Raw genomic sequence first — 108,625 nt, forward strand, 5'->3', positions numbered from 1 at the left:
TCTCTCTATATATATATATATATATATATATGGCAGTGAGAGAAAGATTCTTTTTCAACCACATGCTCATTTATATAGAAGAAAATAAAAAAAGATGCAAACCACAACATATTGATTTATGTGGTTTCCTTTTGATATGTCCATGAATTCACACCACCCCATTATGCTCTAATGCAAAAATAAATAATGAAAAAACAACTTTCAATATAATGACATCTCTCTCTACATAATCTCTCTCTCTCTCTCTCTCTAATATATATTAGCCCAAATGAACTAGGATTTACTTAAAATTTTATGTGTAATTACAAAATTGCCCTTTGGTCTTGCTACCGAACTCCAAGCAAGGAACACTGCCCTGCAACCCTTACCATGCTTTACCCACAAAAGTATTGGTTGTATGAATAATACACACATCTCTAATGATTGGGCTCCATAGATCCTAACATATATCTTGTACAGGCACATGAGTTAGGCCCTTAGACTGGTAAAAAGTCTAATTAACCAAGCATATACATGCGTACGATACTCATATACATATAGAGTGCAAATCCTGGCCTAACATGGTTGAGTGGGTCTTTTACTTAATCAAGATCTTTCAAGCTCAAAGGATAATCATTCGCTTATTAAAGGCATGTTTGGATGCTAAGTAAATATGATCTCGACTTATTTATATCCAAATGGCTGTATGATAAGAGAATGCCCAAGAAAAAGACCAATGAATCATGTTAGATGTATTACTTTGGCCCACCTATGGATTGTTGAGGTAATTCAGATTGCTAGCAAGTGTGCCATCACTTTCCATGAAAGTTGGATGCCTAAAAAGTTTGGAAAGTCCAACCATCCCGACATGAATTTGAGATTTGTTTTGATGGTTTTGGGGGCCGTTTGGATACTTACAAATAAGTAGTTTTTTTTAAAAAAAACTTATGTAAGTTAATAGATTAGTTTGATTATTAAATTTAAATAAGTAGTTTTTTAGAAAAAATTAATTTATTTTTATTCATAATTTTTTATTGCTTTTCAACTTCCCAAAGTAAATTATTTTCTTCATTTTTATGGTGACACAATTACTTAAGAAATTATTTAAGAGAATATGTTCCGCATGGCCATGAACCTCTTACAAGTTCATGAGATTGGAAAATCATCCAATGAACGGTTAGATGATCTAGTGGGCCCCACATGATAATGGTCCATATCGAGGTGGCCCCACATGATGGATAATCCATATCAAAAGTATGCCCTAATGATGAATGACCCACATCTAAGGCAAGCCTCGCATGATGGGCAACCCATATCAAAGGCGGGGCCCACAAAAATGCATGAACGATCCACATCAAAGGTTGGCCCCATGTAATGGACGGTGGATGTGATGTGAAGGGGACCCGCCAAACTTCCGTGATAATTAACCAAATGTTAGAAATCAAATATGCTTTTCTACTTTTGAATGATAAGTACATTATTTACAAAAAACACTTATGTAACCCTTCCTTAATGATTGTATAAGCTTGACTTTGGGACACTCCATTGTTCAGTAGGGCTCTCGTGATTCACGTGTTGTGTGACATGAACATCACACGAGCAGGCTCCATTATGGAAAATAAAGAAAAACTATCCAAAAACTACTAAATTCATATGGTGTAATGTGATGTGGTTGGATCACCTTTATCTTGGGGTGTCCTACTTCCGCCCTGTTGGACAGCTTAGATTACGTACACACACCCCAGTGGGCCCAGGCTCATCATCTGTAGAATTAGAAATAGCCAGCTTCCCATCTTTCTGTCCGAAAATCGTTTCATAGCCATTAAAATGCACAAAATGAGTTAGGCACTTCTTCTTCTTTTTATTTTTTATTTTTATTTTTCTGTCCCACATCCAACGGCCTCAAATGCGGAAAATTGGTTATAGGCTTTTTTTTTTTGTTTTTTTTTTTTCTGCCCTACATCCAAACAGGCTCAAGTTCAGAAAATGAGTTAGCCGATTTTTTTCTGCCTCACATCCAATGACACCCAAATGAGTAAAATGAGTTAGGTTCTACCATCCAAAGTGAGGCCCACCAAATGAACGATTTTGATCATTGAGAGAAAGAACCATTTGTGTTGGAAACAAGCAGATGTTGATTTGGGTGGTTGGGGCAGCTTACCTAGCTAACTACCACCGTTATCTCCGTCCTTGAACCCTCCCTCTCCACGTGCATCCCACGTGCAAGCTGGTTAGTTGGCTGTTGCCACTAGAGCCGTTCATCCGGTGAGTCCCATCTGTAGAATTAGGCGAGGCCACTACGGAAAAAACAAGTGGACGGCTTAGAAAAGCTTGATCCAGTTATATCCTGACCGTCCAAACTACGGCCCATGCTGATATTGGAGAACGAATATGAACCGTTCACTGTTATTTCCAAACAATAATCCATCAGACAGGCACCAATCAGACGGTTAGAACAACAGATACATCTGATTTTGAGATATCCTGGCTCACACACCCCGGTGGGCGCAGGTTCATTACTCATGGATTTCAGCCACGTGCTTCACGTGTATATTTTGCGGGTAGGGTGATCGTTGCTGTTGAGAAAAAGTGGCGGAATTAAATGGCGTATATCTACCGTTTATTCTGTTAATAGTTGATTATTGTGTTATCAGATGATTTGTGGAGGGTGGAGTTTTTGTTTTTTTTTAATAATATATATATATATATATATATTTGCTTTTGTTTTTTTACTTTGGAAATTTAGAACTTTCAAAAGTGCATCAAATGTTACTAGAGGGAAAATTAACAATGGAGCTTGAGCATCTTAGCTAAGAGCAGCAAGATGCTTAGTTGAAGAGTACACTAATGAGCAAATGATAGGTGATGCCGTTCTTACAAACTAACGTCCCTAGGTGTATGAGTGTAGGTTAATGATTCCTAAGGTTAAGATCTTTCTTCAAATATGTCACACAAGTGCAGATGGAAATGAATTACAATCATTGATTATGATTAAGTCAATCCTACATAGGATGAGGATGGACGAGACTTTTCTTAAAAACTTAAGCGTCCACATTGATGAGGGGTTGATATAGGACGTATAGCAAGCACATGCCTATTATCAATGGAACAGAAGAATTTCATAAAGACATTAACAAGTTTCAACATAATTTGATTGATCGAGCAGACCAATTGAGTCCATTAATTGATTGGTCGATTGGGTTAATTAATTGTTCGGAGTTCGGATTTAGATTAAAAATTTGCCGGACAATTTTTACTCAGTTTGATCGATTGACCAATCGAAACAAATTCGATTGTATGGTTTTTAGTCTTTGGACATTTTGCGTCCTTTTGATTGATTGATCATTTGACGAAATGTGGAGATTTGCAAGTTTTTAGAGTTTTGTTTCCTTATTTGTTTATGTCTTTTCTAACTACATCTTATGTTTTGTTTAAAGTTATTTAAACATGTAAACTTGTTCTTTTAAATAGCTTTCAATTAAGTTATTGAAATTTCTCTCATGGATTCAAAAAACTTCTCTTGTGGATTCAAGAGAGTCTCGTTGACTCAACGTGCTTGCCAGCCGAGGAAAACGATGACCGTCCTCATCACGCCCTTGCACTAACGGTGGAGAGGATAAATGTCCCAAGGGGATAAATAAACAATGTTGTGCTGAACTTGATAGGTGTTGTCGATGGTTTAATTCATTCATTGTTTATATGATCTTCTTAATTATTTATAGAATTTCTGCAGTATTGTGAGAACATCTGTTATTGTGTGACAACATCATATATTGAAAACTATAAAGTGATGGTTACCTTTAATTGTTTGTGAATTTCCTTTGTCGAATATATTTTTATTAAGATAGTCTGTTATCAATTATGCATTGATGATGATATATTACTAATAATTCTTGGTTCTTATTCATTAGTTACTTAAATAATACAACTACTTGATTATTAATGAGTTATCTTGTGTTAAATGTATATTTCACGTGTTATAATTTTTTATTCGTCACATCGCTACATTTGTATCATTAAATAAAATTTTTTGGTAAGCATCAATACAGACAACCATAATTTGCTTACGTACATGTCACGTGTATACTATATCAGTGAGTACCATTTAAGAGATGGCGTAGAAAGCACATGATAGCTACTTCCGTTGGATACATCTATCAGTCAGTCACTTGCTTTTCCACATTTTATCGTATTCCGCGAGTTCGATAATTCCATACACATATGGAGTCCTGCCCATTCATATGCAGGCACAGGTACCAAAATGTATATGTGAAATATCTGAGCTTTCCATCTGATTGCAAACGATGCTTAAATCTCCTGCCTTAAAAATCAGGCCATTTCACTTCTCACCTGGAGCACAATGTACAAAGTAAACATAAAGTGAAATCTAATTTTCTGGCCATCTATTTGTTTTTTACCTTCTGGCCCACTTGAGGATCTTAAATGGCTTAATTTTTAAGCTGGAAGATCTTTATCCCACATTACATGTGTACCATCTTAGCATTTGTAACTGCGTGAGGATGGCGCGTGTAGAATTATCAAACCTAACTATTCAAAGTTTTGGTATCGATTTCCTCGAGGGGGTGCCTAACAATAAAGTGTGAACTGACGCAGGGTGTACTAGCAACTTACCAAAAAAGAATAAAGAAAAAAGAAAATGGTCAGTACATCTCACTCCCAGCTCACGCTTCATTGTTAGTCACCTCACCAGGGATCGATACCAAGACCTCAACGGTTGAAACAAGGTATCTTTCACCCCGTCTATCTTTCTAGATGTGGATCAGGGTTAACCATTCAAAAATTTGCTGCAACAAATCTTCACGTTTTAGTCTCTTCACGCAGAGGCTGTAGCCGTTGGATCTGTCGTCATGCTTGAATGATCTCAGCTATTTGCATGCAGGCCTAACCGCAGATTGAATGTGGACCATGTAAGATTGAATGTGAACGTGGACCATCTCCTTTAAGATCATTTTAATGAGTATTGATAGTAAATACTCTTGAAATATTTTTTTAGATGCACCCGTCCATGAAAGGACCCATCATATAAACGGTTTAGATCATTAAAACAATGACAACAGATCCAGTGACCACAGTCCCGACTTAAAATATTGAAATACGTATATCGGGATATACTGCAGCAGCGGCAAACCAATAGGTTGAACTCTATACTCTGGTAGAGCCTGATGGATGATACGCATGCACTTAGAAACTAAGAAATTGCATAAATGGCATAAATTAAATCCAAATGAACCAATTAAGGTACATTTTGGATGTATGACGATACGAAAGTTACTCTTAGTTGAAATGAAAAATGGTCCACGAATCAGAGGTTAAGATTGTTCAACCAATCTTATTTTTCTAACATATAAATTATAAGCACTTTTTTCTACAATTTTAATGGTTTTATTTGATTTTCTAAATTTCACATGTACAATTTCTAAGTGCCTGTGTATCGAGCATGGATACAGTCAGAGTATCAAATACCTGGACATATCTAAAGCATAAAACGTTTACCTGAAGTCAAGCAGCTGTGGAAGCATTCGAATTGTTTTCTAGCGCTTACGTCCACCTTACTCTAGAAGATAAAATGCTACTTGTCTGCACGTGCCAAGCACGTTGGTCCACAGGCGCGAACATGGCACGTGCATGAAGATGTTAGGGACGTTCATCACAAGGTCCCTTAATTAAATTTTCCAATTGTAAAGAATTAGCCGTTCAAAAGGTGGGCCACAAATGAAAATTGAATATGGACGCTTGTTTATTCAATCTCCATTATTGGCATTATTGATGAGCGGACCGATCTAATTCTAGAGAAAATGAACTTAAATTCGTGGGCGATGATGATGAACGTATTGGATTTGATGCACGTGTGCCACACGGCCACCTGCGTTTGGCGCGTGCATATGCGCATTGCAAATGGCATGTCTCGCTATGGAAACTTGTAACTGGAAACGACGAGAGCCGTTGTTTCTCATGGAAATTTTTTCCCTCGCTAATAGCAATCGCTGACGTGGAAAGCTCTTAATAAGTCGTAGACTCGCAGTTTCCAAAAAAACGCGGAGAATGGGCCCCACATGTCCACGTCACCGACACGTACCAGCCCTTATCACTTTCAGAAAGGACAAGAGGATAAAAACTCCACGCGGACGATGGATTAGCCAAACGTGCCGCGTATTGGATGGGAGAGATGGGGCGCTCGTAGCCTCTAGAACGTTTGCTTGTAGGGCCCACATCTCTCGCCGGCTAGGATATATAGAACTGCCACGTGGAAGTAGTATACTTACTATCCAACAAAAACGTCATCATCGAGTGTTGGGTGAAGATTCGAATGTTGGACAAGCAATGGCAACTACTCTCAGGATTGAATTATTGGGTGGGCCCACCCTACATTTTCCAGGTGGCCCACCATGGATACGGACGCCCCAAAATACCTATACAAAAGGAGGTCCTAATCGAAATGATTGGATAAGATGTATTGGATCTTTCCATCCGAAGCTTTTCAGGTGGGCCCCATTGATGGGCCCACCATGGATATGGAATCCACAAAATCAAAATAAAAAATAAAAAATAAAAATCTATCACACCGTGAGGTCCTGGGTAATGATTGGGAAAAAGCCCATTATTGGATGGACAGGATCTATGATGTCCGACGTCTGAAGTGCGAGAGATGAATTACCGTAGATCTTAATGGATATTTTAGTTATGCTGAAGTCTCAAAAATCTCCTCCATGGGAAAATCCTAACCGTTGGATCATAGCCGTCCAAATAGACTCTTCACGAAAGGGAAACAAGTCTGAATATTGGAGGGCCAGGATCTTTAGATCACGAACTCTATGTCAAGGTCTATGCAAGTAGTGCCCATCAGATTAACTTTCTAAATCAGTAACAAATGGGTTCGATTTTACAGCATTTCTAATTCAGTAACAATAGCAATGTATGAGATCTGAACCGTTCATAAACGGGCCCACCATAATCCTATCTTAAATGAGAAGTAGTCACCGTTGGATCAACATCGGATGCAACCGACCACAATCAAACAACCAGGCACTTGGAAAACCCTCCAAAGGTGGCACAGACCCATGGGCCAGAATAGGCATGGGCCCACATTTCCACACATTAGACTTCAAGCCGTGCACTAGTTCCAATCTCTCCAAGTAGATCAGATGGGCCCATGCAGAGAAGAGCTGTAATCTCTCAAGGAGAGCGAATGGATCGGATCAGCTCTAGAATCTTTGAGGCCCGCTTATAAATGGACCAGACAGCCTACTGCCTAGCTGATGCTATAGGGCCTGAGCGGGTGGGCTCAAGCTCGATATCTAGACCAGATTTCGAGCTAACGACCTGTTGACTGTTGGCCTGGTTCAATCATCAAGTAGGCCACCATTACAAAATGAACGGCTTAAAGACACTTGTGGGCCGTCAGGTGGGAGTGTGCAATGATCTGAACCGTTTAAAAGATGAGACTTATCAAGGGACAGTGGGCTTACTGCCAAGTCGGCCGGCCGAATTGAAATATGGTAGATCTGTCACTCTCCATTACACATGGCTGCTTGGTTATCCATCAATCTGAACTGTCCAATAGTGGACCCCATTATTAATGAAATATGGTGTTTTTAAAAAAAATAAAATAATAAGTGATGGACAGTTTTTCAAAGTAATGTAGAGGGTTTTCAGCAAAAAGAGGTAGCCATCAATCTGATCTGAATGGGTCCATGAATTGAAGCGTTGCCCCTAAATCCTTCCCACCGACTTGGCCCATAGTGACTGAGTCAACTGGCGTGACCCAACCCACTTGGATACGGACAGCTTCATCCAAGCTTAATTAGGTGTATGGTGGTGGACTGGGTCTTGCTCTGGTGACATAGAAACGTAACAGACCCAGCCATTTCAACAGATGAGTGGGACTCTTATAAAATAATGAAAATCCAAAATCGACCAACATTCCAACCTGCATGGACCATCACGTTTATTAAGTTTGTGGGCCACTACTACCGAAGTGGTTATCAACATTTAGGATAGTCTGATCATTCATCATCTACTAGCCATTTGGACACATGTGATTGGTCTGTTTTGGGGGAATGGTTGGTGGGTAGACAAGATGGAGAATTCATATCAATATCTGGACTTACCATATTAATCAATATGACCATTCTTTTTCCCAGCCAAGCGATCCTAACCATCCAATCAAAGTGATGTTAAAGAGGTATAGAACAACCAAAAGTTTTGACTTGTAAGATTTTGAAGAGATGGGAGGAATCAAAGGTGGGTGGGACCCAAATGATGGCTGGTCTAGATAATTGATAAATGAACGAAAATGACTAATCCAACCCCCGCATAAAGACGATAATTAAATTCCTGACTGTGATTACCTGGACCTATTAAATGAACTCCAACAACTCCTTCACATGCATGCTCATTACGTTGACTATTATTTAAACTCTTCTAATAAAAGTGAGGAGAAAATAAAGGTATTTTACTTAATAATTTTTATTTTTATTTTTGTAAGGCCCCAGTAAGTTCCTAACAGTAGGCGTTCAATCACCATAGGAAACACCACTGTTTCCTATGGTGTGGTCCACCTGAGATTCAGATCTGCCTCATTTCTTGGGCTCGTGCCCTAAAATGAGCTGGCAAATGGACGGATAAAACACGTAAATCATGATAGGCCCAGAGAGCTTTTATGTACAACGCAGTACACACTACACAAACGAGTCTTGTGTAGGGCCTCAGTGAGTTTTTAACTGTAGGCGTTCAATCCCCACTGTTAGATATGGTGTGATCCACCTAAGATTCAGATCTGGCTCATTTCTTGGGCTCATGCCCTAAAATGAGCTGGCAAATGGACGGATAAAACACACACATCATGATGGACCCACAGAGATTTTCTTTAGAACAGCAGTACACACCACACAAACGAGTCTTGTATGCCCCCGTATTCTCTCGAGGCCCGCCTTAGCCTGGAGCCGAGCATTATGACGCCCACGTCTTTCTATTATCCAATCCGTCAAGAAGTGAATCTCTCTCTCTCTCTCTCTCTCTCTCTCTCAAACAAAATAGGAACAGGGCTCAACACAGTAGAGGATATCTCATAGAGATTTTTAAAAGTGCAAATGATCCATAAATCTACTGTTTGGGTTAGATTTTGTATGGAGCGACTCCACATGCATGACATCCACTACATCCATCAAGCACAAAGCCCCTCGTTTGGCCTTTATCCCAATAAGCTAAAATCTGATTCAGCACTCCGGTTGGTAACCCCGTTGGGTGACAAATTCATGTATTAGGAGCCGATGCTCACCTGAGAGAACCGGTTCTCAGGAGAACTTTTGAGAACTCGTGTCATTCATGTTTATATGCAATATAGGCCTAGGACCGTTCACGCCCTTCATCCAGCTCAAGTGTAGGGCAAAAGATCCAAGTGGTTTTTTTTTTTTTACTCACGTGGGGCCCGGTTGAAATCAATGATGGAAATTCCCTCTCACTTTACTATGGCCCGCCAGATTTTAGGATAGGGCTAACCTTTGGGCCCTAAAGGTTAGATCAAGTTGTTTTGCAACTCATGTGGGCCCCGGTGAAAATCAATGATGGAAATTCCCTCGCTTTACCATGGCCCACCAGATTTTAGGATAGGGCTAACCATTGGGCCCTAAGGGTTTCATTAGGTGACTTATCATTGGACCATTCAGATTGTGATCATATCACGTGAGATTTCTCAAAAACAAAAATAAAAAAATAATTCACGGGTTCTGGTGAGCATTTCACCATGCGTTAGACCCACCTAAGTTTTTTTAAGCAGTATTTTTGAAAAATGCTTTCAAAAATATAGACACGACAGTGGGCCCTACACAATTAATGACGGAGGATCCATCCCAACTGTTTCCCATGGGCTGGTCTGCCTGAGTTTTGAACCATTCATAATTCGTGGATTTATAGGAATAACGAGAGGCAGTGTAACTGATAAATAAGTTATATCTTATGGAAGATCCACACATGCAAAGGCAAAGGCAGCCGCAAAACGAGGAACTTCCCTCCAATTACCTTTTCCCGGCAGCCAAGAGACTTCGATCCTGCACATACCAACACCATGGCGTGTCTACTGTAGTAGTCCTGACCATTTCGGCAGGAATAAATTGTAACTTGTCATTGTCTATTTCCCTCTTAACAGTTTCCAAAATCAGCTAAAGCTCTCGGCGAAACATCCAAAGCATTTCCAGGCGTGCATATCCAAGGAGAGAATGCAAAGCACAAAGAAACTACATGAAACCTAAGGTGATTCGGCCGGTCATATATATGCAAGCATAAACAAGATGGCAAATGAAGGGAGATTAAAACCCCAAAATGTATGTGATGAAACAGAATCGCACGAGGAATATTCAGATGCCAATAACCATCATGCCACTAGTGTTATCTCATAAGGTGGGAAAATGTTTTGGTACTCCAAGCAATTTGCAAAAACAAAACATGGCAAAACAAAACTAAATAACCATCATATATGGGGACAGACAAAGGCACATCCCAAAGTGCAAACAAACCATCAGAATAAAGCAAAAGACGCCTCATGCTCGGAAAGCATGCTAACTCATACTAACTCGACTATAAGATGATGATGAGGAAGGTCAAAACAGATCAGTGTAACACCCTCAATCACCCTTCCTCCTAAAAGAGCATCCTTCGGTGAGTCTTGCACGCCCTCCCGTAGGCTGACACAAGACGGTCTGGCAGTTGCCACAGACCACAACAGTCTGGGAGTGGCTAAAAACAGTGGTTCTGCAGCAATAAAAACAAACGCCAATAGAAATAATGAAAAATTTTGGCAAAAAACAAAGGGAGAGAGAGAGGAGGAATAGTCACGTAATAATGGCAACTAAAATTCGCAAAGATTGCACAAATCTCACAGATCCAATTAATGGCTAGAGCTGTACACAAGTCGAACCGACTCGAGCTTGGCCCAGCTCAGCTCAGCTTGGCTCAGCTCGGCCAGCAGGCCACCCCAGCTCGAACTCAGCTCAACTCAGTCCTTGAGCCTGACTGGGCAGCCCAGCTCAGCTTGGTCAGCAGCTCGAGCCAAGTTGGAGCTCTCGACTTTCGAGAGCATTTGAGTTTAGGTTTTAGGGTTATATATATATATATATATATATATATACACACACACACACAAAATATTTATATTAAGTGAACCCAATCTGAGTCGAATCGATTCGAACTGAGTCAAGTTCTGAGCCAGGTTCGGACTCAGCTCAAAAATTTTTTCAAGCTTAAAAAATCAGCTCGAACCCAAGTTGAGCTTTTCTGAGTCGAGTGAGTTAACCAAGCTAACTCGGTTCGTGTACAACTCTCTTAATGGCAATCAGACTAACAGCTAAATAGAGGTCAGCAGTGCCGAAGCAAAGAAACATTAATCAAATGGTTAGGATCATGTCCCAGTGGATGCCATCAATGGTGGGGGCTGTAACTTGGGCTGTTTAGAATTTTAGCTCGAGGCAAACATACATGTCATGCCAAAAATACCATAAACGTCCCAAAAGCAAGATCGACAGAAGAAAAAAGAAGAAGAAGAGGCCAAATCGAAATAAATAAACAAATCAAGATGATGGACTTACATGTTGAAGCACCCCTGGCATTTCACATCCTGTAACAGGAAAAGAAAAGGGAGTGTTATCACATCCAATCTTTCTGAATAAATTCAATAAAGCAGAACAATAACTGCACCCACATCATGAATTCTCCGTGGGGACTTCGCAAACAAGGATAATCTTGGTAGGGCACATTGTCAATAACCCTGGCTGAAAAATCAGGCAGGTAGCTTGATCCAAACCACTCACTTTAAATAAAAAATGACAGGAGACTGCTGCCAATCAGGCCCCATTTCTATGGAGTAACTGGTCCCAAATCAACTGAATCAGTGGAAACAACATCAAATACGCCCTTTGCAAATGAGTTTTCACCAGTGCACTCGACAGACAGGTCATTCCATGGCTGTGCACAAGTGGCCATGGCCATAAAAGATTGGCATACAGCACAATCCAAACCGCCAATTCTGAGTACAGAAATGACAGCCGCCCATTAATCAGGCCCCATTTTATAAACAGTTAGGATGATGCAACCAACTGACCACATAAGCTGGTTGAACTAAAATCTGATCAATCCTACCATTCAGATTGTCTTGATTGATGTTGACGCTGATGGTGATGGCCGATTGAATGGGATCAAAGGTCAATTTAAATTGTGGGACAATGGGATCAATATGCATCATCAATTTCATCGGTTTTATTTATTTAATTAGTCTTTGGAGGTGAGAGTCATGATTTAGTTACTAAAATCTTTTTTGTATTTCTGTCACTTATTTGGCTGGCAAGTGACCACTTTTGGGGCATCAAAGTGTCTCATACATCATCTAAATGACACAAAATTGATCCCATTTGATGGCTTACTAAGTTTTTAAACAAGCCCAAGATCATGCAGTTTTGACGCCGTGTGGGTGAGATATGGCCCATTTGCACAAGGGCCATATGGTAGTGACAGGCTTTAGGGGCTCTCATTAGGGCTTTTATTTTATTTTATTTTTCTTTTAAACCTATATAGCTATGTTATGGAGGTGTAATGCATTATTACCATAATTATTGATAAAAAAAATTCAGTTTCCATGTTATTTCCAGAGAAGACTTGGAGAGAGGGTTTTCCAGTCTCTAGCATTCAGCTATAGGGTTGTTGAGTTCTTTCCCACAATCTCTTTCTTTTTTTCTTTGATCATCTGCATCCCCTTTTGGGGTTTACAGTAATTGCCATCATAGATCTCTCTCCCTCAAAAAAGAAAAAAGAAAAAAAAGAAGAAGAAATCAGAGCAAGTTCTTGTCTTGGTAAACTGAAATAAGATAATATCCACATCTCAATCCCTCCCTTTCATCTTTCCCCTTTTCTTCAATCCTTCATCATCCCTTCTCTCTTTTCCTTTTTGCTTCCTTCCCACAATGCTTAGACCTACAACCTAAGCCAAAAGTTCAGCACATGTTCTTTCCTTGAGATGACATGGACAGGGATATGTTCATACACCTCACATAATTATCCCTCGCCAGACTCACAATTCCCTCCATATCCTTCAAATTATTCTTATCCAAGTTACCTCGACTATCATGATTGTCCCTCATATTGCCCCGAGTCTTTACCCATCTTCATACGTGTCTCATGGAAATTTCTTTCAATAACCCTTTCAATATTTTGAAGGACAGCAGCAACATGTTGGCTGCTCAAAAGTATCTTCTGTCAACAATAGCAAAAGAGATGAAGAAGCAGAATCCACAGGACCTCAAGAAGAATATTTGAGCATTAACAGAAGAAATTGCGAAAAAAAATTCAAGGAACTCAACGAGGCAATGAGAGCTTGCTTTGGACCTTGATTGAAGGAGAAAGGCACTATGGACTTCAATCTATTGTATCTAGAGTTTGTGAGGATAATGTGATTGCAGACAATGTGGCGATCCAAGAGGAATCCTCCGTTGGATTGCTTGATCAATCCATGGATGGGGATGGACCAACAGCTAGATTGGAGGAAGTTCAGGTCAAGCTAAAAGATAATTGACGAATGACCCAATTGAAGAGACTGAAGGTTTAATAGATATGTATGACCCAGTGGTCACAGAGATGGACAGTGCTCCGATCATAGTGGCAACTCTATGGAGGTCCACACAATTGTACCATCGCAACACCAATCAAGGTATGCAAATCAGAAGCCGACCATGACAAAAGGGCCCCAATCAACACCTAGAACATGAAGGACTAACAAGAAGCAAAAGAAAATATGGCGTATTTAAATGTTGTATCATGCACAAACTGCGCATCCGCCAATTTGAACTTGAGGATGAGTTCTTTTCGAAGCCTGAGGGAATTGATGCAACCAAATGGCCACACAAGCTGGTTGATCTAAAATCTGATCAATCCTACCAATCGAATTGTCTTGACTGATGATTTGGACCAAATTTTGATGAGAACGACAGTCAACTTAAATTCTGGGTCTATGGGAACAATCATATGGTCATTAATTTCATAGGTTTTATTTAATTAATTAGTCTTTAGGGTGAAGTTGAGTCATGATTTAGTTAATAAAATTTATCTTGTATTTTCATCACTTTCTGTTGCAGGCTACTTTTGAGGCATCTAACGATGTTGGAATGACACAAAATTGGTCCTCATTTGATAGCTTGTTGAGTAAGCGTTCAAACGAGCCCAAGATCATGTAATTCCAAGGTTGTTTGGGTGAGATATGACCCATTTACTGAAGGCTCGTGACGGGACTTAGGGGCACCTTTGTTCATTTTTTATTATCAGGGCTTCTTTTTTTTCGTGAACCTATATAAGGCTATGTTATGGAGGTATAGTGCATTATTATTATTATTATTATTGTTATTGTTATTTAGTAAAAATTTCAGTTTTCATGTTTTTTTTTTTCTTTGGTTTTATTTAGTAGAAGATTTGGAGAGATGGTTTCCTCAGTCACTAGCATTCAGCTAGAGGATTGTTAGGTTCTCTCCCGCAATCTCTTTCTTCTTTTCTTTGATCTATTTGCATTCCCCTTTAGGTATGCATTAATCATACAATTGGCCTTTTTTCAGTCATGGCCCATGAATTGAGGCTGCCATGGTCAAGAAAAGGCAGATAGGGCATTCCAAAACATTCAGTTGAACGTCACTTGCTCCATTCAATCGAGCAGTTAGGATGCCAGCTTCTCAGGTCCTGGCCAACGCATGATGAGGGCCACTACAGACAAGGGGTACCGATCTCCCAAACAAACGTCTGCCACGTGTTCGTATACAGTATCAATCTACTCATCTTCCTCATCGACAAAATCAGCTATTCCGAGAATTCAAAATGCGAATACAAAATAACAACAAAAACATAAAAATTACCATGAAAAAGGAATTCGGTGACTGCACGAGACGCTTGAGCTTGTGCCTCTTCTTCTCAAGCTCCGCCGGAGGATTCAGCAGATCGATGTCGTTAGGAAGAACCTGCGAGATCCCAATAAGAAAAAAATCCAACCGTTAGAAACTACAACCCCGAAAACTCAAACCCTAAAAAGATAATCTGCAAAAGAAAAGAGCAAATGGTGGAACCAAGAGGAATAAAGAAAAAACAGCTAAGATTTAAAGAACAAGCACTAGAAACCCTAAGAAATCAATCCCTGGAAAACCCTGGAATCCGATATCTCACCATCTTGGATTGGGTTGAGAGAGAAGAGGGAGCTTTTAGCAGACTTTTGCAAACCCTAGAAATATCTCCGAGTAAAGAGCTGCCGCTGAAAAGAAGCCGAGAGACAGAGATACCCGAGAAGAATGGTATTTATAGTAAAGTAGTCGAGGGTTATTTGCCGTCGGATGGAAAGGATTTAGATCCGGCCGTTGGTTATTTGCTTTCTTAAGGTTTCCAGCACACACTCGTGCGGGGAGTCCTGGAGAGAGATCCTCGTGCCACGTTGACACTTTGCATGGGGACGCGACTTGCCGGGGTTACACGACTTCCCAGTAACCCAAAGGTCCGTGGGCCACACCACAATTTCGTGTCATATCCAGTCCGTCCATCCGTCTCGTCATCTCATTTTAGAACGTAAGCCTAAGCATGAGAGAGATCTAAAACTCAGTGGATCACACGAATGAGGATTGAACACCCACCGTTGAAACCTTACGAAGGGTGAGGGAAGTTTTGGATTACAGTGTTTTACCTTCATCCAAGTGGAAATCACCTAATAAATTGGGTAGATAGCATCTAAAGATCGCGGTGGGCCCTGAAAGGTTTCAACGGTGGGTATCTCACTGCCATTGTTTCCTGCCGTATGGCCCACTTGTGTCAAAAGCTGAGGTGGTTGGGATACCAGACCGTGGGGCCCACCATCATGTATGTTCTTTATATCCGTCGGCTTAAATTTCGAAATCTCATTTTAAGAAAATGATCCCATAAATGAAGCAGACCAAATCTCAAGTGGACCATGATAAAGTTTACGGTGGGCCACAAAAGTTTTGAATCAAGCTGTTATTTGTGTGGTCTGTTTATTCAGGTCTTTGTGACATTATCAACGGCTTGGATTGCAAATAAACATTCAGGTGGGCCCATGAAATTTTTAATGGTGGACATTCAATCATGACTGATATCTGTTGTATAGTCCACCTAAGATTTGGATCTGATCCATTTTGGGATCATGCCCTAAAATAAGCTGTCAAAATGGATGGATTGGCATGGATGTAAGGCACATGCATCACAGTGGGCCCCACAGTTAGGGATCCACCATCTTGGATCCGGAAGCCTTGGGACTAGCAGGCCCAAACAATTTTTAGGCTTGAGCTTGAGCCTATAGTACGAGTCCATGCTAGGCTGGGCTGGTCTGAGCTTGAGCTTTTTAGCTTTGGGTCTTAAGTTTTGGGCTGGCTTTGGCCCTTGTTTGGACGCCCCTCACTTAGAGTTATCAGGAAATGCATACCTGGTATTTAATTAACTTGAATTAAACTGGCCATGTTATGTGTTTCAGTGTAGATGTGTTCTTTAAAAAAAATAAGCAATGCGGACATTGATTGGACGATCAAAAATGAAAAGTATCCAATGGTCCTAATTTGGCAAACAAATGTCCACAAATCAAGGGTTAGGATTGCTCAACAATCAGTATTCATCTATGCTATGGATGCAAGTTAGGGGCTTGGCTTCCACTTGAACCTGCCATGTGGTGGGACCTGATCATATGGCCCACCTTGATGTATGAATTATATATACACACGGTTCATCTGTTTTTCAACTTATTTTAGGATAAAAAATAGTAAGCAAACAAAAATTTCAGGTGGACCACCCCAATATGTAACAGTGATTATTGACCATTAAAACTTTTCTGTGGGTTACAAAAGTTTTGGATCAAGCTGATATTTGTTTTTTCATTTCATCCTAGTCTATCTGTGTGGCCTTATCAATGGGTTAGGATGGCAATAAACATCATGGTAGACATCATAAGGTTTTTAATGGTGAATGAACGTTGAATGACAACTGTTTCTTATTGTGTGGTCCACCTAGATTTTGTATCTGCTTCATTTTTTTACCATGCGATAAAATAAGCTGTAAAAACAGATAGAAGGCCTGGATATACAATGCATAAATAAAGGTGGGCCCACAGTCAGGTCCCGCCCACAGCACTAGTTGGGGGGAGCAGGAGTAGAATGAGTAAACTGTGAGCCACGTGATGTATGTGTATTATCCACGCCGTCCATCAGTTTTTCCGTATCATTTTTATCATTTCACGGCATGATCTCAATATCGTAGCATATTCAAATCTCAAGTGGACCACACCATAGGAAACAATGTGAATTTGAACGTCTACCGTTGAAAACTTCGTGAGGGCCAACGAAATTTTAAATCAAGCAAATATTTTTGTTTTCCCTTCATCTATATGGCCTTGTGAAAAGATTAGATGACGAAGAAACATCACTGCCAGCCTAAGAAGGTTTCAACGGTGGACGATTATCCCACTGTTTCCTGTTGTGTAGTCCTCTTGAGATTTGGATATGGTTAAATTTTTGAATGATTCCATAAAATGATCTGGAAAAACGGATGGACGGCGTGGATAAGATATATACTTCCTAGGTGGGCCCCACAGTGTTTACTCAGTATGTAATCTGATTCCTGGTTCGGGGTATCAAATACACTGCAGAGTATGCAATCTCCATTCTCCTTTTTCTCAGCCCCTCTACAACAGCGGGAGAGAAGAAGAGCGAGAGAGACCAGCTTCATACTCGAATTCGTATAAAGCGCATATCCTACGTATTTTATACGTTACAGATCGTAAATACGCGAGTCCAATGGCGGTCTCTTCATTCCAACTCGCGTCTCTGAGATTTCCAGGCAGAGATTTTCGTTCTTCGTTTTCCCATACAGACAGCAAGAAGAACTGCCTCTCCGTGTCAGCTTCTATGGAGAGAGACTCGCAGAAATCAGGGAAAGAACTCCTCCTCCAATCAAAGGTACTCTCAGACCTGAAAAGACCCTGATTTCCGCTACATTTTTATGAATCTGCCACTCCCCCCTCATTTTCCCCTTTCAAGGAAGAAACGGAAACTACTAGTAGTCCTTTGGACTACCCGGAATTGTAGTCCCCAGGTGACTCGTTGTTCACGATCGGGACGGTTCATGCAGTTGGTCTGATCATGATGGATGGCCCATGGAGAGACTGTTCCACTGATCGGATAACCTGCTAGCCCCGCCTAGTGAGATTGGCTGTGGATCGCATGCAGATGGGACGGCTAGTGGGGCCAGCTGAACGATGGCCTGCAAATCCGATGGTTATAACCATAAGCTCTCATTTTGCATTCTGCTAGAAAACATGCATTAAATGGGCAGTCTTGATCTTCTGATGATGTGGGTTTTGTGCTCTGAGCCGTTCATGAAAATCCCACTAGATGAATGGATCCTGTTGGTGAGGGTCCACATGGAGGGCCCTCAGACTACTATCAGATAACTCTAGCAATCCTTCTTGTTGGAAATTAGGATTTGTATCGTGAGGATTCTTCTTAGGGGTCGTTTGGATGCCTGTAAATGATTTAAGTGGTAAATGATTTACTGGGGTAAACCATTTACAACTTATCTTGTTTGGCTGTAAGTTGTAGATGATTCACACGTAAATGATTGTCTTAGCCGATAAATGGTTTAAGTCCTGTAAATGGAGTGCCAAATTTTGAAAATATAGCTGTTAGGCCTGATAAATGGTTTAAGTCCTGTAAATGGAGTGCCAATTTTTGAAAATATAGCTGTTACGCTGTAAATGGAGAGCCTGTAAATGAAATCCCACCTTTTTTTGCCAGTGAATGAGATGGGGTTAGATGCTGTAAAGCATTTACAGGCAAAAAAGGTCATCCAAACGCAGAATGTAAATGATTTCCGTGTAAATCATTTACAACTTGCCCCATTTACAGGCATCCAAACAACCCCTTACCTTATCACAGTACAAATGTCATTGTGGGTTGCATGCAAGACCACCTATGATCAAAGGAGACCGTTTAATAGGAGGAATCCATGATTGATTGCCCATGAACTGAAAATACCTATGATCGGACAATCACAGCTGTACAGTTAAGGGATGCAAAATGGATAGCCGATCAAGGTGATACTGGGCTATGGGCAATGCACGGTGGCCTTCTTGGGACACATATAAGCTAGAGAATTCATACTGCATCAGCTTAGGATTTTTTGGCACCTTTCAATGCATTTGGAAGGATTATGGTTTTGATGGATTCTCTGATTGTGTATTTAGGTTGAGAATTTGTTAGATAGCGTGAAATGGGACGACAAAGGTTTGGCAGTGGCGATTGCTCAGAATGTGGATACCGGAGCCATCTTGATGCAAGGCTTTGCAAACAGAGAAGCTCTTGCGACAACCATTTCATCACAAAAGGCGACGTTCTACAGCCGATCACGGTCATCACTGTGGACAAAGGGAGAGACGTCCATGAACTTCATTAATGTGCATGATGTCTTCCTTGATTGTGACCGAGATTCTGTATGTCTTTTCGTGGCTGGTTCTCGAAGATTTTACTTAGGTTCTTTTTCTTTTTCTTTTTTGGATAGTGGCATTCACCGTTAGAATACAAATTGGAGTTCTACTCCATGGTTCAGGTGCATGTATAGGTGGTTGTGACGATTAGAATGTCTCCCCCTCTATATGATCCTAAGCATTTAAGACGTAATCATTCTATGCTGTCCTTGGATGCATGGTTAGGATTGGATGAGGAAGAGGCATTACTCCAATGGCCCATTCATGGTTGGCCCACCTCTAGAATGGTTCCAATGACCTATACCCATCATACCCTGATTGCAGGACCACTACTCGATCGATGCTACTAGTCTGATGTTCTTTTCCTTTTTCAGCATTTTAACTAGATTATCCTGGCATTTCCATTGTTCAGATAATATATCTTGGGAAGCCTCGTGGACCAACTTGTCACACAGGATCGGAAACATGCTATTTCTCGTCAGTATCTGATCACTTAAAACATCCACAGGTTTGTAGTCTCAACCTCTCATAGTGCAATTTCATTGCAGGCAATTGGTTTTTTTTTTTCCTTTTCTTTTCCTTTCTTTTTTGTCTAATCGTGCTATTCATTCGAGCTCAGTTTCACGAGAGGTGATTGATTTTCATCTGGATTTTTCTTGAACGGCGCATTTGCAGGAGGCCAGTGAAAATCGCTTGGCATTGACAAGTTTATACTCATTAGAGTCGACGATTTCCCAACGCAAAACTGAAATAGGGGCAATTCAAAATGGAAAGCCTTCTTGGACGAAGCGGCTATTGCTTGATGAGAAGTTGCTATGCTCAAAAATCCGGTATGGGAATTCATTTAAGTTCTATTAATACTGTATCATGCTTGTCTTATTTTTGTGCAACCAAACGCACCCTAAGCTACATGTTTTCAGTTCAATTTACTGTGCATCCATAGACAGCCTTAGCAACTGACAACATACTAAATTGTGTTTATCTATAGCCGAAACATTTTTTGATACCCCCAGGCTCACTCTTGCTACCATTTCTCCCATTAGATTGGATAGTAATTGATGCAAGACGGATGGTTTAACCTAGAATGATGTGTTGAAACTAAATAATGGATTAATTAAAGCAATCAAAATACAAAATAGAACTATTCTATCTCAAAGTTAAAGAATCCAAGTAACAAAATATGTTCTAATTCAAGCCGTAAACAATCCCGCAATGCAAATCTAACAAAATATGAGTCGATTAGGACCAATGGAAGGTAGGACTTCCATCTAGCATATGGATTAGTCTTACTAAAAAGAGAATCACGTGTTCTAGCTAGGGTTTTGGTAGGTTAGGGTTAATTTTAGGAACTAGGAAATTGGTTTGTTGGATTAGGTAGGTTAGAATTTGGGAATTAGGGTTTTGAGATTTAGGATGATTTAGGGTTAGGGTTTATGATTAGGGTTTTGGGGAAGCTAGGTTCTAGGATTGGAGTTGAGGGTTTTAGGCTTAGGGTTATGGATTTTAGAGGAAAAGGAGCAAGGATCAAAGAGGGAAACATAGAGAAGATGGGTTGGATGTACGGATGGCCGTGCGGTGGTGCAGTCACGTGTGGAGGTCTGTACAGTGGTACAATGTAGGTATGCCTAGTTTAGATGGGTTTTGGAGGAGATTGGGGATGTATTTTAAGGAAAACAAAGAAAATAAAGGAGTAGGTAACGATCGTAACCGTTATGCAATACGAGGGTGAAACAGGGCAGTTGGTTTTTTGAGACCGAATTGGTCGTTACGGGGGCTGTAACGGCCATTACAGGGCATAATGACCGTTACCCCAGTAATAGTCGAAAAATGACCACTTTTTTTTTTTAAAAAAATAAAATAAAATCTATTTTCTCTTCATTTTTCCACTTTTCTCATTCTAAAAACTTTTTTAGATTATTGTACAACAAATTTCAACCACTCTTACTATAGTTTTTAGGATTAAAACCGTAGATTGAAGAGATTTGGGTGAATAGAAGCTCCAAGGGCCATTTCTTCAAAAAAATCTAAAAATATGGTATTAATACCTTTTTTTTTTCCCCCGATTTCTAGTTCTAATGCTTGATTGTGATGTGTAAATATTAAAGACACGTAACCATCTTCATAAATTCACCAGACAACCAGATACAACACTCTCACCAAAGAGTGGACCGTTATGTTACCACAAACATGTTCAAAACAAAAAATAAATACATATTTGGAATTTAACCTTATTCTAGGTTTTTAAAATATTTTTTCAGATTTTTTTGGGCAATTTTTTTCTTCAACAGATACGGAATACCTTGCTTATTAGCAGAGAGCCTTGCCAACCATTTGATGACTGCTCCTTTGGCTTTTTAACTCACAAAGTGTTCAACCAAGTGGACTCTTGGGTTTCATTCCCAAAAATCCTATCTACATGACCTGCCATATCAATGATCAGCTGCATGGGCAGCCATTAAAATGCATCCTAACTGTAATCAGGTGGCAGATGATGTGAATGCTTTTCTCTTGCATGAGGACAGGTAATTCGGCAATGTGTCGTCTTCTATTCCACCTTGTCAAAGTCCCCATGGGTCGTGCCCACTGACAGCCCTGCCTGCAACGATGTTTCAACACACCGTTACGTACTCAAATTTGTCCAGTTGACTAGTTTCACTGAAGATTCAGGTTGAGTCAACGAGAAACTCAGATTTCATGAGGCTAGATTTCTATGTATAATTCGAACAAAAAAAGAATATGCTTTTAAAACTCATAATTTCAGAGTTCTCACAGATTCTATGTGGACTTTGATTTGGGCATTCATCAAGACTGAAATTAGTTGTTGAGTTCTTCAAACTTGCCTGTAGGAGAGCTGAGCAGGGTGAATGCAGACGAACTAACTGATATGCCAAATTGCCACCTCATGGGTGGGCTGCCAGTTGTCGAACTTTGTAGTGATTGGATGTATTGTTAACCTGATTTATAGACATCCTGGATCATTGCTCTGAAAGTTTTTTGACTGACCGAAAATGGGTGATTGATTAGACCAGTTATGAACATTCAACAGGCTAGAGTCTTGGGCTATTAGTCTTCCAATATGCGGTCCACTAGTTGGACAGCCTCGATCCTTCACCGAAATGCACGAATCTAGGGTTTATACGTTGATTTCCATTTACTTAATGGTACTGCAGTCCTGCTGGATTTGTAGTTCTATTTCTTCGGTTAGGGTTTTTATATGCTCTTACTTCCAGTTGTGCTTTTGTTCAGCCAAGCCCGTCACATAATGGACCAGCATTGAATAAAAACATACCAAACCAATTTTTTGGAAAGAAAAAACTGTTGTGTACAATGCACCAGGATGTGAATGGTGTCATGATCCTCCAAGTTGGTACAATTGGGTCCATTGGTAGGTGATCCATATCGTTAAACTCATGACCTCACCAAGATGGCTGATTTCCCTAAATAGATAGAGAGAATCCAAAACGTGGATATCCCCTATGGAATCTAATAATAACCATGTTGGTTTGGAGTGTAATTCTCCATGGAAATGTTAAATGATCAATGGTCAAAGACTCAAAACAAATTTCTATGGACATCCACATTTTTTTAGCAGAGCTATGGAAATAGAAATCAATTTCCATACCTACTTTTCACCACAAAGAGGAGAAAAGTAGATGTCCGTGAAAATCAATTTCTTTTTTACAGTTTCCATTGTTCCCAAGCAACCCGTAAAACCTTCCATATTGAAAGATCGTGGACTCCCAGCATCTAACCTTTTTCTATGCATTATGTGTGTGTGTGTGTATTTCTTAGCCATCTATTTTAGGCCATTGAACAAAGAGATGGCATCGGTGAACCTGGGAATTTTGGGGGAACCCCCAATCCATGTGGGACCCATCAGATGCACAGCCAGGCTCACCTAACCATCGCCCACGGGTTTCACTTGCATGGACTGGTGCATCTCATAAGACCCTCTTACCTTGCCTTTAGAAAATGTGCCGGTTAATTAAGAACCCACCTTTGAATCTTGAAACCTTCTTATCCAGGGAAGAGGCAAATGAATTATGCCAGACTTTGGAAGACAAAGAAGATAGGTCCCGGACAGCTTCGGAGATGGCAGATGTGCTTTATCATGCCATGGTACTACTTGCCGTTAAAGACGTGAAAATGGAGGAGGTTCTTGAAGTCCTTCGGAACAGATTCTCTCAGTCAGGCGTTGAGGAAAAGAAGAGCCGAAGATCAGGCAACCAGGTGGAACAGTAGCCCTTCAAACAGGTTTGGACCAATCCGGTTCTTGCCACCATTACATGATTTTCTTATCAACTTTTCATGGGACAACATCTACAGTATCCCTAGTTCAGGAAATATTTGTGTTTCTTTGTTGTACGTTCTTAAGTTATTGCTGTTATTTATCCTTTTTGTTTCCATAAAAAATGATAAACAATCATAAACCCACAAAATGGGGTTTAGTTGGTACACAGATCGTCACTCGAATCTTGCTTTCAATAGATTTGTTGGCCATGCATAGACGTGGGGGCCGAATCATTCCGAAATGGTTTGTGCACATGTTTTTTTTTTTTTATTTAAATTACTTGATGCCTGAGGCCGACTCGTTTAGTCCTGAGTCAAGATGTGACTTGGACTCATGGATGATTCGTCCGAGTGGGGCCTATTTGCACTACTAGCTTGCAATGTTGAATCAGAATGGACTCAACCGAGTCCGAGTTGACTCAATCCGCAAAGTTCCATGTACTCTTGCATGCTAGTATCATTTTTATTATTTTTTGTTTTAAGTTTTATAATGTCTGACTGCACAATGCATGAGAAAAATGAATACTGTCGCGTTTCACTGCTTAAAATCTCCAACCAAACCAAACAGATGTGGTCATTCTCATGTCCAGGTTTCCCATTTCCTGCAGAATTTATGTTTCAATTTCCATATCTATGTTTTGGGTTTCTTTGGTCTGAAAGGAGGAACACTTCTATGCCCTTGTTTTAGGATTCTCCCTTTAGAAAGAGGAATTCCCAGTAAAAAACCAATTTTCTTATTGGGTGCCTATATCATCAAGAGGATTCTTTAGCTGTAGACGGACTATGTTGGCAAATTGTCTGATTAGATGATCTGAACCATTCAATTGCGGCCTGCAATGAAAAAGTGCTGCAAACAAGTAAATATAGGGGTGTACACCGAGTCGAACCGAGTCGAGCTGGCCTCAGCTCGACTCGGCTCGGCCACTAGTTGACCCCAGCTCGAACTTGGCTCGGCTCAGTTCGGTCAGCAGCTCGGGCCAGTTCGAGCCGAGTTTGCCTGTGCAGCATTTTCACAAACACGTGGACTGCACCTTCAAAATCTCACTGTATGTAAAACGACAGCAGTGGTTTTACAGGTATTTCATCAAATACCTTCTAAGCAACATAAAAAATCAAGAAAAAAAGGGTATTTGTTTCATATACTTACCTTCCTTGCCACTAGCCACACTTCGTCGAGTCATTAATATCAAAGTAACCGAGTCACCGAACTGGTTTGATCTGAGTTCGATTCGAGTCGGGTTCGATTCGAGTCAAGTCAAGCTGGGGCCAGCTCAAACTCGGCTCGAACTCATTTTCGAGCTCAAAAAATCAGCTCAACTCGGCTTGAACTTAGCTTTGAACCAAGTCAAATTGAGCTTTTTCGAGTCGAGCGAGCTAACCAAGCTAGCTCGGTTCGTTTACACCCCCAAGTAAGGATCCATCAATTGGGATGCCAGGACCTGATCCAGTGCTAAGAACAAGTTAAGATCCATTGTAAATGGATAACTGCAGATTACCAAGGAATGGAGTGTTGTTCTCTATGGAAATGTTATAAGGTCAATGATCAAATAATAGAAGTTACTTGTCAATAGTCATGGAAGTCGACATTCAACACATTCTTTGAAACAAAACCTTGGAAATGAAAATCCATTTTCATGCGTACTTTTTTCTCCCCTTGAACAGAAGTACCGATTACTTTTCTGGGGGTTTTCACCTACTCAAACAGCCCCACAATCTCTCAACTATCTCATTATAAGACATCTCCATGCTTGTATACATTCCAGAATTCAAGTCATGTGTGACTGAGCTGGACCTCAAATCAGTTAGCTGCACTATGGGCAAGCTCTGGCAGGTGAACACTGGTCCACCCATCAAACAGGCCAGACCTAAAACAATATTGGTCCTTTGATCAGGCAGGCCGCCCCAAGCTTGATTTAGCTTGGACACCTATGAATTGGGTCTGCGTAAATCTGGATAGGGAAAGCCTGGGGACAAACAGTTGTGATCAAATTCCACAAAAATGGGCCCTCCCCCGTCCCCGTAGATCCAGGCCTCCCCTTTTGTATGGAAGTATTTGCCCCCCAACAAATTTATTTGTTTTGCTTGGCTGGCAGCCAAGAACCGGATCCTAACAGTCGACAATTTGAAGAAACGTGGAATGCAGTTGGTTAATGTTTGTTTATGCTGCATGAAGAATGAGGAATCAGTGGATCATCTCCTTGTTCTCTGCCCTTTCATATCCCAAATCTGGAGGGATTTCTTTGCCCGTTTCAATATCAGCGGATGTATTCCGAACTCCACCTCTTCTATGTTGGCTAATTGGCATGGCTTTAATCTGGGTAAAACCAACACCTGTATCTGGAGGATCGCTATTCTTGCCATCTGGTGGGCTGTTTGGACGGAATGTAATGATAGATGTTTCAATAATGTGCAGAGTTCAGCTCAATCTGTTGGTTCTTTTGCTAAAAATCTGATCATTGAATGGGTTGTTTATGTCATGGGTCTCAAAGATCATAACCTTTTATTTTTGGGTTTGTAGGCTCTTGGTTCTGCTATCTCAGCAGCCCTTTCTTTTGTATCCTTTTTTTTTTTTTCCTTAATCTAATTCCGTTACTTTAAAAAAAAAAAAAAGAAGGGGGCCATCGAGCTGGATTGAAACAGGATAACCTAATAAAAGAACCCACATCAAGCAAGTCCATGAAGAAAGAAAAACGTAGTACCTTTTATTGCTATCTGCTGCATACCATCTTACAAAGCTAAATAACGGCCTTGCACTTGTGTCTGTAGAGGTAGTTGTATCATATTACATGAAACGATATTACATTACACAATGGGCTGGTAGCCTCCGTCTTTCTCATTTGTTCTTCTTCGATAGCTAACAGCAGCAATCACCAGAACAAGCGTCATGCCCACAAAACCACTGCCCATGTATACTTAGAGAACTCTATGCTATCCTGCATACAAACAGACTCAGATGGTAAGTTGGGGTTTTTGGAGTCATCTTGTCATGTTTGCTGAAAGGCTAGTGCAGTCTGCTAGTCCGACACCCGCCTACTCTGCTCGCAGCACCTCTTCATGAATAAATCAGTCAAGTATTGAGGAAATGTGTAAAATGGACGTGGGTCCATTTAAATTCAAAATGGCAACCAACCCCCAATAGCAATTCCATGCATTTACAATTGGAAGAGAAACAATCCGAATGGCTATTTGGGGATTAGTCCATCATTATCACTGGAGTGGGGCCAGCCTCACTTGGGTCATTTCTGCTTGATTGAAAAACATCTAAACATGAACCCAGGATCGAAAGAGGAAAAGATCAGGTACCCATCAAGAGATGTAGAGGAGATTGAAGTCTTACCTGAGCTGGAAAGCGCGAGGATAAGATGTTCTTGCGTGGCGGATCTGCTACTAAGATGTAGAAGAGGCCCATGACTCCAGTATGCATTTGGGTGCTGCTATAATTCGATTCAAAAGTCAAAAACCTCGCCATCTGCAATTTTAACAGACCCTGGCTTAGGATAGCAAGTGGACATCCCGACAATGTAGCCATCCTCATTCCCTGCTTCTTTCCCGTTTCCATAGATTGGTATTGAAGAGCATATAACTCGGCCATCCTGATTCAGTTCATGCAAAACATGTGAAAACAAAAGCCAGATAACTCATTAGAGATAGGACTCTCCAAACATTTCTTACACAGAATACGACTTGCTAAAAAATACAAAGTGAAAATCAAAAGGGAAGAACAATATCTTGGGTCATATCTCAGAACATGGTTTTCCTCAGTGAATGGAGAAACCTGTTTTACCTGCACTTCCTATCCAACTTGCATTATAGATAATATTCAAGTACTCTGATTGTACAGACAGATTCTTCCAGCTTAGTTTAGGTGTGCATCCATATCATATTGAAGATGGGAAGTCTGCTAATCCAATAGCCATGTGGCCCACGCCCACCTACACTTCAGCATACATGCCAAGTTGATTGTGCACGTGTGCGAGGTTGGTCTATTAGTCGGTCATCACTGTGTAGGCATTCCAGGTCATTAATCAGGTCAAGTCAAACAGTGGGATAAAGCATTTTTTTTCTAACCATCCATTCATTTTGTACACTGGGGCCAACTTGACTGGTGCATTGATCTTCCACATGTACTACATTTGCAAGGAGAAAAACTCTGATGCTTTGGCAGGGTTTAATGGATGATACAGATGCACTTTATAATTTATTTAGAATTTCCATGCATGGTGTACAACCAAGTCAAATTAAACTGTCCAAATTATGGTTCCCAGTTTGGATGTATCAGGTCCTGAAAATTATGCTTATTTATCTGACTCACTAGATTCATGGACATTTATTAGATGGTTAAAAATGAAAAATATTCAATGGTCTTATTTCAACGAACAAGTGTTCACGAATGAGACATTAGGATAGTTCAACCAATCTCATTTTGTGACTATGACTTAGAGATGGCCCACAATTTAGTCGGTTTAACTTAAGTTAATGCATGCCAAGTGTACAGTATCTGAGTGCCTTAGTATCAAGTGTCCGGCGCTGCCTGAATATCATATAACTCTTATTGGAAAGTGTGCTGGTGTGTAGATGGACAGGGCTATGCAGGCAGACATGCACGCTTGCAAACCTCGTGAAGATGGATAGCCATGACTGCAAAGGACATTGAAGGAGGAGATGAGGAAATGAGTCAGGGATATCTAGGAAACTCGGTGCCTGCTGAGCTGTTGAGATTCACAAGAAGTGGCAGGAAGCAAGGGCAATAGTAAAAGCACAGACAATAACATGGAGCAGAAAAATAGCAATTCAAGTTCTCAAAGAATGTGAGAATCGTAAAATTAGATAGCGCCAGTAGCATCCAAAACATGGTTTTTATATTTGGATTGACTCGTTCAGTCTCTAGACTCACGGGCGCAGGGACCGAATTGGGTAGTACTGGATCTGAGTCAACTCAGCCGAGTCATATTGGACTTGACCGAGTCTTAAAACCATGTTCCAAAATGAAAGACTAATGCAACTATTCTGGACTAGGGAAGATACATTAGCCCAAAGTTGGATAAGCGGCTCGGGACTTGATCGTTCAATTGTGAATGTGCTTCTTCATGCAGTGTTTGGTTGCAGTATCGATTTGAATTTCCATAATTGGTTTAAGGATAAAGGAAATGACCAAATTTTAGTTACCTTTATTGGTATTCATAGTGAGGAAGTATCCCTCAAACTGCAGTTAGATTCCTTTTTAAATCCAAATTGGAAGTAAGGTAAGTGCAACTCGGAGCCTAGTCTCTCAATATGGATGCTAAGAAGAGCAGCAGCAGTTTGGTCATTGCTGCATTAGCAATCTAATTATTGCAATTTAACTCAACCATCCAGACATGGCCTTAGGGATGAAACAAAAAACGAAGAGTGGGAAGATGCTTGTGTTCATCTCATGGGTTGAAGATTCATGTTAGGTTTCTTCATTCTATTCCAGTGTTTTAAAATCCAGATAGGACTTTGTGGATGGCTCCATCCAACTGGTCAGATCCACTCTAGCCCATTTAAGATAACAAAAAACCAGCTCGACAAAGTCTGTTCTGGTTTTAACCATGTTGGTTTGGAGTGTAATTCTCCATGGAAATGTTAAATGATCAATGGTCAAGGACTCAAAACAGAGTTCTATGGACATCCATACCTACTTTTTTTTAGCAGGGCTATGGAAATAGAAATCAATTTCCATACCTACTTTTCACCACAAACAGGAGAAGTTTCCATTGTTCCTCTTGGCTGCTTGGTGGTCGGTGTGGAAAGAAAGAAACGGGAGATGTTTCGACGGAGCTTCCAACACGGCAGCTGCAATAGTTCAGAAGGTGCAACAATATGTTATCCAGTGGGCATCTTACACTGTTAATATAAAGGGTTGTAATTTGTTTCATGTTGGAGGATAACCTTCTCGTTTTCTCAGCGGGCTGATCCTCTTTTTTTTTCTTTTTTTTTTTGTAACCCTCTTTTTTTAATCAAATCACTTTTACCTCTCAAAAAAAAGAAGAAGAAGTTCCCAAGCACCCCCTAAAACCTTCCATATTGAAAGATCGTGGACTCCGAGCATCTAACCTTTTTCAATGCATTGTATTATATAATAAGATATTTAAGAATCTATAATTTTATATATATATATATATAGAGTCCCGGTCTCCTGCGAACCATCCCGCAGGATACCTTAGTGCGATCCTGTTCTCACCGCAAAAAATCCCTGCGCTGGGCGCCGATTGGCTACTGACGAGTTGAGTAAGGAGACTGCTACTGAATTTGTGTCCCCACCATGATATATGTCTTATATCCACGCCGTCCATCCATCTGGAGAGATCATTTGAAGGTGAAATTCAAAGAATGACTCACATCCAAAGCTCCAGTGGACCCCACTACAGAAAACAGTGGGGAAGAGGCCACTGTTAAAAACTTCTAAAAGCCACAAAAAGTTTTCGATCAAGCCTATATTTATATTTTCCCTTTTTTAATGTCTTTGTTAACTTTTGAACAGGTTGGATTTTGAAAAAACATCATGGTGGGCCTTAGAAAGTTTTCAACGGTGGGCATCAATCTTCCCGTTTTTTGTGGTGGGGTCCACTAAAGCTTTGGATCCGTCTCATTCTCTAGATAAGGGCTTAAAATAGTATCTCCAAATAGGTGGACGTTGTGGATACAACACATACATCAGGTCCACAGAACTTGGTGACGTCCCCTCCGTAGAGTGAGGTCCGGTGTTAGGACGCGGATTGCGTGGTGAGTAACTCATACGCTTAGTCGTACTGACTAAACTCTGTGAGGTCGACCATGATTTATTTATTTTATCCACTCCGTCCATTCATTTTAACAGATAATTTTAGTACTTGAACAAAAAAATGAGGTATATCCAATGTTAAAATAGACCACACCACAGGAAACAGTTAAATTGAATGTCTACCGTTGAAAAATAATTGGAGGGCCACAGGAGTTTTGGATCAACTTTATATTTGTTTTTTCCCATCATCCATGTCTATATGATCTTATGAACAAGTTGGATGAAAAATAAACATAACTTTGGGGCCTAGAAAGGTTTCAACAGTGGAAATCATTATCCCCACTATTTCCAGTGGTGTGATCCACTTGATCTTTGGATATGCATCAATTTTGGGCTCAACCCTTTAAATTAGTTGGAAAAACGGATGGACGACGTAGATAGACCGCATACATTCACCGTGGGCCTAACTTTGTTACTCGGTACGCCATGTGATTTCCTGGTACATATTGGCGTGGCTGGTGGTCGGTGCTCTATGGGCCCCACTATGATGTATGTGTTTCATCTATTCCGTTCATCCATTTTTAAAGAAGGGAAAATATAAATGAAGCTTTATCGAAAACTTTTTGTGGCCTTTAGAAGTTTTTAAGGGTGGCATCACTCTCCCCACTGTTTTATCTAGTGGGGTCCACTGGAGCTTTGGATGTAACTCATTCTTTGAATTTCACACTAAAATGATCTCTCCATATGGATGTACGGGATTGATACAAAACATATATTAAAGTGGGCCACAAATTCAGTAACAGTCTGCTACTCAACATGTCAGTAGCCAATCCGCGGCCGCTCAAGGGTCTCTTGCGGAGACGGATTGACAACTCTCCCAGACACCGGCCAATGGCTGATGGTCAGTGCTCTGTGGGCCCACCATGATCTATGTGTTTCATCCATGCCGTCCATATATTTATTTAGATCATTTTTTAGCATGAGATCAAAACTGAGGTATATGCCAATCTCAAGTGGACCACATTAAGGAAATAGTGTTGAATGAACTTTGACCATTAAAAACTTTTTGGGGGCCATAGAAGTTCTGGATCAAGCTGATCTTCGTTTTTTTCCCTTCATCTTGGTTTTTATGACCTAATCAACAGATTAAATGTCAAATAAACAGTACAGTGGGCCTTAGGAGGATTTTAATGGTGGATATCCAATCACTATTGTTTTCCTGTGGTGTGGTCCACCTGAGATTTATATTCTTACAAATTTTGGGATCAAGACCTAAAATGATCTATAAAAATGGATGAACATAATAGATTAAGAACATACATCATGGTGGGGCCCATATAGCACCGACCACCAGCCACGGGGTTGTGGCTGGGGGAGTAGCTAATCCGTATGGCAGGGGGAGTAGTTAACGCGTTCCTGTCTCTTGCGGTGAGAATTGGACCGCACCAAGTATCCTGCGGGACGGTTCGCAGGAGACCGGGACTCTATATATATATATAAAATCTTAACCATCTATTTTAGGCCATTGAACAAAGAGATGGTATCATTGAAACTGGGAATTTGGAGGGAACCCCCAATCCATGTGGGACCCATCAGATGCACAGCCAGGCTCACCTAAACATCGCCCATGGGTTTCACTTGCATGGACTGGCGCATCTCAGAAGACCCTCTTACCCTGCCTTTAGAAAATGTGCTGCTTAATTAAGAGCCCCACCTTTGAATCTTGAAACCTTCTTATCCAGGGAAGAGGCAAATGAATTATGACAGACTTTGGAAGACAAGGAAGATAGGTCCCGGACAGCTTCGGAGATGGCAGGTGTGCTTTATCATGTCATGGTACTACTTGCTGTTAAAGACGTGAAAATGGAGGAGGTTCTTGAAGTCCTTCGGAACAGATTCTCTCAGTCAGGCGTTGAGGAAAAGAAGAGCCGAAGATCAGGCAACCCGGCGGAACAGTAGCCCCTTCAAACGGGTTTGGACCAATCTGGTTCTTGCTACCATTACATGATTTTCTTATCAACTTTGCATGGGACAACATCTACAGTATTCCTAGTTCAGGAAATATTTGTGTTTCTTTGTTGTACGTTCTTGAGTTATTGCTGTTATTTATCCTTTTTGTTACCATAAAAAAGATAAACAATCACAAACCCACAAAATGGGGTTTACTTGGTTCACAGATCTTCACTTGAATTTTGCTTTCAATAGATTTGTTGGCTATGCATAGACGTGGAGGCTGAATCATTCCGAAATGGTTTGTGCACATTTTTTTTTTTTTACTTGATGCCTGGGGCTGACTCGTTCAGTCCTGAGTCGAGATGTGACTTGCTAGACTCATGGATGATTCGTCCGAGTGGGGCCCATTTGCTCTACTAGCTTGCAATGTTGAATCAGAATGGACTTGACCGAGTCCGAGTTGACTCAATCCGCAAGGTTCCATGTACTCTTGCATGCTAGTATCATTGTTATTATTTTTTGTTTAGTTTTATGATGTCTGACTGCAAAATGCATGAGAAAAATGAAAACTGTCACGTTTCACTGCTTAAAATCTCCAACCAAACCAAACAGATGTGGTCATTCTCATGTCCATGTTTCCCATTTCCTGCAGAATTTACGTTCAATATCCATATCTACATTTTGGGTTTCTTTGGTCTGAAAGGAGGAACACTTCTATGCCCTTGTTTTAGGATTCTCCCATTAGAAAGAGGAATTCCCAGTAAAAAACCAATTTTCTTATTTGGTGCCTATATCATCAAGAAGATTCTTTAGCTGTAGACGGACCATGTTGGCAAATTATCTGATTAGATGATCTTAACCATTCTATTGTGGCCTGCAATGAAAAAGTGCTGCGAACAAGTAAAGATCCATCAATTGGGATGCCAGGACCTGATCCAGGGCATGCAAAACTAGGAAAGAGATATTCCTCTCTTTTCTCTACAGATTTGGGATGCCAGGACCTGATTCAGTGCTGAGAACAAGTAAAGATCCATTGTAAATGGATAACTGCAGATTTCGACGGAATGGCGTGTTGTTCTCTATGGAAATGTTACAAGGTCAATGATCAAATAATAGAAGTTACTTGTCATAGTCATGAAAGTCGACATTCAATACATTCTTTGAAAGAAAACCTTGGAAATGAAAATCCATTTTCATGCGTACTTTTTTCCCCCCCTTGAACAGGAAGAAGTACCAATTACTTTTCTGGGGGTTTTCACCTACTCAAACAGCCCCACAATCTCTCGACTATGGCATTATAAGACATCTCCATGCTTGTATACATTCCAGAATTCAAGCACATCTCCATGCATTATAAGACATCTCCATGCCATTCTGGCATTTGTGAACGAGCTGGACCTCAAATCATTTAGCTGCACTATGGGCAAGCTCTGGCAGGTGAACACTGGTCCACCCATCAAACAGGCCAGACCTAAAACAATATTGGTCCTTTGATCAGGCAGGCCGGCCCAAGCTTGATTTAGCTTGGACACCTCCGAATTGGGTCTGCGTAAATCTGGATAGGGAAAGCCTGGGGACAACAGTTGTGATCAAATTACACAAAAATGGGCCATCGAGCTGGATCAAAACAGGACCACCTAATGAAAGAACCCACCACAAGCAAGTCTATGAAGAAAGCAAAACAGAGTACCCTTTATTGCTATCTGCTGCATGCCATCTTACAAAGCTAAATAAAGGCCTTGCTCTCGTGTCTGTAGAGGTAGTTGTATCAGACTACATGAAACGATATTACATTACACTATGGGCTGGTAGCCTCCGTCTTTCTCATTTGTTCTTCTTCGATAGCTAACAGCAGCAATCACCAGAGCAAGCATCATGCCCGCAAAAACCACTGCCCATGTATACTTAGAGAACTCTATGCTATCCTGCATACAAACAGACTCAGATGGTGAGTTGGGGTTTTTAGAGTCAGCTTGTCATGTTTGCTGAAAGGCTAGTGCAGTTTGCTGGTCTGACACCTGCCTACTCTGCTCGCAGCACCTCTTCATGCAGGGCAGGTGCCAACGTTGCAAGTGTGCGAGGCATCTGAGCGGTGCATAAGGTGGCCCCGACTTTGAGGATGATCAATCAGACAAGTCAACTCATCAGGTGGAAACTGGTCTACAAAAAGAGTGGACACTTTAAAGAAAAATTTGCTACAAGTTCATGTTTAGTGCACACATGGTCTGCTTGATGAGTCGCAGTGGCCCAGTTTATATGTATGGTCATCTTCACTGTGAGGCCACCTTATGCACGGATCAGTTTTCCCACACACTTGAAAGATTGGCATGTGTGTTGAGTGGGATGGGTGAGTGTGGGGCCACCTAACTCCAAGGCCAGTATCTAACTATATTGCTTGCTTATGTATCGAAGAGTTACCAAGCTGGATGTCTGAACAGTATCCATTCAGTTTGCCAGTTTGTACAAGTGAGGCCCAAGGTTCAGTGATCCAGATCATTGATATGATGACAATCACAGTAGATGGATCATGCACCAAAAGCCTCAGATCATGTATCTGTCCAACTGTGAAGGTTTGTCAAAGTTCATTTGTCTATCCATCCATCCACATCTACCTCTTAAGTCTATCTGAATTCCAGTTTAGAGATAGAGGACATTCATCTAGTGTACCCCACCATGTGGTATAGCCCAAAAATCAGGTCATTCGGGTCATCATGTCGGCTGTGTATGAAGAATATAATTGACCTGGCAGTCTACATGCAACATACATGTGTGGCCAACATAATGACCAGAAAAATGCGTAGTCTTATCTCTATCCAGTTAAACCATGGAAGGGTTTTCTTGTATTCTCGGTTGGACCGCATTCGAATAAATCAGTCAAATATTGAGGAAATGTGTAAAATGGACATGAGTCCATTTAAGTTCAAAATGGCGACCAACCCCCAATAGCAATTCCATGCATTTCCAGTTGGAAGAGAAACGATCTGAATGGCTATTTGGGGGTTAGTCCATCATTATAACTGGAGTGGGGCCAGCCTCACTTGGGTCATTTCTGCTTGATTGAAAAGCATCTAAATGCAGTGTAAAACATGAACCCAAGATCGAAAGAGGAAAAGATCATGTAACCATCAAGAGATGTAGAGGAGATTGAAGTCTTACATGAGCTGGAAAGCGCAAGGATAAGACGTTCTTGCGTGGCGGATCTGCTACCAAGAGGTAGAAGAGGCCCATGACTCCAGTATGCATTTGGGTGCTGCTATAATTCGATTCGAAAGTCAAAACCTCGCCATCTGCAATTTTAACAGACCCTGGCTTAGGATAGCAAGTGGACATCCCAACAATGTAGCCATCCTCATTCCCTGCTTCTTTCCCGTTTCCATAGATTGGTATTGAAGAGCATATAACTCGGCCATCCTGATTCAGTTCATGCAAAACATGTGAAAACAAAAGCCAGTTAACTCATTCGAGATAGGACTCTCCAAACATTTCTTACACAGAATACAACTAGCTAAAAAATACGAAGTGAAAATCAAAAGAGGAGAATAATATCTTGGGTCATAGCTCAGAAGGTTTTCCTCAGTGAATGGAGAAACCTGTTTTACCTCCATTTCCTATCCAACTTGCATTATAGATAATATTCAAGCACTCTGAATGTACAGACACTGATTCTTCCAGCTTAGTTCAGGTATGCATCCATATCATATTGCAGATGGGAGGTCTGCTAATCCACACCCTGATAGGCATTTACAATAGCCACGCGGCCCACGCCCACCTACACTTCAGCATACATGCCAAGTTGCTTGTGCATGTGTGCAAGGTCGGTCTATTAGTTGGTCATCGCTGTGTAGACGTTCCAGGTCATTAATCAGGTCAAGTCAACAGTGGGATAAATCATTTTTTTCTAACCATCCATTCGTTTTGTACATTGGGGCCAACTCGATTGGTGCATCGATCTTGCACGTGTACTACTTTTGCAAGGAGAAAAATTCTGATGCTTTGGCAGGGTTCAATGGATGATACAGATGCACTTTATAATTTATTTAGAAATTCCATACATGGTGTACAACCAAGTCAAATTAAACTGTCCAAATCATGGTTCCCAGTTTGGATGTATCAGGTCCTGAAAATTATGCTTATTTATCTGAGCCACTGGATTCATGGACATTTATTAGATGGTTAAAAATGAAAAATATCCAATGGCCTTATTTCAACAAACAAGTGTCCACGAATGAGACACTAGGATAGTTCAACCAATCTCATTTTGGGACTGACTTAGCAATGGCCCACAATTTAGTCGGTTTAACTTGAGTTAATGCATGCCAAGTATACAGTATCTGAGTGCCTGAGTATCAAGTGTCCGACGCTGCCTGAGTATCATATAACTCTTATTGGCAAGTGTGCTGGTGTGTAGATGGACAGGGCTATGCAGGCACACATGCACGCTTGCAAACCTCATGAAGATGGATAGCCATGACTACAAAGGACATTCAAGTAGGAGATGAGGAGATGTGTCAGGGATATCTAGGAAACTTAGTGCCTGCTGGGCTGTTGAGATCCACTAGAAGTGGCAGGAGACAAGGGCAATAGTAAAAGCACAAACGTTAACACGGAGCAGAAAAATAGCAATTCAAGTTCTCAGAGAATGTGAGAATCGTAAAATTAGATAGCCCCAGTAGCATCCAAAACATGGTTTTTAGATTTGAATTGACTCGTTCAGTCTCGAGTTGAGTTGTGAGTCTCGTGACTCACCTGCGCCTGGGGCGCAGGGACCGAATTGGGCAGTACCAGATCTGAGTCAACTCAGCCTAGTCAGATAGGACTTGACCGAGTCTTAAAACCATGTTCCAAAATGAAAGACTAATGCAACTAGTCTGGACTAGGGAAGATACATTAGCCCAAAGTTGGATACGCGGCTTGGGACTCAATCGTTCAATTGTGAATGTGCTTCTTCATGCAGTGTTTGGTTGCATTATGGAATTGAATTTCCATAATTGGTTTAAGGATAGAGGAAATGACCAAATTTTAGTTACCTTTATTGGTATTCATAGTGAGGAAGTATCCCTCAAACTGCAGTTAGATTCCTTTTTAAATCCAAATTGGAAGTAAGGTAAGCGCAATTTGGAGCCTAGTCTCTCAATATGGACGCTAAGAAGAGCAGCAGCAGTTTGGTCATTGCCGCATTAGCAATCTAATTATTGCAGTTTAACTCAACTATCTAGACATGGCCTTAGAGACAAAACAAAAAACGAAGAGCAGGAAGATGCATGTGGTCATCTCTTGGGTTGCAGATTCATGTTAGGTTTCTTCATTCAATTCCAATGTTTTAAAATCCAGATAGGACTTTTTGAATGGCTCCATCCAACTGGTCAGATCCACTCTAGCCCATTTAAGATGATAAAAAACTGGCTTGACAAAGTCTGTTCTGGTTTTAAACATTGATTTATTACCAAGACCACGAAAAGGAGAAGAAAATAAATGATTGTGATGGATCATAAACAAGGAAAAAGATCTTTTTCTTTTTTTTTCAGCACCTGTCCATAAACAGTACCGCCAATTCCACCCCAATGCTGATGGGCCACCCCGTAGATAATATTGCCCCCACGAGGCATAACCACATTTGTCTTTTTGGTATCTACACAAAGGCCTTTGTCCATGCCTGCAGCACCACATGGCTCAACGTTGTATTCAACCTGGTTCAGGCAATCAATTACTGTCAATGGCACATCAAAAAAGAAATTTCAGAAACCAAACTGTATGAATTTTGTGTCATGGTGCAGCATTCAGAAGCTAGCTGATCGATTCAAAACTCAAGCAAGTTAGCTTAGCTTGGCTTTGCTCTCCATATCATGTCCAAATAGCAGCTAATATAAATCGACCTCTGTAAAATTTTACAAAATCGAGAGTTCTTTCCAAGGAATCCAAGCTGAACTCAAAATCAAATTATTGATTCCCGAGTTGCATCCGAGTTTCAAAAGAAGGGTACTGAACAGTTATAATGCAAAGAGCGAGGTTTGCATGCATTGTTCATTATAAAAAGCCTCTCTATCTATGTGAAGGCCATTCACAAGAGCAGGATTTGGAATTCCACCTCTCCCAGCCCATGTTTGAATGAGACTTGGGCCACTCATCAGGTGGCTGGTCCCACCCGAACGTTCAGTGTGAAAATGAGGCCAGTTTGGCCACCAGCCATACCACATGTGGAAGAAAAGGGCTACTACAAAAGTATTGACAATTTGACATTTGTGTAGCCCATTTGATAATGAGATGGGCCTGGTTCTGGGGACAAAGCATGTACAAGGTGGGCCTGCCTGATGAATGGTGTGGATCATACACACATGGCTTGTCTTAATTAAGAGTGTAGGATTTGGATGGCTATGGTCACAGGTAGTGGTAGGAAAGAAAGATATACCCGGCAACCGATTAGAGCATTTTCTTTGGTTGAATTTTCCCTCTTCCCAGAATCTGTGACATCGAATATGTATATCTTGACAGGCACGATGCTGTCATCCCAGTCAACCCACTTAACCGTGTATCTCAAGTAGAGCTTTCTCTTCACATGATCAATGCCTTCTCTCACCCTACACTGTGCCTGATCATAGCAACAACTAAGACCGCCGGTGTAATCCTTTCTCAAAGGCCTGCCGTATGAATCCTCCGTCACATTATAAAGATTGCACCTGCACTCCGTGCACCCCATCCGATCAACCACACCCCGCGTATCGATTGCATGGACATTCAGAAACCACCTCTCCTCATACCCATTTGGAATTTCGGCAGGATTACCGACCTCTATACCATAAGGGTCTGGCACGAACGTGGAAGTCCGGCGTGTTTCCGACCCAAGGCCATAGTACTGCCCAAGCATAGTTCCCTGGCAAACTCCGGCATTCCTTGCAAAAATAAACTTAGACAGGTGAAGCTCCTGACCACTGGCGATATCCAGATCCACAGCAGAAGTGCGACTATAGTATTTAAACATGACCCAATGGTGGAGATAAGTCTCATGAAGTGGGATAGGATTCCCCGCCTCATCAACTACTTCAGCATTGAAGTCCTTGACAGCAATGTGGCCTCTTGGGAAGTCGACATTGTAGTAGAATTTGTCCTCCACAGATCCCGGTCCTAGCACAAATGCAGGGGATAAGAAGACGGCAGTTTTCACCCCATTTTCATTTCTTAGAAGAGCTTGCGAGGCATGAACGGATATGGTCAAAAGTAGAATTGCCAATGATAGCATCCACCATTGAGAACAGTATTTCATTTTTGCTACAAATGAGAAAAAGAAGAAGAAAGAATTATATATGAATGTGAACACTATAAAGAGTATCCATCTCTAACTAAAAGAGTACAGACTAGTGAAAAAAACAAACATATTGTCAAAGAAATCAATTGCACCTCTTTTTGAGACAGTGCAACATCCCTAATTACATTTTAGAAGGAAAAAAAAAAAAGAAAAAGAAAAGCTTACTCTGAAGAGAGAAATATACAATGTTTGGATGAACATAAGCTCAGCCCAAGAAACCTTACATGTGAGACGCATGGTGATCAAAATCGTCCATATGGCATGTGGCATGGTTGGAGGGTGGTGCTCCAAAAATTATCAGCCATTGGATGATCTTAGCTTAACTATCCTATATGGTCCCATTAAATTCTGCATTCTTGATTATAGACTGGCAAGTATCAATTTTGGTCAAATGGCTATGGTCATCTTCTAGGGGAGGTATTGAGTAGGGGTGCACATTTATCCATTGGAACCGTGTAATTGGACCGGAACTGTTGGATCGGTCCGGTTCCAGGGTGCTAACAGTCCGGTTCCAGTTTCCAAATTTTGAAAACCGTTGGTTACAGATCGGTTCCAGTTTAGGGTCCTGTAGAACCGAACCGAACCGTTGATCCGAACCGTAGAACCGATCCGGTTCTGCAAATATTTAGAATGCATTTTCTAAGTACTTATGTATTATCCATCATTCTCCGCCAGAGTATCAAAGTTTTTCTCGCTAAAGGATAGTTTAACACCTGTATTTTTAAAGCTGTGGTGCCTCATCCATATCACGCCTGTCATCCATGTATGGCGATCCAAACCGTCCAAATCATTGCCCCCATATCGAGTATTGCATTGTTCGAAATGGACGACAGTTAAAAAATTTTAACTTCTGATTTCACTATGTGAACGTGGAACTCTGATCAGTTATTTTTCACCATCCATTTGGAGCTATAAAATGTTCGGTTATGATAGTTATATTAGAGTGATTGAAACATTACACTTCATACAGAAAGGTCCCTGCATTTTGACAGTATGGATCATTAATACATCCAAGCCACATATACGGTGGATGAGACACCACAACTTAAAAAAGCAGTGACGAACTATCATTGTAGACAAGTCTGACGAGAAAAGAAGCCTATGAGCGGCAGCTGGCAACTGGCAGAAGCCTCGCGTCTCGCGATCTTGCCACTTTCTATGTGAGTTTCATACAACTTAAAAACCGGTAATGACTCTTCTCTCTCAAATGCAGCACTTATGCAGAGCTATCCAGACCGTCCAAATTATGGATAATGACAATTGGGCAAGCTACTGGACAGTCTATATTATCCTGGATTTTTAAAAGCCTAGAACCGTGGATCCGATCCGGGACCGAACCGTTCTTCACGGTCCGGTTTCGGTTCGGTTCTAGGATGCTAACGGTCCGGTTTTGGTTCCAATATTTGCAGAACCGTTAGGAACAGTTTGGTTCCGGTTTCACCCCAAAAATGGATCGAACCGACCCGTGTGCACCCCTAGTATTGAGGCAAGGCCCATATGACGCTGTAGTCCACCAGATTAAAGACAAACCCCCCCCCGCCCCCCCCCCTTTGAATTTACATTTGGATGAGGTGTATAGAAACATGAAAATCAGAGTAGTTCTGTACTGAAGAAAGTAGCACAAGATCCCCATGCAATTGGGCTCAATATAGAGATGAAGGACTAAGCATGTGTTTGGCTGTTACTAGAATTGCATTGAGCGAAATCACCATTGTGCTTGTTTCTTCTATTTGATGAAACGAGCTCCCTTGCCAATTGGAGACAATTCGATGGGCTTTCTTCATTACAATCGATGCAGAATGGGATTAGCTTCTGTAACAAAGCACTGCTTTCAAGCTAAGCGGCACCATTTGAAAAGGGAGCAATTATCATTTTCACTCTTTTTTCCAAGCACTCCCGAAATTAAATCCATTTTCACGAACATGGTTATCGATTAATTGGATGCAGAAACTTAAAAAACTAATTAAAGCAAAAAATCATAACCAACAGATTTTGTATACTTAAGAAGATGGATATAAACTTCAAACATTGGTTTTTGATTTTCTACAAATTACTTCAATTACAAACCATGGATTTAAGTAACAGTGTGGAAGTGCAACCTGCAATGGGGGCTGTAACTGGTACGACACACCCTGACTCTATCCAATTCGGTCTTACACGGTCCTATATTGGCGTGGTGACTCATTTCGGTGGAGACTGAAACTGATACGACTCAAACGATATCAACTTGCATCAGATGATTTTTCAAACCAAGGAAAACTAATTCATTATATAATCATCTACTATGTTCTCTAAAAGACACCAAATCAAGCATTTCCATCTTTGACTGTTGTAGAACACATCAGAGTAAATTAACAAATGAGAAAACAGAACCTAAGTTCTACACAAATACCAACCACCAGATACAAGATAAGATTTTTGTTTTTATTTTTAAACGATATAAATCATGGTTCTAAATATCACCCAAGAACTAGTCAACCCGGCCAAGTTGTCTTAGTTTTAGTGGGTAATGAAAAAGAGTCACCATATGAAAAAAGATTGGAATGGAATGAATCAGGGCGAGTTGTAATGGTTTTTGTGTCCGGGCTACCCGCACCCCTAAACAACTATTTAAAACCAACCAAGCCTAGTTTCTTGAATATGAAAGTTACACTAATTTAAAGTAAAGATAAAAAAATAAAAATTGCAGATGGGTCCTCAAAATCGATTAATTTAACAAAAGTGTTACAGAATATCATGCCCATGCATACACCCACTGTACAATAAGCATGCATGTTCTTCAATTTAAACTTTCTGAATTATAGGCCCCACTTTAGATGTGGCCTAACCCAAAGTAACACACTGAATGGGAGACTTATTCGTTCAGTAACATCAAGAGCATTTGAATCAGAAAGCAAGTGCCCACAAAGTAGATGGATAGAATCATCCATTCAAAAATTTTGGATTAGCTATGTTGACAGCAATGCCCAGAATTTGAGGACGCGGATTGCGTGGTGACCCCAATACCGTGTAGCTACATGATGTATAGACTCTGTGGGGCTCACCGTGATGTATGTGTTTTATCTAAGCCATTCGTCTGCTTTTTTAAAATTTTTCTTTCTTTCTTTTTGAAGATTTTCATCCGTTTTCTATGAGGTGGATCCCATAGAGTCCCGACACCATGTAGCTATGTCATGTTGGGGTCACCACAATTGTGGTACTCTCTCTCTCTCTCTCTCTCTCTCTCTCTCTCTCTCTCTCTCTCTCTCTCTATATATATATATATATATATATATATATATATGGCTGTGAAGCCTAGTTTCTCTAGGCTTCTTGCAAAGCAGTGTAGTTTGGCATATTGCCAAACTGTTACGTAAATCTCTGTGCCTCCTGTCTCCTATGTTTGGTTTGGTTTTTTTGATTTGGATCTTTTCTTTTGTGGTTCTGTTTGCTGGCATCATCGAACGTTTACAGGTGAAGCTGCACAACAGCCACACAATCAACGTCCACAAATTGGACGGTTTGGATTGAGGTATCCGTAGAGCCAACATGGCCCCCAGATAAGGAAAATCTAAACAGTATAAATCGTGCATCCCAGTTCAGATTGTTCGTAAAACGAAAGTGAAATCGACTTGATTTCCTAACTGGCTGGCTAGTGAGATTTCAATGGACAATCGAGATGAGAATTATGGAAGGGTTTAAATTCAGCAAACAAATGCTATTAATCGGATGTTGGGATTGTCCAACAAATCTGCGTTTTGAGTTATAGCCTATCTACAGTGGAACTTGAAACAGGAACGGTTCAATTGATTTTGAAGTGTGCCACGTGGACAGTTTCAGAGTGTCTGCGTATCAACCGTTAAAAATCACTGACTAAAAACTAGCAAGTGTATATCAAAAAAGAAAAAAGAAAAAAAATGGGTCCCCTTAAAATCCATTGATTCTACAAAAGAATTACAGAAAATCCCAAATCCATTCCAAAAATAAAAAAATAAAAAAAATTCCACAACTATATAAATAAATAAAGAGAAATGGCAAAAGAAGATGAAAAAAATAAAAATAAAAATTGCTAAACACGTTTTAAATAAAAACAAATATTTTTTTATAATTAAAATAAGGAAATGAGCGATCGTCATACCTCCTTTCGTGGGGTTCTTCGTCAGACAGTAGAATCTCTCTCTTCTTCTACATGAATTTCTCCGTTCTCAGACCCTGCGAGTTATTTTTATAGCGCGCGCAGTGCTCGGCACGCAATTGCTGATGAGAGTTCATCAAGCATTTTCCTAAATGGTGGTGACTCATCCTTCTCGCATGTGGCACTCGTGTACAGCTATCCAGACCATCCAAATCAGGGACCATACTATGGATGGAAAATCTTCTCTAAAATTAGCATCGATCAAGCAATCCTCACCATACATTGAATGGACGATTAGAAGTAAAAAGTGAATGGTCAAAATTCAAATGGTAAAAAAACCAGAGGGTGTAATTTTTGGGCTACGCTCCATTGAGATACGTGTCAGGGATTTGGATGGTGTAGAGTGCCAAATAGCCATTAGCCACCACAATTTATTAATTAGGGAGTTATTTGATGCTCTTACAGAGTATGACTCTTGATACGCAGCCACTATATATTAACTCGAATTAGAACGTCGATCCCAAAATCATATTGAAGAATCCGAACCTCTGATCCGTGGATACTTATTTGCTGAAAGAAGACCACCCGATATTTTTCATTCTGGGCCGTCCAATAAATGTCCACTAATCCAAGGGTTAGATAATCAAATAAGTCATGGTGTTTGGTTCATAATAAATTTAAACTGTGATTTATGGTTTGGACAGTTTACTTTGAAATACATGCATGCTACATTAGCAATTTCTAAGTGCCTGCGTTTCATCCATCACACTTGGCCAGTGTATCAAAGTTCTTTGCTTCTAACATGTTAGTCTATGTCCGAGCTACGTGGATCCTTGACTGTGGGGCCTACCTTGATGTATGTGTCTTGTATCCACTCCGCCCGTACGTTTCTCCTGATCATTTAAGGAATGAGCAATAAAAAAAAATAAAAAAATGCAGATATCCAAATATAAGGTGGACCAGACCACAGGAAGCAGTGGTGATGGACCATTAAAAACTTTTTATGAGCCATAAAAGTTTTGGATCAAACTATTATTTGTTGGTTTCTTATTTTTGACGTTCTCAAGCCCCATGAAGTTTTTAATGGTGAGTGCTCAATCACCATTCTTTCCTTTGGTGTGGTCCACTTGAGAACGGAATCTGCTGAATTTTTTAGCACATGTCCTGAAAATGATATGGAGAAACATATGGACGGCGTAGATATAAGACACATACTTCACAATGGCCCCACATTTTAAGATCGACCGATTTTGGTGGAACTGGGATCCATAGAAAATGCGTCCACGTCGATGTCGACAACTACCTTGCCTACTATAGACGCAGTTTGGCCGGTGACCCCAGCACCAGCCAACTAGTAGGTTACAAAGCTCTCCGTGACCTAGGATTCATAGAAGCTGCGTCCATGTCGATGTCGACAACTACCTGCTTTCCTACTATAGACGCATTTTGGCCGGTGACCCCAGCAACAGCCAACTAGTAGTTACAAAGCTTTCCTTGCCCACAATAATATATGTTTTTTATTCACGTTGTTTATCTATTTTTTAATCTCATTATATATCATGAGTTAAAGATATGAAGCAAACCTAAAACTTAAGTAAGTAACACTTACCATTGAAAATTTATTAAGGACGCAGAAGTTTTGAATCAATCTTATATTTGTGTTTTCCCTTCTTTTAGAGTACGTGATTGGTGTAAAGAGTATGTGATTGATGTAAAGCGGGTCACAGACATTTTTATGGCCAAGATGGATCAGAGAAGGCCCGATCGACAACAAAAGTAATCCAAACCGTCAATTTTTAGATCGGGTGTATCTCACAATATGGAATGAGTTAGGGCGTAAAATATATGATTTCGGGGTAGAACGAGCTACTTTAGTCACTCAACCCGCTACGCTGGGTTGCGTAAGCCAGATTTGCAACTGTTGTTTCCCTGATTCCATTTTTTATTATAAATAGTAAATTTTAGTTTAATTAATCTTTAGGATTTGCGCCCAATGTAAAAAGAGCTTATAATAATTAGGAGAACAGCTTGGTGAAGCCAAATAGGACACCTACTATTTTTGGCGGAATTTTAAGAGTTTTAGTTATAGTTTGTTTCTGATATCTCTCTCATTGCTTGATATCTCTATTTAAAGGGTTGTAAATTCATTTATTTCATTTATTAATCAAATTATGAATTTATTAGTCTCTGTGAGGAGTCTAATAAAGCTTAGTTATTTCTAAGGAAGACGGTGATTGACCTCATCACATTCATCTATTACTGCGTCAGTGATTCAATTAATAAGTTGGATGACAGATAAACATTATATTGAAGTCTAATAATTTTTTAAGAGCAGGAATCCGTTTCCTTTGATATGGTTACCTAAGACTTTAATTTGCTTCATTTTTAAGTTTGTGCCATAAAATAAACAAGTAAAATAGATACACAGAAGGAAACGAAACACTGTATCATGATAGAGTCATAGGGTTTCAACATCAGCAAGCTGGCAGGTGTTTACTCCATTTTCCATGTAATTCAACATCAGCAAGCTGGCAGGTGTTTATTCCATTTTCCATATAATTTTAGAGTACTAGTCGGAAAAATAAATAGATTAAACTTCCACCGTTAAAATTTTTTTGAGAGCTACAAAAGTTTTATAGGAAGCTTATATTTATGTTTTACTTTCATTTAAATCCGTATTATCTAATTAACAGATCACATGGAAAGAAAATAAACATTGCCGTGAGCGTTAAGACGTTTTTAAATGGAGCCTCTAATTATCATTGTTTTCTTTTCTTGTGGCATGGTCCACTTAGGTTTGGATGTGTCTTATTTTTGTTTTATTTCCTAAAACGATATATGTACGAACGCACCGAATTGGCTACTCCCCCTAACACCATCTACTAGCCCTACTATGATGTATGTGTTTTATCCATGTCATCCATTTATTTTTACACATCATTTTACAGTATGAGACCAATAATGAGATATATCCCAATCTCAAGTGAACCACATTACATGAAGCAGTGTTGAATTAGCGTCAAACATTCAAAACATTTCCAGGCTATGAAAGTTTTAGATCAAGCTGAGTTTTCTTTTTTCCCTTCATCTGGGCTGTATGACCTAATCAACCGACTGGCTGTCAAATAAACAGTATAGTGGACCTTAGGAGGATTTTAATGGTGAATATCCAATCACTATTGTTTTCATGTAGTGTGGTCCACCTGAGATTTATATCCCTCTCATTTTTGGGATCAAGCCTTAAAATGATCTTTAAAAATGGATGAAGGGAATGGATGAAATACATTAATCATGATAGTACCCACGGTGCACGGAGCTGTGTCATGCGAGTGGCCAATCCGATTCCGCGCGGACGTATCAATGTCAGGGCATTGCAGGCCCACCCAGCACTGTCAGCAGGCAATCCACGGACACGGATTGGCTACTCCCCTGCCACCAGCCCGGTGGCTGATGGTCGGTGCTCTGTGGGCCCACCATGGTGTATGTGTTTCGTACATGCCGTTCATTCAGTTTTAACGGCTTGATATAAAAAATGAGAGGGATATAAATCTCAAGTGGATCACACCACAGGAAAACAATAGTGATTGGATATCCACCGTTAAAATCATCGTAAGGCCCACTGGACTATTTATTTGACATCCAAACTGTTGATTAGTTCATACAGACGCAGATGAAAGGAGAAAAACAAAGATAAGCTTGATCCAAAACCTTTATGGCCCCAGAAAGTTTTTAATGATTGATGTTCATTAAAAATGTTTCCTTTAATGTGTTCCACTTGAGATTTGCATATATCGAATTTTTGGTCTTATATCATAAAATGATCTATAAAAACAGATAGAAGGCATGGATGAAACACATTCATCATGGTGGGGCCCACAGAGCACCAACAACCAGCCATCGGCTGTGGCAGGGGAGTAGCCAATCCGATTCGGCGGTCCACATCCTCGGGTCACATCCGACGTGAACGTGTCAATGTCAAGGCATACGTCATGTCTTACGTCAGCTAAATGAAATACACGGCCGCCGTGGTTGCCGTGACTATCGAGTATGAACGTAGACTTTCGCGATAAAGACGTCCAATACGGTTTGATTTTCACTCCGTACGGATGGGCCAAGTGGGGCCCATGATTCATTGATCCAAACAGTTAGAATCAGGGGTCCACCTGTGGATGGTCCATGCACCAGAAATTACTGTGAGAGAATGAATCCTCACCCAACAATGATGTTTCAAAAACTATACGGTTAAAATAGAAAACAGACAAACGGATCACATTGAAAGGAGGGAAGGCCAAGTAATATCGACCGAGGATCCTCCGACAGGGAAATATTTGGTTTTTTCGTCGTATACTTTGATGCTCCTCATACAAACGGTTTGGATCTCTTAGATGTACATTTACTTGCTGAATTTGAACCGTTCAGCTATTTTCCATTTAAACCGTCTATTTGGGCGAATCCAGTTTGATCATAGTTTCGGGCTAACTTTTGAAGTATTTGTAATGGGAACGGATTGGCTACTCCCCCTGCCACTGGCCCGGTGGCTGGTTGTCGGTGTCTGTGGGACCCACCATGATGTATGTATTTCATCCATTCCGTTCATCCATTTTAAAAGATCATTTTAAGGCTTTATGCAAAAAATTAAAGGTATATAAATCTCAGGTGGACCACACCACAGGAAAAAAGTGATTAGATATCCACCGTTAAAATCCTCCTAAGGCCTACCGTACTGTTTATTTGACATCCAATCTGTTGATTAGATCATACAGGCCTACATGAAGGGAAAACACAAATATTAGCTTGATTCAAAACTTTTATAGCCCCCAAAATGTTTTTAATTGTCAACGCTCATTCAACGCTCTTTACTGTAACGTGGTCCACTTGAGATTGGGATATACCTCATTTTTTCTCTCATATCATAAAATGATCTGGAAAAATAGATGGACGGCATGGATGAAACACATACATCATGGTGGGGCCCACAGAGCACCGACCATCAGCCATTGGCTGGTGGCAGGGGACTAGCCAATCCCTTTCCATTTGTAACATGTAGTGGGGCCACATTCTGGAAAGTCTCGTCTGAGGTTTATTTTATGCCACGTGTGCAACTTACGTTTGTTTATGAGGTCAGCGCCCTCGTCATGATGGATGGTGGTGAGGTGGGCATGCAAACTCTCCTGCAAGCAAAGCCAGCTTGCATAGATGGGAGCAGATAAGGCGAGATCCCTGATCCACCGAGGTGGGTGGGACCCCTGACTGTGGAGCCCACTGTGATGTATATGACTACATCCAGGCCGTTCATCCGCATTGAAAGCTCATTTTAAGGCATTATCCGAAAAAAATCCAAATATGAGGTGGACCATAATATAGGAAACAGTGGTATTCGATTACTGAAAACTTCTCGTGGGCCACAAAAGTTTTGGATCAGGTTGATATTTATCTAGTCTACTCATCCAGAAAATTTTGACCTTATCAACAGGTTGGATGCCAAATAAACATTCCGGTGGCCCCATGAAGTTTTTAATGGTGGGGATTCAATTACTACTATTTCCTGTGGTATGGTCCACTCATGATTTGAATCAGCTTCATTTTTTGGATTATGTGTTAAAATGAGCCTTCAAAACGGTTGGACGGTGTGGATTTAATACACATACATCACTGTGAGCCCCACAGTCAGGCGTCCAACCCACCTCATTGGATCCCGAGTCTCACCTAATCCGCTGACTGGATAGATGGGACATACAGATCAATGACATAGACCGTTGAACATGAAGAAATAAAAATTCTTTTGATCAATGGCCTACAAATAAATTGTTTGAAAGAAAGTACAGCAACGGTTCATATTTAACCGTTAAAAGACTACATACTAAGCTTCAATTGAGCCCCATTGGAATAACGGTCTAGATCACTGGTCTGTGGGCCCAATTGTCTATACTCTAGGTTCGATGATATTGTACACAGCCTTAGCTGGAGGTTTGACATAATTCCTCTCCATTCAAAGGCTTAGATTAAAAAGGTATTTTTAAAGATATACGCTGCGTTGTATCTAAACTTTTCAATGGACCCATCACTACATGCCTTGGCCTGAGCATTGGTTACTATCTATTTTTGTTTTCATTCGTTCATTTTTGGAGAACCAATTTCATACTTGTGACCAAAAGATTAAAGTTACCTTTTGTCTATGCCATCTCCAGGGTGGGTCCCTTCTGATGAACGGTGCAGATCCTGTACAACTGAGCTATATCTGTGGCTTTAGGTGTGCTGTGCATGGGAAACAACATTAGATACTTTCCCTTTCCAGCACCATTTATTAAACACTTGTAACCAGTCACATTCACCGCAACATCGATACAGACATACAGTAGATTTTTTCTAGGCAATGAACAGGAAATATCACAATTTGGAAGACCTTTCTATATATGTGTGTGTGAGAGTAATGCGCACGCACAACTAGTTGGACCGTCCAACTAGTTTTAATTAATGTCAATGAATGATGCCGATGCAAAAGATACTTTAATGAGGAAAAGAAACTACTGGCTTGGGATGGCCCCACCATAGTGTTCATGTAAAATCCACCTCCGTCATTAGCTAAGTTACCTAATGTTACACGAAGGGCCCTTAAATCAGCATCATCAATGGTTTAGATATACCACACGATTAAAAACAATCTACAAGGAATGCTTACAGTGGAGATTGTTTCCCTTGGTATGGTCCACTTGAATAATTTATGAGCCTTCATTTTAGCCATCAGGCTTAGAATCTGGTGTGGATTCCAGTGGTCGGAATGGATTTCACATGTTCATCACGGTGAGACTGGTAACAATCAAGGGTGGATGTCTCTCTCAACTGTTTCTATTAGTATGGCCCACTTAAATCACATATCAGCCTGATTTTTTGGCTTTGGACCTGCACAGGATTACACATCCAATGATAGGAGTAGATATCCTGGCACGCATCACGCAAACATAAAAATTAGGGGCACCGATTAGATACTGATAAGGTCAGTAGCCAAATGGCTACTGAAGTGACATCACCAAGATCCGTGGACCCCACCATGATGCATGTGTTGTATCCATACTGTCCATGGAATTAGAAAAAGAATTATATAGATCTAAAGTTCAAGTGGACCCACCACAGAAAACCGTGGGATAAGTCATACCCATCGTTGAAACATTTATAGGGCCTACCATGATGTATTTTTTAGATCCAACCTATTTATAAATGAACATAGCGATAGATGAAGTGAAAACAAAAATATAAGCTTGATCGGAAACTTCTATCGCCATTAAGAAGTTTTGAATGGTGGAAGTCATTGTCCCCACTGTTTTCTAGGGCAGGGTCCACTTGAACTTTAGATCTATCTCCTTATTTTTATCATGCCATCAAACGATCTCTCCAAATGAATGGACGACATGGATATAACACATGCATCATGGTGTGGCCCATAGAGCTTTTTTTTTTATTTTTTATTTTTTTAATTTTTTTTAACACGCGCACACACACACCCCACACACACGCTTACACACGCACACACACCCCACACACACATGCCATGGGATTTCACCACTGGTGGGTACTCGAACCCTTGACCCGGTGTTGAAACTCCTGAGAGTCTACCAGCCGGGTATGAGTAAGGACCACCAGAGCTTGGTGACGCCACTTCAGTACCCATTTGGATACTGACCTTGTCAGTATCTAATCCGCACCCAAAAGGTGGACCTATTTGATGGGGTTCCAATAAATGTCGGACGTTCCCGATCTTAATAGGGGAGTGAATAAGTGCAACCTTGTAACAAAGCAGTAGGGTGATTACCTGACCGTGTGACCCACCTTCATGTATACTCCTAATATCCACGCCATCCATCAGTTTTTATACATCCAGAATATGATCCCAAAAATAAAGTAGATTCAAAATTTAAGTAGACCACATCACATAAATGAGTAGACATTGAATACCCACCATTAAAATTTTCCGAAGGCCTATTGTACTGTTTTTTTAGCCCTCCAAACCAGTTGATAAGGTCACACTGACATGGATTAAAGGAAAACACAAATATCAGCTTGATCCAAAACTTTTATGGCCCTAAGAAGTTTCTAAAAGTCAATCACCACTATTTACAGTGATGTGGCCCACTTTTATTTCTCTCATTCCATGTTTTTGTTAACTTATAAACAGGTTGGATCTCAAATAGACATCATGGTGGGCCCCGTGAAGTTTCAACGATGGGCATCATTATCCCCACTTTTTTCTGTGGTGGGCTTCACTTGGGCTTTGGATCTACCTCATCCTTTGGCTCATGCCCTAAAATGATCTCTCCAAATGGATAAACGGTGTGGATACAACACATACAGTGGGACCCACAAAACGTGTTGATATCAATTCATTAGCGAGTTACTGTCGGGTTCAGCGGCTAATCCACGAGAGCATTAACTGCCACCTTAAATTACGCCTGATAGAGGTGTTTAGGGTGTTTTGGAAGCAGGTATCACACGGACTCTCACTCCTGATTTTATTTTTTATAGCCTACTCTGATATGTGTGTGAGATCCAATCTGATCATTAGATGTGTAATCAATTAATAAGCCTATATCCAATAAATCAGGCTAACCCATGATGCAGATGGGCCACACCAATAAGAATAATTAGGAGAGAGAGATCCACCCTTGATTTTTACAGGCTCCATCATGATGAAACCGTAAAATCTATTCCAACCAGTAGATGTCACACCAAAAGTAAGCCTAGGTTCCAAAAATCAGGTTCTATCTATGATACATTTGAGCCACTTAAAGGGGGACTGTTTGGAGGGTGAACCTTTCCACGTACTCTAATTTCCAATCGTATTGTCCTCTTGAACTACGGGTGGGGATAAATTTTGAGACCTATCTAAGGTGGAGTGACATACTTGATGGTTGGGGTTGATTTTACATTAACACCATAATGGGACCCACCTAAGCCGTTTCCCATGCATTACTCTGGAGAGAGAGAGAGAGAGAGAGATCTGACCATCTTGGCTTGTTCCTACCCTTTAATTCCAAGGAAAAATGGATGGTTGGAGGTATCCCATCAGTATGAATTTGCATTATATATGCCACGTGTAGTTAAAACATGCACGCCTAGGTGGTTGGCAACGCACACGGTAGTCATATTACAGTATTACTAATCAATGAAACCGACTGCTCTGTCCGTTTGTTCGTGAATACACGACTCGAATAGTATATAAATGCGATAGGTAATGTCTTTACGTCGCATGCACGCACAGCCAATTTAGACCGTCCAAATCATGGGTCAGTTGTGGATACATTATAACCCAAAGATCAAACGCGTTGAATGGTTGTAACCATCAATCGATCAAATGGTTGGCCACATGTGGTATTGTCGGCCAAGTCCAACTGTCTAAATCAGTTTCATCGGGTTAGATTATTGGGGCCCACACGTTATTGGTCAATCTAATCATTAAAAATAGGATTTCATCGGGTTAGATTAGTGGGGCCCACACGTTACTCGTCAATCTAATCATAAAAGAGTGGGCTACGTGTTTCGAGTTTTCACCAAAAACGGCTCTTGCTGGGGTGGTAGACTCTCAGGAGTTTTAACACCCGGTCAAGGGTTCGAGTATCCATAGGTGTTGAAATCCCACTATGGCGTGGGTGTGTGGGGGTGTGTGTGCTTGTTAAAAAAAAAAAAGAAAAAAAAAAAGTTTTCACCAAAAAGGGAATAAACTCCCACGTGGAGTTATTTGGTAGTCTACGGACTGTGTTCATCCATTTGGAGCCAGAAGCATGGCGTGCATGTTCCTTAGATAACCCCTGACAAATCATGGCCCACCAAAGATATTTCATAACCCAGAACATCAGATTAATCGAATGATCGTACCCTTTAATTAATATACATTTGTTTGTTGAATTTTGATAGTTAATCACTTAGTATTTTAATAGTAGTCTATAATTGCTTTAACGGTGAGAATTCAATATCCTGAATCCTAGATTTTTAAGCAGCCCTTCATAAATTTAGCTTTTTGTTTATGTCTTCAATTCGAGGGGTCTTTTCAAAATGTTTTTCATTTCTTGAAAATAAGAATAATAATGATAGGTAATGTGCCTAGCCATCCAATTAGTGGGCCAAAAAAAAATAACAATGTGTCAATTAGTGGGCCCAAAAAAAAAAATGCCCAATAAGTAATTTGTTGAGAGTGGGATTTAAACCCATGCCCTTTTGGGACCAGAACCTTAATCTGGCGCCTTAGACCAACTTGGCCATCTCAACTTAATGAAAAAATATATAATAAATATCATATTTTTTTTAATCCAAACACTTGATGTCGTTACAAGGTTACAAATGTTCCAATATGTGGGTGAACTTTACAAAGTTTTAAGTTGGAACTGAAACAATCTGAATGGATATTCAAGGGTTAGTCCATCATTGCAAATAGGGCATTCGCATTTGGGTCATTTTCTTCATTGAAAAGCATTCAATGCAATGTGAACACAAGGTAGGAAGAATAAAAGACCACGCACCCACTAATAGACGGAGATAATTGACATCTTACATAAGTCAATGTAATGATAAGACATTGTCGAAGAAATTCGGAAAATAATGTGTGTGAGGGAGAGAGGTGATCATACAAACGCATGCAGGTGTTCACACGACCATAGAACTTTCTTGGAGTTATCCATATGTGAAGGATGGAGTTATTCAAACTCACATCTTTTCTCTTAATATTCCTTCCAGGGTGGTGAAAGTTTTTCAATTATTATAGCAGCTTAAAAAGCCTCATCGATCATCATACATTTGGATGAAACTTCATTAGTAATGTTTTTGTAAATCATATACCTGATTTATTACATACTTACCGTCTACTATCTTAAAATCAATATCGTTATTGACTACATATTTTTTCTGTTCCGCAACCGTTGTTATGAATTTCTTTTTGAGGTAGTCACACAGTTCTCTGGCCAGCAAACAATGAAATAAATATCATAGTTATTGTTAGTCATCGCATTGAGATTATAATTTTGGCACTAATAGTTATCTTTTTCTATTTGGATTGTTCAAAAAATATTGCTGGTTTATTTGACTCAAGTGATGGGTATGATCTTTGATGGCATAGATCGACTTGAGGATGGTGAGATAGAATTTCATTTTCCAATGACATCTCTTGAAATTATTATTATTATTTTTTTTAAAAAAAATGTCAATTCTATAATTCTCAAAAATAGTTGCCATAGATATTGAGATTTTGAGAGAGAAATATATCTTTAAATTAGTAGTACTAATAAAGAGAAAAGGCAGAGAATTGAAATATTGTAGACAAGAAATAATAGAAATATTATCTGGATAGCTGAGGCACGTTGCAATAGCTATCTTAAAGACAAATATTCCCCCACAAGGAAGATCCTTGATGAACTGAGTTTCAACAACTCTACCCCTTGGGATATAAAAAACTCTCATTCTTGATGAATAGCTTTGATTAGGTGCATGCACAATCTTAGTCACACGAATCTAAGCTTGCTCTTATTGATTTTCCCAAATAAAAGAATGTAGAAAGAAAACTCAGAGAAGAAACTAGAGAGAAGAGGAGAGAGATTTTTCTATCTATGTAAAATAAGAAATGAGAAGCCTTTATAAAGAAATAAGGAATGGTCGTTGGCGCATATGAGTAACGCATTAATGACAAATTGACTCATACCTGCTCATTAATTATTTATTGGTGCATAACAACACTCTACCCATGCATGCATGGGCATGACAACACCCTTGAAGATAACAAACCCAATACAAATAATAAGCCAAAGTCTAATATAAAAGCCTAAGTTTCCCATCTCCTTTTCAAAGTGGAACTAAACCCAACACCAAAACCACAAGACAAGGGAAAATAGCTTTTCTTATTTTTAGAATCAAAATTTTTAACAAAAGTAGAAGAGTGGGAGAGTAGAAGCAGAGAGGAAGTAGGAGAAGTGGAAGTAGAGAAGGAGAGAATTCCTTTCACGTGACTTCCTCCACACGTCTAATCCATACGCATGGGGACTAATCAATTCTTCAATGGCAGATCTGCTACTAAGATGTAGAAGAGGCCCATGACTCCAGTATGTATTTGGCTGCTACTATAATTCGATTTGAGAGTCAAAACCTCTCCATCTGAGATCTTAACAGACCCTGGCTTCGGATAGCAAGTGGACATCCCAACAATATAGCCATCCTCATTCCCTGCTTCTTTCCCGTTTCCATAGATTGGTATTGAAGAGCATATAACTCTGCCATCCTGATTCAATTCATACAAACCATGTGAAAACAAAAGTCAGATAATTCATTGGAGATAGGATTCTTCAAACATTTCTTACATGGAATACGTAAGTTAAAAAATATGGCATGAAAATCATAAAGGGGGGAAATATTTTAATGGATTATAAACAAGGAAAAATATGTTGTTTTTTTTTTCAGCACCTGTCCATGAAGAGTTGAACCAACTCCACCCCAATGCTGGTGGGCCACCCCATAGATAACATCGCCCCCACGAGGCATGACGATGCTCATCTTTTTGGAATCTACACAATGGCTTTTGCCCATGTCTGCCGCACCACACGGCTCAACGTCATATTCGACCTGGATCAAGCAATCAATTACTATTAATGTTACATCAAGAAAGATTTCAGAAACCCAACCATATGAATTTTCTGTTATGATCAGTGTCATGAAAGAGATTGACCATTTAACATTTGTGTGGCCCATCTGATAACAAGATGGGCCTATTCCGGGACTTTCAGGGGGAGTGAGTAGGGACTGAGATGGAAGCTTTCTTTAGCGTTTTCTTTAGGTTACGGTTTGGGATCTCATACTCACGCAGAAGTTAAATTAGCTCTGGTCGAGGGGCTAGAGCTATGCATGGACTGGGTTCATGAAAGTGGAAGTGGAGAGTAATTCTATGGTTGTGATTGATATCCTGAATGGCAGGCCCATGTCCATGTAGATGATGTGGTACTGGTGGAGCTGGGTTGATTTGTTCATGCGTCGGGTTAATATAAAGATTTCGTTTGAGCAGAGAGGCTTTGTTGGATGGTCCAGTGAGATGGGGTAGTGAATTGCAGACAAAGCGGCTGTTTATTTTGCCGAGCTTCTTCCTGCCATTAGAGGAAATTTACCCCTAATAGAATAGGTGTGGGAAACATGAGAGAGTGTTATATGTAATTGAGTACATTGTGGGGGATATGACAGGCAAGGCCCGTCGTTCTTTTTTTTCTTTTTTTCTTTTCTTTTTTTTTTTGTGGCGAGGGCCTGCCCAAAATCTTATAGGTCTCTTTGTGAAAATAACTATATTCACTTTAAAAAACGGTCTTCTGGCAATAATTAAAACAAAAACAAAAAAGATGGGCCTGTTAGGAGGACACGTACGACACGTACAAGGTGGGTCTATCTGATGGTGTGGATCATACACACAAGTTTTGTCTGAGTGTAGTGGAAAGTAAGAAAGATATATACCTTGCAACCGAGTCGATCATTTTCACTGGTTGAATTTGTTCTCTTCCCAGAATCCGTTACATCGAATATGTATATCTTAACAGGCACAATGCTATCATGCCAGTCGACCCACTTCACAGTGTATCTCAAGTACAGCTTTCTCTTCACATCCTCAAAGCTTTCTCTCAACCTACACTGTGTCTGATCATAGCAACAACGAAGACCACCAATGTAATCCTTTGGCAAAGGACTACCACTTCCATCCTTCGTCACATTATAAAGATTGCACCTACACTCGGCGCACCCCATTCGATCAACCACACCCCGCGTATCAATTGCATGGACATTCAGATACCACCTCTCCACATACCCATTTGGAATTTCAGCAGGATTCCCGACTTCTACACCGTAAGGGTCCGGCACGTGTGTGGAAGTCCGTCGCGTTTCTGATCCAAGCCCATAGTACTGCCCAAGCACATCTCCCTGGCAAACTCCAGCATTCCTCACAAAGGTGATATTCGTATCCACAGCTGAAGAGTTACTATAGTATCTAGCCAGGACCCAATGGTGGAGATAAGTCTCATAAAGTGGGATAGGATTCCCCGCCTCATCGATCACTTCACCATTGAAGTCCTTGAGAGCAATGTGGCCTCTTGGGAAGTCGACATTGAGGTACTCTTTGTTCGACACGGATCCTGGTCCTAGAACGAATGCAGGGGATAGAAAGATGGCAGTTTTCACCCCATTTTCATTTTTCAGAAGAGTTCGCGAGGAATGAACGGATACGGTTAAAAGTAGAATTGCTAATGATAGCATCCACCATTGAGAAGAGTATTTCATTTTTGCTACAATTTAGAAAAAGAAAAAAGAAAAAAGACTGTCAATCTCTACCTAAAAGACTACAGATTCTAGTGAAAAATGCAAGCATATTGTCAAAGAAACATTTTAGAGAGAGAAAAAAAAATGCATACTTTGAAGAAAGGAAATATACAATGTTTAGATGAGACATGCTCAGCCCAAGAAACTGTACATGTGGGGCTCATGGAAATCAAAATCGTTCATATGACGCGCGACATCCTTGGAGTGTTGTACTCCAAAAAATCTAAGCCATTGGATGATCTTATCCTAACTATCTTCACAATCCCATTAAATATGTATCCTTGGTTATAAACTTGTGAGTGTCAAGGGATTTGAACTAGAAAGCAAGTGCCTACAGAGTGGACAGCTATAATCATCCATTCAATCTGAATTTTTTGGATTAGTTGGGTGTTAGATTAACTGGGCATCTAGCTGGAGTCTCTTGGGCTATGCCAAGTTCCATGGAAGCTCTCCTCAGTAATTGGCATGGGAAAGCTGGGGGAGCGGTGGGTAAAAGAAAGCGTGTTATTCTTCTTGCGGTGTTTTTGGCTCTGGGAGCAAAACGAAATAACCGTTACTTTAGAAATAATTCAGTGTTGACGGGGGGGTGTTTTTGAGCGTTTTAGTTTCTTTAGAGATTGAGCTTCTTAATCGCTCTGTAAGGGAATTGGCAGTTTGGGCTTTCTTTTGTTTTGTTTTGTTTGTATTTTTTTTTTCTTGGTTGTTCCTTCGATGAATGATATTCTTGCCTTTAAAAAAAAAAAAAAAAAGACTCGGTGGCACCCACCATGATTGTTGTAGAGTGGGTCACGGACACTTTCATGTCCAAGATGGATCAGAGAAGGCCTAATCAGACGCAGAAGTCATTAAGACCGTCAGAATCTTAAAACAGGCATATCTTGCAAACCGGAATGAGTTACTCGACGTACCATATATGATTTTGGGGTAGGACGAGCTACTTTAGGAAACCAACTTGGCTATGCCGTGTTGCTTATGCTAAATTTGCAAGATTCCATCATGTCGACGGCCAAATTCTGTGTTTAATTCAGTTTTTACTATTTAGAGTAAGTTATGAATTTTAGGGAGTTTTAATTATAGTTTAATTCTTAAACTTCTTCTTAGTCTTGTTATGTTCATTCTTGCATCAATGATGCATCTGTTTAATCTATGTCATCTATCCATTTTCCACCTCATTTAAGGGAAGAACCCAAAATTGAAGCATATCCAAAGCCCCGTGGCCCCACCACAAGAAACGGGGAGGATTGAATGCCTGTGGTTGAAAATTTATTAGGGCCATTGAAGTTTTTTTTTTTTAATCAAACTAATATTTGTCTTTTCCCTTCATCTAAGTTTGTGTGACCCTATCATCTGAATGAAAGCATAATGCAGTAACTCAGTACACTATAAATAAACTCGGTAGAGCCAACCATGATATATGCGTCTTATCTACATTGTCCATCCATATTATCAGCTTATTTTAGTGAGTGAATCTAAAATTAAAACATATCTAAAGTTCAAGTGGGCCACACCACAGAAAACAGTGAGGATAATATCATCCATCGTTGACACTTTCCCAGGGCTCACAGTAATCTTTATTTGTCATCCAACCAGTTCATAAGGTCACGTAGACATGGATGGAAGGAAAACACAAATATCAGCTTGATCCAAAACTTCTGTGGCAAAGAAGTTTTCAACAGTAAGCGTTCAGCTCACATAGTTCCCTGTGGTGTGGTTCACTTGAGCTTTGGATATCTTCAATATTAGGTTCATGCCCTAAAATGAACTTGGTAAAACAGATGAACGGTGTGGATAAGAAAAACACATCATGGTGGGACCCACAGACCTTGCTCACAATAGCCTACTGAGTTACTCAACGGTCGACGTAATTATCCACTGTTTCCAGTGGTGTGGTCCACTCGAGCTTTGGATATGCTTTAATTTTTGGTTTATGCCCTAAATGAGCTGAAAAATAGATGGATGCTTGGATGAAACAGATGCATCACTGTGAGTGATGCCCCACAGTCCTGACACCATGCAGCTATGTCACGCAATCCACGTCCCAATTTGGACGGTTTGGATTGAGGTATGCATAAAGAGAACATGGTGCCCAGATAACGAAAATCTAAACCGTACAAATCGTGCATCTCAGTTTACATGGCTAGAAACCGAAAATTCAATCTATTTGATTTCCTAACTGGCTTATAAGTGGGATTTCAATGGACGGTCAAGATGAAAAGTATGGAATGGTTCAAATTCAGCAAACAAATGCTATTAATCGGATGTTGGGATTGTTCAACCAAACCGAGTTTTGAATTATGGTCTATCTACAGTGGACCCCGAAATATGAACGGTTCAATTTAAGTTTGAAGTGTGTCAGTTGTCCAATTTCTGAGTGCATCTGTATCAACCGTTAAAAATCACCAACTCAAAGCTTAGAAAACGTATGCCCAAAAAAAAAAGAAAAAAAGAAGATAGGTCCTCTTAAAATCCGTTGATTCTACAAAAGAAATACAGAAAATTCCCAATCCATTTAATATATAATAAAAAAAAAAACCCACAACTATATAAATAAATTAAGAAAAATGTCAAAAGAAAATGATAAAGAAAAAAGAAAAAACAAAAGAAATCAATAAAAGAAAAAAACTAAAATAAGGAAATGTACGGTCGTCGTACCTCCTTTGATGGGGTTCTTTGACAAACACTAGAATATCTCTCTGCTTCTGGTTGTATTTTATCTGATCCTGCGAGTTCTTTTTATAGTGAGCGAGCGCTCGTTGCACAACTGCAATGATAGTCCATAACGCATTTTCTAAAATGGTGGTGACTCGTCCTCCACACATGTGACATTCGTGTACAGCCATCCAGACCATCCAAATTGGGGCCACATTGTGGATGGAGAATAAACTCTAAAAATAAAAATAATCAAGCAACCCTAACCATAAATTTAATGGACAATTAGAAGTAAACCGTGAATGGTTAAAATTCAAATGTCAAAAATCCCAAAGAGTCATCATTATCTTCTCAGTGTAAGTTTTGAGAAATCGGATTAGTGTAGGTTACATCCACACCGTCCATCCATTTTTCCAGTTCAATTTAGTGCATGATCCCAAAAGTGAGGCAGATCTAAGGTTCAAGTAAACCACACAGTGGGGATTAAATGCTAACCATTAAAAACTTCTTGGAACCCACAGAAGCTGTGATCAAGCTGATATTTGTGTTTTCCCTTCATCCAGGTCTATGTTACCTCATGAACAGGTTGGATGACAAGTAAACATCACGGTGGGCCCTAGGATGGTTTCAACGGTTGGATCATCACCGTTACGTCATGCAGTGTGGTCAATCTAATCATAAAATAGCGGATTACTTGCACCGCAATCTTCGAATCTTCAGTTTCAACGAAAAAAACGGAATAGATTTTGAAGTGTAATTATTTGGTAGTCTAGGGACTATATCTCATCCGTATACACTCAGAACCAATAAGATTGGAATGAATGTAGATCGTACCCTCTGATTAATGTACATTTGTTTGTTGAATTTGAGACGCATTTTAAGTGGGCCACCAATAAATTGAACGGTTTAATTGCAATAAATGCATGCCGAGTATACAACTTATGACTTCATGAGTGCAAACGATCCTAAATTGTCCAAAGCATCAATGTTTTCTAGAAGTCTTATCTGCCAAACAATTCCTAGCACTGAGCTAGCAGACCACTTTTTAACCATTAAGAGAAAAATCTGATGGGCTTGGTTTCTTTTTATATTGTTTGTTCAAGGGGGGATTTTAGATGAATGGTTTGATCATCATCATCGTATTCTAAAATAGAAAGGATGATGAACGGTTTGATCATCACGTTGTAGAGCAGAAAGGATGAGTACTACGGAAGAACGTAGGCATTTTCACGGAAAGAACGCATGGAACGCCATCTCTGACTCTGACCAAGAGAGTCTATACTTTAGTATTGTCAAGTGTCAAACAAAACGACTGCACCTTTTTTTTTTTTTTTTTTTTTTTTATGAACGTCGATTACGTTGGGCTCTGAGGGGCCACCGTGATGCGTGTGTTTTATCGACACCGTCCATTCATTTTTTTAGTATCATTTTAGGGTAAAGTCCAAAAATGAGTCAGATCCAAGGGTCAAATGGACCACACCACAGGAAGCAGTGGTGAAATGACATCCACTGTTGAAACCTTTTTAGAGCCCACTTCAATGGTCAACTGCTATCCAAATTGCTCATAACGTCACACCTAAATGTTTTCAACGGCACGTGTTTAAATAAAACCCATGCATAACGGGGGGGCCCTCGTCGCATTGAACGTTCCTAGCTCGTGTGAAGAAAAAGGATCAATTGCGGATGAGGATTGCCTGTGACCCGGCATAGGAAGCTCCTATGGTCCCATTGTAGGTTCTGCAGAGATGCACATGGACTCCATCCATCGGTTTTGAAAGACCCCTGTAGGATAGTAATATAAAAATCAGGCACATACAAAATTCATGTGGGCCACACCATGCCAACTAGTAAAAATAGAAACGTCCACCGTTGAAACCTTTCTAGAGCGGACCATGATGTTTATATGCCATCCCAATCATTCATAAGGCTTTTTACCACTCAGATAAACTGCTATCACAAATATCATCCTAATGCAACTTATATGGCCCCCACAATTTCCATTGGTGGGTATCCAAATCCCATTATTTCATGTGATTTGGCCTGCATGAGTTTTGGATCAGCCTTATTTACTTACTTTTGTTATAAGGCCACCTTGCAAAACCGATGCTTACAGTGGATTTGTCATGGGCATCTCCATGGACCCCATAGAACCTCTTACTAGAGGTGTACACGAGTTGAGCTTGGCACACTCAACTTGGTTCGGCCACTAGTTGAATCACCTCGAACTCAGCTCGGCTCGGTCCTTAAGTCTGACCGGCCAGTTTGGCTCGATTCGGTCAATAGCTCGGGCCAATTCGAGCCAAGACTGAACTGAGTCCGCCTATACAACATTTTCACGTAGGAACACGTAGATTACACTTTCAAATTCTCACTATATATAAAATAGTAACGACGGTTTTACATGTATTTCATCAAACACCTTGCAGGTAATATCAAAATAAAGTAAAAAAAGGATATTTGTTTCATATATATATCTTTCTTGTCATCAGCCGACACTTCATTAAGTCATTTCATCAAAGATTGGGTGAGTAACATCAATATTAAAGTAACTGAGTTATTGAACTGGTTTCATCCGAGCTCGATTTGAGTTGGGGTTCAATCCGGCTCAAGTCGAGCGTGGGCAAGCTTGAACTTTGTTCGAAAATTTTTTGAGCTCAAAAAATCAGCTTGACTTGACTAGAACTCAGTTTCGAATCAAGTCAAATCGATTTTTTCGAGTCTAGTCGAGCGAGCTAACCGGTCTAACTCGGTTCGCATACTACCCTGCCTCTTACTATTGTGGTCTAGTAAATGCCATTTACTCTTCTTATTTATTTCAAGGTAATGGATTACGCGTGGCCACATGGTGCAGATCTTAACATGGGGCCACTTGGATGTATTTATTATATATCCATATCCGTGTGGTCCAATAGTTTTTTCATATCATTTAATAGTATCAGCCCAAAAGTCAAGTGGATCCAAATATTAGATAAATCATATCATGGGATACTAAATCCATTAAAGAAAATTCCTATCGAATATTAAATGTAAAATTTTGTCAAAAGTAATTTTCTTTGAATGTCAAAATCAAGTGACATGAGCATTCTAATAACTTTTCAATGCAGTATGGTAGAAACATGAGAATTTTGGCTGCGTCACCCGAGTTTTTCTCGTGTACACGTGGTTGCAGTGTGAGCACATATTTGGATCTGTTAAATTTCGGATCATACTGTAAAATGATCTTAATAATAATAATAATAATAATGATAATAATGATGATGATGATGATGATGAACGGCGCGAATACAAAATGCTTACACTGTTTTGGGTGAGGCCGCTTGTCTTAAAACGCAGCTGTAGGGAAACCCATCAGGCTGTCGTATGGTACGGAGAGCATGTGGTCCTGTGGGCAGGATTCTTGGTCCTCACACGTCCTCTGCCTGTTTTCGATTTTACTATGGGCGGCAGTAAGCTGGACGTGGGTCGGTGATCTTGACGGTGGGGCCCACCTTAATGTACGTATCTTACATCCACTCCGCACATCCTTTTCGCTAGATCATTCTAAGTTATGAGTCTAACAAGGCAATGGATCCAAATCTCAAGTGGTCTCAGGTGGACCACACCACAGAAACAGTGGCGATTGGACGTTTACTATTAAAAACTTCTTAGGTGCCACCGAAATGATCATTTGCAATCCGGATCGTTCAGATATTAGCTTGATCCAGAACTTTTGTGGCCTCCAAGAAATTGTTAACGGTAAATCACCATTGTCCCTGTGGTGTGGTCCACCTGAGATTTGAGTACGGTGCGTTTCGGGGCTCATATCCTAGAGTCATCCGTCGAAACTGATGTACGGTATCAGTTTCAGCGTGGATATAAGGGAAGCGGATTGGCTGGTGTACCTCACACCAGCTCTATAGCTGCTGTATTTACCTCTGCAAGTTATGTGGGTCTATTCACAAGGTATGTGTTATATTCAAACCGTTCATCCATTTTACGAGCTTATCTTAAGGCTTGAGAGGAAAAATAAGACAGATCTAACTATCAATTTGACCACACTGCAAAACCGGTTGGGGATTGAACGTCTACCATTGAAACCCTTTTTGGGGTCATAGAAGTTTCGGATCAATATGATAATTTTTTCCCTCTTCATAAGGTATTTTTGACCTTATGAAGAGATTGAATGTAAGATAAATGTTATAGTGGGCCCTAAAAAATGTTTAACAATGAAAATCATTATCTCCGCTGCTATTTATAGCGCGGTCCAGATAATCTTTCCATATGATTCATTTTTTGAATAATTCTCTAAAATGATATCTAAAAATAGATGAACATGTAATAAATACGTCACCATGGAGCCCATGTAACTTTGATCTCCTTTGAACCATTCGTACAACCTGGAGCTCACGCTTGTCTTTGCACGACACGTACCTACAGAAGCTATATAGCTCATGTGAGGTACACTAGCCGATTCGCTTCTGGATACGAGACTAAGGCCCCGTTTGTTAAATTTAAAATTTAAAGCTAGAATTTGAAATCCTGGCTGAAGTCTAAAATTAACTACTGAATTTGAAACAAATTATTTGTTAACAAACAACTTAATTATTTGAAATATATTAATTTGACACATTTCCTCCTATCTGTTACTTAGAAATGTTTTACATTATAAAGAAATTATTTTTTATTAAATGAAAATGAAATCATTATATTTAATTCAAATAAATTAAAATACTTAATAAAAAAACTAAAACATCACCATAAGGCCCTCAATTCCTCTTAGCAGGAAGATTGTCACTATGTGTTGTATAGGATTGAGCACAAGTAGCAGCAAAACCTTCAAATAAGGCCCGCCTTATATTTATATGATATCCAAACCATTTATAAGGTCATTCCCAATTGGATGAAGTGAAAACATATTGATCCAAAACTTCCGTGGCCTATTTAAGTTTATTTTCCATCCAATATGTTCATAAGGTCACAAATACATGTACGGAGAGGAAAAAAAGAAAAATTATATTGATCCATAACTTCTGTGACCCAAAAAGGGTTTCAATGGTAGACGTTCAATCCCTCGCTACTTTTTGCAACTTATTTTTTGCCTCAAGCTTTAATACGATCTCGCCAAATGGATGGATGGTTTGGATATAACACATACCTCATGACGAGATTCACGTAACTTGCTGACGTCAATACAGCAGCTATATAGCTGGTGTGAGGTACACCAACAAATCCGTAACCTACTTAGCGAGATTCGCTATTGAAGTGATGTCATCAAGTTCCATGGGCCCACTATGATGTATGTGGGCCCACTATGATGTATGTGCTTTATCTACACCGTTCATCTATTTGGAGATTTAATTTAGAGCATGAGTTAAAGAATAAGGCAGATCCAAATATGTAGTTGGCCACCACAAAAAAACAGTGGTCAGATTGATGCCTACTGTTGAAACCTTACTAAGGCTCACCGTGATTTTTATTTGAAATCCAACCTGTTCACAAGTTAACACAGACATGAAAGAAGGGAAAAAATACATATCAGCTTGATCAAAAACTTTTGTGGCTTATTTAAGTTTTTAATGGTGGGTGTCACTCTCCCTACTGTTTTCTGTGGTGAGGTCCACTGGAGCTTTGGATTTGAGTCATTCTTTAGATTTTTACCTAAAATTATATTTCCAAATGGATGGACAGCGTGGATACAAAACATACATCATGATAGGGCCCACATAACTTGGTGACGTAACTTCAGTAGCAAGTCTCGCTACTCAACCTATCATTATCCAATCCGCATCCGCGGAAACCGATTGGCTACTTCCCTGCCACCAGCCAATGGCTGATGGTCGGTGCTATGTGGGCCCCAGCATGATGTATGTGTTTCATCCATGCCGTCCATCTACGTTTCTAGATCATTTTATAGAATGAAACCAAAAATGAGGTATATCCCAATCTCAAGTGGACCACATTACTGGAAAATAGTATTGAATGAACGTCGACCATTAAAAACTTTTTGGAGGCCATAAAAGTTTTGGATCAAGCCGATCTTTGTTTTTTCTATTCATCTAGGTCTATATGACCTAATCAACAAATTGGATGTCAAATAAACAGTACATTGGCCTTAGGAGAATTTTAATGATGGATATCCAATCACTATTGTTTCCTGTGGTATGGTCCACCTGAGATTTATATTCCCCTCATTTTTGGTGTCAAGCCCTAAAATGATCTTTAAAAATGGATGAATGGAATGGATGAAACACATACATCATGGTTGGGAATAAAGAAGTTTCACATGTTAAAAACTGATTTTGTATTGCGCAAACAATTTAAAGAGAAAAATTGTCGGGGGTAATTTTTGAAGTAAAAATTTTTGTTTAATAAAAAAATTCATTGAGCGCATTCCAAATTAACCATTAAGCATGATTTTAAGGTCGGTAGTTAATGCTCATAAGTCATAACGCTTGCGGTTGCCGATTAGCTACTGAACCCGAAGGGATGTCACACATTCTGCAGGGCCCACCATGATGTATGTGTTGTATCTACACCGTTCATACACTTGGAGAGATCATTTTAAGGCATGAGTTAAAGAATGATGTAGATCCAAAGCTCAAGTAAACCCCACCACAGAAAACAGTGGGGAGAATGACACTCACCATAGAAACCTTTATAGGGCCCACTATGGTGTCTATTTGATATCCAACCTGTTTATAAGTTAACACGGACATGGAATAACGGAAAACACAAATATCAGCTTGATCAAAAACTTATGTGGCCTGAAGATGTTTTTAGGGTAGGCATTCAATCCCTAGTGTTTTATGTGGTGAGATTCATTTGAGCTTTGGATCTGCATTGTTCATTGTCTCATGTCATAAAGTGATCTTTCCAAATGAATGGACGGTGTGTACGCAACACATTCATCATGGTGGGGCCTAACGAACGTGACATCACTTCAGCATCGAGACTCGCTAAGTTCCGTAGCTAATCAGCCAGCGTCAATGTTGGCGGAGAAGGGAAATGGATTGACTACTCCCATGCCAGCCAGTGGTCGGTGCTCTGAGAGCCATACCATGATGTATGTGTTTCATCCATGCCATTTGTCTATTTTTCTAGATTATTTTATGATATAATACCAAAAATGAGGTATATCCCAATCTCAAGTGGACCACATTACAGGAAACAATGATGAATTAACGTTGACCATTAAAAAAATTCAGGGGCCATAAAAGTTTTGGTTCAAGATGATATTTTTTTTTCCCTTCATATGGGTCTGTATGAGCTAATCAACAGATTGGATGTCAAATAAATGGTACAGTGGACGTTAGGAGGATTTAAATGGTGCATATCCAATGACTATTGTTTTCCTGTGGTGTGGTCCACCTGAGATTTATATCCCTCTCATTTTTGGTATAAAGCCCTAAAATAATAGGTAAAAACGGATGAACATAATGGATGAAACACATACATAATGGTGGGGCCCACAAAGCACTGACCCCGTGGCTAATGAGAGAGCATTAAATAAGGAAAAAGTGGAAAAAAGATGAGAGAGAAAAGAGGAGGCAGAGTGTTTATAAAGAAAAAAAATTGGGGAACTAAAGAAGCTGTACACATATGATACATCTGGGTGATGCACCGTATATCTTGCAAATTTGGTCCGTTAATTGGATAGGGTCCATCATAAACATATGAGAATACACACACACATATATAGTACAATATCATCTACAAGAAAAGTGAACTGTTAAAAATATACTCCAACAGTCTAGATTCAAGTTACATGTGTGGCTTTAGTGGTGATGAAAATTTAATAAATAGGTTGGATATATGACACATAAATATTCACAACATACTTATGTAAAATTCAGTGTCACATATCCTCACATGTGGTGCATTATATGTGGATGAAAATAGAAAATTTAACATTTAATGCAAAGCTAGTTGGACCAATTTAAATGATCCAACTGGTTGTGTGTGAGCATCTCTCTCTCTCTCTCTCTCTCTCTCTCTCTCTCTCTCTCTCTCTCTCTCTCTCTCTCTCTCTCTCTATATATATATATATATATATATATATATATATATATATATATATAATTGAGCGTGGATTGTTGTGTTGAAGGCACATGAAATTCCAGTGTTGTCGAGTCTCATTGGTTCACGCCATTTGCAATGACTCAAGCTACCAAGATATGTCGGGTTTCTCTCTCCTAAATAGATTGTGTGCTACACAACACGACTTTTAAAGGAGTAGTAGTATTATATTTTAGCTTGTTTGTTTAGAAAAAAATGAAGTTCTTTATGATAAATAACTACATACATAATTAATAAAATCATAGGTACAAAAAATAAGACGTGTATTGAAATATAATAGACTAATGTAATAATGAAAATATTAGCATGTATCCATCCGACCGAGCCCGCTTGGGTTGAGAATTTCCAACCTAAGGTTGGGTTGGCTTGGATTAGGGTTAAGGTATAGGAACCTTGGGTTGGGCTAGGGTTGAGCACCAACCCGCCCGACTTTCGGTCCTAATGTGAAGAATGGAGTTATTTAAAGTCAAATGTTTTCTATTACACCTTAGAGAATTTTTATATTCCTTCTAGGGTGGTGAAAGTTTTCAATTATTATAGCAGCTTAAAAAGCCTCATTGATCATCATACTTTCATATGAAACTTCGTTAGTAATGTTTTTGTAAATCATATACTTGATTTATTACATACTTATCATCTAATATCTTAAAATCAATATCCTTATTGGCTACTTTTTTCTTTTTTTTTTTTGTTTCAGTATCCACTATTATGAATTTCTTTTCGAGGTAGTCACACGGTTCTTTGGCAAACAAACAATGAAATAAATATCATAGTTATCATTTGTCATCACATTCAGAATATAATTTTGGTACTGATAGTTATCATTTTTCCATTTGGATTGTTCAAAAAATATTGCTGGTTTATTTGACTCAAGTGATGGGTATGATCTTTGATGACACAGATCGACTTGAGGATGGTGAGATAGAATTTCATTTTCTGCTGACATCTCTTGAAATTATTTTAAAAAAATAATAATCTCAATTCTATAATTCTCAAAAATAGTTGCCATAGATGTTGAGATTTTGAGAGAGATATATCTTCAAATTAGTAGTACCAATAAAGAGACAAAGCAGAAAATCGAAATATTGTAGACAAGAAATAATAGAAATATTATTTGGAGAGCTGAGGCACATTGTAGTAGCTATCATAAAGACAAATTTTCCTCCACTAGGAAGATCCTTGATGCACTGAGTTTTAACAACTCTGGCCCTTAGGATATAACAAACTCTCATTCTTGATGAATAGCTTTGATTAGGCGCATACACAATCTTAGTCACACGAATCTAAGCTTGCTCTTATTGATTTTCCCAAATAAAAGAATGCAGAAAGAAAACTCAGAGAAGAAACTAGAGAGAATGAGGAGATAGATTTTTCTATATATGTAAAATGAGAAACAAGAAGCTTTTATAAAGACATAAGGAATGGCCGTTGGAGCACGGGGGGCATACGGAAACGCATTAATGACAAATTGACTCATACCTGCTCATTAATTATTTATTGGTGCATAACAACTCTCTACTCATGCATGAATGGGCATGACAACACTCTTGAAGATAACAATCCCAATACAAATAATAAGCCTAAGTCCAATATAAAAGCCTTAGTTTCCCATCTCCTTTTCAAAGTGGAACTAAACTCAACACCAAAACCACAAGACAAGGGAAAATAGCTTTTCTTATTTTTAGAATCAAAATTTTTAACAAAAGTAGAAGAGTGGGAGAGTAGAAGCAGAGACAAGGGAAAATGTGGAAGCAGAGAAGGAGAGAATTCCTTTCACGTGACTTCCTCCACACCTCTCATCCATACGCATGGGGACTTATCAATTCTTCAGTGGCAGATCTGCTACTAAGATGTAGAAGACGCCCATGACTCCAGTATGCATTTGGCTGCTGCTATAATTCGATTTGAGAGAGTCAAAACCTCTCCAACTGAGATTTTAGCACAACCCTGGCTTCAGATAGCAAGTGGACATCCCAACAATATAGCCATCCTCATTCCCTGCTTCTTTCCCGTTTCCATAGATTGGTATTGAAGAGCATATAACTCTACCATCCTGATTCAATTCATACAAACCATGTGAAAACAAAAGTCAGATAATTCATTGGAGATAGGATTCTTCAAACATTTCTAACATGGAATACATCAAGTAAAAACATATGGCATGAAAATCACAAGGGGGGGGAAATATTTTTATGGATCATAAACAAGGAAAAATATTGTTTTTTTCAGTACCTGTCCATGAAGAGTAGAACCAACTCCACCCCAATGCTGGTGACCCACGCCTTAGATAACATCGCCCCCACGAGGCATGACGATGCTCATCTTTTTGGAATCTACACAATGGCCTTTGCCCATGTCTGCTGCACCACACGGCTCAATGTCGTATTCGACCTGGATTAAGCAATCAATTACTATTAATGTTACATCAAGAAAGAGATTTCAGAAACCCAACCATATGAATTTTCTGTTATGATCAGTGTCATGAAAAAGATTGACCATTTGACATTTGTGTGGCCCATCTGATAACGAGATGGGGAGGACTTCCAGGGAGAGGGGGAGTGTATAGGGACCCAGACGGAGGCTTTCTTTTAGTGTTTTCCTTGGGTTACAGTTTGGGATCCACTACTTGTGCAGAAGTTAAAGCTCTGGTCAAGGGGCTAGAGCAATGTGTGGACCGTGGGTTCACAAAAGTGGAAGTGGAGAGTGATTTTATGGTTTTAGTTGATATCCTCAACGGCAGATCCCTGTCCATGTCGAGGATGTGGTATTGGTGTAGCCGGGTTGATTCGTTCATGAGTCAGGTTAATATAAAGATTTCATTTGTGCAGAGAGAGGCTAATGATGTGGTGGATGGTCCGGTGAGATGGGGCAGCGAATAAGCTGTTGTTTATTTTGCCGTCAGAGCTTCTTCTTACCATTAGAGGAAATTTACTCCTTAATAGAATAGGAGAATATGACCATACTGACCTCGAAGTTTGGTCAAATTACCTAACAAGATTCAACTTTTCAAATATTCCAAGAGTGGCCTTTTGACAAGCTTCTGTAAATTACTTGGACCAAAATGCCATTGTCCTTGTTTTAGTAGTTGTATGGTTTTTTAGGGAATAAGAAGTTACGTCGTATTTAATGTCTAGAAAGTAATGTGTATGGAACCCTTTTTTGTACGTGGGCAATGACTAAACTAGTAGGGCCCATATTGATGTATGTGTATAATCCATGTCGCCCATCCTTTTTGTTATGTCATTTTAGGGATAGGGCCTAAATATCAGCCTCATTCAGAGCTAGTGTGGGCTACATAATAGAAAATAATGGAGACAATGGAACTCACTGTTGAAACTTTCCAGGCTCACTGTGATGTTTGTTAGAAGTGGACACTGCTCAAGTCAGGACTTTTTAGGTCCAAGACAGGCAGGCCGACAAGGTGGATGGAACGGATCACCCCATTGTGGGCCTTAGGCTGTGTCATTTTAGGGGTAAAGCCCAAATCTCACCTAATCCAACGCTTTGTGGGCCAGAAAATAGAAAATAATGGTGGGGCCACATTAATGTATGTGTATAATCCATGCCGTCCATCCTTTTTGGGCCCACGGCGAGCTGGCAGACAAGGTGAACAGAACGGATCACCCCATTTTGGGCCTTAGGCTATTGTACCAATGACTATCATTTCATTTGGTAGTAAAGGAAGTGAACATGTAACAACCGCGACCCATATAACATGACAACCACGACTCATATAACATGAATACTATGTTCCATGATAACTATAACCCATATAATATGACAACCACGACCCATGCAACTATGACCTATATGGCTACTCCATGGGAAACTACGACCCATATAACATGATAACCATGACCCATATAATATGATAATTGCGATCCATGACAACTACGACCCATATAACATGACAATCACGACCCATATAACATGGCAACTACGACCCATACAAACCACAACTCATATGGGACCCATATGGCAACTACGACCCATATGGCTACTCGATGGAAAACCACGACCCATATAACATGACAACGACGACCCATATAACATGACGACCATGACCCATGACAACTACGACCCATGGAGTTTCATCTGATGGACGGTAATGATCTTATATATGTTTATCCCATGTAGTCACCAAGTTAGTGCAAGTCATGCCTTAGTCTTGCAAATGATATCTGTATAGTAGCATAGGTCACATTAGGTGGTTGTAATGCATTAAGGGTCGTGGTTGTAATGTCCTAGGGGTTGTAGTTGTCATGGGTCATGTCATGATGTAAGGGTCATGGTTGTCATGTTATATGAGTCGTGGTTGTCATGTTATATGGGTCGTGGTTGTCATGGATCGTAGTTATCATGTTATATGAGACGTGGTTGTCATGTTATATGGGTAGTGGTTGTAATGGGTTGTAATTGTCATGGATCGTAGTTATCATGTTATATGGGTCGTGGTTGTCATGTTATATGGGTTGTGGTTCTCATTTTAGGGCCAATGCCTATAAAATGAAGACGATGATACATATTGCATGACAACTACGACCTTTACCTCATGACAACCATGACCGTTACCTCATGACAACCACGACCTATAACAATTACGACCTATGACAACTACTACCCTTACCATATTACAACCACGACTCTTACCGCATTACAACCACCTGATGCGACATATGCTACTATACAGATTTCATTTACACAACTATGGTGTGACTTGTACTAACTTGGTGACGTAACCATCCGTACGACTATGGGGTGACGTGCACATAAGATCCTTACCGTCCATCAAAGGTAGAGAAGTAATGTGCCCATTCGTACCAAAGCTAGCCTAGCATTTTTCGAATATGATATGACTATTGATAGCTTGTAAGAGCAGGAAATGTAGGTTATATGGGTTGCGGTTGTTATGTTATATAGGTCGTGGTTGTCATACGGGTCATGGTTGTCATGTTATATATATCATAGTTGCCATATGGGTCATGGTTTGCATGGGTCGTAGTTGCCATGTTATAGGTCGTGGTTTGCATGGGTCGTGGTTGTTATGTTGCCTAGATTGTGGTTGTGTTTTCAATATATTCACTTCCATTTCTATCAAACCATTGGTACCATAACTTAATGCCCACAATGGGATGATCCGATGCATCTACCTTATCGGCTAGCTCGTTGTGGGCCCAAAAAGTCCTAACTTGGATAGTATCCACTTCTAACAAGCATCACAATGAGCTTGAAAAGTTTCTACAGTCACTATTATTTTTTATTTTCTGGCTCGCACGAGCATTGGATGAGAGGTAGAGGCTGGAAAAAAAGATTGAGAAGAGGCCATGGATTAAGGGACAGATTGAAAAATCAGGATGGGTGGGCGAATGGCTAAACAAAGTATCAGTGGTCCCCTAAAAAGTAACTAGATCCTCCACATTGAATGTCAAACTAATTCTCATGGAAGGTGAAAGTTCTACTACATCGCATTAAGACCATTTCGTTTTATAACTTTGAAGGGTCCAGCGCTACGCACATGTAATTTATGAACGGCTCCCTGAGGATACTGCTTGGGCCTATTGCGAACCATAGAATCCCCTAGATTGAATTCCTTGAAACGTTTATGTTGGTCTAAAGAAAATTTATAATGTTTATTACTAGTAGTGATCTTTCACATGATTTCTTGATGCAATGAATGAATGTTATGCACAAAGAACTCTACAGACTCTGATGACCTATGAGATAGTGACATAGGGATAAGATCAATAGGCTTCCTAGACTTATAACCAGTAACGATTTCAAAAGGACTTAGACCTGTGGATTTATTGATAGAACTATTGAACGCAAACTTGGCTAGAAGTAGTACGGTGTCCCATGTCCTAGTGTGCTCCTCCACTAAACACCTAAGCAAACTCCCTAGGCTCCTATTGACCACCTCAGTCTGACCATCGGTCTGAGGGTGGTAGGTAGAAGAAAATTGGAGCCTAGTATTCATCATGTGCAATAGTGTCTTTCAAAGTAACTCATGAATTGCACATCATGATCAGACACTATGGTTTTTGGTAACCCATGTAATTTAACGACCTCACTAAAGAACAGCTTGGCAACATGAGATACATCGGAGGTCTTAGAACAAGGAATGAAGTGGGCCATTTTTAAAAAAGATCCACGACGACAAATATGGAATTGTGTTTCCAAATAGTCTTGGGGAGTCTAAGCACAAAGTCCACACTGATGTCCTACCAATGGATGAATGGAACTAGCAATGGTGTATATAATTCTGTATTTTATTTCTTTCGCTTTGCCAGTTGACAAGTACGACATTTTCCTATAATTTTAGACACATCTCACTTAAGGCTTAAACCAATGAAACATATCCTCCACTAGGGCAATGGTCTTGTCTCGATCGAAATGACTCACGACCCCTCCTGAATGTAACTCCCAGACAAGAAAATCATGGAGGGAGGTACCCGGTATGTACAAGCGGTCACTCCTAAACAAATATCCCTTTAAAATCAATTGTACTCATTACTAACTCCTGACAGACTCTCTAACAATGACGTCACTTGTAAATAGTGCATCAGAAGATGTCCCCATGTCGTCGTTAAGCTTTCTCATGGCCTTCCCTTGAAGGGCTGAGATAACGGTGTCGACACTTAAGATTTTATTCGTGGTTTACATTGTGTCCTTGAATGACTCATACGATGTCGGAAGAGAATTCAGTAACATACATGCTTGTTCCTCATCTTTCATCATTTCCTTCATATCTAGCAATTTGCAAACCAATTTATTAAAGTTGCTGATGTGAGCCTCCAGATCTCCACCATCTGCCATCTTGAAGTTATACCACTGACGCTTCAAGTGTGGGCAATTTTTAGAGAATTTTTTCGCATATACATCCTTTAACTTTGCCCATAACTTAGCCGCAATTTTCTCCCTCATGACATTGTAGAGAACCTCATCTGTGAGACATAAACGGATCGAGGATAAGCCTTCTTATCAAGAGTATTCCAATTATCATCTATCATAGTAGACTTTCGCTCCTCAAGAGGACCATCTTCGCCTTGCTTGATTAAGGAACTGATCATCTTGATCTTCCATAACTCAAAGTTATTTTTTCCTAAGTATTTCTTAATATCATACCTAGTGCTTACCATTATTATTTATCCATCAGATTCATATCCGTGTCCCAACGATTGCTCTGATACCACTTGTTGGGATTTGTGCTGTGGAATCACATAGATATGGATCTAGGATAGCAATCCAAGAATACCAAGCAATTACAAGAGAACACAGATTTAACGTGGAAAACCCTTTCAGGAAAAAATCACGGCACAAAGCGACAGAATTCCACCATGAAAGCATAAATTATAAAGAGAAAAAGGACTTACCCAATTCGAACAACCTTGAATCTCACCCTTGCTACACCCTTTGCACCTCTAAAACCTCTTCTAGAAACTCTTAGAATACCTTTAGAAAGCCTTAACATACATTAGAATGGCCCTAGGGACTTCTATTTATAGTTTATGAAACTCCACTTACACACCTCTCTCCTCAAATTTACACAGTTCGCACAGAATCCGCGCACCATCTACGTAACCTTCGATTGGTTGACCCTGGGCTTTAATTGGTCGAAGGACCCCTTCGAATGGTTGAGCCTATCCCTCGACTGGTCGAAGACCTCAGAAATTTCAGAAACATTGTTACTAGACTTCGAGTCAAATTTGCTTCGACTAGTCGAAATTTTTCCAGAACTATTCTAATTTAACACATTCTTTTTTTAACAACAAACACTCTTGAAGATAACATTCCCAATACAAATAATAAGCCCAAGTCTAATATAAAAGCCTTAGTTTCCCATCTCCTTTTCAAGGTGGAACTAAACCCAACACCAAAACCACAAGACAAGGGAAAATTGTTTTTCTTATTTTTAAATCCAAAAATTTTAACAGAAGTAGAAGAGTGGGAGAGTAGAAGCAGAGAGGAAGTAGGAGAAGTGGAAGTAGATAAGGAGAGAATTCCTTTCATGTGACTTCCTCCACACGTCTAATCCACAAGCATGGGGACTTATCAATTCTTCAGTGGCAGATCAGCTACTAAGATGTAGAAGAGGCCCATGACTCCAGTATGTATTTGGCTGCTGCTATAATTTGATTTGAGAGTCAAAACCTCTCCATCTGAGATTTTAACAGACCCTGGCTTCGGATAGCAAGTGGACATCCCAACAATATAGCCATCCTCATTCCCTGCTTCTTTCCCATTTCCATAGATTGGTATTGAAGAGCATATAACTCTGCCATCCTGATTCAATTCATACAAACCATGTGAAAACAAAAGTCAGATAATTCATTGGAGATAGGATTCTTCAAACATTTCTTACATGGAATACATGAGTTAAAAAATATGGCATGAAAATCATAAGGGGGGGAAAAATTTTAATGGATTATAAACAAGGAAAAATATATTATTATTTTTTTCAGCACCTGTCCATGAAGAGTAGAACCAACTCCACCCCAATGCTGGTGGGCCACCCCATAGATAACATCGCCCCCACGAGGCATGACAATGCTCATCTTTTTGGAATCTACACAATGGCCTTTGCCCATGTCTGCTGCACCACACGGCTCAACGTCGTATTCGATCTGGATCAAGCAATCAATTACTATTAATGTTACATCAAGAAAGAGATTTCAGAAACCCAACGATATGAATTTTCTGTTATGATCAGTGTCATGAAAGAGATTGACCATTTAACCTTTGTGTGGCCCATCTGATAACGAGATGGGCCTATTCCGGGACTTTCAGGGGGAGTGTGTAGGGACCGAGATGGAAGCTTTCTTTTAGCATTTTCTTCAGGTTACGGTTTGGGATCGATCCAATACTCATGCAGAAGTTAAAGCTCTGGTCGAGGGGCTAGAGCTATGCGTGGACTGTGAGTTCACGAAAGTGGAATTGGAGAGTAATTCTATGGTTGTGATTGATATCCTGAACGGCAGGCCCCCGTTCATGTGGAGGATGTGGTATTGGTGGAGCTGGGTTGATTTATTCATGTGTCGGGTCAATATAAAGATTTCGTTTGTGCAGAGAAAGGCTAACTATGTGGTGGATGGTCCGATGAGATGGGGCAGTGAATCGCGGACAAAGCGGCTGTTTATTTCGCCGTACGAGCTTCTTCCTGCCATTAGAGGAAATTTACCCATAATAGAATAGGTCTGGGAAACATGAGAGACGGTTGGTGTTGTATGTAATTGAGTATATTGTGGGGTATATGACAGGCAAGTCCCGTTTTTTGTGGCGAGAGCCTGCCCAAAATCTTACAGGTCTCTTTGTAAAAATAAATATATTCGCTTTAAAAAATGGTCTTTTGATAATATTTAAAACAAAAACAAAAAGATGGGCCTGTTCAGAGGACACAGCACGCACAAGGTGGGTCTGTCTGATGAATGGTGTGGATCATACACACATGGTTTGTCTTAAGAGTGTAGTGGTAAGTAAGAAATTAAGATATATACCTTGCAACCGAGTCGAGCATTTTCGCTGGTTGAATTTGTTCTCTTCCCAGAATCCGTTACATCGAATATGTATATCTTAACAGGCACAATGCTATCATGCCAATCGACCCACTTCACAGTGTATCTCAAGTAGAGCTTTCTCTTCACATTCTCAAAGCTTTCTCTCAACCTACACTGTGTCTGATCATAGCAACAATCAAGACCACCAATGTAATCCTTTCTCAAAGGACTACCGCTTTCATCCTTCGTCACATTATAAAGATTGCACCTGCACTCAGCGCACCCCATCCGATCAACCACGCCCCGCGTATCAATCGCATGGACATTCAGAAGCCACCTCTCCACATACCCATTTGGAATTTCAGCAGGATTCCCGACTTCTACACCGTAAGGGTCCGGCACGTGTGTGGAAGTCCGTCGTGTTTCTGACCCAAGCCCATAGTACTGCCCAAGCACATTTCCCTGGCAAACTCCAGCATTCCTCGCAAAGGTGATATTCGTATCCACAGCTGAAGAGTTACTGTAGTATCTAGCCAGGACCCAATGGTGGAGATAAGTCTCATAAAGTGGGATAGGATTCCCCGCCTCATCGATCACTTCACCATTGAAGTCCTTGAGAGCAATGTGGCCTCTTGGGAAGTCGACATTGAGGTAGACTTTGTTCGACACGGATCCTGATCCTAGCACGAATGCAGGGGATAGAAAGACGGCGGTTTTCACCTCATTTTCCTTTCTCAGAAGAGTTCGTGACGCATGAACAGATATGGTTAAAAGTAGAATTGCTGATGATAGTATCCACCATTGAGAAGAGTATTTCATTTTTGCTACAATTCAAAAAAAAAAAAAAAAAAAAGAAAAAGATAAAGAAAAAAGAAGAAGAAGAAAAGAATAGACTGTCAATCTCTACCTAAAAAGACTACAGATTCTAGAGAAAAATGCAAGCATATAGTCAAAGAAACATTGTAGAGAGAGAAAATGCATACTTTGAAGAGAGGAAATATACAATGTTTGGATGAGATATGCTCAGCCCAAGACACTGTACATGTGGGGCTCATGGTAATAAAAATTGTTCATATGTGGTGCGACGTGGTTGGAGGGTGGTAGATCGGAGGATGAGAGAAGGCCCGATCGGAGGCGGAATGATCCGGACCGTCAGAACCTTAAATCAGTCATATCTCGCAAACCAGGATGAGTTTTTCGATATATTATACATGATTTTGGTATAGGAGGACCTACTTAAGCCAACCAACCCACCACGTCAAGTTGCCCAACCCGGATTTGCAAGATTCCATTAGTAGTATCTCTACCTAAAAAGACTTTTAGACTACAGATTCTAGTGAAAAATGCAAACATATAGTCAAAGAAACATTTTGGAGAGAATTGGCAGTTTGGGCTTTTTTTCTTTCTTTTCTTTTCTTTTGTTCGTATTTTTTCTTTTTTTCTTGATTGTTCCTTGTTTGATAAATGATATTCTTGCCTTTAAAAAAAAAAAAAAAAGAGTTGGTGGCACCACATGATGCATCTGTTTAATCTATGCCATCTATCCATTTTCCACCTCATTTAAGGCAAAAACCCAAAATTGAAGCATATCCAAAGCCCATGTGGCCCCACCACAAGAAACAATGAGGATTGAACGCCTATGGTTGAAAATTTACTGGAACCATTGAAGTTTTTTATCAAGCTAATATTTGTCTTTTCCCTTCATCCAAGTTTGTATGACCTTATCAGCTGATTGGAAGCAGATTGCAGTAACTCAGTACACGATAATAAATCTCTGTAGAGCCAACCATGATATATGCATCTTATCTACATTATCCATCCATTTTATCAGCTTATTTTAGGGAGAGAATCCAAAATTGAAGCATATCTAAAGTTCAAGTGGGTCACACCATAGAAAACAGTGAGGATAATGTCATCCACCGCTGACACTTTCATATGGCTGACAGTAATCTTTATTTGTCATCCAACTAGTTCATAATGTCACATAGACATGGATGGAAGGAAAACACAAATATCAGCTTGATCCAAAACTTCTGTGTCACCTAATAAGTTTTCAACAGTAAGCATTCAGCTCACGTAGCTTCCTGCGGTGTGGTCCATATGAGCTTTGGATATCTTCAATATTAGCTTAATACCCTAAAATGAGCTTGTTAAAACAGATGAACGGTGTGGATAAGAAAAATACATCATGGTGGGACCCACAGACGTTGTTCACTATAGCCTACTGAGTTACTCAACGGTCGACGTCACTATCCACTGTTTTCCAGTGGTGTGGTCCACTCGAGCTCTAGATATGCTTCAATTTTTGGCTATGCCCTAAATGAGCTGAAAAATAGATGGATGGCTTGGATGAAACAGATGCATCACTGTGAGTAATGCCCCACGGTCCTGACACCATGCAGCTATGTCACGCAATCCACGTCCCAATTTGGACGGTTTGGATTGAGGTATGCATAAAGAGAACATGGCGCCCAGATAACGAAAATCTAAACCGTAGAAATCGTGCATCTCAGTTTACATGGCTAGAAACCGAAAATTCAATCTATTTGATTTCCTAACTGGCTTATAAGTGGGATTTCAATGAACGGTCAAGATGAAAAGTATGGAATGGTTCAAATTCAGCAAACAAATGCTATTAATCGGATGTTGGGATTGTTCAACCAAACCGAGTTTTGAATTATGGTCTATCTACAGTGGGCCCCGAAATATGAACGGTTCAATTTAAGTTTGAAGTGTGTCAGTTGTCCAATTTCTGAGTGCATCTGTATCAACCGTTAAAAATCACCAACTCAAAACTTAGAAAACGTATGTCAAAAAAAAAAAAAAAAAAAGATGGGTCTCTTAAAATCCGTTGATTCTACATTAGAAATACAGAAAATTCCAAATCCATTTAATATGTAATAAAAAAGACCCGCAACCAGATTCTCTCATTTCAATATCCTATTGCTGAGCAATCTTCTACAGATGTTAGGTCTTATTCAGCCCCCCAAAGATCGTGGCTCTCGGTTGGCTGGCTGCTAAAAAGAAGATCCTCACTGTTGACAATTTGAGAAAAAGAGGGACGGTTCTCCCCAACATCTGTCTTTGCTGTATGAGGACCACATAATCGGCCGACCACTTACTTCTTCACTGTTCCTTCATCTCCAATATTTGGGCTGAGTTTCTCTCCTGCTTCCAAGTGAATTGGTGTTTTCCGGGCTCGGCAGATCTTCTCCTCAAAGCTTGGCATGGAATCAAGATAGGGAAGAAGAAGACACAGATTTGGAGAATGGTCATCCTTGCTATTTGGTGGTCCATTTAGAAAAGAACGAAACGACATGTGTTTTAGGAATTGCTCAAATCCAGCCGAGGTGGTAGCTTCCAAAGCTAAACGTTTGGTGATCGAATGGGTCGCTTGTGTTGATGTTTTAAATGATTTAGATTTTCTTTATTTAGGAGTTTAATGTTTATGCTATCTCAGCGGATCGTTTCTCCTGTTTTTTTCTTTTTGCTGCTTTGTTGTTTTCTTCTTTCTTCTTAATATATATCCGTTATCTTTCCAAAAAAAAAAAGAAAAAAAAGACCCACAACTATATAAATAAATTAAGAAAAATGTCAAAAGAAAATGAAAATGAAAAAAGAAAAACTAAAGAAATCAATAAAAAAAACTAAAATGAGGAAATGAACGGTCGTCGTACCTCCTTTGATGGGGTTCTTTGTCAAACAGTAGACTATCTCTCTGCTTCTGGTTGTATTTTATCTGATCCTGCGGCTGCGAGTTCTTTTTATAGTGAGCGTAGTGCTCGTTGCACGATTGCAGTGATAGTCCATAACGCATTTTCTAAAATGGTGGTGACTCATCCTCCACACATGTGCCATTCGTGTTCAGCTATCCAGACCATCCAAATTGGGGCCACATTGTGGATGGAAAATATACTCTAAAAATAAAAATGATCAAGCAATCCTAACCATACATTTAATGGACAATTAGAAGTAAACCATGAATGGTTATAATTCAAATGTCAAAAAACCCAAAGAGTTATCATTATCTTCTCAGTGTAAGTTTTGAGAAATTGGATTATTATAGGTTTCATCCACACCGTCCATCCATTTTTTCAATTCAATTTTGAATATGACTCCAAAAGTGAGGAAGATTCAATGTTCAAATGGACCACACAGTGGGGATTGAATGCTAACCTTTAAAAACTTCTTAGGACCCACAGAAGTTGCGATCAAGCTGATATTTGTGTTTTCCCTTCATCCAGGTCTATGTTACCTCATGAACAGGTTGGATGACAAATAAACATCACGATGGGCCCTAGGATGGTTTCAACGGTTGGATCATCACCGTTACGTCATGTAGTGTGGTCAATCTAATCATAAAATAGCGGATTACTTGCACCGCACTCTTCGAATCTTCAGTTTCAACGAGTGAAATTTTAAGTGTAATTATTTGGTAGTCTAGGGACTACATTTCATCCGTATACACTCAGAACCAATAAGATTGGAATGAATGTAGATCGTACCCTCTGATTAATGTACATTTGTTTGTTGAATTTGAGTCGCATCTTAAGTGGGCCACCAATAAATTGAACGGTTTAATTGAAATAAACACATGCCACGTATACAGTTTATGACTTCATGAGTGTAAACCATCCTAAATTGTCCAAAGCATCAGAGTTTTCTAGAAGTCTTATCTGCCAGACAATCCCTACCATCTATTCTCCCAGAAGTGACCACATACAATTTGTGGTACTGCACGATTTTTCTCGCTAACATGCCTCTTGGATGGGGAATCAGAACCATGAAAATAATAGGCCTAACCACAAAGATTACTTGGAACAAAAATCAGCCTGTTCTAATCATCAGGTGAGCCACACTGTTGTTTTTTGGTCCACTTAGCTGGCAGACCACTTTTTAACCATTAAGAGAAAATCTGATCAGCTTGGTTCCTTTTTATATTTTTTGTTCAAGGGGGGATTTTAGATGAATGGTTTGATCATCATCATCGTATTCTAAAATAGAAAGGATGATGAACGGTTTGATCATCACGTTGTAGGGCAGAAAGGATGAGTACTATGGAAGAACGTAGGCACTTTCACGGAAAGACCGCATGGACGCCATCTCTGACTCTGACCAAGACCAAGAGAGTTTATACTTTAGTACTGTCAAAGAAAACGACTGCACCTTTTTTTTAAGAACGTCGATTACGTTGGGCTCTGAGGGGCCACAGTGATGCGTGTGTTTTATCCGACCGTCCATTCAATTTTTTAGTATCATTTTAGGGTAAAGTCCAAAAATGAGTCAGATCCAAGGGTCAAGTGGGCCACACCACAGGAAGCAGTGGTGAAATGACATCCACTGTTGAAACATTTTTAGGGCCCACTGTAATGGTCAACTGCTATCCAACTTGTTCATGAGGTCACACCTAAATGTTTGCAACGGCACGTGTTTATTCCCTATTGTGCGGTGCACTTGAGCCTCACTTTGGGTTTGCATACCAAAATGATACGGCAAAATGGATGGACGGTTTGGATAAAACCCATGCATAACGGTGGCCCCTCATAGCATTGTCCGATCCACTCCATTAAAACCATTTCATGGGCCATGTTTATGTCTGTTTTGGCACACTTTGTTTTCCACACGCACACACACACCCCCTTGGCACACTTACTATGATGGACAATCCACCCACGCTGTGGTGGGATTTCACCCCTATGGGTATTGAACCCAAGAACTCGCGTAAAACTCCTTAGGGCCCGTTTGGCCGGGTGGATTGGGAGGGATTGAATGGTATTAGGGTGAATGGCATGGATTTCTAGGTAATTATGGTGTTGTCGGTGGATTGTCTGGAGATCCATGGGATTGCTATATCCCTGGATTGCTATATACAGTTTGTTTGGCGCGCCCGGCCAATCCCAGGATTAAACCTTCTCACCCTTTCCAATCCCTCAAACCAAACACGTCCCAGGCAAATTTGAAAGGATTAGGGTGGATTGGATGGGATTTAAAGGTAATGATGGTGTTTTCAGTGGATTGTCTTAAGATCCATAGGAGTGGGATAAGATCACCGACTCTGTTTGGCACGCCAGGCCAATCCTGGGATTTGACTTCCAATCCCTTCCAATACCATCCAATCCCTTCCAATTCGACAGGTCAAACGGGCCCTTAGAGTCTACCACGACTAACCCTCAGAGTCTACCTCTCGTAAGCTTATAAAAGCAACTATGTACACAACCTCGGACCAAGAGCTCGAGCCTAATGTCATTACCAGAAGCTAATTTCTTCTTATTTGTCCATCATATACGTTCATCTTGTTATGCTATTTTAGTTTAGCCTAGTCTCATCATTGCTCATATAATGGGGCCTGTAGTTAGTTTTAATCCTTAATTAGTTTCTTCATCCACAATATCTTGATGGATCGCATCGGTTAGTTTTAAACGGAAGGTTATGGGACTCTCATGTTACGGATTGGGTGATTTTGCCAGCCATCTCATATGAAGTTTGGTCAACACCAGTCGACGACCGGATAGTTGAATCACGATTTGTCTCGTTATGTGCTTGGTTCCGACTTAGATCACAAACATATCACCTTACTAATCATCTTATCACAAAGCTCGGTTCTGATCAAACAATGAATAAATTATCGAAGATCCACCCTTCATTAGTCGTCTTATCATGTCGTCCAATTTCAATCGAGCAATGAACATATATGTCCATCATGCACATCAAAACCGTCCAACTATGAAGCTCGGTTCCGATTGGACAATGAACAAATCGTTATCCCTCAAGCCAACCGTGAGTACTATTATTGTAAAAATCTTTAACAGAAGAACACTTTTGACTTCTTTTTTTTCAACATTATTTTTACTATTGAACTTCGGTAGCAAATCATGCTGAAAGAAAAGATTTTAAGTTCATAAACACACTTCTATTGTCAGAAGGCAAAAAGAACTAATTCGGAAAAATTAGCCTTATTTGCTTTCATAAATCTCCTGAATAGAGTGCAATATCAGAGGCCAAGACTACTCTAGATCCTGTGTCCACTCTTCAATATATCTGTATCAGTAAAGGGGACACTGACAATTCAACCAACCCTTGAGTCAATAGACATTGGCATGCCCACACATCTCATTCACACGCACATATAATCTAGCACCTCATCCACACATTACTTAATCTGATTGAACTGAGTGTAATGAGCCAAAAAAAAATGGATAAGTTTATATTTATTCTCTTTATTAGATCCATCTGAGATTTGGATCCGTTTAATTTACAGGATCATGCATTAAAATGATATGAAAAAATGGATGAAAGTCATGTATATAAAATGCGTACACATCATCAATGTGGGCCCCACAGTAAGGACCGTACTGTTTTTGGGTGAGGCCGGGACTACTAATCCGCTCCTTTTCTTCAAACGCTGCCGAAAGTAAGCCAAAGAATGAGGTTCTCAATTTTTAAATATGCAATATCGATATTAAATTTCTCAAAGCAACTTGTTGTTACCTATTGAACTTAGTTCTTAGGATCTCCAGTCATATAAATTGAGTTCTTATTGCTGGTGATTTATTTAAGTTGAACTTAACTACATTTCCCTCGATGTATTCATCATTAACTATTTGTTTAATGCTTTAATTAATGGATCAGCTAGATTCTCCTTAGGCATCATAAAATTAATTGTAACTATTCCATCTTGAATTAATTACTTGGCTAAGTTATATCTCAGACATAGATGTAGATTTCATTGTTCACCGTCGCTATAGCAACTTGGCTATCCAAGCATTACTCCTGATCAGATTGAAAGATCAAATCTATCACCGGCATGGGGCTTGTTCCCATGACATACCTTTGATTTCCAATACAAACAATAAACCAAAGAACTTAATATAAAATTTTTAATTTTTCACTTCCTTTCCAATAGGAAATTACAGTCAGCACCAAACCAACAAGATAAAGGAAAATAGTTTTTCATAATTTTAAATGATAAGTAAAGTAGGAGAGTAGAAGATGAGAGGAAGCAGGATAAGTGGAAGTAGAGAAGGAGAGAATTCCTTTCTTTCACGTGACTTCCTCCACAGGTCTCTCTCATTCATACTCATGGGAACGTATCATTCCTTCAGTGGCAGATCTGCTACTAACATATAGAAGAGGCCCATGACTCCAGCATGCATCTGGCTGTTGTTATAATTCGATTCGAGAGTCAAAACCTCACCATCCATGATTTTAACAGACCCTGGCTTGGGATAGCAAGTGGACATTCCAACAACGTAGCCATCCTCATTCCCTACTTCGTTCCCATCTCCATAGATTGGTATCGAAGAGCATATAACTCTGCCATCCTGATTCAATTCATACAAACCATGTGAAAACAAAAGTCAGATAACTCATCAGAGATAGGATTCTTCAAACATTGCTTACATAGAATATTTCAGCAACTTAAAAATCATTAGAAAACCATATCTTGGGTCATAGCTCAGAACATGGTTTTCCTCAATGTTCTTCATTTCGTTTCAATGTTTTAAAATCAAAACAGAACTTTGTGGATGGCTCAATCCAACTGGTCAGACCCACTCTAGTCCATTTAAGATTATCAAAAAACAGCCCAACAGCTTAGTCCGTTCTGATTTTAAACATTGATTTATTCCCAAGATCACCCAAAGGAGAAGAAAAATGATTCTGATTGATCATAAACAAAGAAAAAGATTTTTTTTTTTTTTTTTTTTGCAGCACCTGTCCATAAACAGTAGAACCAACTCCACCAGCATGCTGGTGGGCCACCCCATAGATAACATTGCCCCCACGAGGCATGACCACACTCGTCTTTTTGGCATCTACACAAAGGCCTTTTTCCATGCTTGCAGAACATGACTCGACCTGGTATTCGACCTGGATCAAGCAATCAATTACTATTAATACTACATCAAGGAAGAGGTTCTAGAAACCCAACCATATGAATTTTCTGTTATGATTAGTGTCATGAAAGAGATTAACCATTTGAGATTTGTGTGGCCCATCTGATAACGAGATGGGCCTGGTTATGGGGACACGTCGCAGACAAGGCAATCTACATGATGAATGGTGTGGATCTTACACACATGGTGATGTAGAGTAGGTCGCGGACACTTTCATGGCCAAGATGGACCAAAGAAGGCCCGATCGAAGGCAGAAGTGATTAAGACTGCCAGAACCTTAAAACAGTTGTATCTCACATATCGGAATTAGTTTTTTGATGTACCATATATGATTTTAGGATAGGATAAGCTACTTTAGCCAACCAACCCTTCTATGCCAGGTTGACCAGGTGTGATTTGCAAGATTCCATCAGATCGTTTGTCACAAGTCCATTTTAATTTCGTTTTTACCATTTATAGTGGATCATAACTTTTGATCCTTTGAGCTTTAAAAGTCATACCCAACATAAAAAAGGCTCACGAAAAAAATAGGAGATTAACTTGGTTAGGCCAAATTGGACACTTACTATTTTTGGCTCAAAACTACAAAGTCTAGTAGAAATCATGACCATCAATAAATATTAAGTTTACTATTTATAGTAAGTCACATTTTTTTTAGGAGTATGTTGGAATTTGATTTTTGAAACTTCTTCTTAGGTTTGATTTGACTATTTAAAAGGATGGTAAATCTTTTTTTATCATCAATCAATTTATTTCGAATTTATTAAAATTTATTTATATATTTTTATTTTTCGTTGTGGATTTGAGGAATCTCTCCGAAGCCCGATTCGGAGTAATTATCATATGAGAAGACCGTGATCGACGCCCTACAGTTCCTAAGAGAGTAATGATAGTTAAGAAAGAGACATACCTGGCAACCGACCAATGGAGCATTTTGGTCAGTTGAATTTTCTCTCTCCCCAGAATCTGTTGCATCTAATATGTATATCTTAGCAGGGACGATGCTCTCATCCCAATCAACCCACTTCACTGCATATCTCAAGTAGAGCTCTCTCTTCTCATGCTCACAACCTTCTATCACCTTACATTGTGTTTGATCATAGCAACAACTAAGACCGCCGGGGTAATCCTTGCTCAAAGGCATCCCATTCGCATCCTTCGTCACATTATAAAGTTCACACCTACACTCCGTGCACCCCATCCGATCAACAACGCCGCGCGTATCGATCGCATGAACAATCAGCAACCACCCCTCCTCATACCCGTTTGGAATTTGAGCTGGATTTCCAACTTCTATACCGTAAGGGTCCGGCACGTACGTCAAAGTCCGGCGCGTTTCGGATCCAAGGCCATAGTACTGAGCAAGCACATTTCCCTGGCAAACTCCAGAATTCCTCACAAAGGTGACGTTGGAAACAGCTGAAGTGAGACCATAGTATCTAGCCATGAGCCAATGGTGGAGATAGGTCTCATGAAGTGGGACTGGATTCCCAGCCGCATCGATTATTTCAGCATTGAAGTCCTTGAGAGCAATGTGGCCTTTTGGGAAATCAACATCGAAGTAGTTTTTGTTTGCCACAGATCCTGATCCTAGCTCGAATGGAGGGGATAGAAAGACGGCAGTTTTCACCCCATTTTCATTTCTCAGAAGAGTTCGTGAGGCATGAACAGATGTGGTTAAAAGTAGAATTGCTGATGATAGTATCCACCATTGAGAAGAGTATTTCATTTTTACTACAATTCGGAAAAAAAAAAAAGAAAAAGAATAAACTGTCAATCTCTACCTAAAAGACTACAGATTCTAGTGAAAAATGCAAGCATATTGTCAAAGAAATATTTTAGAGATCTAAAAATAAATAAAAATGCATACTTTGAAGAAAGGAAACATACAATGTTTGGATGAAATATGCTCAGCCCAAGGTACTAAAAATTGTTCATATGTGGTGCCATGTGGATGGAGGGTGGTAGACTGATGTAAAGACACTTTCATGGTAAAGATGAATGAGACACGGTATGATCGGAGATGGAAATGATCCGGACCGTCAGAACCTTAAATTAGTCGTATCTCACGAACCGTGATGAGTTTTTGACATATTATCTATGATTTTGGAATTGCAGGATTTACAAGATTCCATCATATCGAAGGTCAAAGGTCCTGTTTATTTTCGTTTTTATTATGAGTTGGAGAAGTTGTGCCCAACGTGATGTTAGAAAAGTTAGGAGAACAATGTGGTTGGCCAAATTGGACACTTACAACTTTCCGCCAATAACCACAAAGTCAATAAGAATAGAGGTCGTTTATAAATAATAAGTTTACTATTTATAGCCGGTTAAGATGAAAAGTATGGAACGGTTCAAATTCAGCAAACAAATGGCTATTAATGGGATGTTGGGATTGTTCAACCAATCCGAGTTTTGAATTATGGCCTATCTACAGTCGGCCCCAAAATAGGAACGGTTCAATCTAAATTTGAAGTGTGACAAGTGTACAATTTTCTGAGTGCCTGCGTATCAACCGTTAAAAATCACTGACTCAAAACTAGAAAATGTATTTCAAAAAAAAATGGTTACTCTTAAAATCCATTGATTATACAAAAAAAAATTACAGAAAATCCCAAATCCATTTCCAAAAAAAATAAATTAATTAAATAAAATAACAATTGCCAAAAAAAAACAAATAAAAGATAAAGAAAACTAAGGAAATGAACGGTCGTCGAACCTCCTTTGGTGGGGTTCTTTGTCAGACACTAGAATATCTCTCTTCTTCTGCTTGTATTTCATTAGACCCTGCAAGTTCTTTATATAGTGTGCGCGTTGCTCGAAATTGCTGTGAGAGTCCATCACGATATTTTCCAAAATGGTGGTGACTCATCCTCCTCACATGTTGCACTCGTGTACAGCTATCCAGACCATCCAAATTGGAGGCCACATTGTGGATGGAGAATCTAATCTTAAAATAGAAACGATCAAGCTAATCCTAACCATACACTCAATGGAGAATTAGAAGTAAAACGTGAATGGTTAAAATTCAAACGGCAAAAAGCAAAGGGTTACCATTGTCTTAGCAGTGTCAGACAAAGGGAATCGGATTGCCGTCCTGCCCCCGCCTACATAGACTCGGTCCAGAAAGGGGCGCTGTGGGGCCCACCGTGAGGCATGGGTTTTATCCGCACTGTCCATCCATTTTTCCAAGTCATTTTAGGGTATGTGCATAAAGTGAGGCAGATCGAGAGCTCAAGTGGACCACACGGGGATTGAATGCTAACCATTGAAAACTTCTTAGGAGCCTCAGAAGTTTTGATCAGGATCGTTTTTGTCTTTTCCTTCATATGACAAATAAAAACTAGGCTTTGGTAGTGACCCCTCCAATACCGATGTGGATACTGGCCGGTGATGGAAAAGCTGTGTGGGTCCCACCATGATGTATGTATATTTATCCATGGCATCCATACATTTTGCTGGACTGATAAAAAATAAAGTAAATCCAAATCTCAAGTGGACCACACTACAAGAAATAAGAAATAGTGTTGATTGAACACCCACCATTAAAAACTTCATACGACCCAATGTAATGATTATTTTCCATCCAACCCGTTGATAATATCACACGAATATAAGCTTGATCTAAATGTATACCTATAACATCCAATCCGTCAAATATATGTACTAGACCATAACGGTAACACTAACAAAACAGCAGGTCAATTAGATCATCAGGTGGGCAACACTTGAAATAGGATATTTTGAGTAGTGTACGTTATTTTTTTTATGGATAGACCCACCTTATAATTGGATTTACCATATTTTTAATTATTTTATAAATAATACTAGTTTGCATCAGTTGGATGGCTTGGATGTGAGACACATATCACGTGGCCCCACAACTTTTAATTTACCCCTTTGTTGTAAAGAAAAGTAAAGGAGAGCAATAGTGTAATTCTCCTCTTAAAAAGCCATGCATGAAAATATCGACTCTTAGGGTCACTATTTGGTAAAATCCACTTCATGGAGGAATTTTGTGGTAAAAACTCCTTAAAATAATAAAAAGTATTATCATTATAATTTGACGGTGGATAAATCAAACAAGGAATCATTGATGCAGGAAAAATGGTTAGCCTTCTCAGGACCCTTGAACACCTGCACAAGAATTGAACAAAGGAGACCCTGGCTTGAGCAGGGAACCCTCCGATGCTAAAGTTTGGTCTAGAAATCTGGGTCTAGTTGAGAATGCGGTTTTAAGCTTAGAATTGTGGATATCTTTCGTTGCAAAAGGAGTATGTATGTATAGATTTTTCAAAAGTGGTGTCGTATATAGCAATGAATCTACCACCTGATGTCATATCATTCTAGGAAGCTGATTTGGAGGGGGTGCGATCGTTCTTCCAAAATTCTTGAAGAAAATCCAGGGGATATTCTGGTAGGTCCCAAGCGGTGGACGGTCCACTAGGCCGGGGTGTAGGGCCGAGTTCGACTTTAAACTTGGGGAGAGCTCGTCTCTAAACTTAGGTGAACTGAAGTTGAGATCGAGTTCGAGATCAGATATATTGAGTTTGAGGTCGGTCAAACTAAGCTCGAGATTGGTCTCGAATTAGGGTTGTAGTTGATGATGGCTAAGTCTAAATCGACTTTGAGGTCAAGTGGGCCATAGCTTAGCAATCCTTTTGATGGAAGTCATCCTCCCATTCTAAGTCTTCCTGGTGGGTCCATTTTTATCCACAACAGAATCAACAGTCAAATTTAGAAGATATCATTAGATGATCTTATCCTAATTATCCTATATGTTCCCATTAAATCTGCATCATCGGTTATAAACTTGTAAGTGTCGATTTCAGTCAAATGACTATAGTCATCAATCAGGGGACGTATTGCCGCAGGGTCCATATAATGACATGGTCCACCGGATCAAAGGACTACCTTCCATTTTTTCTTTCCCACATTTTGAATGTATTGAACATATGAACAGGTGTATATAGAAAAATAAAAAATCAGAGTAATTTTCTACTAAAAAAAGTAGTGCAAGATTCCCATGCAATTGAGTCCAATATAGAGATGAACCATGCATGCGTGTGGCTGTTACTAAATTGCATCTAGCGAAGTCGCCATTGTGCAAGCCTTCAAAGCTTCTGCATGTCGAATCATGCCAAACAACGAGGAAGCGCAACAGCTAGCTTCAAAGCTTATATTGTAAAATGCACTAAAGCCTTTAACATTATATCCATTGTCGTGTTTTGACTTTATTTGGTAGTGTATGGACTATGTTCCATCTGTATGCGTTAAAAACAATGAACTTGGAATACATGTTGATCATACTCTCTTTTGATTAATGTATATTTCTTTGTTGAACTTGGATCATTTATTATTTATTATTTTAATATATAGTTCTTAAAAATTACCTATTTGGACATCAATTGTGAAAATATTTTTGTGCATTGAGCATCTTAACTGGACCACTAATAAGTTGGACAGTTTAATTGCAATACGTGTATGCTAGGAACTCTGATTGCCCTGGTTTCTTTTCATATTGTTTATTAAGGGGTATGGTTTGATCATCATCGTCCTCATATCTTGAAAGAGAAAAGAAGATGAACAATTTGATAATCACATTGTGGGGGAAGAAAGGACAAGTACTATGGGCGATTGCCAGCATTTTTCTCATGAAAGAACACATGGGAACACTGTTTCTAACCATAAGAGTACAGATTCTAGTATCGGCAAAGAAATCAATCCCACCTCTTTTTTATTGTTTGTTTCACCCATCACTCTCGTTAGCAAATGTGTCAAATTTTATTTTGGGGTATTCGGTTTTTTAATTACATATGTAAATAGAAGTAAATAATTAGTAATTATTTTTGAAGAGTATTTATTTAAGAGGAAAATACCCAAGTGATTATGCATGAAAAAGAGCATCATAAAGCATGGAATCCAACAAGGTGTCAAAATTCATGGGTCCCATAGTAATGTATGTATGTGATCTACGATGTTTGTCCATTTTAACATCTCATTATAATTATAGAGCATAAGCCCAAAATGAGGCAGATTGAAAGCTATTATGGACCACACCACAGGAAAATTAAGGGGGTTAATGATGTCCACCATTCAAAATTGAAATTTTCGTAGGGCACACACGGGAATGCATAATTATCATCCAACCTATTCATAAGATCACTAACATGTATGAAGAGTATGCACCCGTCAGCTGACACAAAACTTTTATGACCCCTAAAATGTTTTCAACATTAGGGATTCAATTCCCACCCTTTCCTATGGTGTGTTCCGCTTAAACTTCAAATCTACCTTTTTTTTGTATTTTTATTTTTTTGCTCATACCCTAAAATGACTTGGCAGAACAGATGAATGGTATGGATAAGATACAAATATCATAGTAGGCCCCACAATCTTCATACCTTGAAATTACCCATGCAAATGTATGCAAGTAAACAAGGTTATGAAAAACTCATATGGTATCAATGTAATTCAATGATGAGTTGACATTAACATAAGGAATTTTTATAAAAGTAGTGAAACTCAGGATTTGTGGGGCCCACAAGTGGATAACATGCAATCCATTGAACATATGCACCAAACGATGGTGGTAATACAGTGTTAACACTAACAAAACATCAGGTCAATTATATTATAGTTATACTTGAATTTGAATATTTTGAATGGTGTATATTATTTTTTTATACATTGGCTAACCTTATTATTGGATTTTCCATGCATTTCATTTGTTTAATAATAATGTTGGTGTGCATCTAATAGACAAATTAAATGTGAGACACATGCCACATGGCTCCACTTGGTAAAGAAAAAGCAAAGGACGTGATCAGTAATGTAATTTTTCCTCTTAAAAATTTCCGGAAAGTAGGAATTGTGGCAGCCCCATACAATACCATGGTCCACCATATCAAAGGAGTACCTTTCATCCTTTTTTTTTTGGCTACATTTTGAATGCATAAAACATATGAACAGGGTATGCATGGAAATACGAAAATCAGGTAATTTTTTTTACTGAAAGTAGCACAAAATCCCCATGCAATTGGGTTCAATATAGAAATGAATTACAGTGTGAGTTTGGTTACTCAATTTGCATTAAGATTTCATTAAGTGAAATCACAGCCTAGTAAAAGTGGTGAGATGACCGAGTTGATATAAGACAGCCAGCTTTTATGTACTCATCATGACTCATTACACTCGCGAGAGTTTCAACTTTGAGTCCAGTGGAAAATTATATTGCGTGGGGTGAGTGGTGAGTGTTTGGGGATGTGAATAACTGCAGATATATATATATATATATATATATATATATATATATATATATATATATATATAAAAGGGGGTGGGGGAATGGTACTATGAGGTCGACCTCATGGGAACTTTCCATGAGGTCGAGCTGTGTGAGCCCCACCTTGATGTGTGTTAAACATCAACACCATGAATTTGATGGGTCCCTTTTAGGTTATAGGATATCCCAAAAATCAGCTGTATATTGAACTTAGGTGGGCCATGCCATCTAAAACCATGGGAATACATGCCTAAAAGCATATAAAAGTACTTAGTGGGGCCCACCTGAGTTTTGGATGCTGCTGAAACTTGGTCCCACCCCTCATCCAAGTGGGACACACACAATAGATGGGCTGGATTTGTGAACCACATTTCAGTGGGCCCAATAAGTGATTATGAATGTTTTAATGGGACAGTAACCCCTCTCAACTGTTGTATGTGGTGTGGCCCACCCAAGTCATGGATTGACTTTATTTTTAAGCCAGTGACCCACCATGGAACAATGCATCTATCTAATGGGGTAGATGTTCAACATACATCGCGGTGCAGCCCACACAGCTCGACTGCATAGAACCTTTATATTTATATATATATATATATATAGGGAAAAGGTACTATGCGCTCGAGCTGATGGGACCGTCCCATAAGGTCGAACTGTGTGGGCCCCACCATGATGCGTTTGGAACATCTACCCCATCAGTCAGATGCACCATTCCATCGTGGTCCTAGGTCTCAAAAATAAAGTCAATCCGTGACTTGTGTGGCCCACACTACTTACAGAAGTGAGGAGGGGGCGTGCACCATTAAAACATTCATAATCATTTTTTGGGCCCACCGAGATGTGGTTTGCAAATCCAGCCCATCCATTATGTGTGTCCCACTTGGATGAGGGTTCAGACCAAGTTTTAGCAGCATTCAAAACTCAAGTGGGCCCCACCAAGTGCTTTTATATGTTTTGACGGTGTCTTCACATGATTTTAGATGGTATGGCCCACCTGAGTTCCGTATACGGCTGATTTTTGGGATATCCCATAATTTAAAGGGGACACATCAAATGCACGGTATTGATGGTCGACACGCATCACGGTGGGGCCCACACAGCTCGACCTCACGGGAGCTTATCGTGAGGTCGAGCGCATAGTACCTTTTCCTATATATATATATATATATATATATATATATATATATATATATAAAACCGCAGCTATCTTGCCATTTGTAGAATATTGGGTTATGGGATCGAATTCAGCTTTCATGATGAATTGGTCGCCCTGTACCATCTGCCTGTCTCATGTGAGTACGTACAACCAGACAAAAAATCGTGGTCGTGTACCTTCTGCCTGTCTCATCCGTGTAAGGACCTGCGAGTATTAGGAAGCTAGGTGGGGCCCACCTTGATTCTGCCTATCTCATCCGTGTAACGACCTGCGAGTATTAGGAAGATAGGTGGAGCCCACCTTGATGTTTGTGAGAAATTCACCTTGTCCAACCGTTTTTCGAGATTTTTTTAGGACATGTGACCAAAAACAAGGAGGATCCCAAACTAAAGTGGGCCACACGAAAGGAACAGTGGGAATTGAATTACTGCCATCCAAACATTCATATGGCCACAGAAGTTTTGTATCAGGCCGAGGGTTTTTGTCTTTTTAGTTCATCCGATAGGAGTGACCTTATAAATGGTTGGGATGACATATAAACATCAATGTGAGCCCTGGAAGGTTTCAACGATGGGTATTTCTTTTCCTACTGTCTCCTCTCATGTGGCCCACTTGAGTTATGGATCAGCATCGCTTTTGATCATGTATCCTAAAATGATCTCACGAATTGGATGGACAAGATGTATTCCGGAACTTCCTGCAGAGGCTTTGGCAGAAATCTCCGTCCAAACGTGAACGCCTCGTAGAAGAGAGCAATAGCTAACTTCTTTCCAGACATGCTAAGGCCTCCACTTTACTCTTTTATAATCGGGCTTTGACTTCATATTTTAAGTTATTGTAGTTGGAAGCTATGTAGGGCCCACAGATATGCCCATGACAAATCCACTCCGTACATCAATTTTGCAAGACTACGGTATGATAGGAATTTAAAAGTTAGGCATATCCAAAACCGATATAAGCAACACCAAATAATGAAACAGTGAGAATGGAAATGTGGACGGTCCAAATTAACCTTTTTAGAGCTAAGCCTGCTGTATATGTGCCATCCAAACCGTTGACAGGGTTATTATAACTAAGATAAATAGTAGGCACAACCTAGGGCTCTGTAACACCCTGAATTTCGAGGGTCGAGCAAAACTCGACTCCCGAGATTCCAGACATCATTTATGCTTTGCGGAAGCCCATTTTCAAATTATTTTCACATTGGGCATTTGAGCATGCATAGAATTATATTAAACAATGTATCATACTCCAGGTTTAATGTGATCAAAGCATATATGTAGATAAAAACATATATCATGAAGTTTCTTACAGAGTATGGGTCTATGGCTGGGTTTAATGTATATAAATACAAGTCCAAAAATATAAACAAAATGTGGCAATATAACATTCAGCTAAGCCTGTGTGCCCAACGCTCCCTGTCTAGAAGTACACGGCCTACATAAGCCTATCCAAGAGCTAGAAGTGGGGAACTCCTCATCCTCATCCATGAAAACCTACTCTAGCTCGTCGGCATCATCGGTCCCTGCATCTACATTAGCGTCCAGTTTGTGTTTTAAAACACCGTCTCAAATGGGAGTGAGTAGCTAACTCAATGATTATATTAGTTCTACGTTACATATGTTATCAACCCAATTAGCGCAAGTAATAATAAAACAAGAAATCAAACATTTTCTAAATACTATTGTTAAATGCGCATTTGAATATATGACATGATGCATGCTCTCACCATTCGACACTCCCTCAACACCACTCCGACCACCTGATTCGCAAATAACACCACTTCCTCAACATGCAACTTCAATATCTGTTTCGCCACATTCTAAACTAATGCGATGCGATGAACGATCATGTTAGCCAAGTAATTATTTAAGTTTAATTCATCTAGTATAGTGGCGAAGCTAAGATACTGACGTTATATCACGAGTCATTATCCGAATCATGTTACTCGTTGCAGCACATAGCGACACTTACCAGTGTCCTTTGATCCAAATTTAGATGTCACTCATTTATATCAAAAATCAATAATTCTAAAAGTACGGTATGATACCTAAATATATGAGGATCAACCCGGTGTGAGTCATCACCCAATACCGAGTATGATCACTCAGTTCTGAGGTGCGGGCTTGTCATATAAAATCAAAACACAAAAAGGAATGGGCTCGTTATCTAATTTCATTCACACCCGAGTCGTTCGAATGGTACTGTGGCACGGAACCATCGGTCAGGTAATTTAACGAGGGTCATTTGAACAATTATTTATCACCTCCATCTACGCTCACTGGTCACTACGGGGAGGCCCGTCACCCCAGCATAGGCCGATAGCTCAGACACGGTGTCCCATACCACCATGCCTGACTCATAGGTCTTAGTTGCTCCCTGGTCACTACAGAGAGGCTTGTCACCCTAGTGTAGGCCGACAAGTTGGACATGGTGTCCCATACCACCATGTCCGGCTCATGAGTCTTAGTCGGATCATATCGCACTAACGGTTATGAATGGACATATCCATTGGAAACAGAATATCTTAAAATCCATTTAGTCGTGTCATACATTGTGAACATACATGATCAGTCTGCTAGTAGAGTAATTTGATTGACTTGGGAGAACCACAACACAACCGGCATTGGGTGCAAGCATCCCATGTAGTCCAACTACTGTCAGTCGTCCTTGTTCAACCCGAATCGATCGAACAAGCATAGGGTAACTGCCTTAACTTAGGTCACCCCTTAGTTTGGGCGATTTACCGACTAATCCAATATCCTAAGTAATTTTAAACATTGCTAAGAGCTAACAATTCATCAGGAAATCACACTAAGATTTCATATGAAACCTAAATTTAACAATACAATCACCTATGCATTTCATCGAACATGTGAGCATTAATAAAAAACCCAACATTCATCTAGGCATTCCATCAAACATGTGAGCATCAACAAAATAACACATTCATTCACTTAAGCATTCTATTAAACATATGAGCATCCATAACCAAGTAATAACATGTATTGTGATCAAATCAATGTGTGAACATGTTAGCATAAACCAACCTATCTACAAACAACAAAATCATTAACCAAGACCCTCATTGGTCGATAAATGAAAACTTCTGAATAATGGTCCGCACCTTTAAGAAGGAATCTTCGATTTTGAGCTCCTAAGGTTATGGATTTGGGAAAAATCACAAATTTCTATACACATACCAAGAACTATGTGAGATTCATGCAATTTATCATAGAAAAACCTAGTTAGAAAGTAGGATTTGTTTCTGACATCCAAATCGTGAGTGGGGTGGATTCGGCGGAGGAAAACTATCAATGTTAGGGCTTTAATTGGAAGAAACCAATGAAGGAAAGCACCAAAAAACTCCCTACTCCTATTCTCACTCTTTTTCTCTCCTTTTTTCTCTTTCTCTCTCTCCTTTGGAAAATGCATATTCATATGGAGAGATGGGGTGCCCAAATGAGGCTCTTATATATTTCCAGAAGTTGTGCAAATGGCCCTAATGGCTAGGTTTTCATTATACTAGTCCTATGGGAGGGTATTTCTAACCTCTATGGCCCATTATGGGGTGTACATGTCGATATACACCATAGGATAGTTAGCCCTAATGATGATTTACGTATGGATATGATCGGCTCGCCATTTGAATGCATCGATCGACGGATAGGATTAGAAGTCTATTCAACGGTCATTGATAGTCGATCGGGGCCGCGGCTATATGGATATGTTTGGAGAAATATCTGTAGTCGGTACCCCAACTTTGGTTGTGAATTGACAGTCCAAAAGTTACAATTTTGTAAAAGAACAAATAAACTTATTTCACTTAAGTTCCATATTTTCATATAAGCTATTCACACAACCTAAGCGCTCGACTTGCGAGTCTAAGTTGAACGATTTAAGACGCGATCTTAGCTCAACGTCCTGCGATAAATGTCAAGCCCAGTGAGATGGACATTATTATATAGTTTCAGAACTAGTAGCCCACTAACGAGCAGTCTAAAGCTTGTTCGGAAAATTGAGGCATTTCTAGAATGAGTTATATATCTAGATTTCTTGTACGCAATTATTAAAATTTAGATTAACTACGTTCATAGTGTGGCCTATTTATAATTAGCGAAAACGGCGATTCGATCGTAATAACCCTAAACCGTTGGTTTTTATGCTAAAAGAGTAACTGGATTGATTTGGTTTGTTAATTAAGATCTAACCCTTACTCGTCTTGATTTTGTGTAGATCTTTATTTAGTTACAGTTGTTTTGATTAGTCAGTGATATGTCGGCTAGATTTGAACTCTATGTGAACAAATCACGAGGCTAGACTTAAGGTTTAAGTGATCGGGCGGATTTGTTGGATTTCTACGGTTGATTTATCGAATTTGTGAGGTTATATACCAGTATCACCCGTGTAAGGGCTCACCTCGAGTATTAAGGTTCGGTTAGTGACCACGTGAGCTAATTATAGCAAAATTTTTCAAGGGTTTTTGAAAATCCAAAACAGTGAAAATCCAGGACGTTACAGGCTCGTTTAGCATCCCTACTCTAATCTAATAAGAGATTTTCAAATAAGAGTTGTTCCAATAAATTCTTTTTGTTTCAGTTCTTGTTTTAAAAGCTCATTTGTTAAAATTACTTTAGAAAAAAAAAATCTTATTTAAATAAACATGTCTAGTGAAAGGTCGAAATAAGAATTTTTTAGTAGTACGTAGTTGATGCCATTTTTAAAGATTACAACAACTTTATTATAAGATTAATTAAGACGGTTGTTTTGGTGGATCTCATTAAAAATTGACTGAGCCCCAAATAACAAAAGAATGGATGGTTACAACCTTCATCTTTTAAGACATTTTGGCCATTTATTATGTTGGACATTGGATGTGTATCCTCCGTTATATGGAGCGTAGCTTTGATTTGGATCGTCCAAATCATGAAACAAACCTTCAAAGTAGGTCATCCATCATGTGAAACTTGTCTTGGATGTGGACCACTCATCCTTACGGGTTGACCTTTGAGGTGGATTGTCTCTTTATGTGGGGCACACCTTGATGTAGGACATCCATCATGTGGGGTCCACTATCAACGCTAATCGCCCTTTGTGTGGGGCCCCTCAATGTCCACAACCCATCATGTGGAATCCACATTTGATGTGTCCATCATGTGGGCCCAACTTCGAAGTGGGTTGTCTATCATGTAGGGCTCACTTATGATGTCCATCATCCATTGTGTGGGGCACAACTTCTAAGTGGATTATCCATCATATTGGGTCACTTTGGTTATGGATTGTCCATCATGTGAGAGATTAGATGGAAACTGTCCATTAGGTGGGGCCCACTTGATATGGATTGTCCATCATGAGGGGCCACACTTTGATGTGGGCCATCCATCATGTGAGGCCCACTCCATCCATTATGTGGGCCACCTTGATGTGGATCACACCTTTGGTGTGAACTATCGATCAAGTGAGGCCCACTAATGTGGATGGCCCATCATGTTGGGCCACACTTCAATGTGAGTCATCCATCATGCGGAGCCCACCTTTGATGTGAACCGCGCATTATGTGGGCCCACCTTGATGTGGACTATTCATCGTGTGTGGGGCACCTTCAATATGGGTCATTCATCATGTGGGCTTACCTTTGATGTCCACCATCCATAATATGGGTCCCACTTTTTCCATAGACCATCCATCATGTGGGGCCCATGATGTGGATGGTCCATCATATGGGGCCACATTTTGATGCGGGCCATCCATCATGTGAGACCTACCTTTGATGTTCACCATCCATCATGTGGGACCCAACCTTCAATATGGGTGGTATATCATGTGGGCCCACCTTTAATGTCAACCTTCCATCATGTGGTCCCACCTTTAATGTCCACCATCCATCATGTGGGTCCCACCTTTGATGTGGTTGTCCATCATATGGGCCACACTTTGATGTGGGGCCCACCTTTGATGTGACTGTGCATTATGTGGGCCCACCTTCAAATGGACCATTCATCATAGGGAACCCCATCTTTAATATGGATTGTTCATCATATAGGCCCACCTTAAAAAGAATGTAAAGAGAAGAAAAGATGGTAAGATGAAAATTATTTAAAAATATTTTGAAGTACAAACTTGTCTAAAAATTAATCAAAATGTCTACCCACTTAAGCTAGATAAGCTCTTAAAGAAATAATTGACATCCTGGTCACTTATTTTTTTAAAACTTTTTTACTAGTTTGTCTAAAAATAAGATATAAAATTAGAGCTTTATCAAATAATATATTTCCTAAGTAAGACATTACTGTTTTTTAGAATAATCAAATAAGCTTTTATCACTAAAGATGCCAAACCCTCCTAACACAAAACTTCAATCGCGCCCACAAAGTTTCCAATGGTGGGCATTCAATCTCCACTGTTTGCTGTGATATGGCCTGCATTCAATCTCCACTGTTTGGATATTCCTAATCTTTAGATTCCTATCTCATTGTAGTCTTGCAAATTTGACGGACAGGGTAAATTTATCCCACCCATCTGTGTGGGCCCCACTCAACTTCCTCGTCTAGCAATTGCAATTTACACTTTTTCAGACACTGCCAAAAGTAAATCCAAGGCGTTTTTGTGTAAAATGTGTAGTGCAGTAAGCCTACAATACTAGGGCGCGGTTTCGATGTATCCCTGGATCTACTAAGGTGCGTGGATCCCTAATTGTGGGGCCTACCGTTATATATGTTCTTTACATCCACGATGTTCATCCATTTTGACCACTCATTTTAGGGAATGATCTAAAAACTGAAGTTGATCCAAATCTCAGGTGGACCACACCATAAGAAACGGTGGTGACTGAATTCCCATCATTAAAAATTTATAGGGGACCACTAGAATTGATAATGTCACAAGAACCTAAATGAAATGACCACACAAATATCAGCTTAATCCGAAACTTTTGTAGCCCGTGAGAAGTTTTTAATGGTAAATAACCACTGATTATTGTGGTGAAGTCCACCTGATATTTGGATGTGCTACATTTTCCGTATCATTCTCTAAAATGAATAGGTGGTCAAAATGGATGGACTTTGTGGATGTAAGGTACATACATCATGTGGGCTCCATAGTCAAGGATATGCCTACACCCATTTTAGCGCATTCATGCGGACTAATGAAATGCCACCAGATGTCGACGTTACACGCTAAATAATTGACGAAATTCTACTCATGTATGGGGGATATCTTTTGCACATATCATTCAATGGCACGTCAGCTATCAAAACAGAATGACAAAAAGTCGTGTGCATGAGTAGCGCGTGTGATCAAAGTAGTCTGCTCAACGAGGCTATAAAGACCTGTCCAGATAAAATCTTATCGCAAATTCGGATATGCTTGGTAAAGTCGTCTCACACAATTTTTCTAAAATGGGAGATCCTCTCAAAGACGATCGGTACTCTCGCGGTAATTACAAAGGTTCGAGAAGCAAATTCTCCTCAAAATAGATGGAAATCAAAAGCACTATAGTGAATCTAAGTCCAGTGAAATTGATCCCGTAACGTCCACAAATCTCTACAGGCACATTGACAAGATATCTAAAAACAATTTTTGACTTGCAAGATCTCTTCAACCAAGCTTAGATGATTGAAAAATAATTACATACTGTGATTGTAAAAAATCCTAACCAACAAGGAAACCCAGCAAAGGTTTTGCAGCCTCCCAAAGCTATATAAGAAGCACGTGATGAAGAGCTCCAGGATCACACCAAATACAACCAATCTACACAACGCAACGCTACTTATTCTTAGTTTGTAATTCCTCCACTTCTGTTTAGCACACTGCAAAATGTAAGGAGTTTAGGCTAACTTATATCACTATTGTCTGGTGCTATCACTGCAGTATGCTTAAGAGTAGTATAAATATCCACAACCCACCATCGTCAGATCCCTAATCAATCGAGTTCTTACTTGGAAGGTCACACTCTGGTCAAATTCTGTTAACCAATCTATGTCGATTGTTTGAACACATAGGTGATCGCTGGTATTATTTTTCATTTATTTCTCCACTTAGATGTTTATCTACTGATTGTATTGAACTTCAAATAAATATCAATAAAATTGACATTTTTATCCTTTAGTTTTAAGTCCTTCCAACTATGTTCGATTGAGAAATATAAAGCTTAACCCAAGGTTAATAGAATCCATTCAAAAGGATTAACCCATGCCCCTCTAAAATCTATTGATCATTATAACCATTGATGGCTGAAAAGGTGGCCAATCCCTCAGATTCAGTCTTAATTGGTTTATCTCATTGTAGGGTGCACTAGTGTTCAATCGAACTTGAGTCAAGTATGAATCTGGCATGCCTGCACTATCCTAATTGCACATGCTTAACGAATGTATGCCTTCGTTAACACATGTGGCCTCATATTTGATTGAGCAAGTAGGATCCATCCACCTTGGTATATCCAAGCATCCGTTGAAGCCGCACCCATGGTAAGGTGGACAGGATCCGTTGTTCTCTACATGTTTTCAGTTATACTATGGACCACATCACAAAAAATAATGTTGATTTAATGCCCACCATTAAAAACCTCTTAAGGGCCACTAGAATGTTTATTTGCCATCCAACCTGTTGATAAGGTTACAAAGACATGGATTGGGTATGCCCAAATGGTGTTCATCTACTTTTTCGAGTCATTTCAAAAAATGGGCCAAAAAATGGGGCAGGTCCAAAGCTCAAGTCGACCATGTAATGGGGATTCATGAATACGAGCCATTAAAAACTTTTTGGAGCTATGGAAGTTTTCGTCCAAACTGGTATTAGAATCTAACTCTTTTTGAGCTCATGCCCTATATGATTCATTAAAATAGAACATACACATCACATTGGGTGTAACGCCCCGGTTTTTCGAGACCCGAGTATACCACTCGTTTCTTAAAAACCCAGGTGTTAACTGGCAAGCAAAAGGATAATCAAACCCAATTAAAGTGCGATTAATGGAACCAAGTGTAGTATAGATAAAACCCAAACAGTAATAATATCCTGAGCCACTCAACTAGGGCCCATATACAAAACTTTAAATTTCAAAATAAACTGAAATATTAATAAGCAAGTAGACTACTAATTTAATCCAAAATAAGTAGCCGCCTCCTGGTACGGCTCCTCATTGTAAGCTTCCTCCTCGACTTCAGCCACCTCCGGATCCTCCGTAAGTCCCTCTGTCCCTGTGTCATCTGTACGGTTGAATATTGATGAATGAGTAGCCAACTCAATATGATCTCCCCCCAAGATTACACACCGCCGCTCTAAACAAGGAATAGCATAAAAGCATACAGATAATCCAAAACACAGTAGATGCAGTCTTATTAAGTGCATGAATGAGTGAATGCAACTGTTGTCCTAGGTAAAATATTCAGATGGACATAGGGGTTGTCACCCATGCAATCATCGACCCGGGTAAAACATCCAGACGGTCTGTGCCTCGGGTAAAATATCTAGACAAGCAAATATGTACGATAACAACAGATGATGGTTGGTGCCTCGAGTAAAATATCCAGACAAGCGAATCTGTATGTTACGTATGTCAACAATAGATGCTGATATGTGCCATACATGCATGATTATCAATTCCGTTATTAGTTCAATTGCAACCAGTCAATTTAAATAAGCTCACGGTCACTACGGGGAACACATGGCCCAACGTAGGCCGACTGCTCGGGCATAGTATCTCATTCCACCATCCCCGGCCCATGAGACTACCGTCTTAGGGTGTGTGTAGCACCCACTAACATGTGGTCAATCAATTCAACATAAAGGGGCTACCACCAATGCTGACTAAGGGTGAAATATTGAAATTACCAAAAATGGCGTTTTAAACATGTCGGCATGAATGGTTCAAAAATAAGTAAACAACGGTATTTGGAAGGGTTATGAAGTCCATCCCAAGTCAGTTAGGTGAAACCACACATGGATGGTAAACCCCATAATCAAGTACCACAACCAAAACCTCCATGTCAGGGGCCTACTTATGTCATAACCAATCTAGTTACACCCCAAGCACGGACTCTCCTTACTAGGACTTCCCATGGAGAGATTCCAACAGTATGTGTATCATATCATCATAATGGCAATATATATATATAACAAGAAATAAGGGTAATGCATCTATCAATACATACTACTGAGTAACGTGAGATACACGACATGAATAGTTAGATTATTCACCCAAGCAATTCAGAGTAATCAAAATCCTAAACAATAGTAAGCATGTTGAGTAGATAGGTTAAATGCATGCAGTCTATTTCCACACACAGCTTATCGCTGGTCTAACTAGTCGCTAATTTACATAAGCTGCTATTTCTGATTTAGCTAGGGATGAAAAGCTTAAGGGTAAAGAAATCATCACCAGTTGAATCGTAGAGTGCTTCTAGATGCAAGTTTTTGTGAAAACGTAGTGACTTTACACTGCTCTCGTATCTCCCTGTACAATTTTATTCATGATAGATAGTGAGCCACAAGGTTAAATACTTGAGGATAGGTGAAGGGTAGGAAAACCCTAAACCAAGGTTGTCTTGGGCCGTGCTCAAAGGCAATCAAGCTCACCAAGCATGAGCCCTTGTTTTTAATTAAACTAGATCCAGTCAAGGCCCATTTGATCACTAGATCAGCCTCATTTTTCTCATTAGATCCTTAGGACGAGTTCATCACATAGTATATATGTATATATGTACCACATAGCATATATATGCATACATTATATATACTATGTATGTATTCCGTGGCACATAATGTTTACATCATATGCATTATATTTGTATCGTATGGTATGTACGTATACACCGCATACATAATATCTGCATCATGTGGTATACATGTATACACTGTATACATTACATATGCATCACACCAAATGTCTCAAACATGGCTCACTAATCTGATGGAGGGTGCCGCCCATGGGACCCACCGACATTGTATGCAGTATAGCCCACATGGCCTTAAACATAGTGCAGCCTACAGCTTGTGTATGGTGGGGCCTATCTGAGTTTGGACGTGGCCTAGCCCACTTGGCTGGCTGTGGTGCGGTCCACTAAGATGGATCTCATGTGCGTCCCACCCCTACTTTCTTGCTGTGGACGGCCCACATGGAGCCCACTTGGGATTTGAGTGAGGCCCACCTACAATTTGCAGGGCCCAGGTCGGTAGACAGCCCACCTAACATGTAACGTAAAGGAGAAAAAAAAGACGGTCACCATTGAGGTGCCGTTTGGAACCTCTGCCAGTCCCGGTTTTCGGCACCGACCTGACCCGTACATGGACTGGAACCAGGGTCTACTCGAGGCCCGATTCCATGTCCAGATCGTGGCCCACTGCTGGTGCAGCCATCACGTTACACAGAGTCGACGTGCATCAACTCTGTTCGTAACAGAGGTTCTGTTCCTTCGTTGTAGGCCACCATCATGGAGTGAAAGGTGGATCTGAACCATTCATCAGGTAGAGGGAGGAAAACCATTCAGAACCATGTTGATCTTTCTTGGCCATACATTCACGTGGTCTCTACAGTGATCGAAAGAAGACCGTTCGGCTACTTTTGAGGCTTGATTATCTAGGTGGGCCACATTGCTAGATGATCAAAGCTCGCCATTCACGGTCGAAATTTCAAGAGGAAGATGGTGGGCGGTGTGGATTTCTCAAAAGGCTATTGTACTGGGCACCACCCATTTTACGTGGAGTAGGAAGTTGCCCACCGCTGCATGCATGGTGCGGCCTTCCTGAAGTCTTGGTGAGGCCCAACACTGCAGCCCACCCTCATTTTGCAGGGCCCAATGCTAGATAGCCCAACATCCTTTCGTGAAGGCAGCACCTCTGCTGCATACAGTTGAATTGCGTCCAAGGCCACCTTTCAACCTTTTTCAGAGCTTAAATAGAGCTTGCGTTTTCTCTCTGTTTTTGGACTTACTCTCGGCCATTGTTTGGCAGGTCTTATCCCGAAACAGGCTGCAAATAGGTCAGTTTCCAGCTTGGAACAGAGCTACTAATCAGCTCAGTTTTAGACCGAAAACAGGGCCATGGGTTGGCTCCATTCCAGCCTAAAAACAGGGACCCAATTCACTCCTTTCTCGGTTCACCTCACAAGCTTTAATTGACGTGTTTTTCTGAGTTGGTTCGAAGCTCTACAGAGAGCTCAATCAGACATCAACTGGGGCCCAAAATGTGGTCTGAAACGGCTATTGTTTGGCTCGTCCCGACATTACTGTGGCTGGACCGAACCCAACCATTTGCTTGGCATGGTTCCGGTTTCGACAATGCTACCCCTTACCTAGCTAGAATTTACAAGGAAAGGGAAGAAGAAGGATCACCTGAGGTGGTGGATGCTGACCCTGAATATGAACTACGACGGGAGAGAACGACTCCCTGTTTCTCTCTCTCACTTATACTCTCTTCCTTCCTTCTCTTGATGTGAATATCCTAGGGCTACAATACCCATCTTATAGAGGGAGTGAGAGAGAGGGAACGGCTGAGATTGTTTCCCCAGTGGACGGCTGAGATTCGTCCTTCCCAAAGAGGAAGGGCGATCCTCTCTCTCTTCTCACCACAGGCTCTCGGTCAGGCAGCTTTTTAGCCAGGATGGACGATGGCATTCAATCTCCTTCATCTGCTTACAAGTGATCAAACGGTTTTACCGTTTTGTTCATGTGGGTCTCATGAAGAGATTGACGGCTTAGATGGCTCGGAAAGTGGCCGTGGTGAGCCACCTAGAGGCTTGAAGTGAGTCGGTTTAAAACAGAGAGAGAAAGGGCGAGAAGATATTTGAGAGATGCTCGGTCAAAGCTAGTTTGACCGAGCCAATGGTTTTAGTGCACCTCATGCACAAGTACTCTTTGTGCACATGCATTGTGTAGGGGCTTA

General features: G+C 39.9%; 6 protein-coding genes, 1 long non-coding RNA gene and 1 other non-coding gene across 9 annotated transcripts; 1 reads left to right on the top strand and 7 right to left on the bottom strand.

Annotated features, from left to right (window-relative positions):
* Nucleotides 1-10,290: 10,290 nt before the first annotated feature.
* On the bottom strand, nt 10,291-15,328 carry LOC131239268 (small ribosomal subunit protein eS27y). The gene is made up of 4 exons (XM_058236885.1): nt 15,184-15,328; nt 14,880-14,981; nt 11,580-11,608; nt 10,291-10,746 (listed from the first exon to the last, which is right to left on the bottom strand). The coding sequence occupies exons 1-4, from the start codon at nt 15,184-15,186 to the stop codon at nt 10,620-10,622; spliced, it is 261 nt and encodes an 86-aa protein (XP_058092868.1). The 5' UTR covers nt 15,187-15,328; the 3' UTR covers nt 10,291-10,619.
* On the bottom strand, nt 12,064-14,873 carry LOC131239270 (uncharacterized). Its single transcript, XR_009168113.1, has 2 exons — nt 13,100-14,873; nt 12,064-12,964 (listed from the first exon to the last, which is right to left on the bottom strand). It is a non-coding gene; the product is annotated as an uncharacterized LOC131239270 (long non-coding RNA).
* A 2,336-nt stretch (nt 15,329-17,664) lies between the features above and the next one.
* On the top strand, nt 17,665-23,949 carry LOC131239275 (histidine biosynthesis bifunctional protein hisIE, chloroplastic). The gene is made up of 5 exons (XM_058236891.1): nt 17,665-17,966; nt 19,253-19,498; nt 19,905-20,000; nt 20,168-20,322; nt 23,518-23,949. The coding sequence occupies exons 1-5, from the start codon at nt 17,805-17,807 to the stop codon at nt 23,732-23,734; spliced, it is 876 nt and encodes a 291-aa protein (XP_058092874.1). The 5' UTR covers nt 17,665-17,804; the 3' UTR covers nt 23,735-23,949.
* A 2,510-nt stretch (nt 23,950-26,459) lies between these two features.
* LOC131239271 (uncharacterized) lies at nt 26,460-44,040 on the bottom strand. Of its 2 annotated transcripts, none has more exons than XR_009168114.1 (5): nt 43,895-44,040; nt 38,884-39,740; nt 38,006-38,164; nt 27,120-27,375; nt 26,460-26,715 (listed from the first exon to the last, which is right to left on the bottom strand). XR_009168114.1 is itself a non-coding variant. In XM_058236887.1 (5 exons), the coding sequence occupies exons 2-5, from the start codon at nt 39,733-39,735 to the stop codon at nt 34,271-34,273; spliced, it is 1,398 nt and encodes a 465-aa protein (XP_058092870.1). In that variant the 5' UTR covers nt 39,736-39,740; nt 43,895-44,039; the 3' UTR covers nt 34,146-34,270. The 2 variants fall into 2 exon arrangements, 1 of the variants encoding a protein (XP_058092870.1); XM_058236887.1 differs by lacking the exons at nt 26,460-26,715; nt 27,120-27,375 and adding exons at nt 34,146-34,402; nt 35,634-35,888 and having other exon boundaries at nt 43,895-44,039.
* A 10,026-nt stretch (nt 44,041-54,066) lies between these two features.
* On the bottom strand, nt 54,067-54,148 carry TRNAL-AAG (transfer RNA leucine (anticodon AAG)). The gene has a single exon. It is a non-coding gene; the product is annotated as a tRNA-Leu (tRNA).
* A 1,401-nt stretch (nt 54,149-55,549) lies between these two features.
* Nucleotides 55,550-60,977, bottom strand: LOC131239273 (uncharacterized). Its single transcript, XM_058236889.1, has 4 exons — nt 60,869-60,977; nt 57,359-58,182; nt 56,327-56,485; nt 55,550-56,144 (listed from the first exon to the last, which is right to left on the bottom strand). Exons 2-4 carry the CDS (start codon nt 58,175-58,177, stop codon nt 55,914-55,916), a joined length of 1,209 nt encoding a protein of 402 aa, XP_058092872.1. The 5' UTR covers nt 58,178-58,182; nt 60,869-60,977; the 3' UTR covers nt 55,550-55,913.
* A 15,737-nt stretch (nt 60,978-76,714) lies between these two features.
* LOC131239272 (uncharacterized) lies at nt 76,715-82,160 on the bottom strand. Its single transcript, XM_058236888.1, has 4 exons — nt 82,089-82,160; nt 78,412-79,235; nt 77,383-77,541; nt 76,715-77,200 (listed from the first exon to the last, which is right to left on the bottom strand). Exons 2-4 carry the CDS (start codon nt 79,228-79,230, stop codon nt 76,970-76,972), a joined length of 1,209 nt encoding a protein of 402 aa, XP_058092871.1. The 5' UTR covers nt 79,231-79,235; nt 82,089-82,160; the 3' UTR covers nt 76,715-76,969.
* Nucleotides 82,161-86,330: 4,170 nt separating this feature from the next.
* Nucleotides 86,331-90,906, bottom strand: LOC131239274 (uncharacterized). The gene is made up of 4 exons (XM_058236890.1): nt 90,025-90,906; nt 88,216-89,039; nt 87,124-87,279; nt 86,331-86,732 (listed from the first exon to the last, which is right to left on the bottom strand). The coding sequence occupies exons 2-4, from the start codon at nt 89,032-89,034 to the stop codon at nt 86,502-86,504; spliced, it is 1,206 nt and encodes a 401-aa protein (XP_058092873.1). The 5' UTR covers nt 89,035-89,039; nt 90,025-90,906; the 3' UTR covers nt 86,331-86,501.
* Between the last annotated feature and the right edge of the window lie 17,719 nt (nt 90,907-108,625).

Source organism: Magnolia sinica, chromosome 3 (genome assembly GCF_029962835.1).
Source record: "Magnolia sinica isolate HGM2019 chromosome 3, MsV1, whole genome shotgun sequence".
Classification (NCBI taxonomy): Eukaryota; Viridiplantae; Streptophyta; class Magnoliopsida; order Magnoliales; family Magnoliaceae; genus Magnolia; species Magnolia sinica.

Coding starts and splice junctions, on each gene's coding strand:
- LOC131239268 (XM_058236885.1), bottom strand. Junction 11,609..14,879: donor CACCGAATTCCTTTTTCATG/GTAATTTTTATG, acceptor TTCCTGTTACAG/GATGTGAAATGCCAGGGGTG. Junction 10,747..11,579: donor TGCCAGGGGTGCTTCAACAT/GTAAGTCCATCA, acceptor TTATTGCTGCAG/AACCACTGTTTTTAGCCACT.
- LOC131239275 (XM_058236891.1), top strand. CDS start 17,805: ATGGCGGTCTCTTCATTCCAACTCGCGTCTCTGAGATTTCCAGGCAGA. Junction 17,967..19,252: donor AACTCCTCCTCCAATCAAAG/GTACTCTCAGAC, acceptor TTGTGTATTTAG/GTTGAGAATTTGTTAGATAG. Junction 20,323..23,517: donor TTGCTATGCTCAAAAATCCG/GTATGGGAATTC, acceptor CTTCTTATCCAG/GGAAGAGGCAAATGAATTAT.
- LOC131239271 (XM_058236887.1), bottom strand. CDS start 39,735: ATGAAATACTGTTCTCAATGGTGGATGCTATCATTGGCAATTCTACTT. Junction 35,889..38,005: donor GCGGTACTGTTTATGGACAG/GTGCTGAAAAAA, acceptor GAACTGAATCAG/GATGGCCGAGTTATATGCTC. Junction 34,403..35,633: donor CCTTGCGCTTTCCAGCTCAT/GTAAGACTTCAA, acceptor GTTTGTATGCAG/GATAGCATAGAGTTCTCTAA.
- LOC131239273 (XM_058236889.1), bottom strand. CDS start 58,177: ATGAAATACTCTTCTCAATGGTGGATGCTATCATTAGCAATTCTACTT. Junction 56,486..57,358: donor ATGATCGACTCGGTTGCAAG/GTATATATCTTT, acceptor TGCTTGATCCAG/GTCGAATATGACGTTGAGCC. Junction 56,145..56,326: donor GTTCAACTCTTCATGGACAG/GTGCTGAAAAAA, acceptor GAATTGAATCAG/GATGGCAGAGTTATATGCTC.
- LOC131239272 (XM_058236888.1), bottom strand. CDS start 79,230: ATGAAATACTCTTCTCAATGGTGGATACTATCATCAGCAATTCTACTT. Junction 77,542..78,411: donor ATGCTCGACTCGGTTGCAAG/GTATATATCTTA, acceptor TGCTTGATCCAG/ATCGAATACGACGTTGAGCC. Junction 77,201..77,382: donor GTTCTACTCTTCATGGACAG/GTGCTGAAAAAA, acceptor GAATTGAATCAG/GATGGCAGAGTTATATGCTC.
- LOC131239274 (XM_058236890.1), bottom strand. CDS start 89,034: ATGAAATACTCTTCTCAATGGTGGATACTATCATCAGCAATTCTACTT. Junction 87,280..88,215: donor CTCCATTGGTCGGTTGCCAG/GTATGTCTCTTT, acceptor TGCTTGATCCAG/GTCGAATACCAGGTCGAGTC. Junction 86,733..87,123: donor GTTCTACTGTTTATGGACAG/GTGCTGCAAAAA, acceptor GAATTGAATCAG/GATGGCAGAGTTATATGCTC.